General features: G+C 38.5%; 1 protein-coding gene across 2 annotated transcripts; it reads left to right on the top strand.

The window, feature by feature from the left end:
- Positions 1 to 27,280: 27,280 nt before the first annotated feature.
- Positions 27,281 to 104,573, top strand: Arl6IP1 (ADP-ribosylation factor-like 6 interacting protein 1). Of its 2 annotated transcripts, XM_068226379.1 has the most exons (6): positions 27,281 to 27,417; positions 27,628 to 27,773; positions 63,519 to 63,756; positions 70,804 to 70,888; positions 94,871 to 95,041; positions 102,495 to 104,573. In XM_068226379.1, exons 1-5 carry the CDS (start codon positions 27,388 to 27,390, stop codon positions 94,987 to 94,989), a joined length of 618 nt encoding a protein of 205 aa, XP_068082480.1. In that variant the 5' UTR covers positions 27,281 to 27,387; the 3' UTR covers positions 94,990 to 95,041; positions 102,495 to 104,573. The 2 variants fall into 2 exon arrangements, with proteins under 2 accessions (XP_068082480.1, XP_066998049.2); XM_067141948.2 differs by lacking the exon at positions 94,871 to 95,041.
- Positions 104,574 to 105,143: the final 570 nt, after the last annotated feature.

The raw sequence follows: 105,143 nt of genomic DNA, 5'->3' as shown, positions 1-105,143 counted from the left end.
GTTGATCACAAGATTAAACTGAAGGATTTTAAAGTGAGTTTGTGAGTGAGTTTTTGATGTATATAATGTCAGACCACAATCAGTATCCTTCTAAAGTGGCTCCTCATGAATCAAGGAAACGAGTTAGGCAGCCAGAAACGTGGAAGCGGAACGTAAAGAAGAGAGAAAGGTATTCTGCCAAGCGTCTTCCCAAACCGTCAACTTGTGGACACAGTTCGACAAAGCTCAAGTGCACTCAGGTACGAATGCATGACATGAAGAAATTTCACGAGATATATTACAGTTCCCGAAATAAAATTCATCAGGATTATTTCATTCTCAAACACTGTACAGTGGTCAAAGCAAAGAAAACCAAAGGAACAAGGTGAAATGTAACCTACAATTACCACATACGCGATTCAGTAACTGGATCCCTAATTCCTGTTTGCAGAGAAACATTTTTAAAATGCCTAGGTCTGAAGAAAGACAGAGTACAGGGTGTAATGAAAAGATCACACATTTCGGGTGGTAAAATTCCTGTGGAGAATAGAGGTGGAGATAGGAGAAGTAAAATTAATTCAGAAAAAAGAAAAGCTGTAAGGACATTTATCGAGTCAATCAGAGCAAAAGAAAGTCATTATTGTAGATCAAAGAGCATCCGGTTGTACTTTCCTCCAGAACTGAACATAAAGAAACTGTGGCGGATTTACAATCAACAAAGTGTGCTTAAAGTAAAGGAATGCTTTTTTAGAAATATTTTTAACACTAATTTTAATATCGGATTTGGTACCCCAAGAGTAGATGCTTGCTCAAAGTGCATTGAAATAGGAGAACGATTGAAGGTGGAAAAGAACTTTAAAATCAGGCAGCAATTAATAACTGAAAAACGAGTTCATCGACTGAAATACAAAGCATTTTTTGATATTTTAAGACAGGATGAACTTAATGTTCTTACTTTTTCATATGACTGTGGGAAAAATTTTCCTCTGCCAAAGGTTCCAGACCAGTCTGCCTATTTTAGTAGACAGCTGAATTTCTATCATTTTGCGGTAGTACGGGGTCATTCCAAAACAAAACTTCACGATGACAATGTACACTCGTACTGCTGGACAGAGAATGAGTACCCCAAAAGCTCAAATGAAATAGCAAGTGCTCTTTATCACACTTTGCGCAGCACATCTATGAATGCGCACACACTGTAAGGCTCGTCGCAGATGGTTGCGGTGGGCAGAACAAAAATTGCACTATGATTTGTATGGCAAGTAAGTGGCTGTCCTGCGATGCTCCTCCTTCAGTACAAAGTGTACAATTCATATTTCCTGTAGTTGGACATTCGTTCATTCCTTCCGACAGGGTATTTGCAAGAGTGGAGAAGGAAGTGAGGAAAAAAGAAGTCATTGTGGAACCAAAGGACTATGAAGAAATTGTACAGAATCATGGAAAGCTTCACAAGTTTGGTGATAATGGCGTATGTGTTTATGACTGGAAAAGAGAAGCAAAGCGAGTATTCAAGAGTGTTGGAACTTGGCATGTCAGCTTCAACTCGTGCAAGAGGTTTATACTATTCAAAACCAAAGGAAACATTAAATTACAAGGACCCCGAATTACCGAGTTAATATAGGTGTAAGAAAGTACATTACTAAGAATGGACTCAAGGCTTCTGACATCCTTCCTACAACTGTGACATTAGGAAGATATTTAAGTGCTGCAAAGGTAAATGACATCCATCCACCAACTTCTATCGAAACATTATGGACCGCAGTGGAAAGAGTTAGAAAACCTCCAGTTTTATCTATTTGAAGTTCCAGAGGTTGATCTTCAGGAAGAGGACTTAGTATGTGAACCACTGGAAGAGGAAGCTCTGCATATTTAAACTTTGTTTCCAAATTCAAAATTTGTTTACCAGTACTATCATTTTGTGCAAATTTTCAGTGAAAATATTACTATTTCTGTGATAAAATAATTTTATGAGTTGTTTGAAAAATGAAGGATCAATACACGCACTAGAAGTTCTGCAAAACTTAGGTGTGTAATCATTTTCTGGTTAGGTACAAAATCCACTATTTTATGCAACATTCGCCATTACTAAGTTCAAAACCCACTATGCAAGAAAATTAGTTGCAAAACCCCCTATATGATTTTATGATTAATTATTATGTTCAAAATATGATTACTACTTACGAATACTATGGCTCAATCAATTTAGCTTAGGATAACGTAAAGTTTTCATAAGTTTTGTGTTTATAAATGTATTATATCATAGTGTAACATGTTTTGCCTTCTCCTGTAAAATTTGAAAAGCTTGCCATAGAGGGGTTTGAATCTAGACGATTCATTTCAAGTGCTTTGAAACCATTTTTTGAGTCAACTGTACGATCTACTTCACTCAATCCTCGGGTACTTATCAATCAGGGAAAATTGCGAACAGCGTTGGTATCCTACTTTATCGGAATTGTGTGCGAGTTCAGAACTCTTACAATTATAAACAATTATTGTGTCTGGGTGATATAACGAGCCCAAATCCACTTCAAGAACAAGAACATGTTCTATCAACGAGCTAGAAAGAGGACTATAGAGTGGATATTCGACCGCCATATTTGAATCTTCTTGAACGCCGCGTCCGCCATACTATTAGCGATTTAAACAAGTGGGCGTTGCGATCGAGCTACAACTCGTTGGTGATTGAGAACACAAAGTGTACGAAAAATTATCGTCACATTTTCTTCATTGCGAAGGTACTCAAAGGAGCATAATGTATTCTGCAAGTGCATACATTATTACGCATTAAACAAAGAAGAGAAATCAACGAATTTCCTGTACGGTTCCATAATTACAAAAGGAATCAGATTAGGTCTACACTGTCATTAAGCATTACAACACATGGAGAATGAAAATAATAGAACAGAAGTCACTGAAGGTACGAAATACATACACTCTAAATGTACATTAGCTGCAATAAAACTTATTTTTCTTGTGGCTTCACGTCGCACCGACACAGATAGGTCTTATGGCGACGATGTGATAGGAAAGGCCTTACGGCACATGGAGAATGAAAATAGAACAGAACCCACTGAAAGTACGAAATACACACACTCTAAATGTACATTAGCTGCAATAAACATTTCTTTTGCTAGTGGCTTTACGTCGCACCGACACAGTTAGGTTTTATGGCGACGATGGGTGTGGCTACTCCAACCACTACTCTCATACCTTCATCTCCTTCACACAATATACATAACAATTGTTTGAGCGCCAGTTGCTTTTTTAAAAAGAAATTTGGTAGAGCATACCTCTTATATCAATTATCTCAAGGCGTGAGGTGATAAACTCACACATCTGGCAATATACAGGGATATGGATCAGGACAATATTAGATTACGGTTGCATTTCCACAATTGAGGATTGTACATGGAACTAGAATCACTTATTATAATTAAAATAAAACTGAGTTTATGACTATAATTTACGTCACAATGAAAAAGCATTGACTTATTTTAATTTAACAAAATATATATATAGTGAGATTTGCTGTAATATTTAAAAAGATAATTTAATCTAAACAAAGAAAGCTATTGGCATGAACTTGTAGTGAAATGTGATATCGCCGCTGATTACATTCTTCTTCATGTTATTACTGCATAACATGCCTGATGCTTTAATTACATGATGTCTGCATACACCGCTGTTGAACTTGAAAATTCCTGGAAAAACCTATGAGCTGAAATCGGGAGCCGCCTGCTGTTATCTTATTATGTAACCAGGAGTCGACCTACATACCATGTACGCGTGTAGTATGCTCCATTGTAGTTTTGTCCACTCAATATATTATAAGAAATTGGAAAATATTATTGAAACATCTTGTGAAGTCCATCCTCACAAGAAGATGATGTTTCTTTATCAGCATAGTACCCGTCTCTGCTCGGATACAACCACCACTTGTAGATCTCCTCGATTATTACAAGACCTCTTGAAAACACAACTCTTAGCTCTGACCATCACTCTAAGACCACTTCTTCCATTTGATACATCTGACTGATACATATGATCTGATACCTCTCACCACCGTTGCATCGACTTTTATAACCTCGTGATGACCACACGTTTCCCTACTCTCGGGTCATCCCTTCCACCTCAACATACAGTAGCTGGCGAATGCAGACACTTGGTCGCAATCACGTGCCCACGCACTTATGTCATCAGTCATGTGTCGAATAAGCGTCCCCAAGCGGATTACATTTGACTATGCTGCATGAGTCACCGGAAAACCTACTTGCACATAACATTCTCAGTTAAACTTAGCCTCTATTGCAAAATACTCGGCCAGCTCATCTGGCCAGAGATACAAGCCAAAGCATGACTATTTGAAACCAACAAATCTCACTTACTACAATACAAAATAATTACAAATAAATTTCACTTAACCTATGATTAAATACAATAATATGCGTGATACCTAATTATTACAGTCTAAATGATGAGAAACAGAATATAAAATCTCATGAATCGGGTTCATAATAATAATAATAATAATAATAATAATAATAATAATAATAATAATAATAATAATAATAATAATAATAATAATAATAATAAATACTGATTGGAATCTGAACCCTGTTGTACGGTTACATGGGATAAGAAATGCCTAGGAATTGGAAGGAAGCGGCCGTGGCCTTAAATAAGGTACAGCCCCAGCATTTGCCTGGTGGGAACATGGAAAACCATCTTCTGGGCTGCTGACAGTGGGATTCGAACCCAATATCTCCCGGATACAAGCTCTCAGCCGCGCGCCCCGCAATAAACTTATTACCGGTATTAAATGTACATTAGACCAGTCCAACGATTTAGAAGGAGGACACCTCTTTATACCTCGTGCCTATTACAGACTCGTAAATGTATTTTTATTTTTTATTTTCCAAAATATGGAATGTACTTTCTTCTTCGCAAGTAAAACTGCCGTTTTATGTTTAATTTAAAGTTCTCCAGAAAAATAGTTTTATATTTAAATCTCTTAAACGGACATAGGCCTATCTTTTAAAACATTATAAATTGCCTGGTCATGATTTAGGTGGTTTATTATAAAGGCAACCTTCTGTCGCTCATACATTCAAAGTTGTGAAATGTGCGGCAAGTTAGGACTCGGGCAAAGGGGAAATGTTCAATAAATTTCCAAGTTTTTTGAAAACATTGGACAAATGGCTAGGTATACTATTGATAGGGAAACTGCCACCTGGACGATCTAACACCTTCGCTCACGTGCATCTCTGAAGATCCTGATGGAATAAGGTGGCAGTAGCATGGGTATATGGCATGCTGAAAGCAACAAATACAGATTCTTCCAGCGAGTTTTTTCACTTTGTCGACCAGCAACAGTTTATTTCTCCCTGAAACTTTTTAAACTTTTGGAGAAATCACTCTCACTCACACCAACACTAGAGACACACACTTTCACATCCGTGTCACAATTTGAATATGGTCAGTAGCAGAAATGGGTAATCTTGCCGTGCTTACCCAACTCCTACACATGCTGTCTATATACCACCAACCTTACAAGCGATGATGTTGAACTGATGGACAAGATAAATGCCTATAGGATAAATATCAAACCTGATCTGGGGTTAGATTCTCAGTGTTTCTCAGATATTGGCCTATAGTACATACTGTAAATACGTCTGAGGTACACTGACATATACCACGTTAAATCAACCTAAAACCATTTTGAGCCATGAACAAAAATTCCTTCATCTATAGTTCTTTTTGGTACATTTATTTCAATGCAATACAGATCATGATGAACCAATCCTACTGGTGTGCTAGCTGTGGAGACCTTAATTTCAATCAATCATCTTTAATTTGCATTTAGAGCAGTTTCTATGTGGAGTGAGGGCATATGATTCTGCTGATGGCGACTCATCCGTTGGATGGGGATGACAGGCTTGCTCAGACCCCTTGATAGGAGTAAGGTAAGTGCCACCACCGGTTTCATCCTCTCCCTACCTTCGTCATACGCAGATGCACAAGTCGCCCATGAACATAAGCTAGAAAGTCCTGCATGCTTCTGGCCTCTCCAGACCACATAACATCATGTAATGTATTAGAATGATTTCCGATTTCATCCCCAGTGAAAGCCTGGTGCCTTTATAATAATCTGCTAATACATTATGACTGTTTCCTTCCTACTACTTACCCTAGTTAACTGCAAATACCAAACCACGTAAGCAGAATTCATCAGACTGATGGCCATAATTGTAACATAATATTTATAATTTCATACTTTACAGCTTTGTACTCGTACTGTTTATTGGAGGGACAAGCTGCTCATTTTGAACAGTCCTTGTTGGCTCAGTTTTGACATAAGTTTTTCACTCACCTTTGCAGCTGCCATTCAAAACTTGAGCCAGTAACATGCAAGATTTTCAATGAAACTGTAGCTTGATGATCTTAAAATCATGAGATTTAGAGTCTTGTGAAATTTTTACATTTTCTGTGTTGATCAATATGCTTTTTAAATGTAATGTATTAAGGAGAAAGTAAGTCAGTCAGCTTGTATTCTTATAACTGATACATCTGTCTGCATGTATGTATAATTATTAATAAAGAGATGCAGTTTTATTTGGTACACCTATCTAGTACTTCAACAAGATACTGCTAGTTTTACATAGAGAATGTCACAGAGACATTCAATGTCCAAGCAAAAAGTACTTTCCAGAAAGAGGAAGATATTTGCTTGCTTCATATACAGATATTCATATTGCAAAATATTCCAAGACAGGTGTTAGTTGGACCGTGAACTTATTTCAAAATAAAATGTGAATTATGACAGTAATAAAATGACTGGAATCTACTAAACGAAGGTTATCAACTTTAATCCTGATTCTGACACTGTGAAAGAGTTGACAACCTACACCCACGCACGGGCTCATCAGTATTTTAAGAACCTAAAACAAATGGGCTTGGTGATGGATCAAGGACACAGGGTGTAGGGAAAATGAACAGTGCACAATTTTCTTCATTAGAAAATCACTAAAGTCTCTAGTATAATTTCAGAAAGCAGTAACAATACAAAATTGCTTATTATATAAAGAGAAAAATCATAATATACTCATCAAAAATGTTAAGTTTAACGTGTTTCCTGAGGTACTGATAGGCTCGTGAGGAATAAAAATGTAGCGTCAAAGCAAATCTTCTTATCTCCTCAGTATAATTCTGATCACAACCCTTGATCTGAAGTTCTAGAAGTTCCTTCAGTACACCTGTAAAACATTTGTCTACAATTTCAGAGCCAGATTCACACAGTCTTTTATTAAGTCCTAAAATTAGCTGCTGGTAATTAATTATTTTACTCCTGTTTCTATTAATGTTCTGTTGAAGGCATTTAATTTTTTCTTTAAATTGGCATTTTCTTCCATTGCATGTCATACATTCTTTACATTTTGCGTGGACTAGGGACACAATATGCATGACCATTTCTTATGATCTTCAGTTCAGCACTTCCTGTAAAGAGGAAAAAAGTAAAACAAACGAACACACACAATCCACTGTTACCGGTAGCATTACTATTGACAAATAAGGACTAGATCTTTCTACAAGTGAAAAATTGCCAATTTACTGGATGTAGCGTCATTCCGAGAGACTACATCTCTGATGACTTGAGACATGCTAAAGGAAAGCTATACAGTATTCAGACTTTACAAAAGCATTTGATAGTATTAACAGACAACAATATGTTAAAACCATGATGATAGGAAAGGACCACATATTGGTAATCACTAAAATAGTTAGCCTACCGTATTTACTCAAGTATTAGACCCCTTCGCGTATTACACCCCACCTTGGCTTTTCGAGATGAAAAAATGAAAAAAATAAAACTTATATACAATGTAATTCATCAAAGAACGATTCCGCTTTGAAGCAGCTAGAAGCCTTATGCAGCTCTGATGACATCACACGAATTTGTGAATAGTTTCGACCGTACGATTCACGCAATGAAAACACGCGTCGAAGTCATGCGGTACATGTGTGTTTTGTAGTTAAGAAATGTCTGCCCCAGTAGCGTAGGCCTACTGCAGCTCTGATGATGTCGCACAAATAGGTGAACAGTTTCGTGTCTGACCCGCGCATTGCAAGCACGCATTGTTCACGTATATATGTCAGTGTTTTGCAGTTAATAATGTCCGCCAGCGTAATGGTTAGCACAATTAGCTGCAGTTCTCGGGAGCCTGAGTTTGATTCCCCGTACCGTATTGCCAGAGATTTACGAATGGCAGGAAGGTTGATTTGCAGTAAAACTGGTACGTGCAACTCCCTTCCACTGGGAGCCTGTCTAAAAAGAGCTGCACCACCTCGGTATGAAGAAACAAATTTACTTTATTTAAGAAATATTCACGGTTGTTGCTAGGCCTATTAATATATGCGGGGCCGATGACCTTCGATGTTAGGCCCCTTAAAACAACGAGCATCATCATTAATATAGGCAGGCGAGATCACTAACAAAGTGATCTTTTAATATCTCGTAACTCGGGCCAATATAGGGTTTCTTGGGAGAGAAGTAGGTTTAAAACATAATAATAAAAAAAACTATCACAGTTGTTTTACTCGCCAACATACCTAACAAATAATAATATTAATTTTTTTAATGTCCCCACTTACTTTCTTTATTTTTGGAGAAGCCAAACAAAACATACCAGGGTATGCATTAATAAAAAATGGGAGACAACGAACGTGCGAAATTAAACATTATGATAATAAAACGCATTACCGCCACACCTGTAGATATCCATAAAAGCGGCAAACTTCCATGTTATTTATTTCTATTCTTTCAGTCTTGGAACTTTTGGCACCATTCGTGCAATACCATACCTAACCTAAACAATGTGGTCTCTCTTATCTCATTTACAGCTGTTTAAGTAAATCCTGAAGTGATAAATGTAGAGAAATAGGCATGAAATATACTTAAAAATAAGGGTATGACATTCAAAAGCTGCAGTTATCAAAACAATGCTTCTAGTCACTATGTATTACGTTCGGAAATACAACTCGTAACATATCCTATTTTTCAGCTGGTGCTTTTGCACGCTTTCAACATGGCTTTATTCAGAAGGAGTGGCTTCTGCTACAAATACACCAGCCGGGAATATCAAAACCATTTGGGAATAGCTTCACACAGTTTGGACTCTACAGTTGGGAACGAAACTATTTTTAAAAGGTTCAAAAAGACAGGACTTCGAATGCTCTCGGTCTTGATTGCAGTTGCAGTGCATGGCTGACGAGGTAGTAGTGAAGATGACGTCACTTGTAATGACGACACGCCGGTAGCAGGGAAGTTAGCTGCACAAGACAATTAAAATGATAGCAGTTACCATATCAGGTTTACTGTGTAGTAGGCCTATTGCTCAACCGACAGACAAAAGACTGGCCACTGATACCCTTATCCCTTTTCTCTATGGGGTCGAGTATGAAGTGAGACAAATCTTTGTAGCAAGTTTTTAAGTCCGGCCCTTCCCGACGTCGAACTCATCAGAGGAACGGATGATGAGATATGAGTAACTAAAACGGATTATATTTATTTTATATGTAGGCCTAAAAGTAGTGTTCACCATTTATTGACTTTTAACATCTAGAAATACTGCCTTCCATCTATCCCAGACAATATATCCCTCCGTTCATTTATTTTTTGCAAATAAGTTATTTTAGTTTTATTTTCATTTTTCCGTAAAGAATGGCTAAGGTGCGCGAGTGTACGAACTGTGGGTGTGGCGAGGCATTGAGGGGTATGAGGGAGGTGTCGGAGAGTTTGAGGGAGATAATTAGGATTCTCACAGAAGACAGGAAGGAAGATAGGACTCCCTCAAACAATGTACAGGTTACAGTAGGTGTACAAGAGGGACGGGGAGGAAAGGGGGAGTTGTAGAAGACAGGTGGTCTAATGTTCTAAGGGGAAGCAGATTGCAGGCTAAGGGCTCTATTCAGGATCAGAATTCAGGACTTGTGTCTGTGCGAAATCGGTACGAGTCACTCCAGGTAGAACAACAGAGGGAAGATGAGGGACAGGGAACTGTTGCTGAGATGTGTGGAAGTAGGAGGAAGGGAAAAGGTAGGAAAGGGAAATGTAGAGTAGAGGATAGGAAAAGACAGGTGGAACAGGGTCATGGGAAGGAGAAAAGGGAGGAGGAAGTAGCTTCTGCAGCCATCAGGAAAGATAGGGCTGACCAGGAGGGGAGGGGATCAAATGAGGTGGGTAGGGTTGAGGTTCTGGTCATGGGGGATTCCATCGTTAGACACGTGGGGAAAGTGTGTGGAGGAAAGGGAAACAGGGTAGAATGTTATCCAGTAATTAGGTTGAGGAAGATGTTGAGGAAAGTAGAAGAGAGGGAGGAGGGGAAGGAGAAGGTGGTAGTGTTTCACGTTGGTACCAACAACGTAAGGCAAGCTGATATAAGTACCAACATAGTTGGAGATGTGTGGGATCAGGTAAATGCAGCACGGATGAAGTTTAAGAAAGAGGAGATTGTTATTAGTGGAATACTCTGTAGGAGGGATACTGACTGGAGGGTGATTTGGGATTTAAATGAGACTATGGAGCGGGTATGTGGGAAACTGGGAGTGAAATTTCTAGATCCTAACGGGTGGGTAGGAGATAGAGATCAGCGCTCGGATGGCCTTCACTTAAACCGCAGTGGTACGTCTAAGTTAGGAAATTTGTTTGGAAGGGTAATAGGGAGGTACAACCAGGGAAACGGGGTGGCCTAGGGAGCGGTGATAAGGGAACAGGGAACTGGAAATCAAGTAGGGATGACATAAAATTTTTAGTGTTGAACTGTAGAAGTATTGTAAACAAAGGAATAGAATTAAGTAATTTAATAGATATTGGACCCATGACCTTTGTGCCCTAAGAACATTATGCATAAATCGACAATCATTTAAAAGTTGGATTCTTGATAGCATGGATTTGACAAGTGACGAGGGGGTGATTACCTTCGGTCCCACGCTCTGGGGTACGTGACGTCAGCCACACGTGTCAACGGCGGAAGAATCTCAAGTCATTTTTGTGAACTATTTCAAAGCGCGTGTACATGGCGTGACCCAAGCCACGTCAAAAAAATATAGTGCCTATCAAAGGGGGTCAATCATCTCACAAATCGAACCCGTAAAATTTTTAAATGTCCATGAACACTACCGCCAGAAATGTAGCAAGCATGTAGTCACTTTCAAAACTCTTGAAATTACAGTTTAGGTAAGTCAGAAAATTTATAGAAATTTTCTTGGCGGCGAAGGGAGATATCCGAAGAGAGGGGGTAACTGCTATAAATATGAAGGGACGCCATGACGAAGCCTCCTTCTCCGGTATTTGTGATACAAAACGGACGAAAAATTGTTGAGCTGCTCTGCGAAATCAAACAACGAAAGTAGACTGAGTTCAACTGCAGATTTCAGCCAGTGTGGCTAGGTCTTGAGTCCATGAGGAGATAGTTTTCTTGAGTGAAATAATTGTACCAGATAGGACGGTCAAAGTACTGAATAAATTCTAATGTGATTAAGTAATTCGTGTGCCGAAATAATTATAGTCCATCGTGTGCGCTCAGCAAACAAGTGAAGGGTATTTTCTTTTTTTTTGTGCTTTATTCCAGGGAACCTGAAGAAACATAATGGTTTGTAAAGCCATGAATGTAAAAATGGCTAAATAAAATGCCAGGGTCGCAGGTGAGCCCTATGACGAACACTGGCGTGACTACATGAGGTAGGTGACTTTCCATCTTACTACCTCTTGTCTCATGATCTCTAAAAGTGTATTTGAATGGGGATATACGACGCAGTGGTCATCCCTACTAAGTTTTGTAAATGTGAGAGTACGACTAAAAGAGTCATTTGTTTTATTTCCCACTTGGATAAATTTTTGAAGTCTTGCGAGTGCCGTATAATGTTGTAAAAGTTATTGAATAGGGTTTCGAAGTGATATCACGCCCAATGTAGATCGTCATCCGTGTGAGTGTACTGCCTATATTTTGTGATGTCAAATTAAGATGTTCATTCGACGTAAAATGTTTCTGTCTGCAATTTGACGTTAATAATAATAATCCATGGTCACTCATTTTCAATCGAGTTTAAGCGCACTGTCGGGTGAGAACCTAGGGTGATGAATTTGGTCACGGAGAGAAACGTTTTTCTAGGCTCATTTTAAACTGTGTCTGACTGACAATAAAAAGATCTAGTAGAATGTTTCAGTCATTTTGTTCATAAAAATCAAGTTATTAAATACGATCTCATTTATGCGAAGTTATTCATGAGTAATGCATTGTGCCATATTAGACGTCGAGATTTCTAGTAAGGATTTTATTCCAGTTCTTTGTCGATGATAATTGTGGAGCTGGGAAACAGAGGTTAGTTTGTTGATATGAGATTTGGGAATCAGGTTGGACCTGTCATTGAAGCCGGGACATGGAAGCCCGAGGAATGTTTTATATGAGTTGAGATGAGATGTGCGAATCAGGTTAGAGTCCTGTCATTGAAGCCGGGACACGATAGCCCGAGGTATATTTTATAATGTTGGGAATGGAAAGAAATTCATAGAAATCCATAGCGGTATTAATTGGCGACGCGTATAATTAGTGTGGGCATCTTGAAGCATAATATGTGCATTTTGTTGGTTAGAATATCGTATTTGTTTAATTTGTCGGCAGAGTTTAAAGAGAGCATTTTGAGAAGCCAGTCAACTTCGAATAAACCAGGTGTTTCATGTAACTGCCAAGCGAACTTGGGGGTGAGAGGCCTCAGCTGTGATAACGGGACAGGCGTGGAATTGAGATTGTATTTCTCGGCCGGGGAAAACGTTAAAATGCTGGATTTAGTTGAAATTCATAGCCGGTAATGATCTGAGTATTGTGAAATACTGTAATTGGGGACGTAATGAACATTTGAAATCACGAACTTTGAGTATAAGGAACAGAGTAACCAAATTCAGGGTTATCCAAAATATAGAGCGATGGTTGTGATGACTGGTTCGTCTGTGAGGGGTGTGCAAAATTCATAATGGTATGACGAGATATGACATCGTAATTATATGGCGAGTTGTTTGGTTTATACGTAGATTCTTAGGATATCCAAGTGTTAATAACGGTTAGGACTAGATTAGATTTTAAAGTGTGAAATCATGAGACAAGATATATAACTGGACATGAATTATGTAACAATTCTTTTCCAGCCAGATAAACATCACTAGATTGAATTCACATCACAGCTGCGTAGGAATTTGTGAAGAAACCAGAGTCCGCGGAGATAAAATTTACTGTTCTTTAACATTTCGTTAAATCAGTTAAATTTATATAATTATTAAATTCAGTGAAACCGCATTTTGAAATAACTTTAATCAAGCGAATAATTTGGAGATGCATTCTGGAAATTTTAGTTTGTTTTTCTGGGGGAATATTTAAAAATAAAGTAACGATTAAGGGGACATATCCGAAGGAAATGGATTTTACTGCCACAAAGTTTGTGAGCATTGCTATTGTTGTAATTATTGAACTTTGATTGATTGAGCAGTGAATGTGCTGGGGATAGTAAAGTGGAAACTTTGGTCATCAACCGATGTAACTTAATTGTGTTTAGCCTTCAGCCTAGAAACTTGGATGGTCAGGGGGTCATCAACCTCAGTGACTTAGATTAGGGCCATATGCCATTGTAGCATCATTTCCTTGCGGTCATCATCCACAATGACTTTAAAGTAACTTAGAAGATTAGATGTCGGTCCATGACATAGACGCAGGTCACATCGATTCAATTAAGGGTCCATGCCGTAGAACCACTGTGTGGCACACACCGATTGGACGGCCTTAATTATACCCAGAGTCCAGAGTACGTGTTACGAGGGCTGGACCATAACGAATCACTATGTTGGTACATGTTATCTCACATGGAAGCCGAATTTAAGGATTTCCAGACTTTCCTTTCTTAAATGATTAATAATTGAGACAATGGTTTCTAGTATGAATGCCCGTCAGGCAGTTACGTTAAAGTCTCACACCAGTGTTCTGACCATTATGTTAAAATGATTGTGGTGTCCAGTGGACACAGTTGACTTCTATGATACCATTGACATATCAGATTGCTTCATAATTTTCCTGAATAAATAGGAATCTTTTAAATAGACCTTTCATTGCAGTAGATAGACTAGAATTACTGAACCCTAACTTTACCTCAGCAAGTGACGAAGAACCCGATACGACCCAAGAGACAGATCTCATGAACTTTGCTGATAGGTAAGGAAGGTAGGTATCCCTCAATATGGATCAATGGGTTCAATATATACTTACCAGATATTGTAATAGGAGTTGGATCATGGCTGAGAAATGATGTCATAGATGCAGAACTTTTCTCACGGCACTGGAGTGTGTATCGTAGAGATAGGATATGAATGGTGGGAGGGGGAGTATTCATTCTGGTGAAAGAAAAATTTGTAAGTTACGAAAAAGTAAAAAGATGAGAAACATGAAATTCTAGGTGTAAGGCTCATCTCTAAAGATAATAGGCAACTTGATATATTTGGAGTGTACAGACCGGGAAAGGGGAGCAATGACGCAGATTCGGAATTATTTGATAGGATAGTCGGCTATGTGGGAAACGACATGGAAAGAAATGTGATTGTAGCAGGATATCTGAATTTGCCAGATGTCAATTGGGAAGGAAATGCAAACGACAGGAAGCATGACCAACAAATGGCAAATAAGTTAATATGGGAAGGACAGCTGATTCAGAAAGTGATGGAACCAACCAGAGGGAAAAATATCCTGGATGTGGTGCTGATAAAACCAGATGAGCTCTATAGGGAAACTGAAGTAATAGATGGTATTAGTGATCATGAAGCTGTTTTTGTCGTAGTTAAAAATAAATGTGATAGAAAGGAAGGTCTTAAAAGTAGGACTATTAGGCAGTACCATATGGCTGATAAAGCAGGCATGAGGCAGTTTCTAAAAAAGTAACTGTGATCGGTGGAAAACGGTAAATAAGAAGGTAAACAGACTCTGGGATGGGTTTAAAGAAATTGTTGAGGAATGTGAAAACAGGTTTGTACCTTTAAGGGAGGTAAGGAATCGTAAAGGCCCACCTTATTATAATAGAGGAATAAAGAGACTAAGAAGGAGGTGCAGACTGGAAAGAAATAGAAATGGCTGTGGAAGTAAGGAGAAATTGAAGGAACTTACTAGAAAATTGAATCTAGCAAAGAAGGCAGCTAAGAATAACATGATGGCAAGCATAATTGCCAGTCATACAAATTTTAGTGAAAAATGGAAGGGTATGTATAGGTATTTTTATGCAGAAACAGGTTCCAAAAAGGACATTCCAGGAATAATTAATGAACAAGGAGAGTGTGTATGTGAGGATCTTCAAAAGTCAGAAGTATTCAGTCAGCAGTATGTAAAGATTGTTGGTTACAAGGATAATATCCAGGTAGAAGAGGAGACTAAGGCCAAAAAAGTATTAAAATTTACATATGATAATAATGACATTTACAATAAGATACAAAAGTTGAAAACTAGAAAAGCGGCTGGAATTGATCAGATTTCTGGGGATATATTAAAGACAATGGGTTGGGATATAGTACCATATCTGAAGTACTTATTTGATTACTAGCCGATGTACCCGTGCTTCACTACGGAATTCTACATTGTATACAGAATTCTATGTTAAGTAGTGTACACCTTGTGAGCAAGATTGTATTATATTGCATAGCAACGTTACCCTAGAAACGCGACGGGAAAATCTTTTCTCGTATGAAGACTGGGTTAGGGAATTTTCATTGTGATGGTAGGGCTGCTTGCCTACTCTGTCACAATCAGGTTGGGGAGTTTTCATTATAATGGCAGACACTCACTCTCCACCTGCTTTTTCTACATTCTCAGAAAGACTGTCTTAGTCGTTTTCCCAAGTGAAATGAACAAAGGTCATTACAATGACGTCAGTAGGAATGGCACGATTAAAAGCAATATGAAATACTCGATCAAATGAAAAACAACACGTTTTCTCACTTTTAACTAACAGTACTACGCTGCCGATCTAACAGTCCAAAGTTCCAGAGCTAGAATGGCCAAGCCGCACAGCCTTGATCCGTGAACACTCTTCGTCTTTTTCGTCGGGGAAGGGGGGTCGAATAGCGGGGAGTCCCAGGAGGACAAATCTGTGCCCTTTTACTAATCTCTTTCCTAGGAGTACCCGATGAGTCAGAAAATCTCATTTCACTACACTGGTGGCGGAAAAATCTATCTGACTTGGAGGCAAATTTTTCCTCCAAGCCAGAGGAGAAAACCCCTCTTCACTGCTAATTTCGAACAAAATGAATGTAGAATTTAATAAAACTGAAGAGGAAGGCGCTTTTCTTAAGTAACGTCTCTTTTCAGGGTTGAATATTGAATTATTAATGAATTGTAGTGCTGTAATTTGGAATAGGCTTAAAATGTAATTATAGACCAGGTCATACTACTATTACTAAGCGAGCCTCTGCCAAATCTGCACACTGCTCATTCAAAACAGCGCGTCAGAGTAGGGAGTGAATAGCTGGAATACTGATGAACCAGTGTGTTACGTAGCAGCAGTATCAGACAATGTATGAACCAGAGGAATGGCATGCTAAAGAAAACAATTTTTTAACTCCCCAGCTCTTTCCCGCCAAAATTGAGTCAGGCTGTTATACTTGGTACGTAACAGTAATCCCATCTATCAGAGTTGAGGGCACGATAAGAGGCAAGGAACATCACAACAAACAATGGTCAAGGTAATGTTATTGTTGATCAATGTTATGCGCTTTACATATTGTAGGCCTTCGCATTTAGTTTTCTTCCGCCTCGGAAATACTACTCTTATCACAGTCGGTACGGTAAAACTGAATAAAACATAAGTTATCGGAAATTGTATTCTCTATAACTTTTGTTATGTAGTACTTTTCTATAGGAACAATAACGAAGGTATTTAAAATTTAAATTTTAGGCGCCTACCCCTAAACTACCATTTCACCCAGGTTCAGTAAAATTGTTTATAACTTAGACTACAGTTTTTTCTTCCCCGACTCTATATACCGATTTTCATTAAATTCTGTTCACCCATTTTCTCGTGGCTCGGCATTGATGTGGACTTAGCAACAAAAATCGAAATTCATGAATATCAGTGTTATCATAGCCGGTACGGTAAAATTGTATAAGACATAAATGATCGGAAATTATATTCTATGTAACTTTAGTTATGTAGTATTTATCGACAGGACCACTTAAAATATAAATATTCGAGAATTGAATTTTAGGCCTTCCCCTAAACTACATTCTGCGTAAATAAAATGATTTATAGCCTAGATTATAGTGACTCATCCCCCGACTACACATACCGATTTTCATTAAATTCTCTTCAGCCGTTTTGAAGTGATGCGTGTACATACAGACAGACAGACAGACAGACAGACAGACAGACAGACAGACAGACAGACAGACAGACAGACAGACAGACAGACAGACAGAAAGAAATCACGGAAAAGAAAAAAGTGCGTTTCCTTGTTACTGTGGACATGAACGATACAGAAACACCATTTTTTCAAATTCTGAGCAATGTACAGACAAAACTCTTATTTTATATATATAGATTGTTTGGTCATAGGAGCTATACCAGATGAATGGAGAGTTGCTACAGTAAGCCCTGTGTATAAAGGAAAGGGTGATAGACATAAAGCTGAACATTACAGGCCAGTAAGTTTGACGTGCATTGTATGTAAGCTTTGGGAAGGCATTCTTTCTGATTATATTAGACATGTTTGTGAAATTAATAACTGGTTCGATAGAAGGCAGTTCGGTTTTAGGAAAGGTTATTCCACTGAAGCCCAACGTGTAGGATTCCAGCAAGATATAGCAGATATCTTGGATTCTGGAGGTCAAATGGACTGTATCGCAATTGACCTGTCTAAAGCATTTGATAGGGTGGATCATGGGAGACTACTGGCAAAAATGAGTGCAATTGGATTAGACAAAAGAGTGACTGAATGGGTTGCTATATTTCTAGAAAATAGATCTCAGAGAATTAGCGTAGGCGAAGCTTAATCTGACCCTGTAATAATTAAGAGGGGTATTCCTCAAGGCAGTATTATCGGACCTTTATGTTTTCTTATATATATAAATGATATGAGTAAAAGAGTGGAATCGGAGGCAAGGCTTTTTGCGGATGATGTTATTCCGTATAAAGTAATAAATAAGTTACAAGATTGTGAGCAACTGCAGTGTGGCCTCGAAAATGTTGTGAGATGGACAGCAGGCAATGGTATGATGATAAGGGTAACGGTGGTACCAAACTAAGTCCCCGTAATAGAAATTTTAAAAACTTACGTGTTACGCTCCGGGCCGCCTACGAAAGACTGACTGGACGGCGAGCAACAGCTGTGTGCGTGTGACGTAGAGAGTGGGTGACGTCACAGCATGCCTCGCCGAGATACAGTGCCTAGACTGATGTGGAATGTTCTTCGAGTTTCTATGGGTAATAACTTTCCCCACAATAATAATTAAACAAATTTAACAACATCACCATGTAACTCGATCCCTTATCTATGTTCCTGCCGAGTTTCGCGTAAATCTGACATGAGGCGATAAAGTTATGGAACGAGAGGTGAAGGCCCGGATCAGATATAAATACGTACTGCTTCGCTCAGCAGACCAGTGTGTTGCCAGTGTGTTGCCTGAGTATGTATGTGCAGGCTAGGCAGTGGAGTTCACACAGTCGGTTCGCGAGCACCGTGATCGAGCGTGAAGCAGCTATTAATCTTCGAGTCTTTAACCTAATCGCATCGAATATAGACTTGTACGGATTTCTTTATACTGTGAGTGACAACTTTTTACTCCGACGGGACGTGATATGAAATGTGCATCGTCTGAACATTATCAAGTGACTGTTATTCTACACGAGTGTCTAAGACTTGCGAATGTTTTCGAGTGCTCGTAATTGAAGTTTCATGTTATGGACAGGACTTAGAACAGTTTGCTCCTTACAGAGTACTATATACTTCGAGTTTATGAGACTGTGTTTGAATTCAAATTTACTTTACCATTTCATGAACTGTGTAAATATTTTTAGGTCATGAACTGTGAACTGTGCATGTATGAACTGTACATTTCAATTCTACTAAACAGCACATTTCAATTCTACGAACATTCAGTTTACGAACAGTCGAACCGAGGACTGTCAATATTCGATTAATTTCGTCTTTTGATTTCATGTTGCTATCAATACGTGAATGAATTCTAATTCACGAGTGGAACATCTTTATTTTCGAATCCAATTAAATTATGTTGAACAGTGCTTCAAAGAACTAAGTCGTGCGGCATTACTTTACATTGTACCAAGTGCCACAAACTTTAAGTGACTCTGTTAAAATTCGACGATAAGTTTCGAGTGGACTTTTATTTTTATGAGTATTAAACTTACATGCTCATTCGAGTCTAGTGGCCTTCTTTCATTTAACACGGGACAAAATTTAGTGACATTTCACCGTGTGATAAACTCTCAAGGATACATTTTGTGTTTGAACCTTGTTAAACATTAATAAACTTTCCTCTCATCTGTGCAGAAGCAGTCTTTGCATTAACTCGCCCCAAGGCTTAACGATGTTCATTCACGTTCATCATTCACGAGGACTACCTCAACGCCCTTCATCAGCATCGTATGGATCTTCAAGACGTCGAATGGATTTTCTAGAACTTCCATCGGGGGATGAATGGTGGTTCACTGGTATGGGAAAATGAGCTGCCGGAATCCAAGGACATCGCCAGCCCTAGGACGAGGAACGTTTTCTACTGTATCTGCTGTACAGAGGTGACATGACTTTGAATTTATTAATAAACTCAGAGGAAAAAATTTTAAGATTTATTTCTAAACAAACCCTCTCCTTCTGTACGCACTTCAACGAATGGTACACGCCCTGCGTCTCATGTCTACCGAAGTACCACATTTACTGTTACAATATTTCTAGAAAATAGATCTCAGAGAATTAGCGTAGGCAAAGCTTAATCTGACCCTGTAATAATTAAGAGGGGTATTCCTCAAGGCAGTATTATCGGACCTTTATGTTTTCTTATATATATATAAATGATATGATCAAAGGAGTGGAATCGGAGGCAAGGCTTTTTGCGGATGATGTTATTCCGTATAGAGTAATAAATAAGTTACAAGATTGTGAGCAACTGCAGTGTGGCCTCGAAAATGTTGTGAGATGGACAGCAGGCAATGGTATGATGATAAACGGGGTTAAAAGTCAGGTTGTGAGTTTCACAAATAGGAAAATTCCTCTGAGTTTTAATTACTGCGTTGATGGGGTGAAAGTTCCTTTCTTTTTTTGCTATTTGCTTTACGTCGCACCGACACAGATAGGTCTTTTGTCGACGATGGGATAGGAAAGGCTTAGGAAGTGGAAGGAATAGGCCGTGGCCTTAATTAAGGTACAGCCCCGGCATTTGCCTGGTGTGAAAATGGGAAACCACTTAAAACCACCTTCAGTGCTGCCGACAGTGTGGCTCGAACCCACTATATCCCGATTACTGGATACTGGCCGCACTTAAGCGACTGCAGCTATCGAGCTCGGTAAAGTTCCTTTTGGGGATCATTGTAAGTATCTAGGTCTTAATATAACGACAGATCTTCATTGGGGTAATCACATAAACGGGATTGTAACTAAAGGGTACAGATCTCTGCACATGGTTATGAGAGTGTTTAGGGGTTGTAGCACGGATGTAAAGGAGAGATCTTATAAGTCTCTGGTAAGACCCCAACTAGAGTATGGTTCCAGTGTATGGGGCCCTCACCAGGATTACCTGATTCAAGAACTGGAAAAAATCCAAAGAAAAGCAGTTCGATTTGTTCTAGGTGGTTGCCGACAAAAGAGTTGGGTTACAAAAATGTTGCAAAGTTTGGGTTGGGAGGAATTGATCGAAAGAGGGAGAGCTGCTCGACTAAGTGGTATGTTCCGAGCTGTCAGCGGAGAGATGGTGTGGAATGACATTAGTAGACGAACAAGCTTAAGTGGCGTTTATAAAAGTAGGAAAGATCACAATATGAAGATGAAGTTGGAATTCAAGAGGACAAATTGGGGCAAATATTGATTTATAAGAAGGGGAGTTAGGGATTGGAATAACTTACCAAGGGAGACGTTCAATAAATTTCCAATTTCTTTGAAATCATTTAGGAAAAGGCTAGGAAAACAACAGATAGGCAATCTGCCACCTGGGCGACTGCCCTAAATGCAGATCAGTATTGATTGATTGATTGATTGAAAATAGCCAGTAAAACTCAAATACACGCATAGGTTTTGTACATATAAACATTCTACACTGTTCTTTAACAAATTACTGCTCTTTATGGCCTTGAAGTCATGTGTTCACTGCACAAAATTTGAAGTTATAGCATACTGGACCCCCTTTACATTTTTGGCCGTAAAAGTGGAGAAAAAGGGGGCCTAATGCGCGAGTAAATACGGTACATGGATACTACAAAATAATAACATATTTATTCATGACAGTGTTATTTTTTCACTATTTGTCACACTGACACATATAGATCTTATGACAACAATGGGATTGGAAAGGCCTGGGAGTGGAAAGGAAGCGGCCATGGCCTTAATTAAGGTACGGCCCCAGCATTTACCTGGTGTGAAAATGGGAAACCACAGAAAACCATCTTCAGGGCTGCTGACAGTGGGGTTCGAACCCATTATCTCCCGAATGAGAGCTCACAACTGTGCAACCCTAACCGCATGGTCAACTCGCCCTGTGATAGTGTTATTCTATCAGAAGTAATTCAGCAAACAATCTGGTTCTACAGGGGGATCCTCTAAGCCACATTTAAAAAAAGTATGGTTACAGGAGATATAAGTTGCATTGCCAATTCCACGAAAGTAAGTATTTACACATACGCATATGACCCTTCGACATCAAAAGAAGAACCGGAGTATCTCTTAACATCTTTCAGCATGGACAATGACCAATGAATTGGAAATTGACCTCCAGAAAACAGAGTCCCTTGAATTTCACAGCAAAGGATGAAGATTGGCAGAAGGAGATAATGTACAGATACACATTTCAACTAGTAAATGTCAATAAATTTATTGAAATCTAGGGATAACTCTTCAAACTCGGGGAATAGTTTTCACTACCCATGTCAAAGAAAGGGTATTTCAAGCTACTAGAACAATGCAGGACATACAACATTTATCCAAGCTATCCCTTGCCTCTGCAATGAAACCCAATCTCTCTTAACCCCTTAACTGGGGAATAGTTTCATAATGTCAACCAGCCAGTGGGTAATTATTCAGCGCAACGTGCACTTTTGGAATGGGTACAGTAGCGTGCGGCATTATTATTACTCAACAGAAATATATATTTTACTTGATTAATTTTAATTATTAGTGATATAGTAGAAATTCAATAGCATTATGTTATTACTGTTTTTCTTGTAAACCCGTAAATATATATATGTACACAGTGTGTTCATACTAAAGTGTGTTCCTTTCATTATTATGATATTTTTAAAGTTTTCAGATATGCATCAATAGGTTCTACGTACTTTCTGGTTCATAGGTCATTCAGAAAATTGAGCACAGTGTGGTAAGTATGGAAGCGCGGGCAAGTACAACGTGCTACGTCACATTCTTCACAGTAGTAGACAGTTTCCCGTCACCTCTGGTTTGACAGGCACAAAACACGTTTTCTTGAGTTATTCCTCCTACCGGTGGGCGGGTTCTCAGATAATTCAACGTCTTTCCTAACCCATGTCCACGTCACATGGAACAGTTTACAACCATACACGGACCAATTTACAAAAATATATCAGAACAGAACATGGACAATGGAGTTCGCAGAGCAATTGTATCGTAAAAACAACAACGGCGACGACACAACTCGCAAATTTAGTAATTTCAATGTACATATTCATTCATTCATATCCTAAAGGCAAGGCCTTGTCGCTGCAACCACATTTGTCTCTCATCTGCTGAGCGTTTCACATCAACATATTTTTTCAAATTCAGCCTGTCCATCACGGAATCCAGATAATTCTTCCTCGGCCTTCCTCTTCCCTACATATACACAAGTAAATTCTTTGCGAAGAATTTGGCACGGACAGTACGAGTAAACACGAGACAGTTGTTGGACTGCCGCCTAGGTGCGAGATACCCGATTGGCGTGAGACTGGATAAAAATGAATAGGACAGCAATAATCACATCTAATATGAATGGAATTAGTTTTAAATTACGATAGTAGATGACAGAAGTGATTAAGAATATCCAGTCGCCTATAGGCAGCTAACCCTATGTAAGAACACATTTAGAATTACAAGAACGCCTAAAGGCGTCAGACCCAATACTTGTGTGACAGCTGTTGGCGCGTTTAGGCGTCAAACCCAGTTAAGGGGTTAACATAGGCCTATGACATCATATATTCTGGGAATATCTACACATGAAAAACCGAATACGGTCCCGCTTCCATACCCGGTGTGCAGACTTTGGTATGATAAAAATCATATAAAAATTATGTGCAACGATACTTAAGTAGCAGAAAGGAGAGATCCTTCTATTATGCTTGCCACCCCTAGAATATTCTTACTTATATAGAAGAATTAAAACCAAGACTGTGTGGTATTACATGTAGATGAATTATAACCAAGACCATGTGGTATTACTCCAGCCCAGTTGAAAACATATTTCTAATGTTATAAGTGTAAACTAATGTAATCTTACTTGGAGTGCGTCTCAGAGGAGAGAGGTGTTTATTGCGATGTCCAGGAACCCACCATCCTGCCCCAAGAAGTACATTTAATATAACCTAACTAGCTGATGTACCTGTGCTTCACTACGGGATTCTCAAATAGACTGTCTTTGTGGTTTTCCTACCTGAAGTCGCCAGTAGGAATGTAGCGATTAAAAGCAATGTTATCATATAAAATACTCGATCAAATGAAAAACCGCACATTTTCTCACTTTTAGCGAACAGTACTACTGTGCCGATCTAACAGTCCAGAGTTCCAGTGCTGGAATGACCAGACCGCAGACAGCCGTGAACACTCCTCTGCCATTAAACATGCACACTGCTCATTCTAATCAGTGCCTCAGAGTCGGGATTAAATAGCTGGAATGCTATGATGAACCAGTTTATTACGTATCAGTAGTATCAGAAAATTTATGAACCCGAGGAACGGCATGCTAAAGAAGAAGGTTATCTAAATCCCCACTTACTTTCCGCCAATATTCAGGCAGGCTGTTATTTTCAGTACGACCGGGCGAGTTGGCCGCGCGGTTAGGGCCGAGCAGCTGTGAGCTTGCATCCGGGAGATAGTGGTTTCTAACCCCCCTGTCGACAGCCCTGAAGATGGTTTTCCGTGATCTCCCATTTTCATACCAGGCAAATGCTGGGGCGTTAACTTAATTAAGGCCAGGGCCGTTTACTTCCCACTCCTAGCCCTTTGCTATCCCATCGTCGCCATGAGTCCTATCTGTGTCGGCGCGACGTAAAGCAAAATTTAACTCGGTATACAGCAGTAATCCCATCTATCAGAGATGAGCCGCAACAGAGATACAAAGCACATCATAACAGACAATGGTCAATGTAATGTTATTTTTGATCCATATTATGAGTTTTCTGTATTGTAGGCCTTCACATTCAGTTTTCTTTCGACTGTGTAATATTAGGGCGTCTTATAAAATTCATTATAGCGTAGACTACAGTTCCTTCTCCTCGACTTTACGTTACGATTTTCATTCAGGTCTGTTTACCCATTTTCTCGTAGCGGCGCTGAAATGGACTTAACAAAAAATACAATTTCATTAATATCTCCGCTATCACAGCTGGTACAGTAAAAATGTAAAAGACATAAATGATCGCAAATTTAATAATATTTAATTTAGTTACATACTATTTGTCAACAGGGCCACGAACAACACAAATATTTTATTATTCAATCTAAGGCTTTCCCATAAACTGCCATTTCACTCAGCGTGAATAAAATTATTTATGGCCTACATTGTAGCGACTTATTCCCCGACTTTGCATACCGATTTTCATTAATATAGGACAAATAACAAATATTTGAGGATTAAATTTTAGGCCTTCCCCTAAACTACCATTTGTCTCAGCGCGAATAAGATTATTTACAACCTAGATTGTAGCCACTTATTCCCGAACTTTACATACCGATTTTCATTAAGATAGGACCACTACTAACATAAATATTTGAGAATTAAATTTTAGGCCCTTCCCTAAACTGCCATTTATCTGCGCGTGAATAAGATTATTTATGGCCTAGATTGTAGCGACTTATTCCCGGGCCTTACATACCGATTTTAATTAAATTCTCTTCTGCCGTTTTCTCGTGATGCGTGTACTTACATATAGACAGACAGAAATTACGGAAAAGTAAAAAGTGCATTCCCTTGTTACTATGGACATGGCCGATACAGAAATACCATTCTTTTCAAATTCTAAGCAATGTACAGACAAAACTCTTATTTTATATATATATAGATGAAGAGTATCATACGCCATTTTCATATCTGAAGTAGGCCTAGCTAGTTGCATTCCTATTGGTCAATGTAAAGTAGCATGTGATCTCGCTCCTGACAATAATGTTAATCATAATCCGTTACCAACCCCAGCACAAGAAAAGCGCAAGAAAATGTACCAGCAAGAACCATTCCAGACCAATGGTCTTGTCCAGGGCCTATCCTAACGTCTGAACGGCAAGAACCAGTCCAGACCAATTGTGTTTCAACACGAAACTAGGGGCCTAGGGCCGCTTCGCTTTGCTTGTCCCTATATCACTGGTTTTGTCCAGGTCCTGTCCTAACGTCCGCACGGCAAGAACAACTCCTCACCAATCTTGCAACAATAATCACTACCACCAGCTATCGAAGCACCACTCACTCATTTGTTCCTAAGTACAGAGGTTGACAGTACACAGCACCGCTTGACAACATCATTCCTGAGAAGGCCACGAGCATGTAAACAAACGACATTCGTTATGTGGGTGTGAAAGTGTTGTCAACCGGGCTGGAGTAATGATGAGCTCACATCGTGTGGAAGTACAGGGCTGCCATATTCACTAAAAGTGAGAGAACCATCAATTTCACTCTCACTTCTTGAAATGTTTTTCTAACATATCCAGACCAATCGTTTTGTCATGAACTTATCGTAACTTATCCAGACCAATGGTGGTGTCATGCAGGATACTAAAGGCCTAAGGGCCGGTAAGTGACTCTAACCTGTACGCCCCCCGGCCAATGGTCTAGTAACTAGCCGGACATATCCAATCCAGACCAATGGTTTTGTTGCTCCTGGGACGTAACCCATCCAGCCCAATGGTCTTGTCACTATGATTGTGTAAGTTGGCAAGCCTGCCGAGTGTGGCATGTGCCATGCTGGATCTCTAACCTCACTTTCACACATCGGTTATGGAAGTTTTACCCCGAATACTGTAACAAACCATCCCATGGCGATAATGATGATAGACCGAACACTTCGTACGTTAAACCATTTGAAATAATTATTGTGTTAATGTCAATTATGTTAAATCGCTTAGTTACCTGAATTGTTCAATTCCATATTTGTGGACGAAGATTCGAATAGTGGCGGCGTAGGACTGGTGGCTCTCGTATTGTTTCGTATCGTAGGTGGAGATCTAGTACGCTGTATTTTCATAAGGTGACTCGGAAAATAAAAAACTGTAGGGATGACTCTGGACAGCAAGTGTCTTCTATAATTGTTGATCACTATGTATTTTTCTTCCAAATGTCGTGAACACAGGAAACTGTGCTTTGTCGGAAACAATTTATCACGTTTCATATTTATTACCCATTGTTTAGTGAGTTCCTATCCTTCAGAGGGAACCTACAAGAGAAAAGCATAGATTGATTTATACAAGCACTGACAACGGGGAAACACTCTGCTAATGACCAAAAATTGCATTCTTTTTGCTAAAAAATACTTACCTGAAATATGATATATCCTTTGAGTTGCCTCTACGGAACGTGCAGTTGATTGGTGCACATATAGGCGGCATAATTTATGCAGTTAATTTATCAGATTTCAGTGCAAGAAACCACTATAAGAACACACCTTAACCAGAATAAACCGTAAAACACGGGCGGATATAATATGGCGTCGCTATTTTGCCTTGGCACCGCCTAGAGCGCTGTAGCAGACGAGTTAGCCACTTTATAGTCCTCTTTCTAGCTCGTTGTGTTCTATCCTCTTTGGTTCAAAATCTAAACAAGTCGAGGAAGATAAAGAGGAAGGGGAAGAAGAAGAATGCCTTTCGTTTTGGTTAGGGAAGCAATTAGCAAAGTAGTGGTCGTTGAATTGTGTGTGTAGTAAGAGAGGTTAAGTTTCTTGTGAATTTTACTGTTGAAGATGGCAGAATCAATGACGGCAGATGAGCAGGTACCGTTATAGTAATAGTGATTGTTATAGTAATGTCGGGTTGTTGCAGTTGCCTTGATTTTTCACTTGCTATGTTGTGATTATAGCTGATATTCTGATGATTAAGGGTAATGTCACGATCCGCCACTAATAATGTTGAAAGTATTAACTATACTGTAAGTACTTCGTTGTGGGTTAATACAATGATTATTTTTACTGAATTATATCCAGGAGAAGCGTCGACGAGATCTTGCAAAGGAAATTAAACGCGATTTAGAAGGTTGGCGTGAGGTTATATTACCCCTGCACTCCGTTCTGTTGTGGGAACGGAAATGGTATCCATGGATGTTAATTTCGTTGACAACTTGTGGTTTTCTGTAAGTACTTATTTTAGTTTAAATAGGTATACGACCGTTCAGAGTCGGGCTTTGTGTCTTGTGTCATTGTGATTACATCTAAACTTTTTAATACTTCGGGCTGTGTGATGTTCCTCTGCAGTTAAACTATTCTTGGCTGTTACTCTTTAATACGTATTGCCTCTTCTGTTTATTAACAGTAGTAGTGATTACTTGGAGGGCATTAACACATTGGGCAGGTTTTTACTAAACATTATATTTGACTAGTTAATTTATTACAGAGCGATCCATATTAACTTGAACTACTTTAATAGGTGACAATTTCCGTGTGGGAGAATCAGTGCCACCGCTCATTGTTGACAATTTTGTTGATTGTCCTGACAATAACGAACACTGTTGGCAAATTAATGATTCGTTCGGAGTCTTTAGCTCTCTCAAAAAGTCGTTGCTTTGATTAAGCCAGGAGACAGGCATTTCATATGGCACATGTCGGAGAGCTGTGAAGAATTTGAGTTTGCGACCATACAGAGTGCATACATTGCAAGCATTGAAAGAAGCAGAACATGAGAAACGAATGCATTATTGTTGATTGTTTCAGGGGTTTATTATTCAACGTCCAGACGTTCTCTCCATAACTTGGTTTACAGATGAGGCATGGTTTCATCTGTCAGGTCACATCAACACACAAAACAGGAGATATTGGGCTGCTGTAAACCTCCCGTATCATCCTCGAAACACCACTGCATGACGAAAAGGTTGGAGTGTGGTGCGCAGTGTCAGCTTCCAGGGTTGTTGGCCCCATTTTCTTGGTACAAATGCAGACACTGCAGTTTATACGGGTATCTTCAATACATTTTTGGAGCAGGTGGATGATGTTGAACTGACAAGGTTATTTCCAACAAGATTGAGCTCGTTTCCATGTTACTTGTAGACTAACCTGTTTCTTTGATGACCGAATAATCTCCAAACATTTTTTCCCCCCACCCCAATCACCTGACCTAACGTCTCCAGACTTTCTGTTATAGGGGTATTTTAAAGGCAAGGTGTACAAGAATAGACCTCAGCGAGGATACACTTTGCAAAACGTCACAGAATATGGTGAAATGAGTACAGTTGTGTATGGATGCTGGTGGAGGGCACTTCCAACATTTGCTGTGAGGAATCTACCAACAAAGTATTGTAACCAGTTTTTTTGCTGACCGAAAAATCACAAAAAATTTGTGTCCCCCTGCCTGATTGCTGGGCTTTATCTCATGTATGTATGTAATCTCCCAATTGTGCATTTGCTTTGCTGTGGGCTTTATGTCGCACCGACACAGATAGGTCTTTTGGCGACGATGGGGCAGGAAAGGGCTAGGACTGGGAAGGAAGCGGCCGTGGCCTTAATTAAGTACAGTCCCAGCATTTGCCTGGTGTGAAAAAGAGAAACCAAGGAAAACCATCTTCAGGGCTGCCGACAGTGGAGTTCGAACCCACTATCTCCCGAATACTGGATACTGGCCGCACTTAAGCGTCTGCAGCTCTCGAGCTCGGTCAATTGTGTATTACCATCTCCCAAAGATGCACATGTCCTATTATTGATTCTATTATGGCTCATTAAAGTAGTTCAGGTTTACATGGATTGCTCTGTATAACCACTGCTAAGTTTTGATGTAACATAAGTGGTATTATTTTTTCTAATATTGATTTATTAGATCTGTTCGTGTGATCGTCGCTTAAGTGCGGCCGGTATCCAGTAATCGGGAGATAGTAGGTTCGAGCCCCACTGTCAGCAACCCTGAAGATGGTTTTCCGTGGTTTCCCATTTTCACACCAGGCAAATGCCGGGGCTGCACCTTTATTAAGGCCACGGCCGCTTCCTTCCAATTCCTAGGACTTTCCTCTCCTGTCGTCGCCAAAAGACCGATCTGTGTCGGTGCGACGTAAAGCCACTAGCAAAAGAAAAAAAAATATATATTTCTGATAGAAAATTGTGTTGTGGTAATATTTATACTTTATTATTTGCTTTAAAACATGTAAAGAGCATTCAAAAAGGAACTTGTATAAGACTTCAAGGTAATGTCTTTTTTTCTTCATTAACCTGAAACACTATAATCTTGAACAAAATTCAAATCATGAATGACATATTTGTATATTTAGGAATTAAAGTAAACTCACGTCCTTAAGCTGAGGTGGTGCAGCCCTTTTTCAGGCACACAAACCAGCCCTCCTGGTTTTCCTAAATTTCTGACAGTACCAGGAATCGAACCCGGACCCCAAGGACGACAGCTAATAACACTGACCGTTATGCTACGGAGGCAGACATTTAGGAATTGTAATATATATTTATTTTGGTGTAAAATATAAAGATTTGCATGGTTGAAAGAATTACCCTTCATGGTATTCAAACTTGTATTTGTAATTCCTTAGCTTTATTTAGATCTCTGTCTCTGTGGTAGAATTTTACTTTGTTTCCCAACCCTAGTAACATGGTAAGGAAGTTTAAATGACACAAATCTTCATGGAATTGCTTTTAGAGGAGAGATGTGTTTCATTTGATAGCTAGGGACCCACCAACCCACCCCCGGAAGTACTTTTACTTCTGTAACCTAATGAAATGTAGGGTGCATCATTGTCCATTAGTTGAGCAGATACTGGCACTGCAATTGGCTGATATATAATGGGAGATTGTCATTCCCAGAAATCAACACACGCAGATTCTGTTACTAACTTGCACAGAATAAAAACACAAGCAGCCTTGCCAACTCCCTCTGTCAGAATTGCTTTCTTGTGTTTCATGATGCCAAACAGTGTAGAGGATGCCAAGTCATGAGACTCCCTATTTTTGGTCCTCCCTCCCTCTCTTCTGATTGCAAAGACTTATCTCCCGATTTTGAGAGATTTAATATACCTGTACTTTTTGAAAATCCAAGCTTTTTCCTCGTTCTTTAAGTAGCTGGAGAGAATTGATGTTCAGTGGGCACTGACAAGAGAGATGCAAACAGCTGGTGTTCTTAAATATGACAGAATCTCTAATGTATTGCTTTTTATTTTATGATTTCCACATAGCAATGCCGACTCTGAGAGTATTTTTTTTAGTATATTTACAAGGACAAAAACTCAATTCAGACCAAAGCTTCCCAGAAAAGAATCCTGTAAAAAATTGAACTTTAAAATCTGTTCAGTAAGGACAGTGCTTTGAGCATAAATCTACTCTCACCGGCAAAAGAAGGGAAACACTATGCATTTCAGACAAAATTTAATGTCAGTCCATTTGAAATCTTGTATAAATTGAATGTTATGACATTACAACAATATGGCAAGGTATCGTGTAAGTTAATTAGCCCATTTGAGAAGTTTCAGCACAATAATTGATAAAGATTGCCATATTGTTATATTTAATTTTTACCATGTTTCAAATTGACTCACATTAAATTTTGTCTGAAATACGTAGTATAAAAAATATAAACATTGGAACTTACAGTAAACTAACTTAATACTAAATACAATTGTCTTATGCTATTTTTTAATTCTTGACCTTAGGATTAATATAGGCTGAAGATGCCCATAACTAGGGCGAAACATGTCCCTAACTGGTGTGTTTCATTCATGTAGAATTTAACCACTAAAAAATATATATTTGTATTGAAAAGGTGGACACAATAATTTTAATCTTGAAAGAGTTTACTTATTGTATCTTCAATACGGAACAAAATGAGATTAGTTACTTGTAAGTATGTAGTTACGTGCAACTTTGACATATTTGTCACGGGGCTGGTTTCCTCAAACTCCGTTAAGGATTTAACGTCACGTTAAACTGCTTTAACAGGATAGTTAACAGAATGACTGTTTCATCAACCTTCGTAAACCCTAACACACCGTTAAACAATCTATTAATTTAATGTAGCACTCTTGAACCGTTAAGCTGCTTAACATCGTGTTAAAATAAAAATTGCTGGAAGGGATTTTGTGTTTGGTGGTCAGTCATTCAGATCGTTGCCGGAAATATCAGTATTGTAAATTGTAGAAGAGAGATAGGTAGGCCTACTTAAACTAGTATTCCATTAAGTGGCTCATATTTAATAAACATTGAGTTGAAATATAAATTGTCCGGGCTGAATGGCTCAGACTGTGCTCTAATACGTCAGCCTCATGTCTATAGATTTACTGGCACGTAAAAAGAACTCATGCGGGACTAAATTCCGGCACCTTGGCGTCTCTGAAAACCATGAAGGTAGTTAGTGGGACATAAAGCAAATATTATTATTAAATATAAATTCAAAGGAAGGGAGATCATAATCAAATGTCAACGATCATGTAAGAGAAATCAAATGTCGCCTACATCATGTATAACCTGGGAGGCCTAATTTCTAATGTGGTTCTGCTACCATACTGTAATTGTTAATGATGTGTCCAGTTAATAACATTCAGCTTAGAAACCTCTGAATGGTAATATAAAACACATATCTCGCACAATAACAAGAATGCTTTAAAACTAAAACCATCATTTCATAGAAGAGTGATAGATACTATACTGATATTCCATTAAATATTAACATGTAACAAATATTACATTTTGTATTGAAATATAAATTCAAAGGAAGGGGGATCATAATCACATGTAGAGGTTTGGCTGCCCCAGGCTCAGTCAAAAACTTGCTAGCTAAATTTCCGGGTTATAAAACCTTGAGGTTAGTTTTAAGATCGGTGATTTTCGGTCGGGTATTGTATGGCGCTGAAGTGTAGGGGTTGGATGAGAAAAGAGTGGAATTAAGACTGTAGAGTTCCTAACTCTCTTACTGACTTTAAAAATATAAAACTGCATTTAAATAGAAAAATATGAAAATTAATATTTATTAAATACACAATCATCGGACCTTGTACTCACACTTAGATCATACCTGCTTACTTACACATACGTTATTTGAAGGGCGCCAGCTACAACTCAGTGCAGCAATAAGAGAATGAGATTCTTGAATATCTCTAGGGTGTTGGGTAATAAGCTTACTTGTGACAACATACCATATAAGTTCTGGGAAAAGGAGATTGGCGTTCGGTTTCCCCATTAAATTTGAGGTTAAGAAATTTTACTGTTTAAATAAAACGATAAATTAATTTGATAGAACAAAATATATTCTTGAAATAATTTCAATAAAAATAGTGAGAACTGCTGTGATTAAAACAGAAGAGAATATAAAATTATGACATTGCAACTGAAAGAAACTAGGCATGAATTTGAATTCTTCTTGACCGGACATTAAACAATTATACACGAAATTTATCCCTCACTGGTTCACTTGACTGTACCTTCAACACTTTGAGTGTAATTACGACATATTCCTTTGATCTGGTGTTTACTGTAGATGTATTGCACCCTGGTGGGGGTGTGATAAGCGTCATGCAATTATGATGAATTATTGAGGAATATATAATTCATTTTCAGAATAAAGAATATCTTACTGTACATACAGTAAGAGCAGGCCAGGCCGAGATAGTATGGTGAAACATGCACAGACTATTGTCTCCACTGAGATTAACAAACACAATGAACGGCAGAATTAGAATTCTCAGAAATTGTGACGAAGGGGGAAAGAGAAAGGCACGAGTTGTTGACTAGTTGCGGAAAGTTTTCATAGCCCCGGGCAGAATAGGTAGTAGCAACAGTGCAGGGAGCCGGGTGCAAATTTCTGAGAAATGATGGCAGGGTATCTCCATGTACTAGCGGGAGTTGAACGCGGGGTTGGCACTGGAAGAAAAAAATATGAGCCTTCCAGATCCCGTGGTATGTGGACCAATAGAAAATTTCATCGACCAGTCGCAGGTATGCCAACTTCGTATTGTAAGAAGCACTAGCGAGGCTAACTCTGCGGATTAAATTGATAGAAGGAAGTGAGATATCAATTTAGAATAAGGTGGAATTTAGGAGCCTTACTATATTATAAAACTTATAAAAAGTTAATAATTGCGGGAAATTGCATGGTGTAATTCTGAGAATTAATGAATGCTATCCGATGATTGGCTGGAGGCAAAGGACGCCACAATAGAGCGCGAAATCCCAGGCCGGGATACGGCAGCTAAATTCGCAAATATATCCATTACCAGCGAACGATATTAGTTGAGAATTGGTATAGAGCCTTTGAGAACATAATTACATCATTGGATATCATATTTAAGCCACGGGCCGAACCGCAAATTGTCGTATGAAGATATCGGGACTGCGCGTCCTAAGATAACCTCCCCTGAACTCGGAAGAGAGGGGATACAAGTATAAATATGAGGTCGTGGACAAGGACTGACAACTACTTTTGACAAAGCGTTCGAGCGGATACCACGCCTGGGGTGCGGGACAACTTCTGATATTTTGTTCAAGCCGTAATTACGCCAGGGGTGCGTGTGTGTACTTACTCGTGGAGTAGGGTTCGAAGTATTATATTGTTACATAGTACAGTGATTCATGACGTGATGTAGCTCATATTACAGTCTTGAGCAGTATACTAGTATGAAGTGTTTCAAATAGACAGGACTCAGTAAAGCATAACTTACGGAGTGTGAGATTCTACCAACAGATTAGGAAATGCGTTACGTGAGAACGGTCACGAGTGTTTATGTCACCTAGTAAACAGTTGATTCTGAACTGATACCTGGTCAGCTACACGAACGTGAGATGGGAAATTCAAGTGCGTGCACGGGCCGTTGTAAAGGGGATCCCGAGGTATCCCATGTTCCTAGTGTCCGGGAAAGGAATGAAGAATGTATATCTACATTAAGTGGGCTAGATACAAGGCCGAGAGTGTAAAATTTGTGAGTAGAATTTAGGGTGGAAATTATTCCAGAGTGCAACAGTTATTTTATTTGTTTTTATTCAAAATGTGTAAAGTTGAAAAGGGTCAAGTATTAATTCTTCAAGCTGGCATGAAGACCAGTGGAATGCAGGGCTAAGAGTGGACGGGGCCTGTGCTTCTCGTCCGGCTTAGCAGACTACAAAAAAAGAGATGAGTAACCTTTTTCAAATATTTGTAGATTGCTATCGTTAGGGGGAGGAAATCATATTATTTTATCATGGTAACTTGATTGTGAAACGAGCCGTTTCCGGCTCGTATAAATTCAAAGATAGATAGACAAAGGGACAAATTAATATGTACGTGATTAGATCGAGCACTCATCATAATTTTGATTATTAAATAGAGTATAGTAGGGTTGAGTTGTTCATTCAAGTGCTTGAGTTGTTTGATATGATATGGAGCACGTTTCACGTAAAGATAATGTTAATATTCATTTAGAAGTGCTTCCAAAGTGTTTTTCCAGTATCGGAACTTTTATAGATATTAAGGCATGTTATTAAGATAATCCAGAGGTAGGGTTGCCAAGTGATATATATTGTTGTGGGACGGAATGAAGTCCATTGATTTGTTTGTAAATATCGCGAAGTTCGCCAGTGGACAAAATAATAATAATCTGTAGAAGTGTCGGAGTAATAAATTAATATTGGGTAATGTTTAAAGGCGTGTTTAATAATAATCTTTGAGAATAAAGGCACGGGCCTAGTTGGATAGAATGATTGCAAATTAAAGTCATTTAAATGTGGAGATATTATGTGGCATGAATATTTTATTTGGGCAATGAATCCGATTTTAACACTAATTGTTGATTTAACGTTTTTGGACTCCATAATAATCATAAATAATTTTGGTAGAAACGAGATAGGCATTTTGATAATATGGTCACGCTATGTTTGAGGCCCAGAGTGATTTGAGCCAAAAGTTGAGATTTGAAGTTTGTGGGACAGAAATCTGGCCCGAAATGAAAGTGAATTGTACTGATGTTGATGAAGAAATAGGTGGATCTTAAGGTCTACATAGAGGTTGTATTTCTATACCGGTGATATGAGTGGCAGAAGAGAGTCCACACACCGAGGGTTAATTAATGAAAATGTTTTGAAGAGTTCCGATGGATAAATGGACTTCAAAATGGAAAAAGGAAGGAATAATGTAACACTTGCAGAGATTGGAGGTATTTGCCCAACTGCGAGGTGTTATGGGATTTGAGAATTGTCTTAGGAGCATATGGTCTCCATGAATTAACGACAGTACGAAAATGAGGTTGCGGGTTCGAACATTATGTCCAGACCGATGTGAATTCGGATCTTGGTGATTTCTGTTTGGGAGAGAACGTATGTGACTAAATTATAAAGATGGGGAATAAAAATAAAGATTCTCGAAAGTATAAAAGTAATAATAATAATATTCCATGTAAATCATATCTGGATTGATTAGTGCCAACATAAATCGGAATTGTAAAAGGGGTTATGTGTTAAACATATTAAGAGTGGACTACCGTGTAACAAGCGAAATTATTTTTTTAAAAAATTAATAATAATAATAATAATAATAATAATAATAATAAATATTTGAAGAAGAAGAAGAAGAAGAGTTTCCTTTTTTTATTTTGGACATAATAATGATGTTGGGAGTTGAAATGAAAAATTTGAGATTTTTAACTAAAATTAATAATAATGAGAATATTTGAAGAAGGAGAAGAAGAATAAAAAAGGAAGCTACTTTTTTATTTTTATTTTTTTTGATGAGAATAATAAGAGCGAGAAGTTGAAGTATTATAGCGAGGATGATTACGGGTTACGATAATCACGATTTACACTATTAATAATAATGTTGATAATAATAATAATAATAATATTTTTTAAATATTTTTATTTTATTTTATTATTTCGGATGCTGATGATGAATGATACTAGGGAAGTCAGCTGGCGAATTAACGTAATAATGTCAAGTGGTTGTGAATAATAAGTTAAGTTAATAGTTGTAAAATGAAGGCAAATCCCTACATCTGGACCATTAGGTTAGAGTCCCTTTGTCGTTTCCTTCAACTAACGATTAGCATATCTTGGTTAGGAACCCGGGGAGAGTTTGTAGTTTCCCGGGTTGGTCTCATCTCAGTCGAAGTGGAGGCGATAACATGGTCCATGTGATCGCGCCTACTTAGCCAACAGGTAATTGGTCCACGACCAATTATGGTCATGGTGTTAATGAAGGTAAATCTGATACCTTCAGATATCAACGTTTCTACCACCCAAATGGAAGGGTGGTCAAAAGTGATAAATATTATGTAATCATTTTTCAGGAATAATTTGCCAAATTACCGGCAAATCAAGGGTCAACAGATTTTGATTGTGTGTAAAAATTAATTTGTTTACTTAAATAAAATGCTCCTTTAGCATTTGCAAGGAAACAGTTCCAGGTTCTTGTTCTTGTAGAATAGTAAACCCTTGGTGACCGTTTAAATATCCGTCCCCATTCCTAGGATGGAGCTTTCATAATTTCCCTTTGATCTGAATATGTATATAACTTATGTGTTTTATGATGAGCCTTAAAGTTAAAGATTAGTGTGTCCCGTTCAACCCTGTAGTACTGATTGGATGGCGCCCTTACATTTAGTTTGAGATCTTATATCTCAAAATATAATTTTTTAATTGTTTATTAGTTGCCATAGATTCGGACCGTAACACTCCCTGAGATGAACGCTGGTTGGGACTCGGGCTTTGAGCGGGTACAGTATCAAGCCTAATTTGGTGACGTATCCTTTTTGTTTCATTGATGACTAAGTATCCATGTGACTGCTTCTTCTCCATCTCACTGACTGACCAACTGTGGCCTCTCCTTCCAATTGACTCTTTCACTGTTCACTTATCCATTTGACTTCTTCACTGTTCACCGTCCACATGGCTAATAACTAATGACCGACTGAGGCCTCTCCATCTCATTCACTCCTCCGACCAACTGTGGCCTCTCCTTCCAATTGAATAATGACTGTTCACTTATCCATTTGACTTCTTCAGTGTTCACCTTCTGTTTAACTAATGACTGATTCTACAATATGCAGCCACCTTTTATGGACGTTGGTTGACACATCTACGCAATCTCCAGGAATAACTATGATCTACTCCCACCTTGCGACAAATGTTACCCTATGGTGAAACTGCCGGCGGCACTCCGGGTATCTCAAAGAAAGTGAGCTCACTGCTAAACGCGCACGATGGCGTAGCGATGACTTGGCAGTAACGCCAGCACTATTTTGCAATGTTACAATGTCACAAGTTATTACACACACTACATCCACATCTGATATACAGCAACTCTTACTGTACATGTTTTTAGTATTAATCTACACACACACATATATAACAATTTGACTACAATCACGCAAGCAACAAGCATTGCAGAATTGAATTGAACAATAATAATAGTTACAATAATAGTAATAATATCACAGGTGAAATAATAATAATAATAATAATAATAATAATAATAATAATAATAATAAAAATACAGATATCATCTTGTAAGGGGATTTGAACCATTACAAGACAAATTATTAGTAGTTTCGGTAAGACTGTGATGGGGCTCCCGCTGTGCACAGTTAATGCAGGGGCGGAATTAATGTATGGGGAGGATTTGGAATTTGAGTGTGTGAAAAGAATAGTTAGATATTCGACGAATTTAAAAATACAGGAAGGGGGGAGGGTATTACAAGCCGCGTACGAACAACAACGGTAGAGCATGTATAAGGGATGCTGGCTAGAAAAAATTAAGGGATACTTGGAGATGATAGGCTTGGGGTACATGTGGGAAGAGGTGTGGACGGAGACAGAAGCTAGAGGGATGAAGGTGCTGTCAAGGAGGATAACAGATATGGGTAGGCAGAAATTATTGGCAGAAAGTAGATTGAGAAATTCCCTTAGTGTTTTTAATAAAGTAGAGGAAGTTACGGGGATAAATATTAGATACGTTGATAGGTTAAACGGGGAGGGTTGGTATGGTGGCTGGTTAAAAGGTAGAGATAAGTCAGTATGTATACTTTGTGGGGCAGAGAACGATGATTTTCACTTATTAGGTAATTGTGAAGAAACAAGTAAGATTAGAAATAGTTTGAGTGCCAAACATCAGAAAATATTAGGAAAAGGGGATGAACGGGGTATTATAAGGTGGATTATTAAGGAATGGGAAGACGGAGGAGAATTGAACAAGTATTTATGTGCGGTAAAAAATTCCTGTGTGAGAAAAATGGAAGAAGAAGAGTCATAGGGCGATTGTGGAGAGTGTAAGGGAGAGATGTGTAGTGAATGCGAAGAGGAAGTATAGCGTGGAGGGAATAATGGGGTATGTGTTTGGAATGGGGATGTGTGTTTATATAGGTTTATGGGGGTCTTGTTTAACAGTACGATGATACTTAGTGGAGCGAGATTGTACGGTAAAGTTAATGGTAAGTGGAGTACTGGAGATGTGTAAAGGAGAGAGATAAGCCAGGATGTAAGGGAGGCCTGGTTAATAGTGCGAGGATATTCAGTGGATGGAGTTTGTGTGGTAAATTTAGCAGTAAGTGAAGTGCTGGTGATGTGTACATAGTGAAGAAGTTAGAATTCGAGCCTGGAGGTTCAGTAAGACCAAGTGATAACAAAGGGCGTTGAGTTTGTGAGTTAGTTGAGTAAGTGAATGATATGGTATGTTGGAAATGTAGAGGCCTTGCTGATTGCGATATTGCAGGATAGTATGCAATTGTTGTCATTTGGTGTACTTGAATCCAGAGAAAGTGAGTCAGGGAACAAAGAATGCGAAGTAAGCAGCTGTGTAAACAAGGACATGAGCTGAATCTGTTGTAACGTGAAGTCAGCGGTTCTTGTAGCAACTATCTGTTGTGACGGTCATGTGGTGAATACAAGGTCAGGGTGGGGCTAGATTAGTCTTTTTGTATCAAATTAGTATGTATATTCTCGTTTATTATTATTACTATTAGTATCATTATTATTATTATTGCATTGTGAACATGTACACTGACTGACAGAGCAAATGCAACACCAAGAAGGAGTGGTCAGAACTTTATGCCAATTGCAGGGTAGACTGATGTCACTGAGGTATGCTCATGATGTGAAATGCGCCACTGTGCTGCGCACGTAGCGAACGATAAATGGAGCACGGCGTTGGCGAATGGCCCACTTCGTACCGTGATTTCTCAGCCGACAGTCATTGTAGAACGTGTTGTCGTGTGCCACAGGACACGTGTATAGCTAAGAATGCCAGGCCGCCGTCAACAGAGGCATTTCCAGCAGACAGACGACTTTACGAGGGGTATGGTGATCGGGCTGAGAAGGGCAGGTTGGTCGCTTCTTCAAATCGCAGCCGATACCCATAGGGGTGTGTCCACGGTGCAGCGCCTGTGGCGAAGGGACATGTGGCACGTGCGAGGGGTCCAGGCGCAGCCCGAGTGACGTCAGCACGCGAGGATCGGCGCATCCGCCACCAAGCGGTGGCAGCCCCGCACGCCACGTCAACCGCCATTCTTCAGCATGTGCAAGACATCCTGGCTGTTCCAATATCGACCAGAACAATTTCCCGTCGATTGGTTGAAGGAGGCCTGCATTCCCGGCGTCCGCTCAGAAGACTTTCATTGACTCCACAGCATAGACGTGCACGCCTGGCATGGTGCCGGGCTAGAGCGACTTGGATGAGGGAATGGCGGAACGTCGTGTTCTCCGATGAGTCACGCTTCTGTTCTGTCAGTGATAGTCACCGCAGACGAGTGTGGCGTCGGCGTGGAGAAAGGTCAAATCCGGCAGTAACTGTGGAGCGCCCTACCGCTAGACAACGCGGCATCATGGTTTGGGGCGCTATTGCGTATGATTCCACGTCACCTCTAGTGCGTATTCAAGGCACGTTAAATGCCCACCGCTACGTGCAGCATGTGCTGCGGCCGGTGGCACTCCCGTACCTTCAGGGGCTGCCCAATGCTCTGTTTCAGCAGGATAATGCCCGCCCACACACTGCTCGCATCTTCCAACAGGCTCTACGAGGTGTACAGATGCTTCCGTGGCCAGCGTACTCTCCGGATCACTCACCAATCGAACACGTGTGGGATCTCATTGGACGCCGTTTGCAAACTCTGCCCCAGCCTCGTACGGACGACCAACTGTGGCAAATGGTTGACAGAAAATGGAGAACCATCCCTCAGGACACCATCTGCACTCTTATTGACTCTGTACCTCGACGTGTTTCTGCGTACATCGCCGCTCGCGGTGGTCCTACATCCTACTGAGTCGATGCCGTGCGCATTATGTAACCTGCCTATCGGTTTGAAATACACATCAATTATTCGTCCGTGCCGTCTCTGTTTTTCCCCAACTTTCATCCCTTTCGAACCACTCCTTCTTGGTGTTGCATTTGCTCTGTCAGTCAGTGTATTTGGGCTGAACGCCTGTTATGTTCATTATCAATAAATACAAATAATCACATATAGCCTAGCCTACATCATGTATAACATGGTAGGCCTAATTTCTAGCATGATTGTGCTACTGTAGTTATTGATGATGTGTTGAGTTAATAACATTCAGTTCTGAAACCTCTGATTTTTAATACAAAAGAGATATCTCATACAATAACAAGAATGTTTTTAAAAGCAAAGCATTATTTCATAGGAGAGAGAGAGAGAGAGATATTATACTGATATTCCGTTAACTTAGCCTACACCATGTATAACCTGGTAGGCCTAATTTCTAATATGATTGTGCAACTGTAGTTATTAATGGTGTGCCCAGTTAATAATGTTCAGCTTAGAAACCCCTGAATGGTAATAATAAATATGAAGGAGATATCTCACACAAAAACAAGAATGTTTTAAAACTGAAGCAATATTTCATAGAAGAGAGAGAGGTATTATACTGAAATTCCGTTAACTTATTAACATGTAATAAACATTACATTTTGTATTGAAATATAAATTCAAAGGAAGGGGGATCATAATCACATGTAGCCTACACCATGTATAGCCTCGTAGGCCTAATTTCTAATATGATTGTGCTACTGTAGTTATTATTTCTTTTTTAAAATTTGCTGCACGTCGTACCAACACAGACAGGTCCCATGGCGACGATGGGGCAGGAAGGGGGTGGGAAGGAAGCGGCGGTGGCCGTAATTAAGGTACAGCCCTAGCATTTGCCTGGTGTGAAAATGGGAAACCATGGAAAACCATCTTCATGGCTGCTGACAGTGGGGTTCGAACCCAGTATCTCCCGAATACTGAGTACTGGCCGCACTTAAGCGACTGCAGCTATCGAGCTCGGTACTGTAGTTATTAATGATGAGTCCAGTTAATAAAACCTCTGCATGGTAATACAAAACAGATACTTCACACAATAACAAGAATGTTTTAAGACCAATGCATCATTTTATAGAAGACAGGGATAGGTATTATACTGAAATTCCATTAACTTATTACCATATTTACGCAAATCATCCCCGCACCCTAATCTAGGAAGGCTCATTTTGAAAAATGAAATTAAATAAAATTCCTTCCATCGAAAGAGTAACGTAGGCATAAATAAACACATCATATCACTCCAGGATGTCCACATGGTCTTTACGCATATATGAACGTGTAAATTTACGTATATATCTGCTTTGTTTGAACATATTTCAGATGATAACAATACATTATCACTGCTATAATATATATTTGCCATGAAAATTAGCAAGTAGGCCTAGGTATTTCATTAGTCTGAACTTGCAATAGGCTTGATTCCCTGTAGGTCGGAAGATTCGTTGTCTCTTGCACCACTAGAATCCTCTCTTAAATTACAAATTTGTCACACACCACGTCTAAACACTTTTCACACGTGCTCTCTTTTTACTCGGATATTAACACGACCGATGATGGATAATACTTTTCGTGCAATGTAAACACTTGAAACCGACACACCAGCGAACTTGGATGTTAGTTTTGTGATACAGTAAAACCTCGTTAATTCAAAGTTGTTGGGACGCAAAAATCGGACTTTGAATTACATGATGTCGAATTAACCGCCAACTCGTACTTCTGAAATGCCTACCCTTGCCGCGTCACAAAATATTCTAAGACCCGTTACTGCATGCAATTGACATTGAATCACAGTTTAAACCTTTCAAATGCCATGGAAAAGAACTGTTTCAAAATGTATGTAAGAAGGTGCATTTGCGTTATTCAAATAATGCACTTGGATAAATCACAGACAAACATAACCCCACGCGATGAAAGAAGAAAACATGATTCAAAGACAACAAATTATGCTGGCTCCCCTGTGCAAGTGCTTTATTTTTTGGATTACTGTACTGTTTGAATTCTTAGATACCTTGTACTTGCACGAAAGGTACCCGACGCCCTTAAAACTTTGTGGCTTATCGAACTTTCCTATGACAAGGGGAGGAAGTCTTTAGCTTCCGCCTGCATTGCAACACAGTACAGTGACCCCATCTCCTTTAGAAAAGTTTGTTTGGGCTAGGCATAAAAAACAATGCAGTTTCATTGGTGTTGGCAATATTGTTCGGTGCCTACAAATTTTTTATAATTATGAGCCATGCTTTTTCTCCAATTGTCGGCATCACCAGTGTTTGCATATTCTGCTTCTCCGTACACTGCCTGTTACGTGATATTGTGGCATTTCTTAAAACGCTGAATACTAAAGAATTACGATTTCACTCAAACTTAGCAACTATGAAACACGCTGTCGACACACCGAAGTGAAAGTGTGGAAAGCTACCCCTGCACGTTCTGGAAGGCACTTTCTATCATGACACGGAGAAATTTTGAATTTAAATTACTTTGTAAAATACTATTTTTAAAATGTAAAGGCAGTTTTAAATTAAAAGTCTGAATTGTTTTCTGTTTAAGAATGACAAATGGAGGTAGTTTCCTTCCATCTGCGGTTGTGATGTTTGGAACATCACAGCATGTACAAATTTATCGAACTGTGTAATCAATTGGAAAGATGTATATATTTAATTAGTGGTAGGTCATTATTATGTTTATATATAATAGGGTATTGAGTCATTCATTTATCATCATCATCTCATTTCTTTGTATCACGGCTATAACGTATTCTGAACGAACGACTTCTTGAGTCAAGTATTACAACATCATTCATATTAATAGCTTGCAGTAAATTTCTAGTAGCCGAGGTCAGGTGACCGGACTTCCCATGCTAATTTTAGCTCATTACCAGGAAATGTACCTCATCAAGCTCGCAAGAGACCTTACCCTTTCCATACTCTGAAGAGGCAGTTAAAGCCTTGTTAATGCCTAATTTTTGAAGTTCTCTACCTGACGCTTTTATTGCCAGGGAAAGTTCAACCTATGTGAATGGGCGTTATGGAACAAGATGATGGATATACAGCAATGAATAGGAGAAGGGATAGTACATCAGATCTTACTGGACCATGTGATATGGTTGATGGACTGAGACTTTGGAGCCTATATACATCGACAAGAACTGGGGAGGGCTTTTTCTATCGGACAATTCTAATCTATTCTATCATTACATCGAAGGAGGGCTGTACGCCTTGACATCGGAGAAGGTCTTAACTGCTGAAGATCTTAACTTAGTTTACTTCGCATCTGAGTAGAGCACTACTCAAAATTACTCTGACGAGAGTTAAAGTCGACAAGAGTTAAAGTCAACGAGAGACCGGTTTTGACTGGTATAGGACAGGAGAAATTTTGTTGTGTATTTAGTTATGCTACAGTTCTGTAATACGGAAGAATACAAGTGTATTCTCTCCATGAACATAACCCAAGGTGGTTTTGCTACTGAAATTAGGACTCATTACAACTTTATGTAAGGAGTACTGTAGGAAATGTTAAAGTCAGGAAAGTCATAGTACAACTAGTGGACTATACATGAATTAGAAATAGGACTGGTACCAACCACGAGAGATGACAATGCCTGTACGAGAGGTCCATCAAACATCTGTTGCTACATAGATCGTGTCCAGATAACAGAGTCTACAAATGGTGAGCTAATGGCATAAATTACTCCAAGTCTCCACGTAATATTTCATTTTCTTAAATTTTGTTTCATTCAACTTTTCTTTTGATTCCGTAAGTTCAGATTTCGTAGATACGCCGTCACGTTTGTCATCGTAATAAATAGCTGTTTTAATTAGTATTTTCTGAAATTCTTATTAATGATCCTTAACTTCCAAGTTAGTGTGTACTACTTAATGGTTAGTGTTCCGTCACCCCACCTCTGGGAGTATTTAGAGTCTCATTACGTATTATTATTAATCATCAACTATCGTCTTCAAGCCATAAGTTTGAAGGCTGGCGCCCATGGGATGTTGTTTATGGAGAAGTAAATGAGAGATTATTTATTTATATTAAAGTTAAGGTGACCTGCCACGTCACATATTGTCACACGTCTGTGTGCAAGAGTGGGTACGTCACACGGTTACACGAAGCATAACTGTACCCCCAACATCGAAAACTAGGTGAGCAGGAGTGTGTTGCCTACCTTGACGCAAATAAAACTTGCACCCCAATTTCTTGACTCAGATTCTTTAAACAAAATGTGCGGGGATTTTTCGCGTAAATACGGTAACGTAATAAACAGTACATTTTGTATTGAAGTATAAATTCAAAGGAAGGGGGGTCATAATCACATGTAGCCTACACCATGTATAACCTGGTAGGCCTAATTTTTAATTTGATTGTGCTACTGTGATCTGTCCAGATAATAAAATTCTGATATTGTGATGTTCTGGATTGCAAGTCATAATTACGACGAGGCTCAACTTCATTATCGATTAATGCAATAATCTTCAAACTCATCAATTTAAATGCTGGAATAAGTATACCACCTCCGGTCTTGGACTGCTCCAAGTCATTCTTCGAATATTCTTCTTTTATTTTTGCTCTTTTTTAGGTTGTTGTACAGCTATTTTAAATGGAACCTCTTATTTTGCGCAAAAAGAGTACAGGAGAATAACATTATGCCTAGCACCGTTCAGAAGAGCGAAATAATATTAACGCTACACACTGCTCACCTGATCGTTAACATTAACGCCGTGTTAGTTAACAAGCTTGTTACAGTGTTCTGTGAAACGCTATTTCAATAATGCCCCGTTAAAATCTTAACAAGGCGTTAAGTAATGCTCCATTATCGGATTTTTAACACTGCTTGATGAAACTGGCCCTCAGGTTTTTATTGCTCCTTTACCTTCTCTTGGTAGCAGTTTGATTATGGATATCCATATTTTGGAAACGGTAAAAGCATATAAAAATAATGTAAAGCAATACCTGAATTAGCAGAGAAGAGAGGTTTTCCTTTATGCTTTCTGGGGACCCACAAATTTGTCCCTAGAAGTATTCTTACTTACGTATAAGAATTAAAACGAGGCTGGGTAGATGTGCCTAATGCGGCCATTTTCTGTGCTGCTATTGGCTGGCTGTGATGAATGCAAGTTTGTTATTGTCTCTGTTAGAGCTTGTCACGATTGGCCTCAGGACTGCAATATTTGGTGATAGTAAGAGAAGTGTCCAGTTTGAAATTACAGACCAATGGTCTTGCAGAGGTGCCAACTATTACGGACTGTCCGTAATTATTACGGATTTCACCTCATGATTACAAAATTACGGTCAAAGGGGAAATTATTACTGGAAAGCTGACATTATCAAGAAAAAATAATTTTCTACGGAAAAAAAAGAAAAGGAAAAATGTTCAGTTCTTTGGAGCCTTTCTCCTAAATCGTTTTTATTTAAATGCTTGTGAGTTGGCAAGGACACCTATTCGATTATGACTTCCTTTTGCTACCCATGAGCGTTGTAAAATTCATTGTGAATTAAGGAGCAAATGCGTTGCTCTTCTCCACTATAAAACCTTCAGTAATGTTGTATTTGCTGCGTTAAGTGTACGTGACATTTGTTAGAAAGATTGAGAAAGAAGTGAGGTCTACATTAAGCACATCTGCACTAGAATCGCTTATGGTTCAGAAAACGAAAATGTCATCCCAATCGGAAGGATGCTCCAAGAAAAACTACACTCAAAAGCAGCTGCTCCATGAGAAACAAGCTACAAGGAATGTTTTATCACAGAACCAACAGGTTACGTGCAAATGTTTTTGTGAAATATGATATACTTTCGGATAGATTGCTAGAGGGAAGGGCAAAAGGGGTGCCATTATCAAGAAGGAAGGAGCATGCTTTGGACTTGACTCGAAATTTTTCTCGGGGGCGGAGGGCGATTACTGATAATCCACTTCAAATTTGGCACCTCTGGTCTTGTCACTTGCTGGACCAAACCAGACCAAGGACCCATGCTGTTGTCCAAGGGTACTAGAGGCCTGTTTAGTAATTGCCACATAAGGCCATACATTAGAAGGTAAATATTGCCGCCCTAGTCTCTTTTTTTTTAATGGCTCATCGCTGCTGCAACTTGACTATTTACTTTTTAAAATTACCAGACATAACCATCACAAACTAACCTCAATGTAAGCTTCAATAGTGAACTTTCCCTTACCCACGTAAATGATAAAGGTTAAGATGAAAGAAATTGAGATATTCACAATTAAGTCAGTTTCCACGCTCAGTGAGGAATTAAGGAAATAAACACACTTTCTCAACCTCACTCAAATTAATGTTATATATTTCTTCCTTTATCTTGATATACACATAACTATAACCGTATTCTTGAAAAGAGCGATGGTCTAAACAATGTAATTTAGTTAATAAGACTTTGCAGTGTGATTTTCGAAAATTCCAGAAATTACTTATTGTCTTTCTTTTGCTCAAGCGTTTTCTTCTCTCTTCAGTAACCAGTAAAGGAGAGAGATTATAAGGCATATTTTCATCTTGTAGGCTGGTTGTATCTTCAAGCTTATCGAGGAAATGTATAGGAGCACTAATGTGCCAAGCTGCGTGAATGGAAATTAGGTCAGCTTTCAAGCTCACTGCGGAATTGAGAACAATAATGGTATTGGTTAAACGTTCTACTACCGGGCGAATTGGCCGTGCGGTTAGAGGCGCACAGCTGTGAGCTTGCATCGAGGAGATAGTGGGTTCGAGCCCTGCTGTCGGCATTCCTGAAGGTGGTTTCCGTGGTTTCCCATTTTCACACCAGGCAAATGCTGGGGCTGTACCTTAATTAAGGCCATGGCCATCGTCGCCATAAGACTTATCTGTGTTGGTGCGACATAAAGAAAATAGCGAAAAAAAGTTCTACTAACTACTTCTATGGTTTTCGTAGATGCCGATGTGCCAGAATTTTGTCCTGTGACAGTTTTTATGTACTGGTAGATCTACAGACACGACAATGGCTTATATCAGCACCTTCAAATACCACCGGGCTCGAACCCACCAACTTGACCTCTTCCATCTGAACTAGTCGTACAATCTCTCCGTCACTCACTTAAATTCATTTTAAACATTTCCTGCCTTTATTTTGATGTACAGATTACTATGGACGTATTCTTAAAAAGAGGGATTTTGTATAATTTATTGCAATTTCTGAAAGTTGAAGGAATTACTTCGTAGGATCTATCTGTTCTTCCTTTTGCTTGGATGTTGTTTTCTTCTTTCTTCAGTAAGTAGTAGGGGACAGGCATTTTTAAACATATTTTTAGCGTGCAAGTTGGTGTATCTCAAGCTTACCACATTAGGGAAACCTGGGAAATGTACAGGGGCATTAATGAGTTAAGCAACATTACCAGATTTATATATATATCAGCTTAAATCACACTGATTGGCGACTGGTTGTGAGGCAATAATGGGATTGGAAAGAAGGCTAGGACTGGAATGAAAAGAAGCGATCGTTGCCTTAATAAAGGTACAGCCACTGCATTAGCTTGAAGTGAAAATGAGGGAAACACGAGAGAGAGAAAAAAAAAAAAAAGAGAAAAACTTCAGATCTGCTAACTGTGAAGTTCAAATCCACCATCTCCCGAAAGTAAGCTCACAGCAATGTGATCATACTGCACAGCCAATTCACTCAGTTTCTTGTGATTCGTAATACCACATTGGCTTACTCTCCCAAATTACACAGTTTGGACTTCTACTTACCTGTATATGGATCTTCAGTTCTTCAATTATACATACATGTAAGAACATTATGTACCTTAATAAAAGATACTTCCCTTTTCCGTTGTTTGATTGGTGCAGGTATAACAAATCTATTTGGGAAGAAATACTTTTATATTTACATCATAAAGAAGGCATTTTGTCATAGCAATAACAATGTTTAATGAAATAAATGAATACAAAGAGATAAGCATAATTTACCATATTAAATATTACTTAGTTTATTTACATTTTAAGGAAAATGTAATAGTAATAACAATAACAACAGCAGCAAAAATATGCAATAAAAAATAAATATAATTTACAACATCAAGAACCATATTATGGTCACTGGATCACAAAGCAGTGAGTATGAATAAACAAACATAATAAACATGAGTACTAATATTTAAAAAGCAAGTCATTTCCATACAAGCCATGAAGGCCATTGGAAGGGTGGAAGGTAAAGGCTTCCACTATCCGTAACATTGGCACTTGGTGGGGTAGAGTTATTAGCTCTACGCCTGACTGCCTTTGCCCCCAGGAGTTAACCTGGTACTTATTTTTGGTGTAGGCTGAGTGAACCTCAGGGCCATGTGCACCTCCAGAAGTAGAGATATTGTTTCTTAAATTTTTAGAATTTGTAGCAGGGAATCAAACCTATATCCTTCCGGGTTGACTATCCAAGCACGCCTTTACTGCCTCGGCCATACAGCCTCTACCATAAGTTCTTAGTATATTTAACTATACTAAACTTTTTGAGAAAATACTCCGCTTCATAAGAATTAAGTTCCTTTAACTGAGCATGTATGTGGTGTAGCATGAACCGACATTTCAAACAGTCTCATAGCAGATTCTCAATTGGGGTGGTATGACTAAAGGAGAGTATCTTCTCCGATTAATACATATGCTGGTGAACAATTGAATCAGTGATATATGGCTGGTAGCACGTAGACCAACTTTCGCCCTGATGATTGTGACTATACGGAGTGGCAGTGGTTCGAAAAGACACTGGAAACGTTGAGAAGTCATCCTTATCCACAACCACTGCAGAGCTCCTGTAATGCACAGCGGTCTGGTGGTACAATAACCAAGGCACGCACATCCCTCTTGAGACCATCACAGATGTGCTCCATGGGACTGAGGTCGGAACCTTGGGTGGTAGGCCATGGGGGTGTTAACTCACTGATGCCCACTGAATGATATATCATACGCAAAACATTCTTTCCAAATTACATTAAACCTCTGACACTCATGTTAAGCCTACTAGGGTGGTGAACACATAAATAAGAATGCCAATGAAAGTATTTTCCTTTTGCACCTTCATGGTCGCCCGGAATGCTGGACAGATATTTTGTTTGAAAACAAGTTTTTTTCACTATAATATGATTTATCTCTAGAGCGAGACCGCTATGCAGTGTGCGTCTCATAGCTATTGAAATGGAATTGGGAGACAAGGTTTCAGTTGGCATTTCTGAAGATGGTTTTCTGCACTTTCCCCTTTTCACACATTGATTCAAGACTTGTTTGTATTAGTGCGACAAAAAACAAATAGCAATATATGTAACTGATCTCTTTCATTTCGTTATCGATGACTTGTAATTTGTTTAAACTGATGCCCAAGCCTCAGATTTCCTTCTCCTGAGACATTTAAACAGGACAGTCTGCATATCATCGTAAGGAACAACTGTGAAAGTATTAACATAAATGCCCTGCTATAGGAAAGTAAGGATCAAGATGAATATGGAGCTGAGAAATTTTAAAGCTGTGAACATAGATCAAGTGTAGTAAATCAAGGGACAACTAGATTGGGTGAAAATTTAATGATTGATTTGTGAAAGGGAGCATGACGTAAGAAGACCATAACCATGGCTAGTGACGAGAACATGACAGAATATGAGATGTGTCCAACTAGTGATCAAGCTGTTGGTCTGGATTTTTCAAGGTTGCCTAGTAACAAGACCAATGGGTTTCGCTAGTCTGGCTAGTGTCAAGGCAATTGGGCTGGTTTGGGTAGGTCCAGCTAGGAGCAAGACCATTGGGATAGAGGCAAGAGAAGGGGGCCACGAAGCAGCCAGCAGGACTCTAGCATCCCCTGGACAGTATTGGCTTGTGACAGGACCATTGTATTCTACCAAAAACCACTGATTGTCACAGGATTAGGTTAGGATTGACAAGATTTGTAATTGACTGACTGTTGTCATTGAAACCACTGTCATAACTATTGAATGTAATAAACATAAAACTACCAGGCGAGTTGGCCGTGCAGTTAGGGTTGCGCAGCTGTGAGCTTGAATCCAGGAGATAGTGTGTTCGAACCCCACTGTTGCCAGCCCTGAAGATGGTTTTCCGTGGTTTCCCATTTTCATACCAGGCAAATGCTGGGGCTGTACCTTAATTAAGGCCACGGCCGCCTTCTTCCCATTCCTAGGGCTTTTCTATCCCATCGTCACCATAAGACCTATACATACATACTATACATACGAAGTTTACAGGAATCATCAAAACAGGACATTAATTCGTGGTACTCACTGTTGGTTGAAGAGAAGAAATTTCCAGTCAACAATAGTTGCAGTGAACTTGGTTTTTCACCATTATTGTGTAAAATAGCAACTTACTACTGTAGTTTTGACAAGCACAGTGTCCCATCATACACATGCACACAGACAGCATGTTCAACAGCGACTCATGAACGATGATGGGCAGGATTTCCAACCTTGCTAATGTATGTTCTGGACTATTTCTACTTAAAATATTGTATATGGCCTCTACTGTGTTTTTGCAATTTTCACTGAATACTTATGTGGCTGAAGTGAAGGTGGATAAGCTACATGGTCTCCTTTTTATATGAGAAATGTGTCGTGGCAATGAAACTCATAATTAGGGTTTCATGTACTTTATAGTTTCTCTAAGATATGTTGATTGCAATTCAGTCATGTACGACAACGTCTTTCATAGTAAAGATGAATTACTTCTCAATGCTATCTGTCTTAATGGTAATGTACTATGTATCTGTACAGCCTGTATATAAGAGTTTTTACAATTACCTGTCAAGAGACATTTTAGCTGAGTTATAATGCTTAAAGACTATGGACTTCGAGGTTGGTGGTTCACAATTGAAATAAAAATCTTGTAGGTTCCACCTTGTTCAATACAAATACACTGTTGTTAGATGGTTTTTACAACATATATTTTATTGCAGAACTAGTTTCGGCGCTCATTTGGGCATCATCATCAGCTGCATAATAAGTCAAGAAAAACTTGGAGATATAACGATATAAAACAACATATTGATATAATCAACTCCTTAATATCTATCTAATGTTGAGTTTAAAAACTCTAATTTACAACAAGATAACCCTTGTGAGTCAGAAATGTAAAATCTCATCTCTAAGTGATGAGTTGTCTTCAATATTCTGTGATGGCTATTATTCTATAGACTTGTAAAAATCGAGTTCAAATACAATCTTAAAACTGAAAAATTAGAGCTGAATCAAGTCCTATAATGTTAAAATGTTCATTCACAAATGCATTGCTGGCCATTTATTGGATAAAAAGCTCGTGCTCATTAAATTGCTGAACTGCACTGTCTTCTGAAGTTTATTGATGTGTGGAAACGTAGTTCTTATGTTGTATATCTAATGGTTGGAACTGTGATTATTTGCCCTGATGTTGTTAAGTGGGCATAGCCTCTCAGTTCAATACAGCCCTGTAATGATGAAAGCCCAATGTTAATAGAAAGTAAGAAAAAATGTAAAAAACATTGAATCAAAACTATTCATGAAGCCGACTCACCTCAACGGCTGTGTACTTGGTGCGGCGACTGCAGCACAACGAATGTGTCTGCTCATGTCGTGTGCTATGTGATGAAGCACTAAGGAAGGGGAAGTAGGGGTGGCAAGGGGATGTTTCTGGAACGTTGACAATGTAGGTGAGGGTCGGGGTGGGGGGGGGCATTGTGGACGAAGACAGTAGTATGAAAAACTGTTACGTAGAATTCAAAAGATGGATGAATTTTCTGGAATTCTTAGTGTGTCAAGTAATAGAATCAAGCAATCGTATGAATCTTTGGGTTTCTCCGAAATTTAATTCAATTTAGGTTGGCTTTATAATACTGGTCTAAATGTATTAGACACGCTTCTGTAATGTCAAGCCCTGGTCCCTTAGCTAGTGTACCCATGAACTCAAGATCATGATCTATGTCTGTAAATTTCTGTTTGTATTCATGGACATGTTGGCCTACGGCTGAAAATCTCTATATATAAAAGAACTTGTCCTGACTGACTGACAGATTCATCATCGCCGAGCCAAAACTACTGGACATAATGAAATGAAATTTTGGGGATACATTCATATTAAGGTGTAGGTGCTCCCTGAGAGAGGATTTTTGGATATTCTGTCGCTAAGGGGGTGAAAAGTGGGGTGAAATTTAAAAATGGGTATATAGATATCTCGAAACTTTAAAAGTTTACAGATGTAAAAATTGGTATTTAGAATCTTCATTAAAAATAAAGAAACATGTATTTTTTTGTTTTCAAAAAAATTCTAATAGGAGGGGTGAAAATGGGTTAAAAAGTGGTTGAATGCCTTTAATGAGGATACATATATCTCAGAAACTGAAGATAGTACAGACCTGAAAATTGGAGTTTGGGATCTCCTTTAAAAATAAAGAAACACAATTTTTTTTGTTTTTTGAAAATCCAATTAATGGGGGATGAAAAGGGGAAGAATTTTTAAAATGAGTGTATCTATATCTCAAAACTTTTAAAGTATATAGATGTAAAAATTGGTATTTAGAATCTCCTTTAAAAATAAAGAAACACATACTTTTTGTTTAAATCCCAATAGGAAGGGTGGAAAAGGGTGAAAAATGGGTTCAATGCTTTTAATGAGGCTACTTTTATTTCAGAATCTGAAGATATTGCAGATCTGAAAATTGGTATTTGGGATCTACCTTAAAAATAATGAAACAGGTATTTTTTTCTTTTTTGGAAAATCCAGATATGGGGGGATGAAAAGGGGGGTTAATTTTTTAAAAGAGTGTATCTACATCTTAAAACTTGAAAAGTTTACTGATGTAAAAATTGGTATTTAGAATCTCCTCTAAAAATAAAGAAACATGTAGTTTTTGGAAAATCCCAATGTAAAAGGGTGAAAAAGGGGTTGAATGCCTTTAATGAAGATACTTATATCTCAGAAATTGAAGATATTACAGACCTGAAAATTGGTATTTGGGATTCTTTTAAAAATAAAGAAACACATTATTTTTGCTTTTGGAAAATCCAAATAGTGGGGGGTGAAAAGGGGGTGGATTTTTAAAATGACTGTATCTATATCTTAAAACTTTAAACGTTTGCACATGTAAAAATTGATATTTAGAATCTCCTTTAAAAATAAAGGAACACGTAAATCCCAATAGGAGGGGTGTAAAAGGGTGAATAATGGGTTGAATGCCATTAATGAGGATACATATACTTCAGAAACTGAAGTTATTACGGAACTGAAAATTTGTACATGGGATCGCCTTTAAAAATAAAGAAATATGTATTTTTGTTTTGTTTTTGGAAATCCAATTAAGGCAGTTAAACAAGAGTGACAAATTGGGGTGAATTTTTTCAAAGACTATATCTACAGAATACCTGAGAAACGTAAAATGTTACCGACTTAGAAAGTGGTATTTGGAATCTCCTGTAAATGTAAAGAAACATAGGTGATTTGTTTTTGGAAACTCGACTTAAGGGGAACTAAAAAGGGGGTGAAATTTTAAAATGAGAATTTCTACAGTCTGTCTCAAAAACTGAACATGTTACAGAAGTGAAAAATGGTATTTTTTTTATCTCTATTAATTGTCAAGAAACATGTATTTTTAGTTTTCCGAAATACCACTTGGGTGGAGGGTAAAAGTGACTGAAAATTGTGTTGAATTCTTTTAATTAAGCTACTGGTATCTCAAAAATGAAGACGTTACAGACGTTAAATTTGATATTTGGAATCTGCTTTAAAAGTAAAGAAACACGTATTCTCGAAAAATCCAATGAAAGGGGGGGGGGGGGGCAGGTGAAAGAATTGAAAAATTGACTTAATTCTATGAGGATACTTACGTCTAATAAAAAGTAAAGTTGTTACAGACGTGAAAATTGGTATTTGGATCTTCTTTAAAAACAAAGAAAAATGCGATTTGGGGGAGGGGGGGAGAAATCATCTTGGGGGGCAGGAGTGAAAAGGAGTTGAATTCCTTTCATGAGGACACACAAATCAAAAACTGAAGAAGTTAGAGTCGTGATAATTGGTATTTAGAAGATCCTTTACTATTAAAGAAACAAGGTTTTTTTTGCCGGAAAATTCACTTGGGGGGGGGGGGAGTGTGAAATGAAGTGAAAAAAATGAGTTATTTTTATGGGGATACTTATATCTCAAAACTGAAGGTAATAGACGTAAACATTGGTGTTTGGAATCTCCTTTATTAAACATAAAGAAACTTGCCTTTATTTTTTTTTTTTGCGTGTGTGTGTGTGTGTGTGTGAATAAACTTAACGGCGGTGGGGTGTAAAAGGAGGTGAGACCAGTTGATTTTACTGTTCATAATGAACTTATAAAGAGCCTCCGTTGCTCAGGTGGCAGCGTGCCGGCCTCTCACAGCTGGGTTCCGTGGTTCAAATACCGGTCACTCCATGTGTCATTCGTGCTGGACAAAATGGAGGCGGGACAGGGTTTTCTCCGGATACTCCGGTTTCCCTGTCATCATTCATGCCAGCAACACTGTCCAATATCATTTAATTTGTCATTCATTATTCATTGCCCCAGAGGAGTGCATTATTCATTGCCCCAGAGGAGTGCGACAGGCTTCGGCAGCCGGCACAATTCCTATTGCGCCGCCAGATGGGGGCTTTGTTTATTCCATTCCTGACCCTGTCGAATGACTGGAAACAGGCTGTAGCTTTTCGATGAACTTATTCTGATCATAAACCGACCATTTCTTATCTTTCCTGGGTTCGTTTTCAAGAGCCATCTATTTCTTCGGAGAACGTTCTTAGATTACAGTAGATTCTCCTGGCATATAAATAAAAATTTAAACACCTTTGAAATAAACGATAGGAATGAGATTGACAGTCCAATTGTTCACCTCTATAATAAGGTCAATAATGCACGTAAATATGTCATTCGTATCGCCAGAAATCCTACACACTTGCCTATGCGCTACAATGGTGCTGGTCACATTGATGACAATGGCAGCAGATGTAATTTACCGCCAAGTAGCGGTCTTGCGTCTTGCTATGGAGTTCAGAACATCAATAATAATAATAATAATAATGTTCTGCACCGTCGTCAAATGTGCGGACAGCGCTGGAAACTGGTCCTGAACGGGTAATGACTAAGAATGCAGTCCGGCCGCGTGTTCAGTACTGCCAAGGCACCTAAGATGACACCACGCCGGATCTTCTGAAGGATTTGATCCATATTAAAAATGCTTATAGGAAAAGATGGCAAAGATTTAGGGATCCAACTGACCAGGTGGAATACCTGGACCTAGCCTGCGAAGTACAAAATCGATTGCTGAAAAGAAAGATTGAAAAATGGGAGGAAACTTGCCGTAATCTATTAGAAAACGAGTTAGATCGCGAATTTTGGTGTATTCTCTCAGAAAACCAGTCAGATCTCGAATTTCGGCGGATTATATATAAAACAATAAGCATTCAATTACAGATTTCAGTATAATACCGTAGCGAAGCACGGGTATCTTGCTAGTCTATTATATTTCACAGCGTTGAGGTGTTTTTGATATCTGACATTAAAGCTACGTCCAGTTTGTCTTATATGTCCGCTTCCACAGTCTTTGCATTCGAACCTTTATACACCTGATTTAGATTTATTTGTTACTCTATAAACCTCTTTATTGAACGTGAAGGTTGTGATTTCTTTTTCTTCTGGTTTGTCTTTAGTCAGGGTTGTTTTAAATTTACTTATTATTCGCTCTATAAAATTCCCTTTAAAGCCGTTTGCCTTAGCCATACATCGAATAATGTTCAGTTCCTTGTCCAAGTCTCGCTTGGACATTGGTACGCCAAATACGCAATTAACCAATCTGTTATAGGTTGCTGTAACTGAAGTTTGTGTGGGCTTCATGTAAATGCTAAAAGAAAATGAAGAGGAATGCCTATTGATCTTTAGATCCAAATAATTAATGGATTTTTCTATTTTAGATTCCAAAGTAAATTTTATGTCAGTATCTATTGTGTTGAGATTATTCAGAGTGGTAGAGGCGTAGGATATGCGTTCATCCAGAATAACAAAAGCATCGTCTACGTAGCTGGACCAAAATAGAACATTCTTAAATTTGTCATTATTAATTATTTGCATATCTTCTACACAATCTAGATAAATCTCTGCCAAAATCCCCGAGGCTGGTGACCCCATTGCAAGGCCATCCTGTTTAAAAATGATCTGATCAAATGTGAAATAGCTGTTGTTGACCAGCAATTTTAAAATCGCCACAAAATCTTTGATTTCAAAATTGCTTAGGTGACTATATTTCTTCAAATTCTTGGTAATGATAGGAAGCAATTTATTAGTTTTGATTTTTGGAAACATGTGTACTATATTAAAAGAATGTATTGTGTGGTGATCATGTAAACAAATTTACCTAATTCTTTAATCAATTCTACGGAATTCTTTATGGATTTATTTGCAGTGAATCTGTAATGTTGTTTTAGGAATTTTTGGATATACTGCGCCATTTTATAAAGGGGGCTAGGTCTGTAATTTATAATTGGCCTAATGGGGACACCGGCCTTGTGGATTTTTGGCAGTGCTGTAACGGTTGGTAGGCCGGGGTTCATGCTAATTAATTTTGTGCTTCTCAAATTCGTTAAAGAGGAAAGCCGATTTCTTCGGTGTTTGTTTCAATTGCTTCTGCAACGACTCAGTCGGGTCTTTCTTAATAATAGAAAAAGAGTCATCGTTGGATGTAATCTTTTTTATGCATGATAACAGTTACGTTGCCCTTACCAGCTTTTATCAGCTCTTCGTTTTTCATTTTCTTCTTAAGTTCTAATATTTGTTTTTTATCCTTGAAGGAATCTCTAGGGACAACAAAATTATTATTAATAATAATAATAACCATTTTGTTAAGAGGTTTTTTTTTTTTTACTTCTATTCTGACCTCATCATGCAAGTCGTGTGGCAATTTTCCAAGTGCGATTTCTGCTTCTATGATAAGATTTTTAGTTACTTTAGCTTGATTAAAGTTCGGCCAATTATGTTCAGGACTTTTCTCAAGAATGAATCTTTCCTCTTTGTTCAAGTTGACCTTGGAAAGGTTAATGACTGGAACGTGGAACTGTTTCAATGAATATCCGTTATGTGTCACATTGGTTCTTTGGATCGGGGATGAGGATTGGGTTCTACCTGTTACTGCCTCCTTCCTTAGCATTTCAAATTTTTTCTCCAATGTTGATTGTTTATTTGCAAGTACGTTAGATAATTTAAATTGAACTTTATTTTGGAACAGATTCCATTGTACAGTAGAAAGTAATACTGTAGCTTTGAGGTGAGCCTCATATAATTGCTGATTCAAAAATCTTTTCTTTTTGTGAAGAAATTTTAGTTCGTTGTTTAGCCAGAGTTTTTAGACTTTAACCAGGCTTTACTTTGATGTGGCACCCTTGGGTCCCTTTTTAGAACCCTTTTCAAGAAATTTGGAGTAAAATCATATGCTATACACTGTCTAATAAATTTAATATCTTTACCAAGTTTTCCCACTTTTATTCTTAAGCTATAGTGCATACCTGGTGGGCTTCATCATTAAACGTGAGGAACATCATCTTATTTGTCCGTATTGAACTGAGATCACAATTGAAATAAAAATCTTGTAGGTTCCACCTTGTTTAATACAAATACACTGTTGTTAGATGGTTTTTACAACATGTATTTTATTGCAGAACTAATTTCGGCGCTCGTTTAGACACCATCATCAGCTGCATAAGAAGTCAAGAAAAACTTGGAGATATAACAATATAAAACAACATATTGATATAATTAACTCCTTAATATCTATCTATCTATCTATTGCTGTGCTTCGGCTCGGCTATTGGAGAAACGAATACATACTTTATATTAATAGCTGCTAGATGTCAGTTGTCTTCTGTTTTGCTTGTAACAGTCATATGTTTAAAATGGCTACGCCGCAGCAGAAATCATTTCGTGTTTTCAAGTTTGCGAAGTTCAATTCTGTGATTACAGTGCAAAGACGTTTCAGGTTGAGGTACCAAATTGATCTTCCAAATGGGTGGAACAACTGCAGATGGTATCGACAGTTTGTAGATACAGGATGTGTATGTAAAGGAAAGAGTCCTGGTCGTGTAGATACAGGATGTGTATGTAAAGGAAAGAGTCCTGGTCCTGTAGATACAGGATGTGTACGTAAAGGAAAGAGTCCTGGTCGCCCTCGTGTTCCTGAAGAAAATGATGCACGAATTGAAACTGCTTTCCAACGTAGTCCTTCAAAATCAACTCGTCGTGCCAGTCGGGAGTTACATCTGCCTACAACAACAATTTGGCTTGTTTCGAGACTTCGGTTAGTTACAAAGCTGTACAAGTTACAGCTGTTACAAGCTCTGCGTCCTGATGACAAACGCAAACATGTGGCATTTTGTAATGAGATTCTTGATGCTATTGACAATGATTAACACTTTCGCACAACGCATCGTGTTCAGTGATGAAGTGACCTTCCATGTTAGTGGTCAGTGAACAAACACAATGTTCGAAATTGGGGGTCTACAAAACCCACATGCAGTCATTGAACATGTACGAGATTCTCCCAAAGTCAATGTGTTTTGTGCGATATCCCGATCATCTGTTTACGGCCCATTCTTCTTTGATGGAAACACAGTTAATGGTTGGCAGTATCTCACTATCTTACAAAACTGGTTGTTTCCAAGGCTGCACAAAGACAATTTCATTTTTCAACAAGACAGGGCACCCCCTCACTGGAGTCGCCAAGTCCGTGAACATCTGAATGAAACTCTACCAAACCGTTGGATTGGTCGTCAAGGAGCTAGCGACGTAGCATGTCTCAGCTGGGCTCCATGGTCACCGGATTTGACATCCTGTGACCTTTTCCTGTGAGGTTTCATTAAAGACAACGTTTATGTACCACCACTCCCACAGAATCTGGAAAAGTTGAAGAACCGGGTCCGTACTGCCATAACATCAGTGATGAAGGATATGCTTTCCCGAGTATGGGAGGAATTTGAGTATCGATGTGATATTGTTCATGTTGCTGATGGAGGACATCGTGAACATCTGTAATCTGAACGTGAGAGGTTCGTAAATATGTGTGTAAAGTTTCATATTCGTATGTCTTACAGTTTAATAAATATATGCATTTGAAATACGTATATTCTTTTTGAAACACTCTGTATTTGCGAGGTTGTATCTTAGCCAGTAGCAAGTGGTATAAAACTATTGTATTGTTATCTGTATTATGTCAAGAATTTGTAGTTTTGTTTTGTATACCTTCCCGCTTGCACTTCATTTCAGCTTTTGTTTTAACTCCATGCTTAATTTATTTACTATAATAATTTTATATACATTGTTTACGCCCACATTGGAGCGCCCAAGTCAACCTTATACAATAAAATCTTCAAAAAATAAGTACTTAAAAAATAAGTTCCTTTTTTAACACTTGATAATTTCTTCTCTTCCCAACCAGGCGAGTTGACCATTCGTTGCAGGCGTGCAGCTGTGAGCTTGCATCCAGGAGATAGTAGGTTTTAACCCCACTGTCGGCAGCCCTGAAGATGGTTTTCCGTGGTTTCCCATTTTCACACTGGGCAAATTCTGGGGCTGTACCTTAATTAAGGCCACGGCTGCTTCCTTCCCACTCCTAGCCCTTTCCTGTCCCATCGTCGCCATAAGATCTATCTGTGACGGTGCGACGTAAAACCAATAGCAAAAAAAGAAACCTTCTCTTCCCAAAACTTCATTCTAGATGATCTTGCTGTCCGTTCTTCTGCTGATATAACATACTGCTTACCTTTTGATGTTTTGAGTGGTAATTTTGTATAGTTGTTGTTTAGAATCTTCTTCTCTTTTCTATTTTCAATTTGCTCTGTAGTAATTTTCATTTCATCCAAATCCATTTGTATTTCTATAAACCAAGTGTTTTTTGTTTCACTATTCCAAAAGAAATCAAAAAGCTGTTTTAGGAGAATAAAATTTGACAAACAGTATGTGTGTCTAAAAAATTTAATCCTCTGTTTTCTAATCATGTCAATAATTGATTCACTATCCTTGTAAATTACTGAATTGGGTAAACTGGCCATCAACCTGATGTTTTTTTAATTAATAATTGTCTGGAGAATTCTTCTACCCACTTCCTGCAGTTTGTCTGTTGTTGTTTGGGTATTTAGTTTGAATAATATTTCGCTTGCATATATTGCTTCTGACTGAGTTATAATGGCGAAGTTTAGCATTAATTGAAAGAGACTGGTTTTTGTAACTCCTCCGTGTAATTTGTTGTGCTCGTCTCAATTTTAGAGTTCAATTTTCTATGGATGCTTTTTCATTAGCATTTCAAGTGACAATTTCGCCAAGGTATTTAAATTTATTTACAATTTAAATTTTCCGAGTCCACGAACCTACTACGCTGGCATAACAGGGGGAGAGGTGATACTCCCAGGTGGTGGATAGGGGAGTCCTAACCAGCTTGCCGGCGGACTTGAGGAAAATAAAATACCTCTCGCGGACCAAACGCACTACCCCCAGTGGGTGGGGGACGCAGATGAAGAATACACCCACGGTATCACCTGCCTGTCGTAAGAGGCGACTAAAAGGGGCCCAAGGGGCTCTCAACTTGGGAGTGTGAATTGGCGACCACAGGGCCCTTAGCTGAGTCTTGGCATTGCTTCCATTTACTTGTGCTAGGCTCCTCACTTTCGTCTATCCTGTCCGACCTCCCTTGGTCAACTTTTGTTCTTTTCCGACCCCAACGGTATTAGAGCTTTCGAGGCCTAGGGAGTCTTTCATTTTCACGCCCTTTGTGGCCCTTGCCTTTCTTCATCCGTTACTTCATCTTTCGAAGTGACAGATCCCTTTTTTTATTCTTTTCTCTCTCTCTCTCTCTACCTCTTGTAGGTGGAAGACGCAGACGAATAATACACCCACGGTATCCCCTGCCTGTCGTGAGAGGCGACTAAAAGGGGCGACCAAGGGATGATTGAATTAGAACCATGAAACTACTTTTGATTCGTACCATCACGCGGGGAACACCATGGGTTGCCTGTACTTGCGAGTAGTACCACTATATTAGGTACGAAATAGGTTTGTGATTAGTAGCAGCAAAGGGGCTGGTCTGTGGGTTTCCAGTACCCGTGCGTCGTACCCACATGAGCAACACCGCGGGTCTGGGCGTTGCCTGTGAGTTGTACTACTATATGAGTGACACCGTGGTTCTGCTTTGCCTGTGATTAGTACCCACTATGTGAGGAACACCACGGGAATACCAGAACCCATGACTATTACACCTAGGTGAGGAACCTCATTGGTTTGCGTTGGCTATAAGTGTCGCCATTGTGTGAGAAACACCATAGGCCTGTGTTACCTATACGAAGTACTATACTTGTGAGTAGTACCATCTTGTATGGAACACCGTGAGTTTTTGCTACTTTTGATTAGTACCCCAACATGACAAATACCATGGTTCTACTTTACTTGTGACATGTACCATTCTGTGGGGCCTTAGACATGGATTTTGGACCCCTTTAGACATCAAGCATCCTCGATTCAGGATTATGCATTATAAGTGGTCCTTGGTCAGTAATACTATTATTTACGATCTTTTTTTTTTTTTTGCATCGGATCCACTGTTTTTCTTTGTTTATTGTTTTTTTGGTTCATGTCCATCCATTCATTCTTCATGACATTTTCTTATTTTGGTCGGTGGATGATTTTGTTGCCATTTCATTTCGTACCATTAGGGGCGATGACCTTGATGTTAGGCCCCTTTAAACTACAATCATCATCATCATCTATATTTTCTGAGTATTATTTAATATAATATGTGGAGTGTCAACTTTAAAAGATGGCATCATTTTTTGTTTCCTCAAAAGATATTTTCAACCCAACCTTCGCTGCTAATCTTCCTAGTTCCTTTACTTGAACTTTTGCTTCTTCTATACTATTGGCTAATAACGCCAGATCATCAGCGAATGCAAGACAATGTAGTCAAATATTTCTTCCAGTCTTAACAGTTGGAGGACATACCTTACTCCATTCACACATAATTTTTTCCAGCACACAATTAACCATCAATGGGGATAATCCATCTCCCTGTCGAAAACCAGTATGAATTTCGAATGGTTCAGGTATTTCATTTCTGAACCTAACTTTGACTGTGTGTTTCTCAGTGTGACCGCAGTAAGGTTAACAAGTTGTTGATGTAGACGAAATTTAGTAAGGATATGTAGTAATGATTCACGATGGATAGTGTCATAGGCCTTTTGAAAATCAACAAAAGTGATCACTAAATTTTTGCTCCTAATGCGTTTGTTTTATGATCCATTTGAGACTCGTAAATTGATCTGCACAACTTCGTCCTGGACGAAAACCACCCTGATATTCACCCAGTTCACTATCAATCTGGTCATGGATTCTGGAATATAGGATCTTAGAGAAAATTTTATAGGTACTATAATAATAATAATAATAATAATAATAATAATCAAATTTTTGTCTTTTCATTATGGAGGCATTTCAGATTGAACTTTACTGTATTCATCCCATCCTGTCCATCCCATTTCTTTTTTCCATTAATGCTATTACTGCAATTAAATGATTTTGAAAAGAGAATTGTTACAATGATAATGTATGTGTGTTTTGTGGCTACTGTAAATTAATACATTTTTAAACAAATTTTTGAAGGTTGTTTTGGTATTTGAATCCATCTGTTTTAACGACCATATCGGTGATTGGCATTATCATCACCCTGGTAGACTACCTTGTTCCAACCTTGACTGCAAGCTTGTGCCGCCCAGATAGTTGGACTGGATTAAAAGAACGCAAACTAGAAGAAATTTCCATCGGTATAGTTGATATTATGCAAAATATGTCAGTCCTTCTCTCCAGATTTTATGACCTGCGCCAGTCAAGACCTACAATGGTAAGTAGTTTAAAATATTTTCTTTGAACTTTACAAAATGTTAGTAATATAAGTTTGCTGTTGTTTTGTTATAATGGTAAATTTGTGGGATGAGTGTTATTTTCATTCCCTATACTTGCTAAATCCTTGGTGTAGGGGTAGTGTGCTGCCTCTTACTCAGAGGCCCCGGGGTTCGATTCCCGGCCAGGTCAGGGATTTTTACCTGGACCTGAGGGCTGGTTCGAGGTCCACTCAGCCTACGTGATAAGAATTGAGGAGCTATCTGATGGTGAGATAGCGGCCCCGGTCTAGAAAACCAAGAATAACGGCTGAGAGGATTCGTTGTGCTGACCATATGACACCTCCCAATCTGCAGGCCTTCGGGCTGTAGTGCCATGGGTTTTGGTTTGGTTATATACTTACTAAATATGCTAATAAAAGGATTGTGTCAATTGTTTTGGTGGAAAGGTAAAAGTGTAGTTACCACGCTCTTTCACCGCTGCTGAACTCGGTTGCAGCCCGTGAGGGATGGAATTATTTGAAGAACTAAACGATACTTCGTTCCAGAGAAGATTTCGCTTTTGAAAGGAAAGAGTGTGTTCAGCCCGTGAGGGATGTTATTAAATGGTTTATTAGTAATGATATACTGAGAGAGTTGGCCGTGCGATTGGGGTCGTACAGCTGTGAGCTTTCATTCAGGAGATAGTGGGTTCGAACCTCACTGTTGGCCGTGCGATTGGGGTCTTACAGCTGTGAGCTTTCATTAGGGAGATAGTGGGTTCGGACCCCACTGTCGGTAGCCCTGAATATAGTGGTCTGTGCTTTCCCATTTTCACTCCAGGCAAATGCTAGGGCTGTATCTTAATTAATGCCACGGCCGCATCCTTCCCACTCCTTGCATTGGAAGCAAGTGCAAATGTAGAGCCATTGTTAGTAGACATATATTTCTTTCTTGAAAGAAGTTCTAGCTGAAGAAAATGGAAGATGTATCAGGAAATATTTGGACTTGAGCTCAAAAGCTACAAAATCTTAAAACATGTCGGCACAAGATGGATATCTCTCACTGATGAAATAAACAGTGTGTTAGAACAGTGGGAGGCCTTGAAATTGTTTCATGTTGGTGAAGAAGTCAGAAGAAACCAGTAATAGCAAATTTCTTGCAATGAAAGTAGCAATAGAAAACGGTGCCCTTAAAATTTACGTGTTATTTCTGAAGAAAACTGCCTGTTTTCACAAAGTACATAGTCGTGCAACAAGCAGAAACTCCCTCCATGCATAAAATACATTAGGGGATTGTTGATGGATTTAATGGCGAGGTTTGTGAAATCTGAAAAGATAGGAAATATATTAGAAGTAAAATTTTCTGCTATGAGTAGTCGTATGCAAGATAAAGGATACCATTTTAATACAATAAAAACATATTGAAAAATAATCAGAGAGGTCAATAAAGGAAAATTACCGGGCTCGATAGCTGCAGTCGCTTAATTGCGGCCAGTATCCAGTATTCGGGAGATAGTAGGTTCGAACCCCACTGTCGGCAGCCCTGAAGATGGTTTTCCGTGGTTTCCCATTTTCACTCCAGGCAAATGCTGGGGCTGTACCTTAATTAAGGCCACGGCCGCTTCCTTCCCACTCCTAGCCCTTCCCTGTCCCATCGTCGCCATAAGACCTATCTGTGTCGGTGCGACGTAAAAAGCAACTAGCAAAAAAAAAAAAAAAAAAAAAAAGGAAATTAATGATTGAGCTGGAGAACATACATATCTACGTAGACAAACACTTCAATAGCGATAAAAACCTGAACGACAAAATAGAAATAAAAAACCCATTAATAGAACAAATACCAAAGTTAATACAAACATTCAAACACGATAGCACAAAATTGACAAACAATTTTATCCCGAGTAATAATAATGGTCAATCTACGAATACACAAATTCCCCCCCATACGCCTTCTGAACATTCCCCTCCACGAATCACGCCATTCGCTAGAATGCCGCCCTCTGTTACCTCGCCTCCCAATGCCCCGCAGATACGGAGACACACATACAACGTGAGGAGCGCAAGCAGTCGTCAAACAGCTGAGTGCACTAGCGTAAATGCAGGCAGGAGTAGAAGGGGTATGTGCTGATCCTTCAACGTTAGTTTCTTCAACTTTAAAACCATTTTAACATATTCTTACGAAAATAATTTCCTGTTACAGATGTGTCAACAGACTTACGTAAATTTGGATGAAATTACCACTTGCACATCACCAAAGCTTGACTGTCACCTTTTGACTGAGTCCTTACTTATGTCTGTAGAATTGCCCTACACTGGTTAAGACTACAAGCAATTCGTGAATTCGTAATATTTGACGTTAAATATTTAAAGTAGGACAAAATCCATAACCTATAATCAACAGTGTGCATCACTTTTGTCATTTTATTGACGAAAAGAACAATATTTACGCCTAAACTCAGCTGTTTTGAGTGTGTATTAAGATTTCATTTCCATATGATACAACATATGAAAAAGTTTATGCCAGTTGTAACAATATGTTTTAATGTGTATACAACAAACAATTTTAAGACATTCAGCAATTTAATAGATTGTAAATGTATTTATACAGAGACTAACTGATGGCATTGTATTTTAAATATTAGAATAAGGTTTTAAAGTTTCAAACTTAACACATAGTCATATTATTTTCAATAAGATGCCGTAATATATAAACGCTTTATATTTAAGGGTTTAAAAAAAATTATTATGGATATTATGAATATGAACGAAACATGTCCTATATTTTAACAATTAAGCAATAAAATGAGGATGAGATCCTAACTTTATAATTGCTTTTAATGTATTGAATAAGTGGAAATCAAAGTTTTATTGTTCTCCTTTTAACAGACTTTCAATACGGAAGAAATGAGGATAGTCTCTTGCAATGTAACTCTCTCTGTGTCAGTACCTGTGATCTAGATGTTTGGCCCCCTTAAAAAAACAACAACAACAACAATCATCATCTCATTATGTCATGGAAGTACAATTGCATCACGCTTCCTGGGAGTTGTATCAGTTAAAACATAGGTATTACTTGTCGCACAAGGAAACCTCAAAATTCCTCAAAAGTGACACACGTTGAAATAAATACACGATACACTTTTGACCTAAAACAATCATCGCACAGATTAACTGCCAGTGAATAGCAGTACAAAGAATGCATAAAGAGCACGAGATCTAAGAGTAAGCAATGTGTAAGCACACTGTTGCCAACCATTATAAAAATTTAAGGTCTGTCAGCAATGACTGGAGACTCTTCAACAGAATTCCTGAGGCAGCAGATAGGAATTGCTACCCAGCGAGGAAATGCTGTCAGCATTATGAGCACGTTTCCGGATAATGCTCCACAGGACGAAGTTTTTTATCTTGCATCTTAGACTTTCGAGCTGGAGCTTGTCATATTATAATATGTAAATATCTGTATCCTGAAAAAAAAAATGTTTTATAATTTGGAAAAATTAAAAAAAGAGGATAAATACCTTGTTCAGATTAATTTGTACAGTTCCTTAGGAAAGTTATTTTTCTTTTGCTACTAACACATCAAAGGTTTTTTTTTTCAATGGAAGGATGGGAAAGGGCTAGGATTGGGAAGGTAACAGTCGTTCCCTTAATTAAGGTTCAGCATTTGCCTGGTGTAGAAATAAGAAATCATGGAAAGTAATCTTCGGGATTGCCGAGGGTGGGATTCGAAACCCACTGTCTCTCGAATGCAACCTCACAGTTGCGCCCCCCTAACCTCACGGCCAAGTCACTTTGTCATTGCCAATTCCCAATACTGGTAAATACAGTTCATGAAGCAGAAACTACCAACAGATTTACATTTTATGAAACTGTTAAAGCCTTGTAAAGAAGTTTTTCTCACAATCTAGAATTATGTAATGTTTGTTGGAGTAACTGCTTATGAATTTTTAATGTTGCCATTGATGCTTTCACGGCCCATACTTACAGGCATGATATAGGCTTTTGGGCTTATGCCATGTCAAGAAAATAAGGTGAAATTCTTTACGTTGCTCTGCGTCATCAGAAGAAAGGAGAGCTCTGAAGGAACTTAGAGATGATTCTGATAAGGGTAATGCGACAGTGGTTATGGACACTGATGAGTATAAGAACAAGATCTCAGCTATATTGTCAGAGCCTCTTTACAGACTGAGCTCACGTGACCACTCGTGTGGCCAACGCCACTTTCTAAGATCCATAAAAAAGATGTTCCACTCAGACCTATTGTTAGTGCGATAGGTTCTCCTACGTATGCTCTGGCTAAATACCTAAGCAAATTTCTTCATCCACACATAGGACATGCTGAATCATATGTCAGGGACTGTTGGTATTTCGTCAACAAGCTGTCAACCATAACCCTTCAACCTAATGCACTTTTGGTGAGTTTTGATGTGGAGTCCTTGTTCACTAAAATGCCGATTGACTCAAGTCATGTCTCTCATTGAACACCTGTTCCCTGAGGACATTACTAAGCTATTTTACCACAGCATGACTTCCAGCTATTTCTTGTGGGGTGGGAATTTTTACGAACAGATGGACAGAGTGACTATGGGAAGTCCACTTTTGCCCGTAGTGACTAATTTACTTATGGAGCATTTTGAGGAGGAGGTTATTGCTTCAGTGTCCATCAAACCTATGATATGATGGAGGTTTGTTGATACATTTGTGGTCTGGACAGAAGGTCCTGAGAAACTTCATCTATTTCTAAACCACCTAAATCAGCAACATCCTGCAGTTAAATTCACTATGGAGATGGAGTCAGACGGATGCCTTCCTTTCTTGGACGTTCTAGTAAGAAATAAACCAGATGGTTCCTTGGGACATACCGTCTATCAAGACTACCCACACAAATCGCTATCTTCATGCAGATTCTCACCACAATCCAGCACAAAAACAAGGCATTCTCACGACGTTCACCAAGAGGGCGAGACGAATTTGTGAGCCATCAAACATCCAGGTGTAGATGGACACGCTCAAAGTCACGTTCAAGGGTAGTGGTTACAGCGATTTGCAGATTCATAGAGCCCTGCATCCCAGAGAAACGATCAAGCAAAGCTCACAGAAGGAAGAAGTGAAGGGAACTGCCTACCTGCCTTACATTCATAACACCACAGATCGAATTGCCAAGGTCCTCCGCGAACACAATATAAAAACAGTGTTTGGCACAGTCACTAAAATTGCTCACAGTCTGGGTAATACCAAGGCCAAATTGTCCCCACTTTTACATTCTGGAATGTATGAAATTCCCTGTACTTGCGGTAAGGTACATTGTCCAATGCTGGTCCATTTGTACTCATATCAAGGAACATGAAGGTAATATTCGTCTCAACCAGCCAGACAAATCAGCAATAGCTGAGTACGCTCTATCATTGGGTCATGATGTCATGTTCCAGGATGCTCGAGCTCTTATTCACACAAGACACTACAGGTCCAGGAGTATACGGGAAGCTGTGGAAATACGTAGAAATCCTAACAGTTTCAACAGGGACACTGGCTATCAATTAAGTAATACCTGGTTGCCAGCCATTAAGGATTTACATTGGTAGTTCCCTTCCGTGCCCTTTCACTATTGTTATTTCATTTCCGTGTTCTCCAAATTCGTATGTTCCTCATCGCCAGATTTTTCATTCCAGACTTCTGTCAATGTCATACCTTCATAAGTGTGTATGCCTGTTATGTTATGTGACCCTCTCAGACTGATTCTGATGGTTCCGCCAGATTCTGCTTCAAATACTAGCACTGTACCACGTCCGAGGAGCCATCTGGTGACAAATGTACCGTTTCCACATCTATTGGGTAACGTGTAAATTCAAAGCTCATTGTTTTAGAAGCCTTTCCCGAAGACAGTCAAGATTTTCTTCTGATGACGGAGAGCATAGTTCTCTGCAAAACGTAAAGAATTTCACCTTATTTTCTGGACACGGCATAAGCCCAAAAGCCTATATCATGTCTGTAGTGAATTTTTAGTTTTCTCTACTTTATAAGTACAGTCAAACCTTGATTATGCAGACTTCACTAACTGAAACCTAACTTAACCAGAACAATGATGAGGAAAAAAGAAATTTGTAGGATTGATGCTCAAAATTGAGCTTGCAACGTTGTTTGCAGCAAGCGACATAATTCTCTTATCCCTAACCCACATTCCAGTACCCTGTAAACTGTTAACTTTTGCCCTGTACTGCACATTTCGTTAATTATTTGCTGTCACAAGGAGTGTTAACAGAACCTGCTTTGCTGTGTATTGACTAGGGGGTCCTTCTGCATAGTATAGTATTTTACTTTTGATGATCAGTTTAAGTGTGTAAGTGTACTGTTTGAAGATGCTGACAAAAAGGAAAGGTGTTGAAATATCAGTTGGGCAAAAAACTTGAAGCAGGCAGTTGGAAAATGGGAGGCTATTATGAAACATAACAGCAGATTATGTTGTTGGTATCTCGATAGTATCTGACTGGGTAATGGCCAAAATTTTGGGAATACTTGTTGAAAATTTCAGAACTCAAAACTGCAATAAGCTGAATATGTGAAATTAAATGAAGTCCTATTTCTGTGATGTGCTTACGAACATGCTAAAGGAATGCTGTTATTTGGACCTGTGGTTTGTCAAATAAAGTAGGAAATCCACACCAGCTGATTAAATGCTCACGAGGTAGTGGCGTGATACAGCTGATTGCAAGCGTTTCGAGTTATGAAAGTGTGTGTGTCTAAATTCTGTACTTTATATGTAAATAAAGCCTGTTTTGAATTTAAACTATATTGCATGCACATAGGAGTAGAATATTTGTCCCGTTTGCTCTGACAATTTTTCCCATAGTTTATCTGAAAGAATGTGTTATCCAAAATGGCTCTGCCACCTGTAGTTTGGTTAAGCATGGTTCTACTGTACAGTTACATTTCTTACCTATGTACAATTTTATTTTATGATTAGTTATTTTAAATATGCTACACAAGTTCTTAATATGATTTTTGATTTGTTCATATATTTTTAAATATGTTACATGAGTTCTTAATATGATTTTTGATTTGTTCATACAGTACTTTGGTGCAGTGGTGATCTTTCTTGCTGCCCTTGCTTATTTGGGCCATGACATCAACAATCTATTGCTCACATATCTGTTTGGTAAGTTGCAAGTATATTTTTTGCTAGTTGTGGAAGTGCTGTTTGAAAGAGCACTTTTACTTCTCAGTTGCAATTTTGTTATCTATTTTGTAGGTGTGTAATCAGTTATTAATATTCTTATTATATATTAATGTGCAAGCGGTCAAAGATTTCATAGTATATGGATACTTGAACAATGGATAAACTATTAGGGGAGCAGACAGCGTTGTGGCCCATCGCTAGTTACATCGAGCTGTGGTGGCAAATCCAACTGTCTGCTGCCTTTAAGGTCGACACTGAGAAGAACTGTACATCCCAGACAGATGATCTGTAATAGGCTTATGATTCAATTGCCGAGACAGTGTAACCGAGTACGAATCTCATGAAGGGGATATGTATTAATCACGCTCCGTTAGAGAACATCATAGTAAATATCATAAAACTCGTCATCATCCTAAATCACCATCTCTGTCATGCGTAGGTCATGGCATTTTTACAGATTGACTCTCACTAACACCAAATCAAAAGTGAAGTTTAGGGGTGAAACATCAGAGACATTTGAAATTAAAACTGGACTACTACAGTGAGATAGGCTCTCACCACTATTATTTAATTGTGTTCTAGAAATGGTAATGAGGGAATGGTTTAGGAAATGTCCCCGCAAAATAAATATTAGCCAAAAAATCAAAACAAATTGCCTGGGTTTCGCTGACGATTTAGCATTACTAGCAGTGGACATAAAAGAAGCAAGAACCCAGATGTCAGAACTTCAAAACATTGCAAATAAAATTGGCCTCAAAATATCATTTGAAAAAAACAGAAATTATGCCCCGAAAACCAACACAACTAAAAGAAGTTACCATAAATGGTAATAAAATCAAAATAGTAACTCAATTTAAATATCTTGGAGAAGTAATAACACATAACCTAAATGAAAAAATCTCAATTAAAAGAACAACAAATAGATTAGCTAAAGCACAAAATTTAACATGGGATATCTACAAAAGGAAATGTCTATCAATAAATGCAAAAATAAAACACTACAACACTGTTATAAAACCAGAAGCTACATATGCAGCAGAAACACTTTTTCACCTGAATAAACAATCAAAGACTGACAGACTTCAGAAAATTGAAAGGAGGATTGGAAGAACCTGCATCAACAAAAAATACCAGTTAATACCTAAGAAAATCGTGTACAAAGAGCTAGAACCCATTACAGATACTATGCGTAAGAGGAGACAGGGATTCTTTGGACATATCATGAGGATGCAGGATTTGAGACTTCTGAAACAACTAGTACAACACAGTCTCGTCTCAAAAAATACCACAACAGGATGTAAATGGATCAGAGAAGTAAGAGAGGATCTGAAGGAAATAGGCCTTAGAACAGAAGACACCACAAATAAGATAAAATTGAATACAAAACACAAGAATACAAACCTCCGCTTTACCCTTACACAAAACAAACCAACAACGCGCGTATTTTCAACTGAGGAAAGGGCACAAAGATCGGAGCGTCTGAAGAAGTACTGGGAGGACCGCAAAGCCCGAACAATCCCTTCAAAGAGACCTGAATGACGGACTGACTAAAGTGATCCTATGTGGTCTTTAAAAAAAAGAAGAAGAAGAGTAGTATGTAACTTTCTAATAATTTGGCTTGCATTTAGAATTCAGGATTGCTGTAGCCACTCACAATTTGTGAACTGATGTCAATTTGGAATGTATATGTAGTCAGTAGAGTGATTCTGGCTGCTTGGTTGAATGGTCAGCGTAGTTGCCTTTGATCAGACAGCGCTATTTTTTATTCTCATTGGCGCCTGGGTATTTTAATCACTTATGGTTAATATATTTGGCTCAGGGACTGGGTTTGTGTTTGTCATAATACACCATCTCTTCGTTTATATACAACTCACCACAGAAACCTGCAATAGTACATACTTCTGTCCACATAGGGTAGGTGTCTGAAAGGGCATCTGATTGTAAAATTGGACCTTCTTCTTCTTCTTTTCTAGCCTATTTCAATCCACTGCTGGATATAGGCCTCTTCCATGTGCTTCCATCGTCTTCGGTCTTGAGCCACTTGGAACCAGCGTGTTCCAGCCAACAGCTTTATGTCGTCGAGCCATCTCTTCAGGGGTCTTCCAATGCCTCTCTTGTGTCCCCATGGTCTCCAGTGAACAATCCTAGAGGTCCACCTGTTGTAGTCTTGTCGAGCTACGTGTCCTACCCATTGCCATTTTAGTCTTGCTACTATCTCTAGGATGTCTGTTACATTAGTTCTTCTCCTGATGTCCTCTGAACGGATCTTATCCCTAAGGCTGATCCCTAGCATCTGTCGCTCCATGGCTCGTTGTGTTCGCTGAAGCGTGCGAGCACTTTCATTCGTCAGAGTCATCGTTTCCAGACCGTAAGTTGTAACTGGCAGCACGCACGTATTATAAACCTTGGTCTTCAGGTTAATTGGAACATCTTTGTTGGTGAGGATGAATCTTAGTTTTCGGAATGCAGTCCAACTCATACCTATTCTGCGAGGAATTTCTGCACGTTGGTTGTCTTTTCCAAGTTTCATCTTGTGTCCAAGATAGATGTACTCATTGACAGCTTCTATATATTGGTTTCCCATTTTAAGTGGTCGACTCTCTGGGCTTAGTATTTTCGTTTTATTAATGTTCATTTCCAAACCAATCTTAGCAGAAGCAGTTTTTAATTCTTGGATCATGCTTTCTAGCTCATCTAGATTTTCACTTATGAGCACAATGTCATCGGCAAAACGCAGGTGGTTCAAATATAACCCGTTTATTTTTATTCCTTTATTATCCCAATGAAGGGTTTTGAATACATCTTCCAAGGCAAGGGTAAACAGCTTTGGAGAGATTGTGTCACCTTGTCGAACTCCTTTGCCAACTGGGATTTTATTGGTGATGAGGTCTTTGTCCACTCTGACTACCATTGTTGCTTGATCATAAATGTTTTCCAGAAGCTTTATATACCTTGAGTTTATCATGGCATTTTGAAGTGCCTTCATGATTGCCCAGATCTCCACTGAGTCAAAAGCTTTTTTATAATCAATGAAGGCCAGATGAATCTTGATGTTGTACTCAGTGGTTTTCTCAAGAAGAAGACGAATAGTCTGGATGTGTTCAACAGTTGAGAAACCTTTGCGAAATCCCGCTTGCTCGGCAGGTTGATAAAAATCCAGTTCTCTTGTGAGGCGGTTGGTTACAATTTTAGTCAGGAGCTTGTAAAGGTGTGATAACAAACTCACAGGACGATAGTTCTCTAAATTTTCCTTATCACCTTTCTTGAAGAGAAGTATCACTTCAGCATTTTTCCAATTTTCTGGTATTCTTCCAGAGTTAATACACTTGTTCATGAGTATTCTCATGGCTTCTAGCAGATCTCTTCCACCTAATTTCAGCTTTTCATTCGTTATTTTATCCTCCCCAGGGGATTTTTTATTCCTTAGTTGTTTAAGAGCATTTTCAATCTCAGCAGTGGTTACTTCCGGTGTTACTTCATGTGTATAATTCTGGGCTAGTTGTTCATCATTGGATGGTTTATTAATGGTTGATGTATACAGCTTGTAGTAGAAATCTCTAATAACTTCAGTAATCTTTTGCCTATCTATGACTATTTCTCCATTTTGGTTCTTAAGTTTTGTAATTTTTGGTCTTCCTGTAGACATGCTGTTCTTTAAAATCTTCATGTTTTTATTTTCTTCAATTGTCTGCATGATCATGTTATTATTAAATTTCCTTAGATCTTTTCTTATTTCCTTGCGAATGGTCTTATTAAGATTTTTGTATTCTGCTGTATCCCTGTCCATTGTTTTCCTGTCCTTAATGAGCTGCATGGTATTGAGTGAAAGTCGGCTCTTCTTATTAGTTTTCTTCAATGGGATCTCCTTTGCTGCATTTTGAATACTGACTGTAATTTTCTCATTAAGTTCGTTCACGTCCAAGTATTTCAAATCTTCTGTTGGGTTAAGTTTTTTGGTAAGAGCTTGTTGAAATGATGATTGATGTGTTTCTAAGTCCTCTACTCTTGGAAAAGTGTACCCCCTTGTCATTTTGGACCGTTCAAGTTTGAGGTCAAATGTAAAGGTTGCTCGAACTAGCCTATGGTCGCTTCCTGTATCAAATCTATTGAGAACAGTAACATCTGTACAATATTTCTTCTTGTTGGTCAGGATAAAATCTATCTCATTCTTGGTTTGTCCATCGGGGCTCTTCCATGTCCATTTTCGTTGGATGGGCTTTTTAAAGAAAGTATTCATGCAATAGAGATTTTCGGCTGTGAGATATTCTAGCAATCTTTCTCCTCTTTCGTTTCGATCGCCTAGTCCATATGTACCAATGTTCTCTGGGTCTCCGATTTCCTTTTGACCCACTTTTGCATTGAAGTCTCCAATGATGATATAGAGTTGTGTCTTTTCTGAATTTTTCGCTTTGGTGATATCTTCATACAGCTGTTCCACTGCCTCTTCGTCAGAAGTACTGGTTGGAGCATAGACATGTATGACTTGTATGGAGAATTTACTATTCAATTTGAGGACGATATATATCACTCTGAAAGAGACACAAATCATCTTGTGTATGAATTCTTTGATATTTTTATTGACAAGAATAGCAACCCCATGTGTAGAAGCATCCCCGTTATTACGTAAGATGACATGACCTGATGGAAGGGTCTCAGCTTTTTCTCCTTGAAGGCGAGTCTCACAAATACCCAGAATATCCCATTTTATGTCATGCAGTTCTTGTTCTAGCCTTTCAAGGTCTTCAGCTAGTCTCATAGTTCTTATGTTTAATGTGGCTATTCTTACTTTTTTAGTCGTTCTTTTCGAATTTTTGCCTCCCCCAGAATCCTTGAGGCAGACTGACGTATTGTCAGTGTGAGATTCTGAGTCTTTCACTCTACTCACCTGGGGTAGTTTCGTTTGAAAATTCGAAGTCATAGGAGTTTATGGAAGGTGTTCGGCAATAAAACACCACGCTTGCCAGACGTGTTGGTGAGTTGCGATTCAGCCGCCCCTAACATGGGGAACAGACGCTGTCGGGGTACCGCCACTAACATGTGGAACCGTCGTGCCCTTTGTGTGTTGTACACGTATTAATCCCCATGTACAGGGCTGCCTCTTCCAACACCTCCGCCGTACCGAAGGTCACCCTCTCCGCCGTTGATATCGTTGAGGTCTTCACTCGTAACCCTGAGCTGGGACCCTTACCAGATACTACACACCGGGTCAGCGTGCTCTGGGACTCACATAGGCAGGGGCGCCACTCCCTGGGTAGAGCTGCCTCCAAGGAGGGTCTCTACCTGCTATCAAACCCGTTGCCTTACCCTGTATGAATACAGCCGCTCCTAACACGGAGAACAGACGCTGGGTGTAGCCGCCCACTCTGGATCAGACGCTACACGTCGTATCAAAATTTGCCCTTCTTAAGATGGCTGACAAAATGGGCAGGCTCTGTGTCCTAGGCAACTGCGTGAAAAGAGAGTAGAGTGCACATCTTCTTTGTGGTCTCCATGGTAGTGATGGCAGACGAGACAAGATGGGTGCCAGTTAGGGCAAAATGTTTAAAAGAGATATAACGAGTTTCCATCTAAGTAGTGATATCTGTGGAACTATTGTAGCAGTGAACAAGATGGCAGATATTTAGGGCACAAAACTGAGAATAAATATGACCCTAAAACACTATTAAATGAACGTGGACTCCCTAGATAACACTAGCATAAACTCATCACCTAAAATAAAATCACAAATACCCTCTGGAAACCACAAACGAAGTGCAGTTCTTCTTAACAGATGGATATAAGACGCACTGCCACTACACATCTTATTCACTGGTGGACCTTATCAGTGTAAAATGCTGACTACAATAAATTGGGATAAAGGTCAAGAAGAAGAAAAATAGGAGGAAGAAGAAGAAGATGATGATTCAGCTTGGTTCAAAGTTCAAAACTTTCATGCCACCAATTTAAGATTAAAGTTATTTGTAATATTACTGCACTGCAAAAGTAATGCCTCCTACTTTTTGTTTCATACTTGGCACATTGTATTATGTATGCAGTGTGGCATGTCCCATGAGTGCTCTGCAGTAGTATTTCAAAATTACTAGTATGTCAGATACCTGTTTAAAACAGAGTTTTGATTGAATTCTTCACAACGGAAGAAATTCATCGAATCAAGATCCATGATAATACCATTGAAATCGGTAGAAACAGAAGATGGGCAAAGCACTTCTGGTCCAGAAAAAAACCCACATTAACAAAACTTCAATCAACTTACCAGTAACTGGAGCGACAGAAGACTTGACACACTCCTCAAGTAAGCCTACTGGATCACAAAATGTGAAATCAATGACATAGTGTGTATTGGGAAACCAGCTGTGTTCAGGATCGGTAAGAAAGAAGGAAAAAACTTGCAACGTGAACTCTTTTCAGCAAGTCTTCAGTTGCAACAAATTAATTTCATTTTATGTTACGTATAGACTCACAATTTTAAGACAAATTTTTTGAATGAAATTTTCTTAAAATACATTTGTTAACCGTTCACTTACATTAAATAGTTTATTTGAAGTTAGTACATGTTTAGATCCTTATGGCATCATCCTCAGCTAACATTAAAAATCATAATAAACACAAACTAAAAATAAACATGATTTGGAGACATTTTTAAAAATAAACAAGATCTAAATACATTTTTAAAACTTCTTTTATCTTCTTTATTTAACTTGTATTCTTTATGATTTTTAATGTTGGCTGAGGATATTTGCATAAGGAGCAAAACCTATACCAACTTCAAATAAAATATTTAGTGCAACTGAATAGGTGGACAAGTTTTAAGAATGTTTCATTCACATAATTTTTGTTTTAAAAACCCTCCAATTGTTGATTTTTGTCAAAATTATCAAAGGAAACTAACGGCATGGTTACACACTGCAGAGGATGGCATGGTAAGCTGAACCTTGAGCTTGGTCGTAGACTGAGGAGTACAGGGGCGAGTCCTCAATAAATAAGGAATGAACAGAAGAGAAGTGTTCACCACAATTTGTGTCAGGTTTCAATATTCCTACCCAAGTTGGAGAATGTGATGCTTCCTCCAGGACTGTATTTAGACTTCGAGGATTGTAACTAGCATTCTCTCCAATAACTTGCTTGGATATCTTGAGCAGATATTGTAAACTTGTGTGCAAGTCATCAGTATCCAAAAACTGCAACATCGCTACCAGCTTTTCCTGCAAGGTGATTGCTTCTCTAAACTGCATACTTTTTTTCACAACCTTGGGACCATCCATGTTAATAAGATTCTCAAAGTCCATTGGTAACATCCTGGTGAAATTTTTATTTTGACCACTGACTTTATGAAATGTAAGGTCTGCAAGTATGCTTTTTACCACTGTATTCTGTTTGCCTTGATAAGTAATGTTTGCCACCTTCACCTCTTGTCTTCTTTTAATAGCATAATGGATGTGAATATAAATGTATGCTGTGGCAGGTAACTTCAACCTGTTGTTATTCATGGATACACCTGTCTATGATGGAACATAAAATAATTACTCCTGATTATCCGTATACACACATAAACGTGTAATATGGATAATAGGCTGTCCTTTTCTTAACTGCGTGCATCCATATGAGTCAGGGTATGTGTGTGTAAATGGTTTCATGGCTAGCTTTACACTTGTAGTCTGCGTTTGAAAACTAGTTTTCATTTTAATGTTTATGTACATCTCCCTGTTATTCTCCCCTTTCTTCTTGCATTTCTGTGTGGACATTGCAACTAACAACATTTCTAAAGTTCTTCATTTCTGTAGTTTCAATAAAAATATAAATAAAATAAAAATGCACTTTAGAAATAAAAGGTTGTTGCGCTCAGTCACATAAAGTTTTAAAATAGGGGAATAAGATCTCCAAAACAAGTAGTCACAGCGAACTGTTAAAGAACCAAGTTGAGCTATCTATAGTTTCACTATATGTCACTTATGCTGCGGGCCTATTTTTCATTAATAAGCAGTGTGTAGCTTCAAGCATGAATAAACCAAAATAGTGGAACAAGAATAACAGTACTCTGCCTGCCAAAAGTAATTGAATATATAACATCATCTAAACAAACAAGGGGAAACGTAAAAAAGGCACAGGGAATGGAAGCACTTAGGAAGCATACCTGTCTTATGTGAACGTACACTATTCATAATGTAGTGACATGCCAACATTACAAATAAACAGTACTCTCAAACAGTCGAAACAAATAACTTGGATTACTATTTATTAAACACTTAAATGAAAATCCATGATGATAAAAAGGTATAAAGTAAAATAAAATCATATTAATTGGTGAAGACTAGGTTGGTAATTAAGGTAACATTCACTTAGGCCACTAACAAAATAGGTAAGTAACTTTAAAAGGGAATAAAATAAATTAAATGAAATAGTTTAGTAATAACACTAGCTCACACCAAATAAGTAATATTTTTTTTCAAATTGATTTAATACATCGATGAAAACCTTCACGCCGGGCTGAGTGGCTCAGGCGGTTAAGGCGCTGGCCTTCTAACCCCAACTTGGCAGGTTCGATCCTGGCTCAGTCCGGTGGTGTTTGAAGGTGCTCAGATACGACAGCCCCGTGTCGGTAGATTTACTGGCATGTAAAAGAACTCCTGCGGGACTAAATTCCGGCACCTCGGCGTCTCCGAAGACCTTAAAAAGTAGTTAGTGGGACGTAAAACAAATAACATTAATTAATTATTAATTAATTGAAAACCTTCACAGCTGCAGCATTCACACAGAGATTTGTCCATGTAATATTTAAATATTAACATTCCCAAATGGAATTATTCACTAGCACTAGCAGTTTATCTATCTATATATATATATATATATAGATATATATATACTGGTATATATAAAATAACTTGTCCTGACTGACTGACTGACTGACTGACTGACTGACTGATTCATCATCGCAGAGCCAAAACTACTGGACATAAAGAAATGAAAATTTGGGGATGCATTCACATTAACATGTAGGTGCTCGCTAAGAGAGGATTTTTGGATATCCCGTTGCTAAGGGGGTGAAAAGGGGGGTGTAATTTTAAAATGAGTGTATATATATCTCAAAACTTTAAAAGTTTACAGATTTAAAAATTGGTATTTAGAATCTGCTCTAAAAATAAGGAAACACATGTTTTGTTTGTTTTCTGAAAATCCCAATAGGAGGGGTGTAAAAGGGTGAAAAAGGGGGTTGAATGCCTTTAATGAGGATACTTATATCTCAGAAACTGAAGATATTACAGACCTGAGAATTGGTATTTGGAATCTCCTTTAAAAACAAAGAAACATGTATTTTTTGTTTTTTGGAAAATCCAATTAATGGGAGGTTGGAAAGGGGGGTGAATTTTTAAAATGAGTGTGTCTATATCTCAAAACATTGAAAGTTTACAGATGCGAAAATTGGTATTTGGAATCTTCTTTAAAAATTAAAAAAACACGTATTATTTTGTTTCCGGAAAATCCCAATAGGAGGGATGAAAAGGGTTGAAATATGGGTTGAATGCCCTTAATGAGTTTCTCAGAAACTGAAGATATTACAGACCTGAAAATTGGTGTTTGGGATCTCCTATAAAAATAATGAAACATGTAGTTTTTGTTTTTGGAAAATCCAATTAATGGGGAGGTGAAAAGGGGGTGAATTTTTAAAATGAGTGCATCTATTTCTCAAAACTTCGAAAGATTACAGATGTAAAAATTGGTATTTAGAATCTCCTCTAAAAATAGACACACGTATTTTTTGTTTTTGGAAAATCCCAATAGAAAGGGTGGAAAAGGGTGAGAAAGAGGTTGAATGCCTTTAATGAAGATACTTATATCTCAGAAACTAAAGATATTACAGACCTGAAAATTGGTATTTGGGATCTCGTTTAAAACTAAAGAAGAAATTTTTTGTTTTTGGAAAATCCAATTAATGGGGGGTGACGAGGGGGTGGGGTTGAATTTTTAAAATGAGTGTATTTATATCTCAACACTTTTAAAGTGTACAGATGCTCATAAACTGATCATATTAATCTTTCCTGGGTTCATTTTCAAGAACCATCTTTTCCTTTGGAGAACATAAAGTTAGATTACAGTAGATTCTCCTGGCATATAAATAAAAATTTAAACACATTTGAAAAAAACTATAGAAATGATAATGACCATGCAATTGTTCACCTCTATAATAAAGTCAATAATGCAGGGAAGTATATCATTCGTGTCGCCAGAAATCTCGTGCACTTGCCTACGCGCAACGATGGTGCTGGTCACATGGTCAGCGATGACAATGGCTGCAGATGCAATTTACCGCCATGTAGCGGTCTTGCATTTTGTTGTGGGTTCCAGTCCATCAATAATAATAACCTAAATTCAACTAACATACCCACCTTAATAATAATAATAATAATAATAATAATAATAATAATAATAATAATTTCTGGACCGTCGTCAATATGTGCGGAAATGGGTCCTGGCCGTGTAATGACTATGATTGCAGTCCAGCCGCGGGTTCAGTTCCGCCATGGCACCCAAGACGACACCATGCCGGATCTCCTGAAGGATTTAATCCATATTAAAAATGCTTATAGGAAAAGATGGCAAAGATTTAGGGACCCAACTGACCGGGTGGAATACCTGGACCTAGCCCGGGAAGTACGAAATCGATTGCTGGAAAGAAAGTTTAAAAAATTGGGAGGAACATTGCCGTAATCTCTCAGAAAACGAGTCAGATCACAAATTTTGGCGGATTCTCTCAGAAAATGATTTAAATCGCGAATTTCGGCGGATCATACATAAAACAATAAGCATTCAGTTATAAATTTCATTATAATACCGTAGCGAAGCACGGGTATCTTGCTAGTAAGGGATATAACTAAATAAAGCATACTTAACAGCTGAACATGCTTTCTTACACCAGGATGACACTCAAAGTCCAGCATCACAGCTCCCAACAAGATACGGTATCACAGACAAATTCCTTTCTCCAGGGTTTAACATACACAGTTACATCTCAGATGCCTCGCACAAGATGACACGAGGCAGATCAGCAAAACAGTGAACAATGGGCAGATGCCCCCCTAACGAGCACAGCACTGGAAGTATCCACAATGTATATTTAATAATAATAATAATAATACATTTTACATAACTCAGAAAAAAATTGCCCAAGGTAATAATTGAAATATATGCAACCCAACTAATAAATATTAATATTCATAATATGAATAACCAACCTCTAATAAAAAATACCAAATTAACACATTGCAGACCCTGTGCCCTTCACCCCATGCACAGCCCTGTTCCTGGCCACTTTCTAACTACCTCCAAGCTGGAGTGCATGCATTCAAATAAACTGTCAGAACTTCACTAGCTTTTGAAGGACTACTGTGTACTTTTCTGGTGGCCTTCCTGAATAGTTGTTGAAATGCAAGTAGGTATTTGTTGAAATCTATTTTGGCTCATAATTTTCGGAAATATGTTTTTTTTAATTAGGGGATCAGTTGGCCAGTAATCTTTCAGACATGATTTCTTCACCTGCCGTATCAATATACACAGAGCAATATTTTTTTAATTTCCCTGCTAGTGACATTAGTCCACTTTAGTGTTTTAGGGGATACGTTATGAGAATGTGAATTCTGCTCATAGTATAAATTTGTCTTTTCAGCTACATACTGAAAAAATTCCTCACCAAACAGAAGTCCTGCTACTTGTCCTATGTTTCCAGATTCATTGGGCCATACCTTTATACTAGGAGCACCTTCAAAATCCTCTAGCCTAGGTTCACTGTTGTCCATAACCTAATTGTCAGAAAACACTACATTATTTACAATATTTAGATTATACATAGTCTTACCATAAATACTGTCCCAAACGTTTAAGTAAATTGACACAGAATGGTTAGAGATATTTTAATATCCGAATAACAAGTGTTACATAGATGCATTATGAACCATAACCACAAATAATTATTCAAAATGGCCACCATTTGCACGCACACAGGCCTTAAGTCTTTGTGGCCATTCATCAATGGCATTACGCAACACATCAACTGGAAATTCTGCAACTGCCTTCCGAAGAGACTGCTTTAAGCTTTCAATATTGGAATGTCTTTTCTTGCAAGCTATCTCCTGAAGCTACAATTTGTAGTCCAAAGGGTTTAAATCTGGACTTGCAGACGGCCAATCTGAAGTGGAAATGAAATCGGGAACATTTGCCTCCAACCACTGCTGGGTTGCCCGTGCCTTGTGCGCTGGGGCCGAGTCCTGCTGGAAGCTCAAGTTCCATCCGTGGAAGAGGCTGTTGTTGTTGAGATTCTTGACCAGTCCCTCAAGCACTGTCTCCTGGTACACTTTAGCTGAAGTTGTGACTCCCTTTTCATTGAAATGGAGCTCTGTTGTGCCCTCGAAGCTCACACCCCACCACACCATAACTGATGAGGGATGATGACCCCTCTGGATCCTTGGAGCCTTTTCACCAGCTTCTCCAGAGGAATGGGCATATACCCTGTCGTTTTGGGCGCTGAAAGTCTCCTCAACACTGAAGATCTTTTCATCCGTAAACGGGATTCGACGATGACCATTAGCCACATAACGCTTAAGCAAGCGCTTTGATTTTAGGAGCCTCTGGCACTTCAGTTCATTTGTCAGGAGATGTCCTTTGCATCGTTTGTAAGCATGCAGTCCCAGGTCAATGCCTAACGTGCGAGACATAGACATTTTTGATATCTGTAACTCACAAGCCATCACTGACTGTCTCCTTACCGGATTTCGTCGCACACTGCCATTGTTTTGATGAGTTCTGGCGTTTGTACTGTGCGTGGTCTTCCTTGCCGCGGGCGATCTCTCACAGTTCCAACCTCAAAAAATCGATTTATAGTGCGGTAAACAAAATTTCTTACTAATTTTCAGCTTCTGGAGGGTTTTGAAAATCTCCCTTGGTGATTCCCCTACCGTGTGTAACGCTATCACGGCCACACGATTCTCATACTCCCCCCATTCCATCTTGAAAACTTCAAACTGACAACTGTACACTTCTGCAGCTGAACCAACAATGACTCACGCCTCACGATACCGGTTTTGTAGCCGCTCCCTTGTTCGGGCGGAAGTACAGCCACCCTCAAAAGTTGGGACAGTATTTATGGTAAAACTGGGTATACACCCGTAACACAATTATCAGACTCGTTCTGCACTACGTGAGTTCCACACCTTGAAGATAAGGCTATATCCTCGTCATCACTTGAAACATTTCCGTTAGAAGATATTTCATCATCGAACTCTAAATATTCAGCATCACTTGGATATTCGGAGCCTGTATCAGCACATAATTCGCGAATAATTTCATCCTTGTCTAAACACGTGCTATCCCTGGGCGCTGCCATCTTGCATGGCTCTTCGAACTTTGTAAACATGTTGTCAGGAAATGCAAAGGAAATCTAGACTATGAAGAATTCTCGAAAATAAATGCAACTATCGATTGTGTAGAACCATATAGTACATAACAGAGTTCTATCACCCTTGACCTCCAAATAGTTCCCGTATATCTCAAAAGATAGCACTAAAGTTCAGTCTGCTGCTAACACAAGATAACTTGGGACCGGTCCGCAACGCTTGGCCAGGCAAACACGAGTTTTCTCAGGACCGGTCTGCATTGTGTTAAAATAAGGCCTATCATAGATGATCACCCAGAATATAAAATTAATGAAATAATAATGAAATTATCTGAAATAAGATATACAGTACACTTGGAATTAATTCATTTACATTTTTTTGTTATAGATATTCAAAATACCAAATCTGATAAGGTCAGTCGATTCTCACTCTACTGAAAGTCCGACATGTTCTTTTTATCACACAACGCCTCCTTGCTATTGTAAGCTTCCATTAACTTGGAATCCCATACATATTTTCTTTCAGTTTGAGCACACTAAAAGCTTTTTGTTATTTCATAACACCTTTAACGTACACTATTCATTATTTCAAAACACGCATACCAAATGAATTGGTGGAATTGTACCTCAAGAATTGTAGTAGTTTACTACTGAGTTTGTTACCATAACTATTACAACAAAAACAGTTCCATGTTCTTCCTGCACGATGACAGTTATTTCTAAAAGGGGAATAATTCAGTGACACAAAATTTCAAGTCTTAGAGAGTTCCAAATAAATAACATCCATACAGTTGTAATAAATTGAAAGCCATTATTAGATGCTTGTGCATAGTTTCTTTAGATTTTCTTTAATCCATAATTAAAATGATTAACTACTGTAAAATGTTGCTGTAACGAATGCCAGAGTAGTGAAATGTTCAAAATTGTGTAATTATTTTTAGGCCCCTTCCCTTTCTCCCATTATATTTGTGTTAAAACATGTCATTTTAACTCATTTTGAACTTCTGGTATAACAAATTAAAATTTTGCCTTCTTGCCTTTACAAAAATTGATTTAAAAATATAAAATTGAGATTCATCCTGTTTATAGTAATATACTGTAAATATTTTTCTTCGTATATTATTTTATTATTCAGACGATACGGTAGCCATTTTCTGTGCATGAACATGATTGGTTGAGCAGGTTTCGATTTGAAAGTAACCGATGAGCTTTGGGCATATTCCAGTGCAAGAAGTTACGCTATTAGCTGTGTAGGAGTGCAGAGTTTGTAGTCAGCCAATGAATGCTATGATTTTGTATCTCTACCTTACTATTTCATTTATCATTTCATTACGCATCACATTTTCATTGTTTTTCTTTCATTTGTAAAGCAGTGCATTTATTAGTGTGCCTTTTAACTTTATACCATTTACAGTATGGATAAAAAGAAACAACAGCTGTTTTCTTTTGAAGGATAATGCAAAATATTTCTGGAGGTGGAGAAAGAAGAGATAGTGAAGAAGTATGGCATTAGCCCTCCAATATTATCTACTTTTCTAAAACAGAAAAGTAAGATAGAACGGAATATTGATGCCAGTGCCGTTGGTCAGTGAAAGAAGCTGAGGACAATAGACTGCAAGGAGGTGAACTAAACTGTTTATATGTTGTTTGTTTAAAAGCAGGGGAATACTGGTTGACTTCATAGGTTCCATTTCCCACAAGGTTATAAACAGTGAAGTTAACAGTGGTTCAAAGGAAGTTTTGTCTTCATGGTGGTGAAGGCTCTACTAGCTGCTGGTAGACATTTATAATGCAGATGAGACTACATTATTCTACAAATTAATACTGAATAAAACACTTGAATTCAAGTGAAATACTGCATGTGTCTTGGGGGGAAAAGTTCAGGAGAATTGGTAAAACTGGTCTATTATGCACGAACTGTATGGGGATGGATAGACTGAAGCCTCTTGTAACTGGGAAGTTGGGGAAGTCTAGGTACCTCAAGGGGGTGCAATGTCTGCCCTGTGAATATTTGTACAACACCAAGCATGGATGACATCCATGTTCGAAGTGTAGTTGTTAGGCCTGTAACGTTGGATGAAGGCCAAAGAGAGGAGAATTCTTCTCATAAACAGTTGCTCTGCTCAAAATTGTGTGTCTTACCATTTGGACCACGTGCAAGTTTTATTCTTGCCTCAAAATATTCTTGCAGTCACTGGTTCAAAGGATAATTAGCGCATTGAAGCGGCATTACTGAGCTTGTGTGGTCCAGTGTATACAGTCTTGGAGAGACACATTGATGTCAGCATATCGGAAGCAATGCACATATTAAGTGCTGCATGGAAAGCACTGAAGGAAGAAATAATTGCAAACTGCTTTAGAAAAGCTAAAGTGGTTTATGCAGAATACATTCCAGAAATTGAAGTGTTGGATGATGCAGAAACAAAGGAGAACTTGTAAGGGTTGTGTGAAAAGTTGGATATGCCAACTGCATCATCATGGACTGTGATGGTGACATACTGTAGAGCAAAAAAAAATCACTGATGATTAAATTGTGGCAGACATTGAGAGATAGGAATCCATGTGATGATGAGGTAGAAGAGGAAGATGTACCTCATATTGATCGATAGAGTTTGCCACTTTGGCAGGCAACAAACATGGCATGTGGTCTTCAAGATTTTATACTGTCTAAAAATGATGTATCAGAATCTGTCTTATATTGACGTGTGGTGGTTGGTGACTATCTTGAATGGTCTCTTGTGCCTGGGATTTTTTCAGAAAATAATGCCCAAAACATCGTGTACTGGTACAGTGCAAAATATAATATGCTGAAAGGTTATGGAAAACCTCGTGCTATTACTGTATATCATTACTTCATGTATATATATCATAATTTTCCTCTCATCTAATGAACATTCAATTTTTTATCTCTAAATTGATGTAGAAGTAATGTAGACCCTACAAAAGGATATAACAAGAGGTGAGTTCTTATGAATTGATTTATTTCAGACTATCAATATTTCATTATATCTAGTTAATTTCTGAGGTCACCAAAATTTCATTATACTGGTATTTTAATGTATACTAAATAATGCATAATCCTGCAAGGTAACTTAGAGTAATGTTATAATTTTACCTCCATAAACATCAACCAGTGTTGTACTTGAAATATTTTGTATGTTATGAAGTGGTTGCAAAAGTTACATTATACTAATGGTAAAAGACTTTCTATGCTTCATTTTCCACTGATGGCTGTCATCATGTTTGAAAGCAATACGGAAACAAAGAAAATATTCTGTATAGTTGAAGTGTAAGTGGTATGCTCTCTTAGCTGTAATTTAACTGTACGTGCGTTTAGAGTTGCAGTTTATTCATTTTAAAGAAGTTGCCGTTCTAATTTGGTAATAAAACAAGACAAAATAATCATGAAACATAATTTCTAGTGAAATACTTTTGCTATAGGCTTAACCATAAGAGTGTTATAACCTAAATTTGTTGTGATATTACAGTTTGAAAACTGTATGAATGGCAAAATCCAATGTCTCGTTTCTAAATTTTTATGAAATGACTGGTATTGTAGATTAGAAAGATAGTTTTATGAAATGCTCAGGTATGTACCCTGATACTGGGTATGCTACTGTTCACGGACGTAAAAATGAAAAAAAAAAATCTTTGGTACAAAAGCGAATTTTTGGCTGGGGTTACCATGTCAACTGCTGCCCAGCCAGATAGCCTGTGGACACTGGAGTTCCATGTGGTCAGAATGAAAATTTCTGGACAGGCCGGAAATCAAACCCCGGGTTCTGAGTAAGAGGTGGACATGCTAGCCCTACACAACCAGGCTGACTCCGGTCCTTGTGGCAAAGTCAAGAAAATGCCAGAATGTTCAGAAAATTGTATTGTTATGCCAGAAAAATAATTGTTGTCAGCAGGAGTCGAAACCCAGTCATCCAACTGAAAAGCCAATGTGGTACCTTCCGGCTATTGTGCCACCTTACGCTCTCTGTGTATAATCACTTGTAACTGCCTACACGTAATTTCAAAACTACTAGTCGTTTGTGTTAACATGTTCAATGAATATCCATTTACTTGTTTTTGAGCAATGTTTTTTTCCTGGATACACAAATTGTGTGTACCCCTGAACCCAAAGAACAGTGTTTGTCCTGGGCCCTACTAAAAATATGGCTCACTTAGATGCTTGCAACAGGATGATGATCGACTTGCTTGGAAAGTTAGCGCTTGTGCTAGTGATGGGTGTTTGAAGTTTGGCACACTAATCTGGACCTACCTTTAGGATTATCATCAATAATAATCTGCACAATGTTCTGTAGCCTACTTATTGCATATGTTCTGAGTAGTATTGTCATTTTCATGCACATTATGTAACTCTTTCCTTGCATTATTCCCGCATGATCGCAGGTTCTGCATATGCAAATTATGTAACTATTTTCTATTATCTGTACAATTTTAGATTACCACTGAATTTGATTGCATCTAGTTAATTCCTCTGACTTGGGCACTCAGTGTTTGTGTTTGTCCTCAGCACTCCTCTTCATACGCACACAGCACACTACACTACCAACCATCACATAAACATGCAATGGTGAATTCATCCCTCCACATAAGGATGGTGTCAGATGGCATCCAACCATAAAACTGGGCCAGAATCACACATGCGACAGAGTTTGAACCCACGGCCCCACCATGGTGTGAGAAAAACAGTGGGAGACAAGAGAACTGAATTTAACTCTTCTTCTTCCCTTCTTCATGGAGCCTCTAAATATTAGTTCCTAATTAGCATTGACCTCTACGATCTTTTGCTACCATGTTTTTCCTTCATTCCCACCTAGATATACCTGCTCCCTTCACAAAGCTGCAGGTTGTTCTTATTGGGTCGTCTTGTATTTTTTTCTCTCTCTTCACCTGGTAGTCTTGAGAGTCTGATTTTACCCAGCGCCTCAGATTCGAAAAATATTTGTTCAGATGATTCCTCTGCTTCATTGCATTTCATACATATATTGTTTCTTATTACTCCAATTTTATGGAGGTGTTTTTTCAGATGGAAGTGTCCTGTCAACAGTCCTGCATAGAGGTTCTGGGGCTACAAAATGTGTTTCTGCCCCTTTCCTGGCCAGTTTATCTGCCTTTTCATTTCCTTCTATACCTGCATGCCCTGGTACCCATGTTATTTTGACAATGTTGTACTTTGAGAGCTTCGGGGGAAGTGAGTGGCAATTCCAGACAATTTTGGATATTATCCGGACTGCCTCTAGTGCCTTAATGGCTGCTTGGCTCTCCGTAAAAATGAAAATGTTCTTATTCCTATAGTTCATTTTCATATTTTCTTCAAGACATGTTGTGATAGCTATCATTTCAGCTTGAAGGACTGTAGTGTGTCTTCCCAGGCTCATCTGGATTGATCTCTCAGGTCTTCACCCATTGATCCCTCCTCCTGTGCCATCCACATTCTTTGAGCCATCAGTCCACTACACTCTATCTTCTTTTTCAGTATACCATTTGTTGATATCCCAGTCTTCATTTTTTATTATCTGAGTCTCAAACGGTTTTTCAAAGTTGTACTTTGGTATCATATGATCAGAAGGCATGTGTAGAACTTCCTCTGTTATTACCCTGTTAATTTTACAGTGTCCTAGATAGGGTCTTTGTGCATTCCAGCACACTGATTGTGCCAATCTATATGAACTCATTCTAGCCTGTCCTTTTATGAAATTGCATAGTGATGGGAGGTCTAGTAAAGTGTTCAGACCCCCTGTGGGTGGGGGGGGCGCAGATGAAGAATTCACCCACGGTATCCTCTGCCTATCTTAAGAGGCGACTAAAAGGGGTGACCAAGGGATGATCAAATTAGAACCATCAAACTACTTGTGATTAGTACCACCACATGGGGAACACCATGGTTTGCTTTTACTTGCGCGTAGTATGACTATGTTGGGTACCAAATAGGTTTGTGATTAGTAGCAAAGGAGAGCGCGATGGCTTTTACAGTACTTGCGATTAATAGCACTATCTGAGCGACGCCCTGGGATGAGGGAACCCATGATTCTGGCTTGCCTATGATTAGTACCCACTTTATGAGGAACACCACAGGATAGTACTAGTCCCTGTGGTTAGTACCCTTATGTGATAAACACCATAGGTTTGCGTTGCCTGTAAATGGCGCCGCAATGTGCGAAACAGCGTAGGTCTGTAATAAATGTGCGAATTTCATTATCTGTGAGTAGTACCATAATGTGTGGAATACCATGAGTCTATGCTACTCTTGATTAGTACCGCAACATGACAAATACCATGGTTCTACTTTTTTAGCGATAAGTACCATTGTGAGGGGCTGCTGACTTGGATTTTGGACCTCTTTCGAATACAAGGATCATCGATTCAGTATTGTGCTATAGAAGCAGTCCCTTGGTCAGTAATACTATTGTTCTATGCCAGTTTCTGTGCATGTGAGGTACTGTGGGTCTGTTCCACTGGTCGTTTTAAATTCATATCCATTCATTCTTCGTCCTCACGATTTTGAATTGTGGTCAGTGGATGTTTGTGGGCTTTTAATTTGTCATTTCATTTCGTCTCATTTCGTACCATTATGGGCCGATGAACTTCGATGTTAGGCCCCTTTAAACAACAAGCATCATCATCATCTAAGTATTCAAGGCTTCTTTCGGCGTAGTTCTCGTAGCCCCAGTTATGGCTATGCATGCCATTCTCTGTAGGCTATCCAATCTACTGCTGACTTTTCCTTGACTTACTTTCTGCCACCAGATGATTGCAGCATAGGCCATTGACGTTGTGATGATTATTGTGTATATCCACATTACCATTGATGGTCTAAGGCCCCATGTCTTCCCAACGACTCTTTTTACATGCATACAGCAAGTTCTTGGCCCGGGTTATGTTCCCCTCTGTATGTAGATTCCAGGTTAGATTTTTGTCTAACACTACACCTAGGTGCAGTGCCTGTTCTTCGTACCACAATCACTAGGTCATCTGCGTATTCTTGGGTATAGAAACCCTGTTCGTTGAGCATAGCTATAATTTTGTTCACCACGAGGTTCCACAGCAGAGGCGAAAGAACTCCTCCCTGAGCACAGCCTCGGGTGGCCGTAACCATCAGCGTTTCTTCGAACAGGGTTGCTTTTATCTTCCTTCCGTCTAACATGGATTTAATCCATTTGACGACGGTTTTACTCACCTTCCTCTTTTCCAATGCTTTGATCATAGAGTCATAGGTTGTATTGCTGAAGGCTTCTTCTATATCTAGAAATGATGCCAGCGCAATTTCTTTATATTCTAGGCTTTCATCTAGTTTACAAACCAACTGGTGGAGTGCTATTTCAGTGGATCTGCCAGGTCTATATGCAAACTGATTTTCATGGAACGTTGAGTTCAATTGCACCGTTCTTCCGATATATTTATCCAGAATTTTCTCCATTGCTTTCAGTATGAAGGATGTTAAACATAATGGTTTGTATGCTTTGGTTTGGGCATAGTTTGCCCTTCCAGGCTTAGGTATGAATACTGCTTTAGCTTCAGACCATGATTTCGGCACGTACCCTAAAGCTGACACTGACGAGTATCTCCCTTCCTTCCTGTAGGAGTATCGGAAGTATCTCATCTGGCCCTGGAGCCTTCATAGGGTGAAACGTATCGATTGCCCATTTTACATGGTTGTGTTTTATTATTCTGTTGGCACGGTTCCAGTCTGCTCTTCAAGCTCCGGTCTCTGTTCCAACTGTTTCTTCTTCTGTCATCTCCTCAGCCTCAGGAAAGTGACATGCCATTAGCTTCTCCAGCGTGTCCTTCCCCGCCTGAGTAAACGACCCATCTGATTTTTCCAGTGTCCCCACCTGATTTATATGGGTTGCTTTCAGAACCTTCTGGGGCCTTGCTGTTTCAGTGTGTGATTCCACTTTCTCACAGAACAGTATCCAAGATTTTCTTTTTGCTTTCTGTATATCTAGGTTATGCTCAGTGAGTTTCCTATGATATACGTCCCACATACCATTTCTGGATGATATTCTCTACAACATCCTAACCTCTATTTTCATTTTGGCTAGTTTGTTGTTCCACCACCTTACTTTTTTGATGTTTTTCTTTTCTTTGAGAGGTCAGTTGTCATGGAATGAATCTGTTATGGCCTCTTCTACTAGTTCCACTGCCCCATCCAATTCTTTCTGTCCTCTCACATTAGTTGGAATTTTTTGTACAGCCTTCCCTAGAACTTCTCTGTATCTTTCCCTGTTAGTTCTTTTTGTGTTTCTGTACATCTCAGTCCCACATAGTCTTGCATTTATTGCAAATTGGATGTGCTGGTGGTCTGCCAATGATGGTTCCTCTGGCACCTTCCAGTCTTTAATAAAGTTTGCAATATGTATAGTGTTTAATGTAATGTCTATTACCTTCCTACAATTTTTATTTATAAATGTAGGCTTGTTTCGTAGGTTTAGTATCGTCAACTCAGTTCCAATAATAAACTCTAGTAAAGACTCACCTCTTGCATTGCAGTTCCTGCTGCCCCATGCCGTGTGGTGTGAATTTGCATATGCTCCAAGGACTAGGTGTTCGCCTTTCCTCTTCGCGTTGCAAATTAGGTTCTCAACTTCTTCTGATGGGGGGCAGATTAGTTGAGTGATATGGGAGGTATGCAGAGCCTATGGTTATTTCTCTGGGACCTTCCCAATTTCCAAGTTTTATCTTGGCTGCCACTAAGTCCTTTGAACAATGTTCCTGCAACAGAAGGCATTTCAGTCTTTTGCTCACAAGTAGACATATTCTAGGCATATTCGATGTAGTACCGTACATTAGCTTACCTCCAGATTCCGCCAGCGCTGCTACTCTGCCCTTAACAACCCATGGCTCTTATATAAGAGCCACATGGATAGCCTCGGACTTGGACTTTCTGACGAAATTGGCCACTCTGTACCATCCTAGCCGATGCTAGGTTTTGTTTTTCCCTTAATTACTTGAAATTTGGTCTGCCCGAATCCAAGCTTGGCCTTAAGGCCTCTCTTCTTGAGAGCTTCGAAATCTCTTTCATTAACGGCCAAAACAGTATTGTCGTTCCTGTGTCTTTCGTCGGAAGTTTGGTGTCATGCTGATGTATCCTTACAAGCACGTCATCAACCTTCATCTTGTCAAATGGAGGAGGAAACTTGATGATGACCTTTGTAGTATTCAGCACCTTCTTGGCTTCTGCCACCTCCAAATACTCCCCTTTCCAAGGGTTGAAATTGGCCACTGTCTGTTCCGGCCAGCTTTTAGTTTCTGGATTTGCACAGATCAGTACCATTGCTCCACTTTCCAGCCTCGGAGACTCGAAGCCTGGAAGGCATCCGTCCGACAGTAGTTTCATTTGCGCTATCAGAGCAGATGAAAGTTCCTTCACGTCTTCCTCCTTCAGTTTCCCGTCTGGAAAGGTTTTAGGTATTATTGCTACCTTGATTGAAGTTAGTCTTTCCGAAAAGGATATGACCATCTCTTCTTTCTGTTTCTGGGTGGGTGGTTTTATAGCCAAATTGATGGCGTACTATCCCCCGACCTTGGTATTTTGAGTGTTGTCGAAAGGATAGTATCTCGCCGATCCCTGTTCCTGGGCTTCTTCTCCGTCTCCAAGTTCCAGGCGTTATTTTGGCTTCCTTCCACGATCTCTTCCTTTCCTTGTAATATGCACTGTTGCGAGGTAGTCTGTCGATATGAAATCTGTTGATTTCCGATGCAGAAATCTTCAGTTCTGTCTCTACGGACGTTCCTGGTTTGCTTGTGGCAGCAGTCTGCTCTACTGGAGCTTCCGTTGCCATTTCTTGTTTTGAGTCGGCAACAGCCTGTCCAATTGGGACTTATGTCTCCATTTTTTCATCTTGGGCTTGCTCACGGATCTGCTCTACTGGAGCTTCCATGGCTTTCCTCGATGTCAAAGTTTTTGAAATTGGTTCTGTATAAGTATCCATATTTCAATCAATCATAGGGTTTTTGCCCATTCTAGGGTCCTGAGCGTCGTTCTCACCATCCGTGGTGAGGCATACAGCCAGACATTGTCCTCCCGCAACTCAGGCTCTCCGTAGCAGAGACCACGCCCCTCACTCGTCTATCCAGCGGTCCGCCCCTGGCCTGAACCTAGTCAGGTTTGTTCCCCCTTCAGTAGGCCTACTCACGTGGTCTCCACTTGGCATTATCATGACTGAGTTCACAGCCGTGACCTTCCCCCTAGGTTGGGATCACCCCCTTCCCAACCCGTGGCTCGTCCAGGCTACGTAGAGCAATGTGATGTGTTGGTTCCAGCACCCCACAGTGAGCTTCACCTCAGTCATGAGCCCCACTTCACCTGAACCACCGTATCACCCATGTGGCCATGGATACCTCTCTAGCATGTATGGGCGAGGCCTCCACTTCCAAGCCTTGACTTGGGCTGGTAACAATAATTTAACTCTTACTTGCCTTTATTCATTTCAGATTGAGTGTGGTATTATTTTGAAACCTTAATTTGAGTGCCCTGCATGATTATGACTTCATGCCACTTGTTTGTTGTAATGGATGACAGTTTTATTGGGTTCTAACCTAGTGTTCATCCTTTGCAATTGTTTCAGTGACAGTGGGAGTTCTTCTGCCTGGAATTAAACATCATGGCTTGTTAACAAAATCATTAGATGCACTGGTGGCTCGTATTCATGATCCAGTGAAAAACTTGAAATCAAAACGTCATTGATTATTGCGTATATCAAAGATTAAAAATAAATACTCAAAAGATAGAAGAGCAAGTATGTATGGTTAATAGCTGTTTAACACCAAAAAAGTATAGAGCCTGCCTTTAAAAAAAAAAAATTCTTAATATTTAATGTTTGGTAAATGAATATTTTCTACAGCATTAAATTTTTGTGATGATGTGGTCTTCATATCATTTAGATTTGTCATAAAACATGGCATCATTTCATCAGGGTTTTCCACTCTGAAAGGTATTTTTCATCTGTTTTAAGTTTTCAGGCTCTTATCAGGGAATTAGTGGAAGATATTCCAAGAGAGGATTGTTGTGTTTTGGAGCAGACTGTTGGATGTGTCTTTGTAATTTATAGTGACACGAATATTTAGTTTATAGTAGGCAGTGGATGACAGAATATTGTCTCCTGATTTCTTTGAGATATGGGAAGTGTTTCTGCTGATGATGTGATCTGCTGAATTTTTTACTATGTTTTAATGTGGCAAGATTGGGTCCTCCTATTCTTTATTAATGACAATATAACTATATTCTCATTAAAAAGTCAATAGGACTAGTTTCGACCTAAAATATGAGGCCATCCTCAGCCGTGATATTGAAATAACATTGGCAACATTTTTAAAAGCACTGAAAAATACAAAACATCTAAAATGATTAATGAAACAAAACACTTTAGAAGTTCATAAATCTTTGATATCAGTGGTAAAGGTTTAAAGAGTGACATGCATATCAGTCAGTTACTATATACAGTAGAACCCCGTTTTAACGTGCCTGCTTTTAAGGGATTCGTGCTTTTAAGAAAGATTTTTGTAAGGCCCAGCCAAATCGCCATAAGCACAATGTTACTTAAACCCCCTTCTAATGAACCCTGACATAAGGAAAGGTCCGCTTTTAAGCAGTATATTTCACATAAATTACAATCACACATCCCGTTGTAACGAAAATTTGCTATATGATATTTTTTCTAAACTTGTTTAAATGTTAACTTCCGTTTCCACTTAATCTCAATCCAAAGTTAACACATTAAATGAACCTCTGGAAATCACTGCTACCGGCAAGCAGCGGTAACTGTCATGCTAGATGCTGTTGGTTATAATGTCCATTGAACTGTAGATAATACTGGAATGATGGTTTTATGGGAGCAAAGTGCGGTTTCCGGCGAGACTAGCTGTACTGCCTTGAGGCATGACTAACATAAGCGTACATGCCCCAAGACACAAGTAACTTCACGAAATATAAACATTTAGGTGGAAGGTCTCTTGTGCAAATTTCACATGATTTACAGTGAAAGATATATTTCAGAAGATTAAAAGCAATTAGAAATTGAAAAGGCTATAGATATCGAGCAAAATGAAAATGTATTCTAGAAAAAATTACGGAATAAGTAGAAAGTCACGCCTTCCGTGGCTTACAGTGATTAAAATTCTTTCAAGGTCCACCTATTCAATACAATGACGTTTTATTGTGATTCAATCGCATGTCAAATGGTCAAATGGTACTAGTTTTGGCATCTATGTGCCATTATCAGCCTTAAGTACAAATTAAACAATTATATACATGTTCTTAAAACATCTAAAACACATTTTAACACATTATAAATTACATTACTGTTATGATACATAAGTTAAAATTATGTTACAAGTGATTGCTGTGATATAAAATTCTTAAAATTCTGGCAGTTCATTAAATAGTTCAGTCTGTGTGCATCCGGGATAAGTGAATTTGTGCTGTTATATGCTGTCTATGTGAGTGACACTTACTCACTTGATAGTAGGTGGTTCCGGGGAAGTTTATTTTGATCACGTAAGATCGTGATATCAATAAAGATGAATTCCCACTTCAATTTAAACCTTGAGCAGCATGTTGAATGTGTTTGTTACACAGGCGGAGCCAGACAAACTGCTCTGCTTCAAATTTTCCTGAATAATAGGTTGAAACCTGCGGATATGCGAACTGAAAATATGGACGGGAAATGGTTAAGGATGAAAATAATCCATAAAGTACATACTGTTAATGAACTTTTTGGGAGTAATTACCATTTTAGTTGGGTTGGGTCGCTAGTTAACCTTTAAATATCCATAAAAATGATTTTCATATCGTACATCAAGCCTGCGACATTTCTATAGTCATATTTTACAGCATCCATAATAATGTCAATCAATAATAATAATAATCATTTTAAAAAGATATAAATAATCCCATAATGAAATTAAATATCCTTTGTCCAGTCATCTGAAAAAGGAGAATCTTCACTAATGATAGTTCAATGGTTATATCTCCAGTGAGGCCAGCTGCCTGAACCTATAGCCGCAGCGCTGTTACACCAGCTCGGCATTTCTGTCTTGTGCCACCAATCGTTGCGTAGGAATCACGTGGAGGGCTCAGACTGAAGAATATCTCCACTGTTTTTGTTCCAGTGTTGCAAGTTGTGCTACAAGTGAATTTATTGCTGTGATAAGAATTGTACTGCGAGTTACGACAGACTACATTCATTATGGCTGCTAAACGTAAGAAGCTGACCCTTCAACAAAAGATCGACATCATTAGTGATGTTGAAAGGGCTAGCCAAGTACTTTTGTCACAGATGACAAAAAAATATGACTTGGGCCCTCTACACTGTTTGGCATCATGAAACAGAAAGAAGCAATTCTGACCGCAGAAATGGAGTGCGGCGCTGGGGCAAAAATACAGAAGAATATTTGTTCTTCACCGTACGAGGAACTTGAAAACATTTTATTGATAGGATTCAAGGGAGAAAGGAGTGAGAACGCTTCAATTGACGGGTGCATACTTACACAAAAAGCTTGAGAGGTCTCACTTAAGCTGGGTTTGGTCGATTTCCATGCTTCTAATGGCTGGTTTGATCGTTTAAAAGACCGGCACCATCTTTTGTTCCAAAACGTGCGGTGAGAGTGTGGAAGTTAGTGACGATACACTTGAAAACAAATACGTTACTTCGACTTCTTGGAGGATATTAACTAACGTCGAAGAAACGGGAGTGTTTTACAATTTGCTCCCATCCAAGACATATGCTATTCGCAGAGAAAAATGCCACGGACGCAAAAAAGTAAAGAAAGACGGACAGCTTTGTTATGTGTTAACAGCCGACGGGAGTGAAGAATTACCCACACTAATAATTGGAAAATTTAAGAATCCAAGATGCTTCAAGAACACCCGTACACTCCCATGTAAATATGGTTTTAACAAAAGTGCGTGGATGATATCGAAGATATTTCTAAAATTTTTATGAGACATGGATGCTAAGATGGGATTGGCATTAAGGAAGATAGTGCTGGTGATAGATGTCCGGTTCATCCTTCAGATGCATCTTTCCTGCAGAATATCAAAGTGGTTTTCTTTCCTCCTTACTGCACCAGTCATCTGCAGCCTTTGGACCTTGGCATTATTCATTCTGTGAAAGTGAATTATAAGAAGTCTCTGGTTCAAAGAGCTATTTCTTTCCTTGAAAGAAGTGAAATTGAATGTAATCCAAGCCATGCATATGTTTGTAGCAGCATGGCAATTAGTCACAATGGACACTATTCAAATCTGCTTTGGCCATGCAGATTTTGGTGCCATTTCAGAAGTTTTTAATGAAGACGATACTACTGATGACATTAGGGAAGATTGGGGGGGTTGTGTCAAAGGACTCGAGTGCCACAACATTCAAAATATTTGTTAGTAGTGATGATAATATCCTAACCTCAGCACCACAGATGAATCTTGGAGACCTTTGTGATGATGCAAAAAGACAAGGTACTGAAGAAGAAGAATACGATGATCCAGCAGAACCAACTTTTGGGGCACTAGTGGAGGGACTGGACATTGTCTGCTAGTACTTTTTCATCATTGATAAACTTGTCTTCGGACACTCCCCGCACTAAAAGCCATACGCCATTTCATTTTCAACATTGATGAAGACCTCATCGACAGTCTCAACCAAATTGAGAGAAAACTTCTTTCTGTGAGACATCTGGGCAAGAGAAAGTAATCTGCTCTACTGGACTATTTCAGAAAGTAAAGTTTAATATGATTATTCTCATGGTTTTCATGGTCTATTTTTCGCAAATCTCTTTAAAATCATGTTAGACCTCTGTTACTTCAGTTTAAAATTGCAAGTCAATAATACCTATTTCTCTTTTCCTTGCTACAGGTTGTGCTCCCAACGGTCCAATAAGGAATTTGTTACGTCTGCTGTTTTGTAAATATTTTCTGTTATTCTTGTGTTAATTTGAGTTTTTAGTATTAATATGTTCATTTATTATTTCTTGACATTACATAAGTTAAAGACATAAATGTATTATTATTTCTTGTGATTTATAGCCTATTTTCTTTGAACCCCCTTTTAAAGGAAGAAATATCATATCCCCATGAGATTCGTTAAAAAGGGTTCTACTGTAATATTGATTTTTTTTTTTTTTTTTTGTGAAGATATTTTATCAAGTTAGATGGCGGTTTGAAGATTTGTAGGTGTAGAATACAACCATTCATAGTCTTGATTGCAGTAACTTGTGTTAAGTGTTTGCAGGCTGTGATGTTTAACAGTGTTTATAAGGTTGGCTGAGGGGACATATATAAATACCAAAACTGTTGAATACACAGGCTCAATTAATGATTTAGCTTGAAACTATTCCCATTGATTTTTTAATGAGAATAGAGTTATATTGTCATTAATAATTGTGTATTAAATAGGTGGACCCACTCTTGCCCCATTAAACATCGAATGCTTTTCAATACGGATGATTATAGAATTTTATACTGGTGTAAAGTTGGAATATTTTAAAGTTTGCTGTTAACTGTGGCAATTTCTTGTGTGAGCTAAAATATTAAATGGCTATGTTATTCGTGCTTTGGAGAAAATATTTTTTACTTCCTGTAAAAACTCCATAACTTCTGGAATATGCTATTAATAATGCAGTCAGCTCTGGTAAATTTCTCAACTGCCTAATGCACCGTATTGATACCTAGGTGAAGAAATGTGGAGCAGAATAAAGAATTTCATTTTCTACATCCAGATAACAATAATTTATTTTGTGTGAAGTGCTTTATTGAGAAGTTAGCAAACTGTGTGGGATATAGTTATCACTTGTGTAAGTTCATTCTTAGCTGTAATTGTTGTTAATGTCATTATTTTAACTTTTTTGTTTTGTAGATATTTTTTGAGATGACATACCTGCCAACCCTTCCGATTTACCTGGAAACGTTCCGGTTTTTAGCTCATTTTCCGATTTTCTGATGTATTTTTACTTCTTCCTATTTTTGACCAATATAGCCTCTAGTACGGCCAATTCTCTTTCCCTAGGATAAAGGATGAATTCTTATGTGCTTGTGTAATTTAAAAAAACCTCATTTTTAAGCTCATTTATTTGATGCTTTATTTTGTGAGTGTTTCGTCTGTCACCTTTGTGTATCGTGTTTCCCGCTCACCACAGCAGCGTGTGCTCTTTATACAGCTGGGGATTCGGGGCGCCAATCGTCTTGCAAGCAAGAGAGCCCAGCGCGCGCTAGCGACTCAGTTAATTGGGACTGGAGAGTGAGTTTGTTATTGTGTTGTTCGTACGCTGTTATCATTGTTTCTGTGCGTAGTTTTGTCAGAGTTGTAGGCCACGTTTTTCTTCTTGCGTTTCTATTTTTTCCCCCTCTGTCAGAGTCATATGTTAATAATGTATGGGACATATTGAATTGTTTTTTATGTTGTAGTTTTGCGTATTTAAGTGCATAATTTTATTAAGTTGAATGATTTTAAGGGGGTTATATCGGTGATAGTTTCTGCCATTTTCTCTTCTCGTTATGGCCAAAAAATATAACAAACATTATCTCCAAGTGTTAAGAGGTACTTATAAATTCCCGTTCAGTTTACCGTCTGATAAAGGAAACTACCGTATTTTCTAGCGTAATTAATGCCCTTGCATAATTTACGTGTCCCAATATTTTTGGGTACAAAGTGGAAAAAAAGAAATGTTCACGTATATGATGCTCCCACAACTTCGAACATCCATCACGCAGCTCCGGATGCGTTCAAAATAAAGATGTTAATTACTCAAGTAGCAGGCTTCCAATTGCGAAAGCGGGCATTCTAAATACAGGGCAACGTGCTGTTATTAGCTGGCATGAAATCCCACTGCACTAGTTTTGTGATACAAACAGATTTTATGAGTGTTTCGGGCACGGGACATTCTGTGATCTCAAAATTGTTTGTCAGTCCACAGTATTCGAGTAATACTGCATCATACAAACTCGCGGTGATCAGTTACCCCGAAACATACGGGAATAGGGCAGCGGGCAGCAAGTATTCAGTGTCCAAATGAAACGTGTGCTACTGCGGTAACAGAAGTGCACTTCATGCGGCCAACAAGTCTCGCAAAGTATTTCACGGACCAAAAAGCAGCAAATTTCTGCAAGTAGAGGAGGATCTGCTTAAATATGTGATTTTGTTACACAACGTTTGATAAGCCATTTCTCATGAAATACTGTGTTTTAATGAATGAGAAAAGCCGCTGCACATGGAATCAGTGTCTCGGGTTAGAAGGTTAGCCAAGGCTTGATTAATTTTATGAAGAAAAATCCACTCTCTCTTCGATGAAGGACAACATTATGCCAAAAAATGACGAATGATTTCAACTATTTTCATCACTTTGTGATTGAGAAGCGTAAAGTCAAGGAATATTTGATCTCCCTTATAGGAACCGCAGATCAGATGCCAATTAGTTTCCATATGCCACAAAGTCTAACAATTGATAAGAAAGGAGCATACAGTCAAGACCGCTCACTGAACATTCTTGGGCAGCACTTTTTGTAGCACGTTGATGCTCTTGTGTTCTTCATAAGGTTACCATGCTGCCATGTGTTTTTGGTACTGATATTTACTCTAGCCTGTTATGTACTCATTTTCTTAAACGTGTCGTGAAGAAGAGCAATTGACCATAGACAGATACTATATAGCTTCAAATAGGGTAACTATTTCGTTTGTATTCCTAGTTGCTGATGTGTTGATGTACATAATGTGAAAGGAGAAGAACTGCCTAATTGTAATTTATACATCTCATATTTTATTACAGTTTTCATATTGAACTGGAGAGGTACCAATTTCCTTGTACATTACATGTGTGTAATGAATCTTAAGTGCTGTGTGGCTATTTCCTATTTTTGTACGTGCTACCGGAAGCAAAAAAGCAATGATGTTCTGCAATACTTGCTGTAACAGTTGATGCAGGAAGCTTGCACCTTACATTCTTCTAAAGTGAAAAACAAGGCCTAAGGCAAAATTTCCACAAGTGATCCACCCTTTCGTATTCAAGAAAAAGGATGGATGGACAGGTCACTCGTATAAGGCTGCAATATGAACGGTTTGGGGTCATCTAGCAGGGTCCCTCCTTCGACGGCTGGCCCTTTTTGTGGTGGACAGTTGTCTTTTTTTTTTTTTTTTTTTTTTTGCTGGTATGTCATTGTTATGACATTACATGAATTGTACTTTTATTAGTTTGTTTATTTCACTTCAGGTCTGTTGTCAGCTCATAATGGGAAGAATATTTTCCATTGTTGGTACTTCAAACCCACGTGTCTAACCTGATGTACCCTATTTGACATTTTTACGCCAAATGACTATAACCGCAAATGAGTGGAACCAATTGTGTTTGTATTATATTTGATGTGTCTTTTAAATGTAAATGAATTGTAAATAATTTGTGAATATCTGAATTCCTTGAATAATTTACGCATCCGAAGTTTTCGCCTGTATTTTTCATCAGAAAAGTGCGTTAATTACGCAATAATATGTGGTATTATGCATTTTGTTGCATGTTTAGGTATGACATAAATATTATTATTCGTATGTGTCATAAATAAGAATGATTAGGTACATTTTCTTGTAATCATTTTTATGTTTTCTTAGTTTAAGATTTTCAATTTAATGATTAAATCACATTGTAACTGTAGATAAGTATGCCTTTTATCCTGACCTTTTTTCACCTAGACTGTGATGGAATATATGTGATAAAATCCAAGAATTACAAAAATCTTATTTTTGGTTTCTAAAAGTTGGCAGATATGTTTTCTCACATGGTGCAGAGAAAGGTCAGATTTGTGATATCTGTAAATAAGTCCTGATCTCAGATCTAGATGCCAGGGTGGGCTGGACAAGACTGTATAAATTTAGCTTTTCAACTCTATTGATAATGCAATGTCCTATATCTTGTGCTTCTTCACATTCATTCAGCAATAACGTTCAGACCCCTGTCAGTTCATGAACACCAGGGAATTAACAAATACTTTTCTTCTTAGCAGCTTTTTCCTCTCAAGAAGAAATGCTCCAGTGGTGACTCACATGTTTTTTTTTTTAATGATGGAACTAGTTTGGCCTTCACTGTTGTTCAACATCTCATATTTTATTACAGTTTTCATATTGAACTAGAGAGGTACCATTTTCCTTGTACATTACATGTGTGTAATGAATCTTTAGTGCTGTGTGGCTATTTCATATTTTTGGTAAAGTAAATGTTCATTGTTGTAATTCCAAACAGTGTGTTTCTTGGTAGTGTTTTATCATTTTTATACAGTAGAATAATTTTTACATAGAAATGCCACATTGTTATCGGTAAGAGAGAGTAACTGATAACATTCTTGGGCAGCACTTTTTGTAGCACGTTGATGCTCTTGTGTTCTTTGTAAGGTTACCATGCAGCCGTGTGTTTTTGGTACTGATATTTACTCTAGCCTGTTATGTACTAATTTTCTTAAACGTGTAATGAAGAAGAGCAATTGACCATAGACAGATACTATATAGCTTCAAATAGGGTAACTATTTCGTTTGTATTCTAGTTGCTAATGTGTTGATATACATAATGTGAGAGGAGAACTACTGCCTAATTGTAATTTATCCATTGTAGAAGTTAAACGTTAAAGCCAGTTTTTGGTTCATGTGAATATTGTTGTAGGGTCTTCATTAAATTTATATGTTTTGATTGTATCACTATCTCTTTTATAGTCTGTAATTTTCTTACCAAAGATGTGCTGTTCATTTAATGATGATCTGTAGCTGGAGATAACTGTGAGAAATGACTCTCTTGTTGTAGGATTTGGAGATATTTTGTATTGCATTATGTGAAATGTAGATTTAAAATATTGCTTCGAAAACAGTATTTAAGTCACATACGTGATCATGGAAGCTTTAATTCCAGGTTGTATTTCTCATTTCAAATTTTGACTTGCAGTTTTACTGAATTTATGTAATTATGTAAATATTACAAGTTTCTATTTTAAATACTGTTCCTTTTCCTGTTCATTCTTTTCTTTCCTCAGTATTCATCAGAAAGAAAAGTTCTCCCTCATGTTCTCTTCCTCAAATCTTGTGTAATTTATTGTATTGTCCTATGGAGTAGCTAAGTTGTTAATATAGATGCTGTCAAAGTTGTTATGCTTCAGACTGTGTTTCTGTGTGTGATGACTGAAATGTAGCACAAATATTGTTAAGAATAATGTGCATAAAATGTGATTGATCCGTGTGAGAGTGTAATTTTCTACGGTATAAAAAAATGTGAAGAATTCTCAAAATAAATCAGTGGTTATATCAGTTACCAAAATCTTCACTCAAGTAATTTTCTGCTTTTAACCTCTAGAAATTGGTCCTAATCATGATGATGCTTGTTGTTTTAAGGGGCCTAACATCGAAGGTCATCGGCCCAAATTGGTCCTAAATTTATCTCGAATATATAGTGAATTTTCCACAGATAATTTAAGAGTACAGTAGTTAAAACACAGAAGGACTTACTGAAATGAAAATCCACAGCCTGTTTCCAGTCTGTTGACCGGGTCAGGAATGGAATGAATGAATGAAGCCCCCATCTAGCGGCGAGGATAGGAATTGTGCCTGCTGCCGACTCGGGAAAACCCATAATGAAATGTGGACAATGATTACACTAGCATATGGAGGCGATGCAGTCTCAAGAAGTCATGTGTTCAAGTGGCACAAAAGGTTTCAGGAAGGCAGAGATTTAGTGCAATATGATCCCAGAACTGGCCGCCCATCTTCCGCACATTCCGATGTAAATGTGGAGCGTGTAATGCAGCTATTGCAAGAAGACCGTCGTGTAACTGTGCGTGCAATATCAGAAGAGCTTCATTTGAATTGTGACGTGTCTCATAAGATCTTG

The sequence above is a fragment of the Anabrus simplex genome, chromosome 2 (assembly GCF_040414725.1).
Source record: "Anabrus simplex isolate iqAnaSimp1 chromosome 2, ASM4041472v1, whole genome shotgun sequence".
NCBI lineage: Eukaryota > Metazoa > Arthropoda > Insecta > Orthoptera > Tettigoniidae > Anabrus > Anabrus simplex.
The sequence above is the reverse complement of the archived record's forward strand: the minus strand, read 5'-3'. Positions and strand labels throughout refer to the sequence as shown.

What these genes read in the sequence shown, in the direction of transcription:
- Arl6IP1 (XM_068226379.1), top strand. Translation starts at nt 27,388, where the DNA reads ATGGCAGAATCAATGACGGCAGATGAGCAG. An exon ending in GCCAGTCAAGACCTACAATG is followed by an intron (nt 63,757 to 70,803) that starts GTAAGTAGTTTA and finishes TTGTTCATACAG; the next exon opens with TACTTTGGTGCAGTGGTGAT. An exon ending in ATTGCTCACATATCTGTTTG is followed by an intron (nt 70,889 to 94,870) that starts GTAAGTTGCAAG and finishes CAATTGTTTCAG; the next exon opens with TGACAGTGGGAGTTCTTCTG.